General features: G+C 35.7%; 1 pseudogene; it reads right to left on the bottom strand.

Moving 5' to 3' along the window:
- Positions 1-15,104: 15,104 nt before the first annotated feature.
- LOC100930477 lies at positions 15,105-104,226 on the bottom strand (annotated as a pseudogene).
- Between the last annotated feature and the right edge of the window lie 6,987 nt (positions 104,227-111,213).

Here is a 111,213-nt window from a genome sequence, read left to right as displayed (position 1 = left end):
ATAAATGCTATATAAATGTTAGTTATTATTATTTTAGTGAGCAAGAAATAGAGATTAAAGGAAAATCACTCATATCACACAGCAGCAAGAGGAAGAATGAAACTGGGGCAATGTGTCACATCTGAATGTAGGCAGTAACAGGACAGGACAGGACAGCCAGAGGGGAGCAGTCTTGGGAGTTTGTACAGACAGAAAAGAGATGACAGGTATTATCAGTCAGGAAGATAAAAGTCAAACTCCCGAGAAATCAGCCACAGACTGAAGGACCAGGCAGGTGGCCAGAAGTTTTCTCCCTTTGTAATACATAGACAAATGGCAAATAAACAAACTTATATAAGGGATTTATTTAAAAATAAACTTGAATAGGGTAACAAAGACTATTCCATGGAATATGCTCAGAATTGCTCTTCCTTATTCTGGCCAATTGATGACCCAATTTTGAGAAGATTTTGTATTTTAGGTCCCATTTTAGTATGAGAGGGCAAATCCTGAGTGGTTGGTAGCAGGGAGATATACTACATTAGTAAAGAGAGGAGAAAGCTTTCAGAAGGTTCTCTCTTATTTTACTTTCCAGGTGGCATGAAATAGCTACTTCACTTGAACCATTCTTAGGCAGGACTCTGAGGAAGAGTTATACTCCTTATCAAAACCAAACAGAAAAACAAACAAACTCTAAAGCTATTCAGGTTTCCTCTCTTGTCTGGACTCCAAGGGATATCCTCTCCTCAAGCCATCCAATGTGGTGAAGGACAAAGCAGACTAACTTTGGAGGGATTTTCTCCTCAAGCTTAGGTGTCCAGGCTTCTCCTTCCCCAGCCAATTCTTTATTCTAGAGAGAATTCTTTATCTTCCAATAAACTCACAGTAGCTATTCTTTTCTTCCAGATCAGCTCAGCTTTCAGCAGCAGATATAAAATCTTTCTTCTTTCTGTCAGTCAATCCAGGAAATGGCTAATGCAAGCTCTAATCAGTTTGGCTGATTTTCTAAGAGCCATCCCCCCAGCTGGATACAACTGGGCTTGACTTCTTTCAAGTTCCAAGGAGCACTCAGTCCTGTTTAGTTGGACTCAAGCCTTTCCTCAGTGGATGCAGATGAGCTCAGCTCTTTGGAAGCATCATAGTTGTCTTTGTTCCTTCTCCTCTTTTCTACTTTTGTCCTCTCTTTCTTCAATTTCTGCCTTCTTTTGCTGCCCTGACAAGTCTCCTGCCTCAAAACAGAGATCTTCCTGTGAAATAATTCGATTTTACCTTAGAGTGAGAAAGCAAAAGTCACATTTTTGTTAGATATGGAATGAAACAGCAATATTTAATCTTCTCAGACACTAAAAATTCTAGTTATCATCTATCAATTAAATATCTAGTTAATAGCTTTTGAGAAACAGGGCCCTTTGGTTATTTTTGCCTGCAATAAACTCTTTGGGGGTAATTAGTTGGTACAAAAGATGGAGTACTGGGCATGAAATTAGGAAGATTTGAGGTCAACACAACATAACATTTCCAATCCCTCTGCTTTTGTCCACTTGCATTTTTGATTTCCTTCTCAGGTTAATTTTACCTTATTTCTAAGTCCGATTTTTCTTGTGCAGCAAAATAAGTGCATGGATATGTATACATATATTGTATTTAACATATACTTTAACATATTTAACATGTATTTGTCAACCTGTCATCTGGGGGAGAGGGTGAGGGGGAAGGAGGGGAAAAGTTGGAACAGAAAGTTTTGCAATTGTCAATGCTGAAAAATTACCCATGCACATATCTTGTAAATACAAAGCTATAATAATAATTTAAAAAAACGATTTGAGGTCAAAACTGGCCTCAGACTCTTACTAGTTATGGACAAATCACTTCTTTCTACCTCAGTTTCCTCTGAAACTATTATTGTCTTATAATAATAACACTTACTTCAAGGAATTTTATTGGGAGATAATCATTAAGAAATATTGAGCCCTGTACCTGGCACATAACAAGAACTATATAAATGTTAGGTATTGTTAGGTAGGGACTGCTTTTTCTCAGATCCTTTCAAAACAGTTTTTTTCCCCTTTCCGCAAATAAAATTATCCAAATCTGAAAAAGGTAGACAACTTACATATAAGATCATAGGATTTAAAGATGGAAAGAATCTTAGATAGAATCTAATTCAATCTTTTTAATAGAAGAAACAGGACTATTGATATTTATTTTGTTCCTATCAACTCTTTCATGTTCAGAAATTTTATCCTAGAACTCTATTGTTCTTATTGATGAGTACCATATATTTAATTTAATCAATCACTTTATTCCCCATCTATTTTCTCTCATATGACCTTATGGTTATGCATGCATTCTCTTTGTTTTCTACCCCCTTCTAGTCCTGGAACCATAATCATAATTAAGTTATTCATTGCTAATAAAAGAGTGCCTCATTCTCCTGTATGGCACTGTTAACTTTCTTTCTTTTTAAATAGACTTATTCCCTCCCATTACATGTTAAAATAATTTTAAAACTTTTTTTTGAAGTTTTGAGTTCCAAATTCTATTCCTCCCTGATATGGTAAGCAATCAGATACAGGTTATACTTGTACAATCATATAAAGCATTTCCATAAAACATTTCATTTTGTACAAAAAAAAACTCAAAAGAAAAAAAAAAGAAAGAAAGTGAAAAACAGCATGCTTCAATTCAGCCTATATTTAAACAACATTTTTCTTTCTCTAGAGACAGTATATTTCATTATTACTCCTTTGGGATTTTCTTGGATCATTGTATTATTGAGAATAGCTAAATCATTCACAGCTCTTCATTGAACAATATTGCTGTTACTATGTAACATCGCTGTAATTTTCTTTTTTTTTAACTTAATAGAATTTTATTTTTTCTAATTACATGGAAAGATAGTTTTCAGCATTCATCTTTCCTGCAACTTTTTTTTCTTCTTTCTTTTTTTCTTTCTTCCTTTTTTTCTTTCTTTCTTTCTTTCAGGCAGTTGGGGTTAAGTGACTTGCCCAGGGTCACACAGCTAGTAAATGTTAAGTGTCTAAAGTCAGATTTGAAGTCAGGTCCTCCTAACTCCAGGGCTGGTGCTCTACCCACTGTGCCATCTGGCTGCCCCATCCTGTAACTTTCTAAACTACACTATTTGTTTAGCCCGTTAATCCACTTTATAAGAATATAAGCTCCTCAAGGGTGAACCTGTCTTTTTTTGTGTGTTTGTATATCTAGCCCCTAACACAAGGTTGGCACATAATAATGGTTTAACACATATCATTCATTCATCCAATTTATCCTAAATGTCATAATAGTGAATATGGAAAAGGAAATCATGTCAATAGCATCCTGAATTCAATAACATGGAACAAACTGAATTTAAGAACTTTTTTTCCCCCAGTTGTATTTGACAAACTCATTTATTTGTAACCACTGGCTGGTTTGACTTGGACTCCTTGGAACCAAAAACACTGCAAAATAAAAAAAAAAATTCTGCTTTATAATTTGAACAATAATTTGTTAAATAATACTGCAGTAATCTAGAAAAAAGTAAGACTGGCAAGCAGAATTATATGACTTGAACAGACAGTAGCATTGGCACTGAAGTATCTTATTTCCAGGGTGGGTTGGAGCCAAGGTAGACATTTTTATAGACTTCCTAGCTACCACTCTGAAGCTTTTTTTTTCTTTAATTATTCCTGAGACTTTTAACATTCTAGCTTACCTAATAGTTGTCTATATATGCTTTATATTCCTTTAGAATAAGGAGGAAATGTTGAATAACATTACTGGACTTGGATGTGCATGCTGACTCAAATTCCAATACATCGACATACTTATTAGCTAGCTAATTATGGGTAAATCATCTCATCCGCAAAATGGGAATGAAGGTATTACAATCCTTACTTTCACAGTCATTGTTAAGAATTTTTTTTTAAACCTTAAAGTGCAAGAAATGGGAATAAGAATAAAAAGCAGACATTTCCTATGATTTTGGGTGAGCACATTCACTTACTGTGCTGTGAACTCCTGGATGAGTAGGGAAGAAGAGAGTTTAAAAGGAACCAGTCAATATTATCTGAATCTGAAGGTGGGGAGTAGTAAGTAGTTGATGTGTTCTAGAGGAAGGTTTTCATTGATCCATATGGCCCTGGAGGAAAGACTCCTTGAATTTAGAGACTATTGGAAAGTTTTACTTTACTTTATTTTATTTTATTTGTAGTTCTATCCTCAGGGACTAGTAATGACCAAATCCTTAATAAATGCTCATTGAGTAGAATTGAATCAAAATTAATTAAAACTGGTGCCAGAGTCATCAAAATATATATGGATGACCCTGGCTAGAGATCTGTATAAAAGGGCATTGTATCCATGCAATTCCTGAAGGGCAGCAGCTGGTGACAGCTGGGAGCACTGAACCAACAATGATGGAGCACCATAGGGGTGGTGGAAATGGGTTCAGAGGGAAAGATCAGAGTGAAAGGGAAACATGGATTGAAGGAGGGAAGAGGGAATTAGAACTGAGATACATATCAGAGTTACAAAGTGAACAGGAGCAAACTTGGGCTTTATCCTTCACAAATACCACAAGTTATATGGGCTATGCATGTTTACAATAAGGTGAAGGAAGAATGGGGTCTTTAGTGAATTCAGTCACATAGAATAGTACTATAAATCATAAGGATTATATAGGTCTCTGTGGGAAATGATAGAATTTTCTTGATTGTCTATTGGGTTGGGTATAAGTCCTGCTTTTTTCTATGTTTAATGTCTTATTAACCTGAATAGTTACAGAAGAACCAAGAATCCTTTGAAGAACAAAACAAACCAGGTACTGAAGTTCACAGGATTTCCTGGTATGAGGTTGGCAGACTTTTTAAGAAGTATCAATCAAAGGGAGATCCTCATGACAGAGAGATGCTCTGCTCTGAAGTTACATGAATTAACACTGTATGCTTCCTGAATGCAGGGGCTCCTGACATTGATACATTGAGACTTCAATACATTAATGAATGAATGAAAATATTTGAGTGTATGTGGAATGTCACTAGTACTATACACTATTGAAAAGATATCATCCCTCTTGACTTGGCTAGTTAAAAAAGAGAGAAAAAGAAATTCTCATTAAGTATCTTTATAAGATATTTGAAATAGGATACTACATTGCCAATGTTACATGGCTGATACCAAATCATTTACTTTTGGTTGCTAGTCTGTCTCTTCCAGACTACTGTAAAATTATTTAATAAATCATTGTTCAAATCTTTAGTCAATTAAAAAAATAAATTCTTTGGAGCAGCTAGATGGCTCAGTGGATAGTATTAGCCCTGGAGTCAGAAAGACCTGAGCTCAATTCTAGCCTTGGACACTTAACAATTACTGGCTGTGTGACCCTGAGCAAGTCACTTAACCCCAACTACCTTGAAACAAACAAACCAAAAAACTAAAACAATAAAAAAGAAATGATTACACAATTTTTTTCGGGACTGATCTCAAAGGCCTTCTAAGCTGAATCCCCTCATTTGCAATTGAGGAAAATGCTAATGAAGTTGACAGAGAGACAGAGAAAGAAACTGTATAGGTGATGGTGAATAGCAGTTCTTTCTCTTCTGAGGGCAAACTAAGAAGAAATGAGCACATTTAAGAACTACATTGAGCTGACTGATTAATGTGCAATTTGTTTTTCATTTATGATCCCAAGTAACCAGATATGATGATTGTGTCACTTTAACTATTATTTCTCTAAACAAAGAGCTAAGATAGAGTAAGGGGAGGGGAGGAAGAAGATTTATCCTTAGCTCTACTTGTTGTAAAATACATCAGAAAATATGCCTATAGTGAGAGCTGAAGGTCAATTGAACTGACTCCAAAAACCAAATCACAGTTTTTTCTGACTTGCTTTATAAGGTGCCTGATTTTTAACTAGATCTTAAATTACCGAGGATCTTGTAGAATCTTAAATAAAACCCCTGTTTTCAGAAGACTTAAATGGGAATGTTTATTGATCGAACACAGGGACTCCATGCTGAAAATGCCTTTTGCTGAAGGGGAGGGAGAAGTATAATACCTTTTTTTTTTCTTCCCATCATTGAAGCTCTAAGTTTTATTTTTTAACTTTACTTTATTATTATATATTTAAAGGCTAAACAAGTACTTTCTGGGATTTGAATTCAGCAATGATTCTGTGAATTCTTATGCTACATATAGGCATTTTAGCCACCTTAAAACACAAGCTATCCAGAAAACAGATTGTTTGAGGTCTAATACCAGCCTAGTTAACTAAAGAGAAACTAAGTAACTAGAAGGCTGATTCATCTCCAGGTGATGATTATTTTGGCTATGGTAACTCATGAAACAGATGACATTTATTATTATTATTATTAATGATTACAGAACAGGTGTGTGTGTGTGTGTGTGTGTATTTTACAATTTTTAAAGCACTTTCTATACATTATCTTATTTGAGGCTCTCAATAAGCCTATGAAGTAAATAGTACAGGTATAATTATTCCCATTTTACAGATGAAGAAATTAACCCAATTTTCTGACCTTAAATCCAAACTAAGGTACTGGGCAAAATAGCTCTGAACTGGGAATGGGAGCATTGCTTGGCTAGAACAATGATCAGAATTCATGTAACCACTGGAATATATGATTCAGTTTGGTGGGCATGGTGAGCCGTGCCTGGTACTGCAAAGGAATGCTGATTAAAGCCTGCTTTAGGAGGATAGCTGAGCCATAGTCTTTGCCAAGGACCATTTAAAAGCTTCCATCTGTCATTCAAGGAAATTCCTTTTGTGGCTGGATAATTTACTTAAGCACCTTGTGTCAGATGAAGTTTTTAAAAGCCTGAATCAATGCCAGTATCTTTCATTTGAAAATTGATCTGCCTTTAGAGAATAGTTTAGTGTCTTGGAGGGATCATCATGTACTTAGGCCTTGGCTCCAATGTAGTAGTCAGATAGACAATTGTGATAATTATTTAGATAATTTGGGCAAGAAAAAAAATCAAATAAAATTTAATTTTGTCCTCAGTAATAGCTAGGTAATGCATAATAGTGAAGCAATGGTAACCTCTGTGAGATCAGAAATTGTTTCCTTCTTTTTTAATCTTTAGGATCAGTTCCTGATACATAGTAGGCATTTAATAAATACTTGCCACATAGATTAATTCTTACCAGAAAAACTAACAGCTTGGGAACAGAACCTTAATTAGCAGTCTCAAAACCTGGAACACATTTCACCAACCCTTCCCAAGGTGAATAGCATGAGCACACTTTATGATAACTATATTAACAGAAATTTAGTTGTTTGGGAAAGATCCAAGATATCAGTCACATCAGGGGCAACAAAGACCTGAGGGCACTGGCCTCTTGTGGAGGGAACACCACAAGGTCATGGACAAAAAAGCAACCGGAAATTGAGGTAGGGAGAGGTAGACAAGGTCATGGGGCAGAGATGAACTGAAGTGCTGAGGAAGTAGGTCTCTACCAGCATCCAGTTTTAATTAATCTTACTCGGGCTGTTAAACTCAGTTGTTTCTAGTTGCTCAAGTGCCCTTTAAGTTCCACAGGGCAGAGCTCTATTAGCCCTGTCTTTGTTACAATTTTGTACAAAATTGTCGAGTTGGTATTTCAACCATCATCTGGATCTCTTTCCAAATCTTCACACTCAATATATCTAAAAAGGAATTTATGGTCTTCCTGAAACCAGTTCCTCCTTTGGATTTTAATTTTTTTTCCATTAATGTTGCCCCATTCTCCTAGTCATCCAGTCTTGAAACATCACAATAACCTTCATATCCTGTGTTCTTTTTCATGGTCCTAAGTCTGGTCCTCCTGGGAACTGAAGTTCTTTCTTTTAAGTTTCTTTTCTTATGGCCAGATCCTGCTACTTTCTGCCAGCCCCAGTTTATGCCAAATGATAATCTCCTTTACCTTTGCTAATCACCTGCCACTAAACTTTAATTCCTAGTGTAAACAGTCTGCCGTATTGCAATACTTCTTCCCTCCCAAGAGTCCTCCTCAGGTCCAGTCTTTCCCTCCAATCCACTAGTAGATTAGTGGTTCTCTAGTTAAAAATCTGGCTCCTCATTGTCTACTAAATATAGTCCAAATTCCTTAATGGCATACCATTCAAAGCCCTCCTCAGTCTGACTCAACCTGTCTTTCCAGTCTTATTTCTTAGTAATCCTTTAGGTTGTAGTCTATACACCACCGAGCACACTGAACTACTCCCTATTGCTCAAACATACTCTGAATTTTCTTTCTCTTGCATTTTTAATTAATCTTTAATTCCTTTCCTAAGGAAGATCTTTCCCTTTTCCTTCCCTTTCAGATGGGCACACTCTTTAAGATCCTGCACTTTTCTAACCTAGGTGACAATGTATTCTAGCTCAAATGCCACCTTTTCCATGAAATTAACCTTGATTCTAACCAGGAGCAAATGCTCTCTCCATTTTGTGAATTCTTGTAGCATTAGACAATTAGCACTTTAAGGGTAGGGGGAATCTTTTGTTAAATTTGTAACCTTTACAGAACCCAGATTAAAGCCTGGAATATACTAAGTCCTCAATATTTTTGATTGTTAAAATAATGCTAGGCCTGATTACCTAAGTTATTAAAGAAAACTAGGTATCTTACTTGACTTATTTAGGAAAAATTCTTTAAGTCTTTATTTTCTGACTGAAGATGAATCTCAATTCCCATTTTTAAGTGTCTGTGTAAGGTAAGAAGGAAAGAAAGAGAGGGTTAAAAGAGTTTTACATTTACTGAATATCAGAGACACAAAGAACCTTAGAAATAAACCTTCTGATTTTGTAGAAAGAAACTACACCAGAGTAAGCAAAAACTTAATATAGTTAGTTAAATAAGTTCTACGGAAAGGAGCTTTGACAGATAGGGAGGACTGTAGCAAAGGTAGTGCCAAAGATGAAGTTTTCCATTTCAAAGTTTTGCCTAGAACAGGCCTGTGGCTAAGAAAAGAGAAAAGACTCCTCCTTCCCTTATCTTGCCTGATCTGCTTCTAGGACTTCTCAGGCAAATGCTGTTGGCATAACATCTTGTAAATTAAGGCCCTTTGGGGTCTAGGCTGGGAACTTAACCTACATTTATAGCATGAGTTCCAAACAACTGTCTTACTTAAGAACATGTGGAACACAACCAGAGGCATGCTTGGAAATGTTAATGACCAGTACTCCAGGGGAAAAAAATGTAGGCAATGCACACTTTTAAATTTAATCTGCATTATTGTAACATTTTCTCCATAATTTTCTTAAATCCAGATAATCATAAAACCAATAATTCAAGCCCTGATTTGTAGCTTGTGGATTTCCATGGTGAAAATGTACATAAGAAATATTTAACAACTAGTTCCCTTGGCCAGTTCAAATTTTGTACACAACCCAACTGGGGTTAACAAATTATATGATAGTTTTATAAAGAATAAAGTAGAGAGAGGGGGGATTAAAAGTAGACAAAACAATTAGAAGGCTATTATAATAGTCTGAATAACGGACAATAAAGGTCCAGCTGAGAGCCTGACAATGTCATTTTAAAAAATTGTCATGGAAGCATTTCTATTTTTTAAAAATGTATAGAAGAGAGCAGAAAGAAAACCAGAAAGCATCCGATATAAACAAAATAGTTTTGAAAATTGCATGTTATAGCTTTGATCCAGCAGTGTCTCTATTGAATCCGTATCCTAAAGAGATCATAAAAAGGGGGAAATAACCCATATATATATGCAAAAATCTTTGTAGTAGCCCTTTGTATAGTGGCAAGAAACTGGAAACTGAGTGAATGCCCATCAGCTGGAGAATGGCTGAATGAATTATGGTATATAAATGTTATGGAATGTTATTGTTCTATGAGAAATGACCAGCAGGATGATTTCAAAGAGGCCTGAAGAGACTTACATGAACTGATGCTAATGAAGTGAGTAGAACCAGGAGATCATTGTACATGGCAACAAGAAGATTATATGATGATCAGCTCTGATTGATGTGGCTCTTTTCAACAATGAGATGATTTAGGCTAATTCCAATTGACTTGTGATGGAGAGAGTGATCTGCACCCATAGCTAGGACTATGGAGACTAAAGGTGGGTCACAATATAGTATTTTCACCTTTTTTATGTTGTTGTTTGCTTACTTGGTTTTTTTCCTCTCATCTTTTTCTTTTTGATCTGGTTTTTCTTGTGCAGCATGATGAAGGTCTAGAAGAATTGCACATTTGACCTATATTGGATTGTTTGCTGTTTGCAGGAGGGGGAGAAAGGAAAGGAGAAAGAAAAAATATGGAACACAAAGCTTTGCAAGAGTGAATGTTGAAAACTGTCTTTGCATATATTTTGAAAAATGAAAAGCTATTATAAAAATAAATAAATGTAATTGGAAAAAATATTCTTCACTTGCAACTTTAAGGAACTTGGGATAAAATCTGTTAAGATATGTAAAACTTTTTAAAATTATGTAAAAAAATTTAAATTGCCTTTCTACATCTACATATCTACAATGGCATAAACCATAGTTAAGGAGGGCAGGAACTCTGAAAAGGTATACTTAAGGCTCAGTATAATTGATTTAATCCTACAACAAGATATTAATTCAGTGGAATTGATGAGATAATTGGTTCCCTAGTGATTTAATGATTGGCTTATACTCAGTATGATGAATTGATTTAATTGTAATAGTGTATTTAAAAGGTCAGAGTCACATCAAAGTGGAAGCAGAGATTGAGATGTGCAGACTGATGACTGGCTAGCTGACTGGATAGGAGCAGAGCCTGAGATGTGCAGACTGCTGACTGGCTGGCTGTCTGAGACTGCTGACACAGACTGGGAGACTGAAGGAGACAATAAAGACTTTGGATTTTATTCCTGACTATTCTCGTGTTGATTATTCTGATGAGACCAAGGCTGGTCCAAAGGCCCTCCAGAAAGCTGGTCAGAACATTCGTTACACATGTTAACCTTATAAATGTTTTCAGATATATTCATTGAATAATTAAAGGAAACATACTACTTTCTAGGCCATGTCACTACAAAGAAATAAGTTGGGGGCTCCTTTTATTAAATCAATTTCCTTTTTCATGGAAACAGTTTCTTGAATGGAAAGCAAGTACTGACTCAACTAAAAGTAAAAAGGAAAGCCTCATTTCAGTGAAGGAACATCTAGGCAATGAAGATGGGTGAGGAATATGGCTGATTCTTTAGCAAAGAAGGAATTTGTTTCATAGGCTGACTCTTCTCAGAGAATTTCTTCATAGAATACAATCAAGAGGAGTGCTCTCACAGGGTTTGATATATCTTATCATTCATCCATTCCATTCAACCAATCATTATAAATACAACCAATATAAAGGATTTTTTTCTTCACCACCAAAATATTAATGTCTCTCCCTCCCCCAAAATAAATTCAACCAGATCAAACTGCTTCTGACTCCTCAAGGTATGTAGGATGGATCTAAAAATGCAATGAATCTTAAGAGATCATCCAGTTCCAATTATCTGGGATAGCTGGGTTGTGCAGTGGATAAAACACTATATAGAACATTCAAAATGTTTCAACTTTGTGAATTCAAATCTGGCTTCAGACATTTATTACCTATATGACTGACCCAGGGCAAGGCACTTAATCAAGTCTCAGTTCCTCCTCTGTAAAATATGGAGAGGATTCTGAGAAGATGGCAGAGTAGGTTAGAAAATTCCAAGCTCTCCAGATTTCCCCTCAAACAAAACAAAATTTTTCCTCAGGGCCTAATATAGACCAGTGAAAAACAAATAATACTTGAGGCATAACAGGGCCCCTCCTGGCGCCTTCTCACCTGACCTGAAGACTTCAAAGAGTAAGATTTAACCAGAGTGAAGTGTAAACAGCTCCAGGCTAGCTTTACAAAAAACAGCAAACAGGGAATCCTGGGGTTAGCTGGATTCAGAGATAGCTTCAGCCCAAACCATAGGAACTTTTATCTTTCTGACAGTCTAGGGAATGGGAGTGAAGTGAGGGGGGTCCTAAGTCCAGAAAGACTGAGAGAACCTTTGCTGATTAGGAATAACAGGCCCAACTGTGCTACTGAGACATTGCCCTGGATGAGAAGGAACCAGCACCTCCTGTGAGTGCAGAAGCAGTGGCTTCTGGCTGTGGGTACTTGTAGGGTTTGGGGTTCCAAGTCAGAAGGGAGAGCTGAAGTGAAACCAGAGGTACCATATCCCCACCCCAGAATTGGAGGTGGTTATATTAATAAGTCTTCATTAAAAAAGTGAGCAGGTAAAGGAGAAAGAACCCAACCAAAGAAACTTACTATGGGAATAGGAAAGATCAGGGTTCATCTTCGGAGGAGGACAGTGAAGTAAAAAACCTCTACCATCCCAAAGAATAACATTAAATAGCAAACTACTTGGAAAGAATTTATAGAAGAACTTGAAAAAAATTCTAAAAACCAAATGATTCTGAGGAAAAACTAAAAAAAAAGAACTCTCCAAGAAAAGATTATGAAAAGAAAGTCAACTAATTGGAAAAGGAGATCTGGAATTTTAAAGAAGAAAATAATTCTTTGAAAATTGGAATTGGGCAAGGAGAAGCCAGTGATGCTATGAGACCAAGAAATAACAAAACAAAATAAAATAGAAGAGAATGTAAAACATCTTATAAGAAAAGTCACAGACCTGGAGAACAGATCAAGAAGAAAAAATACAAGAATAATTGGATTACCTGAAAGCTGTGACCAAAAAAAACCCCCAACAACTTTAACATAATAATATAAGAAATAATAAAAGAAAATTGCCCTGAAATTATAGAACATGAGGAGAAAGTTGAAATAGAAAAAATCCACTGATTGCCACATCAAAGAAATCCTACAATGAAAACATATAGGAACATTATTGCTAAATTGCAAAAACCCCAGATCAAAGAGAAAAACTTAGAAGCAAACAAAACAAAAACAATTCAAATATACTAGAGCTACAATTAGAGTTATACAGAATTTATCAGCAGCTACAATAAAAACCTACAGATCCTTGAATAATATATATCAGCAATCAAAAGAACTAGGCCTGTGGCCAAAATTATCATGTCCAGCAAAACTAAGCATAATATTGAATGAAAAAAATGGACATTCAATGAACTTGAAGATTTTCAGGATTTTGAATCTAATAAACCTGAATTCAATAGAAAATTTAACACATAAGGGCCAACTTCAAAGATTAATTTCAAGGGATTCAACAAGAACAAACTGCTTATAATTTGTACATGGGAATGTAAACTATATGTTTAATACTGACATCAGTAATTGCGTAGTTCAAAAGAAAGACTAGGAAGAACTGAGTATGATATGATTCTAAAAAGCAAAACTGTCTAGGAAAAGATAAAATAGTAATTATGCTATATGAATGAACCTCTAGAGAGAGAGGAGTAGGCTTGTAATTCTAAAAATCTATTCACATCAGGAATGGGTTGAAATAGGGGACAATGCACATATACATGCACATACATCCCATGAAGGGTATAGTACCCTTCAAAACTTTTTTTAATTTTATTTTTATTTTGCATATAACATTATTTTAAAACTATGCCAATATAAAACCCATAGGTATACTTATGTGGATTAGTTATCTTATTTATATTTGAGTTTGACATCACTGCCATAGATGATTGCCAAGGAGAAGCAACAAAAAAAAACCTTTTCATCTAAGAGATGACAGATACAAGGAGAGAAGTCACATAATTCAGTGCAGGCAATTCTGAACTGTCTTCTGGAAGACAAAAGAATTTCTGAACCTTAACTTTGAGAAAGAGCTCTTGGATGAAGCACAAATTCATGGTACCAAAGATAGAAAAGAAGAAAATGACCAAGCCCCTAATGAAGAGGAATACCTATTCAGGAATACTTGAATGTTATCCTTTGCTAGTATTTTTGTAAGTAATTCAGAAGATGCAGGTCCTATGGAAAAAGGGTTTTTCCATTTCTTTCTGGGGAGTGTATAGACTCAAGATAATACTATAAAAGTGAGGTCAGCATCCATCCCTGGAGCAGAAAGCAGATCTTATTAGAATGTGAGAGGCAGAACCTCTAGCAGTCTTCTAAAGAAAGGTCTATTAGGGTAGATGCCTGGAACTATTACAATAGTTTCCTAATTGGTCTGCCTTTTTCTAATCTTCCCTTTCCAATTCATCTTTCCAAATCTGCAAAAAATGATGTTCTTAAAGATCAGGTCTTGTGAGAGACTCCCTCTTCTCAAGAATTTTCAGTGGCTTTCCTTTTCCTCTAGAATACACTATCAATTCTTCAGCATTATATTTAAAGCCCTTCACAATCTGTCAAAGTCCTAGTTTTTCTGGCTTCTTTTGTAGTACTCCCCTTCATATATTGTATGTTTCAGCTAAAATGTCTACTTGTGATTCTTTCAATTCGACATTCCATTTCCAAAGTTTAATGGGCACCAAAATTTAAAATAAGAATTCTTTCAGAAATGATTGAATTTATGGGAATGATTTAGCTACTCTCAGCAATACAATGATCCAAGACAATTCCAGAGAAATCATGATGAAAAATGCTGCCCACCTCCAGAAAAGGAACTGAAGGAGTTTAAATGCAGATGGAAGCATACTATTTTTCACTTTATTTTTCTGTGTTTTTTTTTCTCTCTTTCTCTCTCTCTGTCTGTATTTTCTTTCCCAACATTACTAATATGGAAATATATTTTGTATGATTATACATGTATAGCTTATATCAAATTGTTTACCATTTCATTGAGTCTGGGAAAAGGAAAGAAGAAGGGAGAGAGAGAATTTGGAACTCAAAATTTTTAAAACAAATGTTTAAAATTGTTTTTACAAGTAATTAGGGGGAAAATAACATTATTTTAAAAAATTATTGAGTTTACCATCTTATTAGGAAGACTACATAAAACAAGAAGTTAAAATGCAAATAATTTTGCATTTTAGTAGCACCTATTTTTTTTTTTGTTATTTCAAATATTTTAATAAGCATTCTCTGCAAGGCATTTAAAACACCAATTTGTGATGATAAACTCCATTGGAGAGAGAAAATTTAGACTGCAGTAGCCACAAAACTGAGGAATTTTATTGATTTGGGGCAGGATCTGAAAGTCTACTGCTTTCTGATCAGCTTTGTGCTACTCTGTAATCTTGTATTTCTCTTTTTATGTGTCAAAATTCTCTCCTTCTTGCTGTCAAAGTTCCCGGAGTTTCTTTTTCTTGAAGTAGACATCAGTAAGATGATTTGGAATTTAATTTGGATAATTTGGAATTTAAGGTTAACCATGGTAGAAATGGCAATGACAAATTTCTGATAGGTCCTTCACAGAGGAACACAGTTGATAGAAGTCCAGTTGGAGTAGCAAGTCATTAGCCAGCTGTTTCAGGAAAACCACCCGCTTGCCCCTGTGGTGGCCAGTGAGCATGATCAGGACTGTGTTCTAGATGATGCTAAATCAAAGTCTTCTCACATGCTGCCTGAAGGACTTTTTGCCATGACTTAGCAGCTTTCTAAACATATCCTTAGAAGGATAATACTTAGGCATTTTACAAATCTTTACCACATGGATTTCTCCATTCTTATCACCACCAACTGGTTTTGATATAATAGCAGGCACCCCCTCTCTCTTTTTTCAATCAAATTTTTGGCGTAGCATATTTCCTTTCTACATGGCTCTCCAGGAATACATAGCAGACCTGGAGTATTTACCAATCCCTCAGCCAAAATTAATGCTTTCAAGGCTTTTTTTTTTTTTTTTTAAATCACCTTTTTAACTGCATCTTCCTTTTTCTTTTTCTTTTCTTTTTTTATCATATATATATATATATTTTTTTTTTCTCTTGATTTGATTTGTTTGGAGTATAGACCTAGTAACTAGGTATTGCTAGGTCAAAGGGTATATAAAGTTTAATAGTTTTTTTGGTCAGACTTCCAAATGGTTAGATCAGTTTATGACTTTACAAACAACACATTAAAGTATCTATTTTCCTATAGCAATTGTTATTTTCTTTTTTGTAAACTTAGCCAATCAGATGGGTATTTCTCTATTAATGATTTTAATTTTTTTTCTTATGGCTATTGATAGGTCGGATTTCTTCCAAAATAAACTGCCTGTTTATATCCTTTGACCATTTATCAGTTTGAGAATGGCTCATAGTTTTATCAATTTTAGTCAGTTTCCTATATGTCTTAGATCTTTATCAAAGAAATTTGCAGCAAAGATTTTCCTCCCACTTTCCTTCTTCCTTCCTAATTTTAGTTACATTGTTTTTATTTATGTAAAAACCTTTGACAACTTTTAAAAGAACTTGGAGTAAACAAAGGCAACACCTAATCAATTATATTTCTACAGTTGTTTAAGGTTTGAAAAAACTTTACAATAACCTTGAAACAAGTATAGTATTATTATCCTGATTTTATAGTTAGTGAAATTGAGGCTCAGAGAGGTTAAATAGTTTACCTATGATCATGCAGCTAGTATGACTCTAAAGCTAGTGTTTTTTTCATAACACCTTATACAACTTCTGCAAAGGATGGTTTCATAAAAAGAAAAATCCTTATATCTCTAAAAATCTGCATTATACTACCAGGACCTTAGCCTTTCATAATCTACAAATATACTTTTATTTTTAGAAATAGCACCTATACTTAATTTTTAAAAATTAAATTTTATTTATTTCTACTTCATGAGCACTTATTTCTTTTGTTTCTTTTTTTCTTTTTATACATAGTTAAAAACACAAATTCCCATTAAGGGCTATGTTCAAAAATATGTGTTTCATGCTTCCTAAAAGTATCACTTGTCTCTCAGTAGGCATGTAGCATTCATTCTCAGAGGTCCTTTAGAATTGCCTGACCATTGATATCTTTCAAAGTTATTCATTTATTGAGTGTTCTTATCATATAATTATTCTTCTGGATTTACTCACTTCACTCTAAACCAAATCATACATTCCCCAATAGAGGGTTATCTTCTACCGGTTCTTTTCTACTACAAAAGGAGTTGCTCTGAACAGTTTTGTACAAATGGGCCATTCCTCTTTTTCTTTGATCTCTTTGGCAGTTAAGCATGCACAATTTTGTGTTGTTTTGGGCATAGCTTCCCCTGACCGACTTGTAGCTCCACCTTAATACATTAATATGTTTGTTTCCCCATAGCCCCTCCAAAATTTGTCATTTTCCTCCTTTATCATCTTTGTCAATCTGCTGAATGTAAAATAGAACTCCAGGGATGCTTTAATTTACACTTCATTAAATCATTAAAAATGATTTACATTATGAAAATTATCTGGTCATATTCTTTGAACATTCGTCACTTGTGGAGTAGTTCTTATTCTTACCAACTTAACTCTGTTCCTGATACATCTTGGAAATAAGACTTTTATCAGAGAAACTTGTTACAAATATTTTTTCTTTAGTTAGACTGTTTCTAATTTTGACTGCATTGCCTTTGCACAAAACCTTTAAAAATTTTATGTAATCAAAATTTTCCATTTTATCTTCTATGATTTTCTCCATCTTTTGTTGGTCATGGACTCTTTCCCCATTAATCTGAAAGGCAATTTCTTTCTCGCTCTTCTAATTTGCTTGTAATGTGACATTTTATATCCATGTCAGGTTTCTATTTGGAACTTAGCTAATTTCTGCCAAACCACTTTCCATTTTTTTCACCAAGCAGTTTTGTGCCAAACAGTGAGTACATGCTCTAATGTTTAGGGTAATATGCTACTATGTTTACTTTATTCCATAATTTATTCACCCATTACATACCACTAATTGACCTTTCTAATTTTTAACCAATACCAAATTGTTTTGAAGACTACTGCTATTGTAGTATAGCTTGATATGTTTTTCCCCAATATTTTTTCACTATTTCCTTTGAAACTCTTGACTTTAGTTATTATTTTTTTCCTGAATCTATAAAATCATTTTTTATAGTTTAAGTGTTATGTTACTAAATAAAGTAATTAATTTAGGTAGTATTGTCATTTTTATTACATTGACTTGCTAGGGATATAGGGTGTGTTCACGGAAGACATTAATACCTCTGGCATCAGAGCTGCCAAGCCTTTTCCAGAGCTGCTATCCACCTTTGGTGTTTACCTGAACCCGCTAACTCTCACCTATGGCTCCAAGAAGTTGTAGCATGTGCAGTGGCCACAACTCAGTAAATCGTTTTGGCAGATGGGCTAAACTGGGTTGAGAGTAACTGAAGGGTCTCAAACCCATCAGTGTCTACCCCAAACATGTGAAGATTTCTCCCAGTGGAATGGGCGAATGAGAACAATTTGTCCAATAGTAAGTCAGCTGAAGCAGGCATAGTGGGGTCCTTAGAGCTTGGTTAGACATCAAGGACATCAAGGTCATCCATCATCACTCATTTTGATTCTGTCTTGTTGGACTGTGAGACTCTAGAAGAGAAAGTGAGGCTACAGACTTAATATAACTCTGCCTCACTTAAATCCAATTTATGCATGAATCAAAAAATATTTTTTTAACCTGTTTCAAAATTCTGTGGCAAGTGATGAAGTAGCACATGCAGATACATTTGGAGTTATATCACAATTCTGCACATTGGCAGCCCAGGCCATTGGATCATCTCATTGGAAGTAGTAGTGGGATTCAGCAGCCCCCTGAGTATTTGAGTATCCTTTTAAGGACTTCACTGCTCACCTCTTGGGGTGAGGAAGGAACTGGAGAACATGCCTTAAAAAGCGTCTGCTTGTCCAGCCCTGGTGTGATTACTGTGGCAAGTGGGACTCCTTCTTGTGGCCAAAACACACACAAAAAAATATACAAAAACTTCTGCAAAGATGATTCCATTTACTATCAGTACATGGAATGTGTGCATACTTATAGACAATTTCAGTAGATCTGAAAGATGAACAGCCCTTGTTGTGAGAGAACATCCAAATAGCAATCCTGAGTGAAATAAAACTAGCAAATGAAGGCCAGCTTACTGAAATTGGAGCTGGACACGATTTTTTTTCCTGGAATGGCCACAGTGAAGAGGAACACCATGAAGCTGATGTAGGTTTTGCAATCAAAACAAAGTTAATCAATAAGTTTACATGCTAAATGAAAGGGCTGATTAACAGGCTCATGATAATGTGATTGCCTCCTAAAAAAAAATGCCACACCACTACTATCAATGTCTATGCTCCCAACCTTGATCAGGTGAAAGAAAAATTGTATAAAGATCTGGAAACCTTTATCAATGTTTCAAGAGAGGGCAAGCTTAAAATTATAAGCAAGACTTTAATTCCAAAGTACACTCAGACTAACAGACATGGCAGAGAGTTGTTGGGAGAAATGAAGTCCAGCTAAGCAATGATCTCTTATTATTGAAGTCTTGTGTATCTCATAACCTTCTCCTCATCAACACTGTTTTCCATTTACATAATGTAATTTTGCGGATGCACCTTTGTGGCAAACACTGGCATTTAATAGACTAGGTAATTTTAAGGAGAAGAGACAGACAGAAAGTAAAAGTGACAAAGACAATGTGTGGTGCAGAATACTGAACTGATCACTTAGGCTCTCCAAGATAAATATTTGCATTCAATAAAATCAGTAGCCTCAAGGCAAAATGACTGACAGAAGACTTAATGTCAACAGATTAGAAAGCTTCTCTGAGCCAGAACAGTTTGTTGCTAATTTGAAAGGAAAGTTGAGCCAACACAGAATTGGTAACAGTGGAGCAGAAGAGTGGTGATCTTTCAGAGATTTGGTGTACAGCATTGTTTTTGCTCATCTGAGTCAGAACACTTGCAAATATCAATACTAGTTGGAAAAAATGATGGGGAAATTCAGAAGCTACTAAATGAAAAAATGAGAACTCCAAAGGATTTACCATCTCTAAGAAGGCAGCACATCTTTGATTGTGTTTTTTGTCTGTTTTGTGTCAAAAGTAAAGTACAAGTGAAGCTTAGAGAATCGTAGGAGTCTTGACCCAGTAAGAAGCACTGAAATTCAATTTTATGTTGATAGTGACAATTTAAAGTATTTTTAAGATGATTTCAAGGCTATTTATGGGCCAAATCTCAGTTATACAGTGCTGATGGAACTACATTGATTAGTGATAAGAACATGATCCTGTCGAGATAGGCTGACTGCTTCCATAATATTCTCAACAGACTATCATCAATCAATGCTGAAGCTACTGATTATTTATCTCAGACTAAAGTTAGTCCCTCTCCAGACAAATTTCCAGTTGAAGAAGAGTTTTTGACTGCCATTAGGCTCCTTTCCTGTGATAAAGCACCTAGTGCTGATTCTGTTCTAGCTGATATTTACAATGTTGGGGATCCATTGCTCATACAAAAACTCATTGGAATTTTTTGAGTTATATGGCAAAAGGAGGTTATTTATCCACCTGAGAGCCAGTGTGGATTCAGAAACGGTTGAGGAATGATCAATATGGTGTTTGTTGCCTGGCAGCTACCTGGAGCAGAACACAGGTGTGTATGCCATGTTTGTAGAGTGATCAAAGCCTTTGATACTGTTATTCATGAAGACTTAACAGAAAGTCTCATCAAAATTTGGTTGCCTGGAGAAGTTCATCAATATTGTATATCAATTTCATGATGGCATGCTTGCCTGGGGTCTAAATAATGGAAGATGTTCTTACACTTTCCAGTCACCGCAGAGTGAAATAAGTTTGTGCTTCCTACTATGCTTTTAGCATGATATTTTAAGATGTTATCAAATGTCTTCAATGAGAACAAACATGACATCAAGATCAGTTACTGTACTGATAATAAATTCTTCAACTTGAGATGACTACAAACCAAAACTAAAGTGGAGGGAATGTTGGCCCATGGTTTTTTGTTTCCAAATGATTGTACATTCAGTGCAGCCTCTGAAGCTGAGATGCAACAATGTAAAGGTAAATTCTCTGCAGTTTGTGCTCATTAAAACAATTAAAACAAGGAAAACACAGGTACTTCGTCAGCCAGCACCATACTATCCATACATGAAACCATCAGTTATCACAAATGGAATTTTGAATAATCTGGATATGTCACTTACTTTGGCAATATAATTTCCAGGGATAAACACACTGATTTTGAGGTTGACATGTGCATTGTCAGAGCTGGTTCAGTGTTTAGGAATCTTGGAAAGAAAGTGTGGGAAGAGAAGATTTTAGACTGACCACCAAACTGAAGGTATGCAGAACCAATGCGCTCACCTTGTTGTATGATGGACAGTATATTAAGTGCCATGACAGGAAAATAAATTGCTTCCATTTAAATTATCTTAGGAAGATTCTGAAGATCACCTGGTAGGATAAGATACCAGACAATGAGGTCCTTTCTTGAACTAAACTGCCGAGCATTCAAATTCTACTGCAGAAAGTACATCCTCTAAGGGCTGTCCAGGTAGTTTGAATGCCAAACGTATGTTTGCTCAAAAGACTATTTTATGGAGAACTCAGGGCAAGTACTCACCTGGTGGTCAGAAGAAACAATATTAGGGCACTCTTAAAGTCTCTCTTGAGAACTTTGGAATTGATTGCATGACATGGGAGATGCTGGGATGGGACCACCAGCATGGTGTGCCCTCATCAGAGAAGGTGCTGTGCTCTTTGAACCAAATAGAATTGAAATAGCTCAAAAGAAATGTGGACTATGTAAATTTAGAGAATACACCCCAAATGTTCACTTGGGCTGTTTGTGCCTGACTTGAGGTTAAACATTCTGAGCTCATATTAGTCTGCCACAGTCAGAAACATTATAACTTGACTCTTATGGTTCGATCTTCTTCAAGAACAAAAGACGACAACCAACCAACCAACATTAACTTGTTTACTCAAAAGCAATGAATATTCCTCCAATTCTTTAGATCTGTGTTTATTTTTATTAAGAGTATTGTATAGTAGTATTCATATACTTCCTTTGTGTGTATATATAGGAGGGTCCATTCCTAAGTATTTTATGTATTCTGTAAGTTATTTAAAATGCAATTACCATTCTGTTTATTCTTGCTGGGTTTTGTTGGTAATATACAGAAATACTGATGATTTATGTGTATTTATTTTATATCCTGCTCCTTTGCTGAAATCATTATTTCATTAATTGTTAATTGATTCTCTAGGATTCTTTAAGTAAACTAACTCTTATTAGTGATCTTGAAACTCTCTAATTTGCTAATTTTCTTAGAAAATTCCACAAGCTAAAAAAATTTTTCTTGACAGTTCTAATATTAGAAATATATACCTTGTAGGAGAGATTTTGGTTGACCAAGAGGAGGAATTTCTTGGATATGTGACTATTAAAACACTGGAATGAGTTATAAAAGGAAGCTGTGAACATTCTCAGGAATCTATTTTGTATGGCTTAGATCTGCATCTATCTGAAGCCATAGTTTTAGATGTCTCTTGAAATCCCTTCTTGTAGGCCTTACTTCTCTAATGTATAGGGAATTGAGTCAAATTTATTGAAAAAAAAAAGATCCTTTCCCCAATTGATAAATGATCAAAAGATATGAAATATGCCCAAAGGGCTAACAATACCACTGCTAGGTATTACAAAATTACAATTTTACAAATTGTATTACAATTACAAAAGAGTTTTTTTTTTTTTAAGTAAAAGGACTTATATGTATGAATATATAGCAGCTCTCTTCTTGGCAAAAAATTAAAAATCAAGGGGATGCCCATTAAATGAGGAATGGCTGCATAAACTCTAGAATGTGATTGTGATGGAATATTATTTGTGTGGGACAGTGATCCAAATTAAAATCAGAGACTCTCAAGGTAAAAAGTTAAAAAAAAAAAAAAGGATTTATTATGATTTTGTGAGAAAGGGCAACTTCCAACACACAGGGTATCAGTAGAGGAGAACAAAGCACAAATTGCAAACCACAAGGGTATATAGATCCTGAAAGCAGAAGTACTCCACCTCCTCAGCACCCACTTCTGAACTTTTCTCCCAGTATCTGGGGGAATTTAGGCTTAGGCTTATACTCTAAACACAGAAATCTATCCCAGAAACAAAAAAATACTAGTAAATAAAAAATTCTTTACTCATCAAGTACTTAAATACTAATTAAGAGGTGTGGGGAACAGGAGGAAACCATTCATCCAAGACAATCCAATATTTGCAGCTTTTTAGCTATAGCTCAACTTGTTATGGCAAAGTCTCAAGTCACAATTAGGGCATAGTTCAAGGCCACATTCACATGAAAGGTCTTCACTCAATTTATCCCATTCATTATTGTTTGTTGGGAAATAATGAGCAGGATGCTCTCAGAAAAACCTGGAAAATCCCCCATGAATTCAAGAGAATTGTATTGTATATAAAGTAATAGCAATGTTCTGGGATGATCAACTGTGAATGACTTTGCTATTCTCTGCAATACACAATGATCCAAGACTATTTTGAAGGGCTTATGATAAAAAATGCTATCCATATCCAAAGAAAGAACTGATTGTGTCTGAATACAGATTGAAGCATACTCTTTTTTTTATTTTTCTTGAGAGGTATTTTTTTGGGGGGGGGAGGAGAAGAGACGGGAATGATGTTGAGATCTATGATTTCTTCTACAACATGACTTTTATAGAAATGTTTTGCATAACTTCACATGTGTCTTCTTAATGATGGGGAAGGGGTGAGGAGGAAGGGAGAGAATCTGGAACTCAGAGTTTTAAAAACAAATGTTTAAAAAATTGTTTTAAATGTAATTAGGGGAAAAATAAAAAATTAAATAAAAAAGTTAAAAAAAAAATAAATTTTCAAAAGAAAAACAAAGAAGAGGGCAAGGATTCTAAAACTCCAAATTCAGTGTTCTTCTATTATCTAGTATGGTCAGTGTTAGTTCTAAGAAATGGATTTTAATACTTGGTCTTTTTTGTTTATTTTTCCCAAAATAAAAGACAAGATTTTTCTGTTTAAAAAAAAAAAGAAATTCCTTTTTGATCAAAGTTAGTTACTTTTGGTTAATATTTTTTCTTCCATCAAATTGAATTGAATTTCTTTGGAGTAATAGGAACACTAAGGAAAAACTGCTCCTGTGGAGTCATAGGATGGATTAAGTTTAATGAAGAGGAGTTTGTCCAAAATACTGAAGTCAATAAGACACAGGCTAGAAACTCAGTTGAGCTACTTACTACCTGTGTGAATTTGGATGTTACTCTACAACCTGCCCTCCCCCACCAAGATGAATTTCAGTTCCCTTGCTTATAAAATAAGGATTTTGGATTATGTCATCTCTGAAGTTTCTTCTAAGTCTAAATTTTATAAGCCTTCAAAAAAAAATTACTAGGTCATCCTTGAATTTGCAAGAGGGAAGGAAGAGAAGGCTGTGAGAGGTACAATGTTTAGACAGCTGGCTTTGGTGTGGAAGTTATTTCCTTGACATTCTGGTGTGAAAACTGACTAAATATTCAGTACTCTGGGGCAACTCTAATGCTGTCTCATAGAGCAGGTTTGGAACTGTATGAGATTTTAATTTTGTACATATATTTTCTTTCTGTTCATCTTTATTGATATCTCTATTTCTTGGTTTTTCTCTGTATCTTTCTCTCTTTTTGTCACTATTTCTTTGTCTCTGTCTCTCAATCTATCTTCTCTCCTTTCTATGTTTCTGTCTTTTTTTTCTCTGTCTCTGTCTTTTTTGTCATTGTGTCTCTTTCTCTATATGTATGTGTATATATAGGTATATATATAGACATATGTGCATGTCTGCACATGTACATGTGTACGTGTGTGTTGTGTATGTATGTGTGTATTATGGTTAGAAACTATTTTTTATGTCTTTGTATCTCCCAGCACTTAACCCAAAATGTTTGTTGATAATAAAAATAATTAGCATTTATAAAGTACTTTATGGTTATCATATATATGTTATTTGATCCACAGAGAAATACTGTGTGGTCAATTCTATTATTATTCCCATTTTACAGGTGAAGAACCTAGAGAGCTAGAAGGGACCTCAGAAACCATCTATACTAATCCCTTCATCTTTTACTTGAAGAAACTGAGACTTTGGGACTTGCTGTAGGTCATGCAAGGTAATATGGTTCAGAAATGGAACTTGAATTCTACTCTTCTGATTCCACAATCTGTAGTCTTTCTTTTGAACCATATTACCTCATGGACAGAGGAAGTTTCCTATATTGTGAAATAAGAGCACTGAAATCTTCTCTTGATCGACTATTACAAGTCTTCTCCAAAGAAGGAGCAGGAAGAGGAGGAGGAGGAGAAGAAAGAGAAGGAGAAAGAAGAGGAGAAAAAGAAGGAGGCTAGTTATACTCTTAAAAGTAAGAAATTAGAATTAATAAAAATTCAGAGATATGATAAATTAAAGTCTTCTGATTCTGATTTTAAAAGAGAAAGCAGGGTAATGGATGAAGAAAATGGTGGAGTAAGCTAGAGAAACAAATGTAATTCCATGGGGAACTCTGGCTAGAAATTAAATCTCTACATACATGGAAGGTGGGGCATATGATCAAAGATTACAAAAGAGAGATACCGATCAGTAATAAGAGTATCCTGAAGCTAAAGCCTAGAATGAGTTGAAACTGGCAGAAAAAGGTAATGACAATAAAAAGAGCTTTTTAAACTATATTCAGAACAAAGAAAGGATAAGCCAAGCGCTTGGGGGCAAATGGTGTAATGTTTACAGATCAGAGAGATGTAGCAGAGTTACTTAATTCCTTTTTTGCTTCTGTCTTTTCCTATCTGGGAGAATGATTTTCAGAATGGGAAAAGTAGAACAAGTGTGGTTAAGAGGGAACTGAAGTCCAAAATAGGTGAGTTCCTGGTAAGAGTTCCTATCCTGTAGTGCATAAAGCACCATCCCTGAAGTCAGGAGGACCTGAGTTCAAATGTAATACTCAGATACTTAACACTTGTTAGCTGTGTGATCCTGGGCAAATCACTTAACTCCAATTGCATTGCCAAAAAAAAAAAAAAAAAAGTAGTTTAAGTCTCTAGGGCTAGACAATTGTGTTCCTGTACTTTATATGCTTCTATCCATCACTGACCCTAACATAATTACATCCTAATCAGAAGAACGAGAAGACAGGTTTTTAATTTTTCTTAGTTTTTAGAGCATAACTACCCTCCTCCCCATCATCCTACTCTTCTTCTTCCTCATTCTTCTCTTCCTCCTTTTCCTTTTTCTTTGGAGAAGACTTGGAACAGTTGATCAAGAGAGGATTCCAGTGCTGTTATTTCACCATGTAGGAAATTCCCTCTGTCCATGCAGTAATATGGTACAAAGGAAAGATTACACATTCTGGAGTCAGAATGATATAATAGAATTCTGTGTCCCCCTGATTTTTGTGGAGAGTGGGCCATCTGGACTTGGAAAATTCCTAAAATGATCTCCACCTTCCCACCGGAAACTCCCATCTTCAACTGATCTGGAAATTAGCCTGGCCTGGGAAACAATCACTACCCTTTATTGATTTGAAGATTAGTCCCTCAAATAGCTCCCTAATTCCAAGCTATAGAAAGCTAAATAAAATCAAAACTCTGTACCCCAATCTTTGCTATCTTCCTAATTAGGAGGGGCCCTCTGAGAGAAAGAACTTCTCAGTGAAAATAAACCTATTTTTGACAATTCTCTCTTGGAAAATAGGACTGCAAAATCCTTTGCAAAACCTGTGACACTGACCTGGGGACGCCCAAACACTATTAGAGTATCTCATCCTTCAACAAGAAGAGTTGAATTTACATTTCTCCCCTATCTGCCAACTCCCTAAACAGTAGTAGTCCATCAGATGGGTAAGACTAGCCCTGTGCTTTCATGTAAAAGCCCATCATAGACTTTCCCAGATAACTGAGTATAATTAATTGTAATATGCAATTTGCAGTTTTGGGGGAAAGGGTTTGGATTATGTCATCTTCAAAAGTGGATGGGTTGATTTGGTGTATGTAATCTTCAAGGAGAGACTAGAAGACTCCATCATGATTGATATGCTTAGATACAGTTTGCATTAATCCTCCTGTTTCCTTTGGGAACTTTTTCATCATTCATTCCCTCTCCTGTTTAATGTTTAATCCCATCCTATTTCTTACTTCCTTTTCTACCACCTACCCATATATTTAGGTTTTATCTGTCTTAAAAAAAAATCCTCCTTTATTTTGCCATGATATCTTTTCAAATTGTCAACCTATATTTCTTCTCACTTATGCTTCCAAAGTCTTAGAAAGATCCATTTTTACTTGCTGTTTCTACTTTGTAATCATTTATTTTCAACCCTTAGTAAATTGGCTTCTGATCTACCACTCTGCTGAAATTATTCTCTAAAAGATTACCAATAACTTTGATTAGTTCTCATACTCACCTTAGTCCTCATTTTTCAGCATTTTCCTTTCCTATCAACCTCATGTTGAGTTGTGTCCAATTCTTTGTGAGCCTATTTGGGTTTTGTTTTTTTTTTTGGCAGAGATACTGAACTGGTTTCCTATTTCTTCTCCAACTCATTTTACAGATGAAGAAGCTGAGGCAAACAGGGTTAAATAATTTGCCTAGCATCACACAGCTAAGTAAGTGTTAGGAGGCTGGATTTGAATTTGCCTTCTTGTTTCTAGAACAAGAGCTCTATCTAGTGCACCACCTAGCACCTGTATTATCCTACATATTCTTTGCTTCTTGGGTTTCCATAACATTACTCTCTTGTGGTCCTCTGTAATATTCTCTCTAAAATGTATTATTTTCTGTTTCTTTTTCTTTGGGGGGTCTCTGGAAGCAGCCTTCCTTTCAGTTCGGTAATCACCACAAGTACAGCCAGGGATTAAAGTCTAAATCCTTTTTTGTCTCTTTCAAAGTCTTGTCTCTTTTCCTGCAGCGGGGTTAGCTTTCTTGAGGGCCTTCTGTAGTCTTGATTCCGAGAACATGAGCTTCTGCCTCCTTCTCTGGCCTCTGAATCTCTCTGAATTCCAAGAGTTTGTACTTCAGCCTCCAGCCACCAGAAGGACAAGGCACTAAAAGCTCTCGGAGACTGAGCCAGATTCATTCCATTGTCCACCTTACATTCAATACATCCAGAATTAATTCATTACCTTCACTCCTAAATTTGATCCTAACATTTCTACTTATATTCTTGATATTACTATCCTTAAAGACTATCAAGCTTGAAATCTTAGCATAATTTTTGAATTTTCTTTCTTTGTTCTACCTAATATCATATCATTTGCCAAATCCTATCACTATTACCTCCATAGCATTCTACAAATCTATTAAGAACATAACTTGGATAGGATTAGAAAGATGAAAGGCTAGGAGCAGGGAGAATAGTTGGAAGGCTTAGATTATAGGCTAGGAGAAGTGGTTGAATCTGAACAAGGATGGCAGCTTTGTAGGTAGAGAGACAAATCCAATGTGACACATACTGTGAGAGTAGAATTGATGGAATTTTGCTAGTGAATGAACATGTGGTATTGAAAGGGAGAGAAAAAGTCCTGAAAATCTGCAAGTTCATTGAATGTCAATTTTTTTTCATTTAAAATCATAGATAATTTTGCTGGATATAATATTTTTGGCCACAGACTTAGCTCTTTTGATTGTAGATATGATTTCAGAACCTGCAGACTTTTATTGTAGCTGCTAATAAGTCTTATACAATTCTAATTGTAGCTCCAGCATATGTGAATTGTTTTTTCCTTGTTTCTTGCAAAATTTTCTCTCTGATTTGGGGATTCTCAAATTTTGGTAGTAATATTCCTGTGTGTTTTCCACAAAGGATCTCTGTGAGGGCTGATCAGCAGAGTTTTTTTTTTTTTTTTTCCTATTTCAACTCTCCCCTCATGTTCTATCATTCCAGGACAATTTTCTTGGATTATTTCCTGCATTATTATGTCAAGGTTCTCTTTTTGGTCAGAACTTTTTGGCAATCCAATTATTCTTATATTTTCTCTTCCTGATCTGTTTTCCAGATCTGTTGTTTTTCTTATGTTTCACATTCTGTTTTATTTTCTCATTTTTTATAATCTGTTTTGTTATTTCTTGGTCTCTCATAGCTTCATTGGCTTCCCCTTACCCAAATCTAATCTTCAAAGAATTATTTTTATCTTTGAAACTCTGAAACTCTGTATCTCCTTTTCTAGTTGGTTAACTTTTTTTCATAGTTTTCTTGTTTTATTTGGATGGTTTTTATTTTTCTTTTTAGTTTCTGCTCAGTGTTTCTCATTTGATTTTTAAATTCTTTTTTGAGTTCTATAAATTCTCTCTGAGCAGGGAGCCATTTCACATTACTCCTTGGGGTAGAAGCTTTTTTTTTTTTTTTTTTTTTATTAAAGTGTCCTCCTCTAAAGATGAACCCTAGTCTTCCCTGATTCCATTATATGTTTCAATGGTGTGGTTCTTTTTTTTTTTTTTTTTTTTTTTAAATAAGAGATATTAGTGTAAGTGTAATGCCAAAGTTCTCTTTTAATGGGGTGACGAGTTCCTCCATTTGTCCTATTTCATAATTCTGCCTTAGGTTATGACCGTCCCCTCTTAATGGTTGAGATAAAGGTTTTATAGACATTCTTTAATGTCATTGGAATATCAGTAACCTCCTTCTATGAGGTTATCCCCACCTAGGTCTCCTTCCATTATGTCATTGTTCTTGTTATTCCTTAAAAGGCTTGCTGTCCGGATACTAGGGGCTAGACTTTTTGAGATGATAGTCTCGTCTAGCCCTGGGATCCATTGCTGCCAGTATTTCTCTCCATTTAATAAACTATTGAATTGGTCTCTAATCTCTCTCTTGCTCAGTTTCTTTTGGCATTACATGAGCACCTTTAATAGAGGGGTGGAGAGATGGTGTCTCAAAGCTTCCCTTCAGCTCTCCGTTTTGACCAGAAACCCCAAACCAAAAGCTCCACCCTCCTTCAAGCGCCCATAGCCAACAGCATCCCTGCCCCACTGTTTCACACTCTGCTAATTCCTTTTCTTGTTTTACAGCACAGCTGGGCCTGGCATTCCCAATCAGCTGGTGTTTCCTCAGTCTTCTCCAACTCAAACTCCAACTTCACAAAACAGTACCGGAGGTGAAAGTCTCTGTGGTTCCTGCTGAGGCTCTAGCCACACCTAGTTAGCCTGAGGAGAATTGTTTGCTCTTTGGACAGTTAATCCCCAGCCCCAGGTCTTTCTTCAGATCTTCTTGGGTTGTATCTGGAGGAACCCTGTTCTGCCCCACATCTTCTTGATTTTTCATGAGTCTGTGTTGGCTTTGAGGCACAAATGTGTTCTATTTATGGAGAAGATCTGAAGAGCTTGAAATTTACGAGCTTACTCTACCATCTTCCCAGAATCCTCCCCCCACTTTATTCTTTACAAAACTATCAAATAATTTTCTTTACACATAGTTCTTGTGAATTCCCTACTTAAAACCTTTCCAGGGTTCCCTCCAGCCTTCTTATCTTAGCCCTTAAGGCTCTCTACAATCTGACTCTAATTTCCCTTCTTAGCCTTATTTCACATTCTTCCCCTTCATGTACTCTGCATTCTCATCAAACTGGATAAATATTTCCTGAACTCAGTGTTATTATTTTCTATCTGTATACCTTCATGCAAAATGCCCTTTTGTTAGGAATATACTTTTTCCTTTTTAAAAATTTATTTATTAGTTTTCAGCATTTACTTTTATAATATTTTGATATCCATATTTTTCTTCCTTCCTTCCCAAGATGGCAATCTGATATTGATTATACATGTGCAATCATATTAAACATATTTCCACATTAGTCATGTTTTCAAAGAAGAATCAGAACAAAAAGTATAATGCCAGAGAAACTGAGGCAAGACAGAGAATGCTTTTTTTTTTAATTTTTTAATGTGGAGAATTTAATAAGCTAGCTGACTGATGGGACTATCATCCAAAGCATTTGGTCTGGAGTGAGTGAGGCACAGTGTTTATATAGGATTGTAACTAGCAATGCAAGCAGGTGATACAGAAGCAAAAAGAATGCAGTTAGGTCATCAGGCAGCTGTCATTTTTCACAGTCTAAAGCAATAACCAGATGCATACAATGATAGGAATGGGCTTAGGTTGTATATAATGATGGGAACGGGCTCAGGGGGACCTTCCGGGATCAGTATTTTCAGAGAGAAATAATTGCTCTTATCTGTAGAAGTACCTCACAGGTGTGACGACCAAGTAAGCAGAAACACAGAAATAGGTAAGGTCACTCTGTGGTCATGCTTGCCACTTTAATCTAGTGTGTGAAGCTAAGTACAGGTTCTCATGAGAAACTTACAGGGTTCTTTTTGGTTCAGCAAAGGGAAAAATCACCAAGAAGAAAAAACAAAAAGCAACAAAAAAAGTGCAAATAGTATGTTTTTGACCTGTATTCAGACTCCATATTTCTTTCTCTGGATGTGGATAGCATTTTATTTAAAGGAGTCTTTTGGAATTGCTTGGATCATTGTGTTGCTGAGAAGAGCTAAGTCATAGTTGATAGAGTTTATAGTTGATCATTACACAATCTTGTTATGTATATGATGTTTTTCTAGTTCTGTTCACTTCGCTTAGTATCAGTTCATGTAAGTCTTTCCAGATTTTTCTGAAGTCCAATTGTTTATCATTTCTTATAAAACAATAGTATTTCATTACTTTCATATACCACAATTTGTTCAGTCATTGCCGAATTGATGGGCATCCCCTCAATTGCTAATTTTTTTGGCACTACAAAAAAGAGTTATTCTAAACATTTTTATATATTTGGGTCCTTTTTCAATTTTTTTTTTTTTTTTTAACAATCTCTTTAGGACAATTTTATAGTCCTTTCGGCATAGTTCCAAATTGTTCAAGCATATACTTTTCCCTAATTTCTTCTGGATTAAGACAATAGTTTCCTGTTTGGTTTTCTGGCAGTCATGCACTACACATCTGGTTAACCCAAACATATATAATCAGTTCTGCCTCATCTTTCTCCTTCACCTTTATAACAAGTCTTCCCACCTTTTAAGAGTTTCTCCTCTCCCTTCCTCCCTCCCTGCCTCCCTGCACCTTTTTTGTCTTAATCTTCACTGTTCCCATAGCCTTGTACCTTGAATATGTAGGTCCCAATCAGTAAAAATAAGGAATCCTCTGAAGTGATCACATTATTTGAATTCACTCTGCCTATTTCCATTGGGCTAATAACAATGAGCATATTTTACATAATCATAACTTTGAATAGTGTGAATTAAAATACATATGAATATTTCATTATTCTCACTAAGGTAACAAGTGCCACTGCTTCTCTAGTATAATATAATTATGCTCCTTTCTATCTCTAACCCAGGAGGATAGCCTCTTTTTTCCCTTTCTTTTAAATAGTATTTCATTTTTTTCCAGCAGAGACAATTTTAACATTCATTCATTTTTTTTTTTGGGGGGGGGGTTTGAGGCAATTGGGGTTATGCGACTTGCCCAAGGTCACACAGCTAGGAAGTGTTAAGTGTCTGGGATCAGATTTGAACTCAGGTCCTCCTCATTTCAGGGCTATGCTCTATCCATTGCACCACCTACCTGCCCCCACATTCAATCTTTAAATAGAATTTTGAGTTTCAATTTTTTCCTCCTCTTTTCCTTATCTGCCTCCTAAGACAACAAGCAATTTCATAGGTTATATATATGCAATTATATAACACATATTTCCATATTAGTCATGTTGTATAAGAAAAAAACAGAATAAAAGAAAAAAATACCAAAAAATGAAAATGAAAATAGCACCTTCCAATCTACATTCAGACTCCATCAGTTCTTTCTCTAGATGTGGATAGTATTTTCCATCATGAGTCTTTTGGAATTGAGGAGGATGATCTCTTGCATGCAATAGATGCTTCATGAATGTTTCCTGAATTTAATTGAATTGAATTGCATTATCATCTAATAGTTTTTCTTTTAGGGATTTTTGAAGGTAGACAAAGGATTAGTAAAGTGGGCCATATTTGGGGCTCTGAATAGTGGGTTTTTCACTTCATTTTTTTTTTTTTTTTTTGGTGGGGGTAGGGGGTAGGGAAGCAATCAGGCTTAAATGACTTGCCCAAAGTGACATACCAAATAAGTATCTGAGGTCACATTTGAATCCAGGAGATTCAGCGTTGGTGCTGTGTCTAGCTCCTAGCTAGTTGTCATCTAGCTCCACTTAGTTGTCCTCCTCATTTTATATCTTCAAGAAAAGATCTAATAAATACTTATTGGGAACATTGTAGAAAAGGTTCCTGTTCATACATGGGTTATATACTAGGACTCTGAAGTCCTTTCAACTTTTTTTTGAAATTCCATGTTTCTTCCTTTGATTGGCTTTGCTGCCAGTTTTACTGAGTTTCTACTTTGGGCCTTAGCTCTGATTTTATTCTCCCTTTTTGCTAGCCACTCTTTCCCGTGGCTGGATTGTTGTTAGGCCGGCTCATAATATTATTTTGATTCTGGTCCTTCCATCTGTCAATCAATTGACAAGTAATTATTAAGTACTTACTATGTTCCAGACAATCTGATAGGCACTAGGTGTTTCAAAAGTCCCTGACTTCAGGGAGCATACAATCTAGCAAGAAAAAATAACATGGACATAAGCAAATGTAATAAAAATAAATATAAAATAGCTTTGGGGAGGAAAGCATTAGCCCCGGGAGGAATCAGGAAAGGCTTCATGTAGAAGGCAGTGCTTGATCTGAGCTTTGTAGGAAGTGAGGGATTTTAAGAAACACAAGTGAGGAAGGCACAGCCTTGGCAAAGGCATGGAGCTCAAGGAACTGTAATAAGGCCGGTTTGGTTGAACTATGGTAGACTTTTGTATTCTTTTTTGGCTGACCTATTTTCAAGACAATTTTACTGTTCTTCCACCCCAAGAGAGGCAATAGATAAAAGCCTGTCAAAAATGATCACAGTAATGACTAAATGAGGGAAGGGAAAGGTCAGAAACAGAGCTATTATTACTGATTTTGTCACCTGGGACAAGCAGGGTAAAATGGACTCTCAAATCAAATTTATAATTCTTGGGGTAAAAATAATACAAGAAATAATTAAGACAAATTAGTGGGAGACATGGTGGTTCACAGATAGATTATTAATAATGTACTTAGTCTGGTCACTTCCTATTTTAATTAATTAGTCTTGCTAACTGTGTGCTAAACTCAGTTGTTTTCAAAGGAATGTATGTTTAAATTTTAATGCACTCTAAATCTTAGTATACTTGGTCAAAGTCCTCATCACCCCACCCAATTATGATTCAGGACAGAAACAAGAGGTAGTTTGTGCAATAAAGTAACATTTATTATCCTAGAAAAAGTAATCACAAAACAGGAGCTAGAGTCATAGGACATGGATAACATCTGGAATCTCAGGTCAGCAATGCAGCTGTCAGAGCTGGTTTAAGAATATCAGCAAAAATAATTTATCAGTCACAGGAGCAGCAGGAGGTTCGGTCATGGGTCCCAAATACAAATAGATGCTGAAATTTGAGTTGAAAGCACATTCCTTCAAAAACCTTTGTTTTTGAAAACTAATTCTCTAGGTCTGTACTCCTCTGCTCATCACTTTCCTCCCCGCCATTTTAAGATTTGGCTACTGTCTATATCTCGGTCTTCATTCACAGACTTGATGTATTTTTATCTTTCCTTCCCACCCTAGCATCCAATCACTTCGATTGTCTTAGTATTTGTCTAAATGTCTTTCACTAATTGAAACAAGGAACTTGCTCTTCTGCTGACCCCAGATCCAGGAGCACCAGGTAAGATAGCTATAGAATCAGATTTGAAGGCAAAACAAATGTGGTCAAATATCAGACAAGAGTTCAAGAAACCAAATGTCCCAAACAGTTTTGAAGTTATAAAGATTTAGGCTTCCAGTTTTACCCATTGTGAAACATTGTAGTTGTTCCAGTGTCCTTTATTTCAGGCTGTGTCATGAGGTTGATCTTATCTCCTAGCTCTTTTTGGTGAGCTACAGCTATGATAGATAACTTCTGAATTGCATTTCCTACCTTGGAAAGAGACGTATTTTAGAGCAGTAACCTTTCCTTGCTCTCCCTTTGATCAACTGGCCCATAAGTTATTTTGTCCTATGATATATTAGCCAGTCTACTGGAAACCTTCAAATTATTCCATTTCTAGAATGCCAACCCTGGCCTTGGTCTTGACCTAGGACTAGATACACCAGGCTTTTGTATGCTATTAGATAACCTTGTGGTAATCTCTGAAAAGTCATGGAGATGTAAGTAGGAAGGTATTGGAAAATTGGGGAATTACTAATGTCCCAATAAAGGGATGTCCCCAATGTCCCCAGTGAAGGGTTTTGGAAACCATGATCCAATGAACTTGCAATTGATTCATGGCAAAACTCTTCAAAGGATTATTAGATAGATTAAAAGATTATTAGATAGCTTGGGCATAGAATAAAAGTGGTTATCACACTGATTTAGGATAGGTTCACTAAGAGCAAGTTATATCAAACAGTCTCATTTCTTTTTGAGAGAGTTTCTTAGCTGATTTATCAGGCGAATGCCATAATTATACATAATCAGGGAAAGGTGTTGATATAGTTTGATGGATTTGTAACCTGAATGATTAGACTCAAAGGATGGTTATTACATAGCAATTAACATTTTTCTCAGTGACTTGATAATTGTTTTCAGGTCATTGAAAAATTATGAAGTAGAACAGACTGTTTACTTATTCTGCTTGGTCCCATAGAGAAATAATAAGTGTTTATTATTATTTTTTTTTATTGAATTGAACTGTACTAGGAACACAAAGAGATGCATTTTGACTCAGGGTGAGCATAATAGGAACCATAAAATTCTCCTCTTTGTGTAGTCATACCTGAGAAGTATGTAGATCCTGCTTTCTCTATTAAATGTTTTAGGAAACAATACTAAACAATGTTCATCTGCTCCAATAGAAATTGTCGTGGAAGGAGAGAGATTTTGAAGGAGAATGTAGTACTTACTCGAACATTCTGCTTTCCAGTTTATCTGTGTAGCACTAGAGAGCATACTCCAACCTTCAGAATAGACTCCCCCAAGGCATAGCTGCCCCAAATTAAAAATATTCTGTAATTGAACAATCCCTGAGATTTTTATTCATGAGCCCCTACTATTGTGTTTATCTTTATTAGCCAGCTAGGGGATGCAATTAGTTTCTAACAAAGACATTTGTTAAAATGAATTAGTAAAAATAAAAAAAAAAAAGAAAGCAAAATACTTCCCTCAAGATTTGAGATAGACTCTCCCACAAAAACATATAACATTAGAGGGGAGAGTGAACATGTGAAGGAAAAAACATAGAGAAGCTCCTGTGTAGGAAACACATGTATCTAGGATTCATGTGGAGAACCCCTATGGCCAAGGAACACAAGGCAACTTGTGCTTCTGATAATGCAGCAAGGTCCCTGATGCAGTCTAATCATATCAACAAATCATCATTATAATGTTCCCACTGACTGATCTTAGAGTTTCTTCTAAACTAGCTATTTCTTTGGTCTTTAGAAGACTTGCTTCACCAAGCACTGACTTGTATAAGATTTAGTCCACTAGAGAGTAGCAGATGCTGTGTTGAACCCAAAGTCTCTGTAGTCATTGTTTGGCTATAATCTCTATGACTTCCAACTTCTATCTCAGCTGAATTCTTGACCCAGATTGTGCCATGGGCTCTTTTAGAGAAGGGGAAAAAATTTCATTCCCTAGTCCCAGAAGAAGAATCTCCCCTCTTGTGAATTCTCAGAGCCTTAGATACTACTGAGGACTTGTACTTCCCTAATGGAAGATTCTTCCCTGCCCCAGGGGCCAAACTTCTTGCAAGAAAGGACTAGATAGTTCTGCCTCACTCATAAATTTAGATCCCATCTCCATTCATTCATTCATTCATTCATTCATTTATTTAGCTATTTATTCATCTATCATATATATTTATCCATTTTTTTCTATTTATTGTTCTTCCTAGTTCAGCGCTTGGCTCTCTTATTCAGAAACCTCACTTATGGTGAATATTCTATAAACTTCATAACTTTTATCTCCAAAGGCTAATATAACCTTTTATTTATTCAACTTATTGAATAAATTATTCAATTTTTAAATTTATTCAATAGTTATTTATTCAATAACTACGAAACTGCTTTGGAGATTTAGGGTTTCCCAGTTTTTGAACTTGTCTTTTCTGTCATCTCATCAAGATAAGGAGTTGAAGAAAAAAAAAAAACAGATAAAAGCTAAGTCCAAGAGTCAAGGTCATTGTCCCTTACCTGTTCTCCATTCCTGCCCTCATTATAGACATTGGGCAAAACTTCAAAGTTTGAAAGGGACTTTCTCCTACAGCTGAATGGGGGCAATGAGCCAGAGATGCACAAACAGCTCAAAGTGTATCCAGGCCTCTAGAATTAGGAAGAAGCTTCTGCCACGGGCTATATTTTGGGACCTTATCAGGAATTATTAAACATAGACCTTCTGCATTTATTTGGTGGCCAGTTTCAAAAAAGCACTCCATTGTAAGGCAATCATGAGCCTGAGGTGAGCACTCTACTTTGTTCAGTGTGTATGGAAGAGAGAACAACAAAAACAGCTATTTGATTATTAAAGGGTTTGTTGTACAAGGATGAATATAGATCTTCACAGAGGACTGTTAAGTTTTAGGAACAACTGTGAACTGTGAGGAGAGGTAGTTAAGTGGATTTTATCGATTAGAATACTGAACTTGGAAGCAAGAAGCCCTCAGATACTAGAACTTCTTAATCTTTTATTGCATTAATCTACTGAAAAGGCTGTGGATAAGATCAAATGAGATAATATTTGTAAGGTACTTAGTTAAATATTTGGTACTTAAATAAATGCTCATTCCTTTTCCCTGTAGACTATGAAATCTGGTGTTCTGGTGGAAGGATAGTAAATTTGTTCTCCTGTCTCATTCTTATAGATTCCAGCTGGTGTGGTTCCTCTGATAAGAGTCTCATCATCAAGAGATAACCCCAAGTCCTGGAGATCAATCAGAGACCAATCTTCTGTGTCCTCACAGCAAGGTTCTATAGTGAATGTGTATCTCCATGGAAGGAAGTGCTCCTTCAGATAAACCCTTCAGTCTCATCAAGTAGATTGGCAAACACTTAAATGATCACAGTTTTTGTTTTTGTTTTTTTCCTATGACATTTGACATTTGCTTCTGTAATACTTAGGATGTACCCCTGCACACAGGAGTAGTTTAGAAAATATTTATTAAATTTAGACAAGCAATTGTTACTTTTTTTTTTCTTTCTTTCTTTCTTTTTTTGCTGAGGCAATTGGGGGTTAAGTGACTTGCCCAGGGTCACACAGCTAGGAAGTGTTAAGTGTCTTAGGCCAGATTTGGACTCAAGTCCTCCTGACTACAGGGCTGGGGCTCTATCCAATGCACCACCTAGCTGTCCCCAGGAATTGTTACCTTTCAGTACAATGGCACATGCTTTGACTTAAATCTTTATTATCACCACTGTCTGTAAGCCTTAATCCTAGTAAAAATCAATTTAGGGAATTCTATTGAAGCAAGTATTATTATTATTATTATTTTTTTTTTTGCCATAGCCCTAGGCCCTAGCTCTATCACCTTATCCTAACAATGACTTTGTAGATTCCAGTTTCTAGCATTCCAATTACAGGGTTTCTTTTCATATACATCCAACATCTATGCCCATCTTGTCCATAGTTATGGCAAAAGATCATTTAATTCCTTTTGTGTATATTCTCTTGCTATCATTCCTGGTCCTGAATTTCTTGACATTTGAATACGAACTTTCTTAATTTTCAAGGAAAGAAGAAAGGGAATTGTAATCTGAAAAATAGCTATTATTGCTGTTCATTCATTTCAGTCTTGTCAGACTCTTTGTGACCCCTTTGGGGTTTTCTTCATAGAGATACTAGAGTAGTTTGCCATTTCTCCCACTAATTTTTTAGAAAGAAAACTGAGGTAAACAGACTTTCTTAGGGTCATACAGCTAGTAAGAATCTGAGGCTGAATTTCATGAAGATGAGTCTTCCTGACCACAAGCTTAGTATTCTATGCACTTCGACACCTCGCTGTCTAAAAGCAGCTGACATGACTCATATTTGTTTGGTGAGGTAGTAAGAGACTGTTAAAGATTTTTGAATGGAAATGGGAAGATGATTCCATTTGTATTTGTATGCATCAGTGCGGAGGATGGGGAGGAGAGTAGAAGTAGAAAGACCAGTTAGGAGGTTAATATATCTTTCTGTATCACAAAGTCAAAGATTAAATGGACACTTCCTCCAAGGGTTCCTATTATTTCCACTCCAGCCACAAGAAATAAATTCCCCTCTGTAGGCAAGAATAAGAGACAAAATATAATTTCCCCTTTTTGATTCCTCTGCCTTGCCCTTGTTTGGTTATTTTTATCTTTATTTTGGTGCCTTTTGTTTTTGTACCATGGATATTCACCAATCAATGAGTAATCATTTCGTCATTTTATAAATGAGTAAAACATGTGACGTGAACATCTTTACAATTTTTGAGAGGACTAGACCTTAACTACTGTAGCAAAATGGATTATCTCTATTATTATAATAACATAGTATATACCAGTGCCAACCATCTACAACAATGATTATAGATGTTGATGAGGAGATGGGTGCCACATCCTTGATATATTCACACTAAACATTTCTGAAGTTTCCACTTTGATTAGGGCAGATTCCAGTCTCTTTACAGTATTAATTTTAATGTTCTATATCTCTTACTGAAAAGCTTTATTGGAGAAGAGAAGACAATGCTGATAAAAAGCATAGGTAATCTCTACAATGCAATTAAAGAATCCTCTGCCTCATGGACAGACCCTGAGAAGCATGATTGTAGAGAATCCCTGATACCAAAGGAACAGAAAAAAATGTAGTACTAGGGCTGGAGTATTTTTGGTGTGAGAATGGGATATAGGACATACTCAGGAGGTAAAGAAAAGAACTGCATTGAATCACTATAAAACTCCATGAATTCAAGTTGCTCTAGATTGTTAAATACTATGCTTCACCTGGAGTTTCACTCTGGTACATCCATCAATCCCTGCAGCTTTTTCCCACCTCTGAACATCCTTTTGCTATTCTAGTCCTTTTCTCCCCAGGTGAGTTCTTCTTGGGGCCTCCATTTTGGGAAGGGATCCAGGCTCATCAACTTTCCTTTTCTTCCTAGTTTTGACTTTTGGGACTTCAACACCATGCAAAGTCCCTTCTTTCCCCCCTACTCCCTCCCTTCCATCATTTTTCTAGCTCCCTTTTGTGTATTGTTCCCCTGCATGGTATTGTAAGCTCTTGAAGGGCGGTAACTGTCTTTTTGGTTGTATATGTATCCCTAGAATTCAGCACAATGGTAAGCACCTAATCAATACTTGTTGCCTTGTGTGTATTGTCTGCTCAACTGTGAGTAACTCTCTGTTAGACCTGCATGCTAGCAATGACAGAGAAAGATAAGGAGAAGATGACCTTCATCTGAGCAGAATTTTACTAATATGAGAGTGAGCCATAAGGGACTTCTGGGAGGAACTGTCACTTTTTAATGACCCACAAGGAAAGTAGTAGGTGATGAGTCAAGACTTCTAAGTAATTGCTGAGCAATGAGGATGGCCTCATTATGTTTGAAGAGAAGGACAAGAGAGACAAATGATGTTAGTTGGCTAGAAGCTGCCATCCAAAAGCAGTTGTCTGACAAATGTTAATTATGTTAAACATCTGTCAAATATGTGGGTTACATAACATCTCAACAAAGAATGAGAAGGAAGCACTAATTTACCTAATAATATTTAGAGTTCTTATGAATGTTGCCCCACTGGCAAACTCAAGTTGAGTTTTCTTTTGAGGAAATCCCAGACCAGTGAGTGGCTAGATGGAAGGACTCTGCATGGGGTGAGAGACTGATTACATCAAGGGAATAAAATGATGTTGATTTGTTTATATTGATTCGAGAATGTTTTATGTTATCTGTTTATAGGCTCCTGTTAATCCTTTGTGATTTACAGTTTCTATGATATGAAATAAAAGCTATTCTCTATTTCATAAAAAAAGTTATTTTAAATGGAAGACATTTCTACAGTTTGGTGCTAATCAATAGACATTTGTAGGAGAAAAAAAAAAACCCGTCATTTTATTATGAAGCTCTTCAGTTATCTCACTCATGGATAGATTGTTGAAAAGAATTTATATATATATATATATATTTTTTTTTTTTTTTTTGGTGAGGCAGTTGGGATTAAGTGACTTGCCCAGGGTGACACACCTGGGAAGTATTAAGTGAATTAGGCCATTTCTGACCTCAGGTCCTCCTGACTCCAAGGCCTGTGCGTTGTCCACTGCACTACCTAGCTGCCTCTTGAAAGAAACTTACAAACATGAGGGCAGAGGGAAAGTTCAGAAACAACTATTACTTCCTGTGAGCTGAGAAGACTTGTAGGAAACATGGACTACAGGTAGAGGAGAATGGCAAAAGGAATCTTAATATGGAACAACAACTAGTGATTGCAAAAGCTGTTGGAAGTAGCTACCTAGCACTGTGGTGTGAAGGACTGCCCAGAGCAAGTGACCAAGACTAGCTATCGTCTTCTGGGGAAAATGTTATTCACTGGTCGGTATCGTTATTTTCTATTATTTCTGATATGAATCTAACGTGCTTCTCTTAAGTTCCAAATATACTTATTCGTGGTTTAAGCCTTATGATCCTGTGTGCTTGTAAGGGGTGATAGTGAACATGGAATTACAGCAGAAGCTGTGTTTTTAGATATTTACATTCTCATGTTATCTAAAGGGGCAATGATCCAGAGGAGGGAGAAGTTACCCAGGATGGACATAATGAGGAAGCATTGGATACAATGATTATATAAGGAAAAACTTTGACAATAGGACTGTCCAAAAGTAGAATGGGGGTTTTTGGAATGTCCCTTGTTATTGAATTCTTCAAAAAAAAGGTTAAATAACCACTTTATAGGGTTATTGTAGAAAGAATTCCTGATTATGTAAGAAAGAGCTATAATAAATATTCTTTGATATAATTTCCAAAGCTAAGATTTTATTATTTTTAGAAAAGACTTCTGAAGGACATAGAATATTCCTTCTAAAAATAAATTAGACATAAACTTAGGATAAAAAGGACATCCACTTTCTTTTAAAACTTAATTTATTTTTGGTTGAGGAGAAGGCCAGATTGATAATTTCATTAGTAGAGGGAATTCCCAGTGTGAAAACTCCCTCCATTGATGCAAACCCATAACTCCTCTGTAATTATATTTCTAGAGCATTGAGATTAAGAGATCTTTCCCTGGAAGCACAGTTACTATCTATCTTAAAAATTCTATTTCTAATAAAACTTTAAAAGACATCCTAGAAAAGCTTTTTTGCTACCATCCTTCTCTTTATTTATCGATCTGGGATACACTTTCCCTTCTTCATTCTTACTCATTAGGGAGAAAGAAATAGGAGAATACATTCACTCAGTGAAGTCAGACTGACTTTTTTTGAGGGGCTACTTTACTTTTGTGGTAGCTAAATTAAAAATTCCTGTTAGCTAGAAAAATGAACCACATTCTTTATGTGTGCTCCCCATCGAAGCACATCTGTTGATTTCTATTTTTTTTTTCTTTTTTAAAGGGCACATATGAGTCATCCTCTGGAACAAAGAGACTTCAGTTTGAAACTTTCATAGGAATACAGTATAAATAGTTTCACTCACATGATTTTTAAAATTTTTTTTTAATATGAAAGAATTCACCTTAGAAATGCCCTTAAACACCTAAGGCAGCTGTTCCCTTTTGGCAACTAGCTTCCAAAGGTAAATGTTATTTGTCAGGAGTTCTCATTGTTATTTCCTTCCAGATATAAGGGCAGATAGCTGTATTCAGACACTTCTGCTGCTTTCATTTCTACCAGGCATGTGTCTAATTCCACCAGGCTGATTCAAATAAATTTGATTTATTGTTGTTTTTTAAAAGCTAAAAAGTTGGGGCAGCTAAGTGGTGCAGTGAGTAGCACATGAGCCCTGGAGTCAGGAGAACCTGAGTTCGTGTCTGCCTTCATACACTTACATGTACTAATTGTGTGACTCTGGACAAGTCACAACCCTAATTGCCTTGCACCCCCCCCAAAAAAAAGGAGCAAAAAGTTAAAACTACAAGGTAGTTTTATGTGGTAGAAAGACCTGTGGGTAAGGAATTTTGACCTGAGTACTAGGCTCAAATTAACTGTGTGACTTCAGGCAAATTGCTTTATTTTTCTGAGTCCTAGATTTCTCCTCTCTAAAATGAGGCCATTTCTGCTTCTTTCTGAATCTTTCTTCTTGACGTTCCCCTCCAGGATCATTAATTGCAACTTATAAGAGAATCACATGTTAAGCTTGAGGGAGGAGTTCATGAATCCAAATTCACTGACTATCTTCTCTCAGTTTCTTTTCATCGTACAATTCAGAGTTTAAGTTCTTGAGCAAATTCTTTACAAGGGATTGTGATTGCTCTTTTTTTGTTTGTTTTTTTAATATTTACATCCCCAGCATAGGCTATCACATAATCGACACTTAATAAATGCTTTGTTGAGATGAAGGAGTCATTTATTTATAGCAAGAATGCCATGCAGTAAATTGGGGAGGATCCTGAAGACCACCTTCCCCTTCTTCTGGGTCAATTTAGAGAACATGTAAGAGAAATCGTGTCCATTTCAGTTCTAGATACAGGGAGTGTAGTCCCCTGCCATGGGGATCTCAGAACTCAAGATTTCAGGCTAGATGTTCCAACTGGTCCAGCAAGAAGCCAAAGTCCTAGGTCACAAAGTTGGGGAGGGGGGTGGAAACAGGGCAAAGGATCTTGCCTTGGACTTGGAACTTGGTGAGACTAATGCTGTGTAGAACTGAGGGAAATTGTCAACCTAATCCCCTTTCCCTCCCCAGAGACCAGGATTGTGTAGGGTGTGATTATATTTTTGAAGAGTGCTGAAAATGCTTGTATGTTTGTTCTTGCTATGCCTTTGAAATGAATATTTCTCTGTAAAAACTAATATGACTATTAGGGAATTAGGGCGCTTGAACCTCTAATACTGGGGTATGAAATGAGTGGGGAATTGAGTCAGTGATAGAGAAAGAGACACCCCCATCTGCTTAAACATACCAGAGAACCCTGAGTGAGGGGTGAAATGTAATACCCTTGGCCATCAAATAGCAGGAGCAATACAATCACTTGTTACATTGTACACTGTGTATCTCTATGGGGAACCCAGACTTTGGGGAGATTTTCCCCAAACTAAAATTCTAAAAATGAGTATGAACCTAAGAAAGAGAAAGACCCTATTGGGCAATCAGTCCCTAGAATCAGACCTGGAGCCCAGATTCTTGGCAGGCAGGAAGGAAGGGTTACCCTGTGCTTTGTATCAAGGATTACAGTAGTAATTATAGTCCCTTTAGCTACCACTGATTTCCTTAGTGATCTTTTCTGAAAGATAGGGTTGGGAGAACAAGTAAAAGAATTAGGAGGGAGTTTTTCTACTGAATAACTTAGAGTTGTGAATACCTGAGAATTGCCTTTCTTAGGAAGGGCTCTTATTGATTGACATGTCTTTCCCATCCTAATCTGTAGATTTTCATGTCCATTATAGAATGGTTTAGAAATCTTAGCCACTGTGGAACTCTGGAGGACTCATTTCATCTCTTTGGGCTTCAGTTTCCCTACCTGTAAAATGCGAGAGCTGGACTAGATGATTTTTTAATATCTCACATTAACAAAATATGGTTTTAGACATAAGTACTATGTCTACAACAAACCTCTGTTAAATATTATTATTCTCATTTTACAAATGAGAAAATTGAGGCTTAGAAAGGATAAATGACTTACCAATGTCACATAGTTTTCTGAAAAGAGGATTGAACTAGATAATTTCTATCCCTCCATCCCTTACTAAAATGATTTTTTGTCCTTAATCTCAACACCAGCATCAGAGCAAGGATTTATACTTGGATTTGGGGATGTCAAATCCAGCTCTGCTTCCACTATATAATTCCTCAAACCACTTTGCCCTGGTCCCTTTGAACTCTGGGAATCTATTTTACTTACTACAAAGCTGCTTTAAAGACTTAAGGAGGAAGTGGGGAAATATTTATGGGTGGGCCTTCTATCACTTTCCTATACTGATCACTCACCATATTGAAGATAATAAAATTCACTCTCATACAATTTACTTTGAAGCATAACTTAATAAGCTTTTTGGCTTGCAAACATTTAAGTAACATATGCGTGGTTAGGACCGAAGTCTGCCCTTTTCAGGACTCATTAGAATTAAATTTATGTGATACCTTTGAGATTTATTTTTCTACTGTAAATTTTCAACAAGGTTTATTTTTAAAGAGGATCATTTACCAGAACATTACGGGGTCAGTATTTGGACTGATCTTCAAATAAGCTTCTGGGTTAGGAAGGATTACTTAAACTTTAGGTAATCCGCTGATTGCACATGATATCCAGCCATTCCAATGTGTCAGCTACTGATAAGAATTTAGTAATTTTATCTGTCTTTTATGTTAAGGACCTCTGCTAGTGAGCTGTTTGCCTATAAACCAAGTATCCCTGCATAGGCTGAGGTAGCCAGGGGCTACATTAGACCCTTACTTAATATTTGCTGCTGTTCATGACAATGATATCTTTTTCAATCAGTAAATATTTATAATTTCCCATCATCTACATGGAACTGTGTTGGGCACTCTCCATTAAAGCTTGTATGATGGATGATCTGTCTAAAACTTTGCTTTCTTCTTTGTTTGTTTGTTTGTTTTTTTCTTTTTTTTTTTTTTGGTGAGGCAGTCAGGGTTAAGTGACTTGCCCAGGGTCACACAGCTAGTACATGTCAAGTGGAGGAAGCCAAATTTGAACTCAGGTCCTCTTGATTCCAGAGGTATGTTTATTTCTTACCAATAAAATTCAAAGTCCTTAGACTGACTTACAAAACTTCACATCACTTTGCTCCCTTACTAGTCATTTCACAAAAAGCTCTCTCATATACCCATATTCTATAGAAATAGAACTCACATTCCCACAACTCACCATTCCCTGAACTTATCCAACCCTTGCCAACCTTAGAGCCTTTATCCAAGTCATTTCCTTATCTAAAATGCTTTCTTCTCATCTTCATCTCTGACTATGTAAGTCCAACTATCCTTTAAAGCCCCTTCTAAGTGCTATCTCCTCTATTTGTCTTCCCTGATCTCTGTTAGTTTGTTCAGCTGAGCTTTCTTATAGCACTCTTTATCTCTCTTCTGCCACTTATGTAAAATATAATATAATGATATTTTATAACATACTAATATAATATAATAATGATCTATGCAATTCCCTTTGTTGAACTCCAATTGAAAGGCTACAGAAGTTTCATGGAAGAATTAGCTAGATCAGGCAATATTGAAATCTATATGCTTTTTTATGTGGCACATTTCAGGGAAGTTTATAAGGTTCAATCAAAAATATTCAAGGAAACATAAAGAAAGAAAGATAGATAGATGAAAACTTCTAAGGCAGTTTGTCAATCTCTCACTGCCCACAACCAATATACTGTGGTCAGGACTGACACCTACAACATAAGACTGAAAAAAGCAGGGAAGAGATATAACCAGTGTCTTATTAGGAAGCCTCATCTATGGAATCCACTCTGTTATTGCAAGTACCTAACACTGGGAAGAAATTCAAACTTTACCCATAATTTCAGTGTTTATATACTAATAGAAGAAGAAAGAAAGTTGATAAATAGAAGCCAAAAGCCTTGCTCTAAAAATGTAATAAGAAACTAAAATCTGTTTGTATACAAACTTGTACCTGTTAAAGTTTTGAGATACTGGAGATTATATGTTATAGTTTGTCTTGTTAACACTACCAAAAAAAGTATTTCCTTGGGATAAGCAATTTCTATCCAGATCCATAACATTTTACATTCAATATTCAACTGGAAATCATTGCTCTGATTACTCTTGAGAACAAATGAAGGTTACTTGATCATGTCTGTTTCTGAACAGTTTTTAGAATTACCTGGGATACTATGCCAGTTGAGTACTCCCCTTGTAATTCCATGAACTATGATAACGACTCTTATAGCTCTTACCCACATCCTCCCCCATACCATAGCAAGTGCTTTTTCTTTGACATATGGGAGGAACTATTGAGTTTTGCATACCTCATAGCACCTTTTGTGTTAAATACTTTGTACCCAATGAGGAGTTTTTAAATGCTTGTTGAGTTGAATTGACATCTCTCAAGACCCATAACATTCTACATATTACATTTATATTTTGCTCAAGGAAGCAATATTGTGTCCCCATACTTAGACATTCTTGATTACTAGTTTATTCTGTTTCCCTAATCTGAGATTGAGTCAGAGTTTTTGTTATAGTTGAGTCATTTGAGTTGGGTATGGCTCTTTGTGACCCCATTTGGAGTTTAAATATTGGAATGGTTTGCTATTTCCTTCTCTAGCTTATTTTACAGATGAGAAATTGAGCAAACAGGAGTAAGTGACTTCGCAGAGTCATACAGCTAGTAAGAATCTGAGATCTGATTTGAACTCAGGTCCTCCTGACTTCAGCACTTAGGCAGGAGTTATTGCTGACCCTATGTAATACTTATCTACTGGTTATTACTTAAAAATATGCCCCCAAACCTTTAAAAAAAAGTTTGCTTGTTTTTTTTTTATTTTTTAGTGTCTTTTTCCCTTTTGATTTTATTGGGCAGCATGACAAATATGGAAATATGTTTAGAAAAACTGCACTTATTTAACTCATATCAGATTGCTTGCTCTCTAAAGGAGAGAGGGAGAGAAAGTTGGAACACAAGGCTTTCAAAGTTGAATCTTGAAAACTATCTTTGCATGTATTAGAAAAATAAAATACTATTAAAAAACAAGAACCTGAGAGATGGAGTCAAGATGACAAGAGTACATGGAATATTCCAGCTGAATTCTCCTAACATCTCCTTCCAAGTGACTTTAAAATACTGCATCAAAATGATTATGTCATAGTCCACAACACAGAGTTGATGCTCTATCTACTGTGCTGCCTTCCTACCCTTAATCAGTTTAGAAGACTTTAACTGAGAAAATTCCTTGTGCCAGTACAAATCAACCACTGATCTGCACCAAAGTGTACTGCACTGTCTTAGAGAGTTGCCTAGGAACACTGAGAGATTTAAATGATTCATCCCGAGTCAAACAGAATCAGCTATGTGACAGATAGACCGTTGGATCTTGGAGCCAAAGGTTTGAGTTCAAATCTAGTCTTAGTTATTTATTAACAATGTGATTAACAATATGAGACTGGTCCTTTATTCATGCTACTTCTCATTGAGAAATATAGTATTAAAAATAAACATGAAATAGTATGCTCACTTCTATGGAATTTTTCCCAAGATAAAAACAAGATGTTTCTTTACAGCTTATCCTTTTGTGACTTGGCAATCAGCTTTCAAATTGTACTTAGATTAGAAATTCTATATCTGGGGCCTTAAAAAGAATATTCAGGGAGTCTATGAATTTATATTTGGAAAATTGCATCTTTATTTTCACTAACCTCTATTATTATTGTTCAGTCATTTCAGTCTTGTCCAACTTTTGGTGACCCCATTTGGGGTTTTCTTGGCCGAGATATTGGAGTGGTTTGCCATTTCCTTCTCCAATTATTTTATAGATGGAGAAACTAAGGAAACAAGGTTAAATGACTTGTCCAACATCACACTGTTAATAAGTGTCTGTGGCCAGATTTGAACTCATCTTCCTGATTTTAGGCTCAGCTATCCACTGTAGCACTCCTTTCATTATGAATTTTTAAATAAACACCATTTTTCTGAAAAGGGCTCCATTGGCTCTACAGACTGCTAAGGAGTTCATGATTTAAAAAAAAAAAAAGTTAAGAACCCCTGACTTACTGAAGTGAATGAGGTCTTCCTGGATTTTAGTTAATTGACTTGACTTCCTCACTTTCAAGTCAATCCTTTAAAGGCTGGGGGGGGGGGGGGGGGGGGGTCTTGGTGGTGGGGTAGTGATAATACAAATATTTTCAGAGGGTTTTGTTTTGTTTTTTGTTTAGCAAATAATGGGCTATTTACTTCATCCTACCATTATGAAATAATAGCATAGCTATCAGTATTAGATTAAAAGAGTTTGGACATCATTTAATTATATGATTGTTCTGAACACCTCTCTATAAGGAGAAAGGAAATCCTTACCTTTAGAGTAGCCCCTAACTCTTGACAAAAAGGGTTACTGTAAGGCTAATCTCCCTTGAGAAAAGAGGAAACAATAATAAATTTCTTAAAATAGCAAGCTGACTAGGCAGATCTTGACACCCAAGCAGTTAACTTAAACAAGGTTCTGTATATGAGTAGGCTTACTCCAATTAAACTTTTGAAAATGTATTTATTAAGCCTTGGGAATGGGCCAAAACTCCACTCAAGGTAGTTGAAACTGGACATTTAAATCACAAGCACTTTCCTAATATGCTAACACTTAGCATTGATTCTTTCTAGTTTCAAATGCCTTGAGTTCATTAATTGGTCACTTTTCCTAGAATTCCTCAGTTTGACTCTTTATAGATGAAAATAGGAAAGCAGAGCAGTCACTGAAACACCCAAATAGACAATTCATTGGGACATAGAGATGACTATATACTTTTTTTTTTAAATTAAAGCTTTTTATTTACAAAACATATACATGTGTAATTGAAAAACTTTCTGTTCCAAATTTTCCCCTCCTTCCTCCCACTCCTTCCCCTAGATGACAGGTAGTCCAATACATGTTAAATATGTCAAAATATATGTTAAATCCAATCCAATATATGTATATACATATTTATACAATTATCTTGCTGTATAAGAAAAATTGGATCTAGAAAGAAAAAAAGCCTGAAAAGAAAAACAAAATGCAAGCAAAAATCAACAGAAAGTGTGAAAATGTGATGTTGTGGTCCACTCTCAGTTCCTACAGGCGTGTAGATGGCTTTCTTCATTACTGAACAATTGGAACTGGTCTGAATCATCTCATTGTCGAAGAGAGCCATGTCTATCAGAATTGATCATCGTATAGTCTTGCTGCTGTGCATAATGATTTCCTGGTTATGCTCATTTCACTTAGTATCAATTCATGTAGATTTCTCTAAATTTCTCTGAAATCATCCTGTTGGTGGTTTTTTACAGAACAATAATATTCCATAACATTCATATATCAAAATTTATTTAGCCATTCTCCAACTGATGGGCATCCATTCATTTTCTAGTTTCTAATCACTACCAAAAACACTGCCACAAACATTCTTGCACATGTGGGTCCCTTTCCCTTCTTTAAGATCTCTTTGGGGGTATAAGCCCAGTAGAAACACTGCTGTATCAAAGGGTATGCACAGTGTGATAACTTTTTGAGCATAGTTCCAAACTGCTCTCCAGAATGGTTGGATCTGTTTATAGTTCCACCAACAATGTATCAGTGTCCCAGTTTTCCCACATTCCCTCCAACATTAGTCATTATCTCTTCCTGTTTTCCTAGCCAATCTGACAGGTGTGTAGGGGTATCTCAGAGTTGTCTTAATTTGCGTTTCTCTGATCAATAGCGATTTGGAGCATCTTTTCATATGATTATAAATAGTTTCAATTTCTTTATCTGAAAATTGTGTGTCTTTGACCATTTATCAATTGGAGAATGACTTGAACTAATATAAATTTGAGTTAATTCTCTATATATCTTAGAAATGAGATCTTTATCAGAACTTTTAAATGTAAAAATATTTTTCCAGTTTATTGCTTCCTTTCTGATCTTGTCTGCATTAGTTTTGTTTGCAGAAAAACTTTTTAACTTAATATAATCAAAATTATCTATTTTGTAATCAATAACCTTTAGTTCTTCTTTGGTCACAAATTCTTTCTCCTCCACAGATCTGAGAGATAAACTATCCTATGTTCTTCTAATTGGTTTATAATATCATTCTTTATGTCTAGATCATGAATCCATTTCCATCTTATCTTGGTATACGATATTAGGTGTGGGTCAGTGCCTACTTTCTGCCATACTAGTTTCCTACAATTTTCCTAGAAGTTTTTATCAAATAGGGAATTCTTATCCCAAAAGCTGGGTCTTTGGGTTTGTCAAACACTAGATTACTATAGCCATTGACTATTTTGTCCTGTGAACTATTCCACTGACTAACTATTCTGTTTCTTAGCCAATACCTAATGGTTTTAATGACTGCTGCTTTATAATATACTTTTAGATCTGGTACAGCTAGGGGTGATTATATTCTTGACCCTGTGTTCTCAAAAGCCATATCTGAAGAACACAAGGTCTTGCAAATTTTACTATATAGCAAAGGCTTCAATTAGAAGCCTGGTGATAGACTCCCAGTCATCTAAGTGCCATTCTAGATAAAGTCAGCACACTTCAACAGAAGTGTGAGCTGCTAGGGCCTTAATTGTTTTGGATACAGCAAAACTCTTTCTGGTGTCAACTAATGGACTAATGAACAATCAGCCATTTATTATTAAACACCTATAGTGCTAAGTACTAAGGTGAGGTATAAGCAGGTTTCACTCTCCATTAGTAGAGTGTGTATCCCGATGAAATTAAAAAAAACATTGAAGAAGATAATAGGAGGCAGAAGTAATGGGACTTAAGAAAAAAAAAAAGCAGAAGGGAAAACTCAGAGTTTCTTATTTCCCTTTTTCAAAGTACTTTGAAATTACGGGGCATAACTGTTGGTGAAATTGTAAACTGATCCAACCATGCTGGGAAGCAATTTGGAACTGTGCCTAAAGGACAATTGAATTGTGCATACCCTTTGTTAGTACCACTACTAGGTCTGTATTCCAAAGAGATCAAAGTGAAAAGAAAATGAGCTAAATACACAAAAAATTATAGCAACCTTTTTGTAGTGGCAAAGAATTGGAAATTGGAGGGATGTCCATCAATTGAGGAACTACTGAATAAGTTGTAGAACATGACTGTAATAGAATACTACTGTACTTTAAGAAATGACAAACAGGATAATTTCAGAAAAACATGGAAAGACTTACAGGAACTAATACTAAATAAAATGAGCAGAACTAGAAGAACATTGTACACAGTACCAGCAATATTATACAGTGATCAACTGTGAAGGACAACTATTCTCAGCACTGCAATGATCCAAGACAATTTTGAAGGATTTAGGATGAAAAATGTTATCCATGTACAGAGAAAGAACTAATGGAGTTTGAATGAAGATTAAAGCATGTATTTTAAACTTTATTATTCTTAGGGAATTTTTTGGTCTGCATTTTTTTTTTTACAGTATGGCTAACATGGAAATGTTTTGCATGATTGCATATTTATAATATGTATAAAACTTCTTGCTTCTCAAGGATAGAAGAGGGGAGGAAAGCAAGAAGAAAATATGAAGCCCAAAATTAAAAAAAAAAAAAGAATGTGAAGATATTTATATTTGCATGTAATTGAGAAAAATAAAATAAAAATTAAATATAAAAAAAAAGAGGACATTTTCAGAATGATAGTTCAGCAATGTTGCCATGACAGTTGAGAGCTTATAGATTTGCCTCAGTATTGATAGCTGTGTTTTTAAAAGGAAGAAAGGAAAGGAAATTCCTGGGTGTTGACTTTGTGAAATAAAGGATAAGGCTAACCTTAAAACCGGAAAGACTTGGATTCAAGTTCTGCCTCTGACTATGACTGTGGTAAGTTTCTCTATATAGTTTGAGTGAGGTTCAAGATTTTAGAATAAGGAAGAACGAAGCATCACAGAAAAGAAAGTAGCACAGGATGCAATTCAGCAGAGAAAAATTAAAGGGGGTCGGAGTTACTGGGCTGAAATATAATAAGAAAGGGCTGTCAAAGAAGATCAATATAGATCAGAGTTCACTGTGGACCCTTTGGAAGGTATCCCTGTCCAGAAAGCTTTCCACTATTGTGAAGATTGCGTATTTTAAAATCAGCCAGAGTCAGGAATTCAGGTTAGGGGAAAATCGTCAGTCTTTATTCTCAGTGAAGAAGATTCGGAGGTGGAAGAGAATGGGCAATAGCAATGTGTGTAGCTGAGTCAAGAAGCTAGCTAGACCAGCAGCCACACGACCAGCAGCTAGGAGTATCGAACCCAGGCCCAATCTCTCCCAGCTTCTCTTCCTGTCTCTCTCTCTGCCTCCACCCACCAAAATCGTCATTTCCTATACAACACATCAGGACTTGCACAGAGAGTGGGCGGGGGCCATTCTTTATCCAATCATGTATATTAATAGAGTATAGCCCAATTACTATTTAGCCTCACGTGCTTGGGATCTCAGTGCATCAACTCAAGCCTCAGCTCATTACACACTATTATTATAGGCTTTACTTTAATAGGAGACTCAAGAGATTTATACTTCCCTTGTGTGTCTTCTTCATGAAGTAAAGAGGCTGCTGAATCATTTCACCTCTTCATGCTCTGGACAACTGTCTTGAGTTGTAGAGAAGGTGCCTACCTACTTTGGTAGAGGGAGTTTCCAATCAAAAGTTCTCATCCTTATATCCCTTGGAATTCCCAAATGAATGCTAACATCCATGAGATTTGGAAGACAATCTGGCATAGTGGATAGAGTGCCAGAAGCAGAATCAAGAAAGCCTGGGTTCAAATCCTGACTTTAATGCTTACTATTTCTGTAATTATGAGAAAATTTCTTAACCTACCTAAGATTCCATTTCCTTGTCTGAAAAAGGGAATGAAAATGATACCTGTAATTTCAAATGAGAAGATTTATGTAAAGTGCTCTAAAGACTTTAAAACAGTACTTAAGTAAAAATTACTGTTATTTCAACTTCTTTCAGAATTATGATGTCTTTTTAAGCAATGGGAGAAGGCCTCAGTCTTAGACAAGCAGTGATATCAGTAATAGGAACTTTTGTTTACCTAAATCTGACACACAAAATTAGGAAAGGCTGACATTCCTCAGATAGAAGCCAAAGAGGAACCAAAATTATTTAATTATTTCTTAGCACTCCTCACTGTTGAAGAAAATACCTCCTTGACTCTGAGTCTTATTAGTTATATTGATGACATGTAAATTTTCCATCTCAACTAACCTATTTATAAGTTCTCTAATTGTAGTTTCATCTGTAAACTGACTTAGTTTACCTACAGAATTTATTTAACTAGATTTATTTATGTAGGAGATTATGAATCTGTTTAATGAAATTCATTCAACTTTGATCACATTGAAGGAAGTGTGGGATTATGGATCTATCTTATCTTTAACTTTTATGGCCTAAGAGTAATATTTAAGATTGCAACATGTAAGAGAATTATTTTTTCTCTTTGCAGTTTTGCCCAGAGGGCTTGTTAGAATGCCAATGATGGTTCAGGTTTTCTCTGAAGCTTGAACCTATGCTTGAGTATAATAATAAAATCTAGGTCTCCACTTCTATAATTTCTGCATTATGGAAAATGTATTTTGGCAATAGTTCCTACATAAACTCAGAAAGGAGATATTTCTTTCATAGCACATGTAAGGAAAAAGTTAGTGGGGTCAGAAGACCCCCATTTTACATCATGCTATTTTCACTTAGCAGTTGTTTGACTAGGGGTTAGTCACTTCACCTGTCATATGATGATACTTGTCCTGCCCATTTCAGAGGGTTGATGTGAGAGTAAATATCATAGTTCATGTGAGAATGTTTTGTTAAACTGAAAGGCACCACTTAAAATGTAAGTTATGGGGAATAGTAGGATATTTGTAAAAAGGCTCATCGGATGGAGTCATTTGGATTTTTAAGTGCTAAATAAATGTTTTTTTCCCTAGTTGGAGATCAGTTCCTTTGATTTAGGGGTGACTGCTGTGACAAGAATATAAAACAATGCTTACTACATGTATACTTGTCTTCTCAAGTCAAAGTTTGTAGAATAGACTTGAGAATGCAGCATGTTCAGTTGGTTACTTGCTAATGATATGTCTGTAGATGTATTCGGCGGGACTGGATAACTTTCATAAAATAAGTCAAATCAATTTACATGGTAAGAAGCCACTACCTAGTTCAGCTTTATGATCCTCTATGTTATCATCTCAAGGGGTGTTATGAAAGTCTTAAGTTTAAATCTACCCTAATTTTCTTGGTAAAAGCATTTCAAAGGAGGGAGCAGAGTGCTAGAGTTTAATATCAGTTCAAATCTCACCTTAACTCTTTACTAAGCCATATAACCCTGGACAAGTCATTTAATTTCTCTTAGCCTACTTGGGACTTCTCTAGTCCTTATTCTTGGATTGATCTGCTATTGATGGAAGAAGTCCACACACCAGGAGTTCCTCATACTAATCAAATTACAGATGTTTCGTGTGTGTGTGTGTGTGTGTGTGTGTCTGTGCATATTTATTTTAGGGATCATGAAGCACCTTATCACTACCACTCACTCTTGAATTCTGTGGTCAAAAACTTACAAAGGGGAATGAGGAACCCAGGACATCTCTGGAAGCACAGAACAAGAATTTAAGGCAAGAGCTTTGGTCAACTCCATGCACCAAAGTCCTTGGAGAAAATACAAGGTAATTCTTGAAATAATATATCTAGAAGTAGCTGTCAACACAAAAAATGCTGAATAAAATGAACAGGATTTATATTTGCAATGGAAACCCCAGAGAGTACTAAGGACATTCACCTCCTCCAGACTCCTTTAAGGACTAATAGGACTAATGAGTCATTTATCATCAATGTCAGGGATATTTGAGGGTTCTGGGACATTGGCTTGGGAAGAATCATTGTTTTCCCAGAGTCCTTTTTTTTTTTTTTTTTAAACAAGAGAAGTCTCAGTCTTATAGCAATGAAAAACAGAGCAGCAATTTGCTAGACAAAAACCAGTACTTTGCTATTATAAACTTTTAATGATTACACAAGGAGGAAATTTAATCAGACTTCTCTTTCTCAGAAAGCAAGCATGCACAAGCAGTGTAGCACTGGGCTTATATTAGATCCATTTTCTCTTTGAAACAGGAGCATGGTTGAATGAACTGCCTATTGTATGGCCAGACAGACCCACAGGAGCAGAGATGTTAAATTCCATTCCACATAATTTTAGGGACCTTGGAAACCAGCTAAGTCAAATTCTTTGTAGGCAAGGAAATTTGGTCCCAGAGATTGCAAACTGTGGCAAATCATTTTACTCAATGAGTTACTGGTAGAATTGGGAATGGAGCCTAGTTTTCTCAATTTCCAAGTACAGGACTCTTTTATAACACTGCTGCTTCCCTTCAGTGCTTATGTTGTCAGAGCCTACAACCCATGAATCTTGCATGCCACAAGGGAAAAGAAAATGGATTAAGTAGGAAGTATCAGGTAGGCAGCAAATAGCAGTGCTTGCTGTTCTTCTCTGGTTTGACCAATTATCTTCACAGGATCATAAATTAAAAGCTGAAAAGAACCTCAGAGACCACTTTATCTAATCCTGTCATTTTACAGATGATTAGACTGAGGACCAAAGAATAAGTAACTTGCTCAGAGTCACATAGCTAAGAAGTGTCAGATAGAAATGGCCTCCAGGGCAAAGAATTGAAAATCAAAGGAATGTCCATCAATTGGGGAAATGGCTAAATAAGCTATGGTATGTGATTGTAATACATACATATTCTTGTGCTACAAGAGATGACAAGCAGGATGCTTTTAGGACAAACCTGAAAAGACTTACATGAACTGATGCATAGTGAAATGCACAGAACCAGATGAACATTGTACATAGTAGTAACAGTACTGTGTGATGAAGAATTATGAATGACTTAGCTATTGTCTGCAATACAATGATCCAAGACAATCTCAAAGGACTAATAATGAAGCATACTAACTGCCTTCAGAGAAAAAAACTGATATTGTTTAAACATACAGATTAAAGTATGCTATTTTTCACTTTCATTTTTTTCTTTTATTAAAGTTTTCTTATACAAAATGAACAATATGGAAATGTTCTACATAATTGCACATGTATGACCTATAATTAATTACTTTATCTGTCTTAGGAAAGGTAGAAGGGAGAGAATGAGAAAGGAATAAAATTTGAAACTTAAAACTTTAAATTAAAATGTTAAAAAAAATTGGTGAAAAAGAAGAATCGACACCCAGTTTTTCCTGACATTTATCAAATACACCATGCTACTTTCCAACCGTTTCTCCCTTTGGGATTTACATATCTGAATTCCTAGACTTCTTACTTTTGTGGCTATAGACAAACAAGTTATGTACTGAATATGCACAAAACCTTGGATGCCTCTTTTTGTTACAAAATGTCCAAGGGAGAGACAATAACAAATGCAAAAGGCAAAGTATCTGGATCATAATGGTTCACTAAAGTGAAGAATCAGTCCCTCTCCTCTTCTTCCTTCCCCCACTTCATCTTTTACCTCACCTCACCTTCACCACACCCAGCTTCAGAAACCAAATAATCTCTCTACAATTCCTGCTTTTCTGAAATGCATGATTAATGAGATCCCCACATGTGCAGAAGTACAGGTGAAATCCTCTAAGCAGCCACTCTTTCCCAATCTCACTGCCTTGCTGACACATCTAAAAGATTAACCAGACTTCTCTCTGCCTCTTGTCAGCAAAGATATAGGCAGCAAGGACAGTTTTTTGTACTTTCAGATGATGGAAGAAGGTAGTGACAGTGATCTAGAATCTTAAAAACTCTGTCAAGTGAAATGACTATTGTCAGTTTCAGAGAAGTAAAACACGTTTCACCCTTTCCTTAAAGAATTTTATCCGTGAAGGTTTCTGCCTCTAAGCTTCCTTAATCGGTCCTACATGAAAACATCATAAGCTTCTCCATTCCCCCCTTTTTTGAACAAGGGGAATGGTTGAAGGAGAGTAAGTAGAGAGTTGGTGCTAATTATAGTGAGAAAAAGGAGACTGGCTGACAATGATAAGCTGACAATTACTTAGGGCAATTTACATTTTTAATAATTTTAAAGTTTGACATACAGGTGTTATTACTCTGTTTCACAGACAGGCAGAGAACTTAAATAATTTGTCTAAGGTTATGTATAGTATAAATGTGAGATATATATGTATGTGCCTATTATGCAATAATACAAATAGTTTACATTTATATGAACATTTTTCAATTTTCAAAGTACCTAATTATACATATATCTGATTATGTCTTCCTCTGCTAGGAAACAAAAAAAAAAAATACATCAGGTCCTTATTAACTATGTTCAGATTTACTTTCTTGGCATTCAAGGCCCTTTAAAATCTACCTTTCTTGTGTAGTATGGACACAGGCATTGACCTCTTGAATTTTTTTCCCTCTTTGGTATCAGACTGAATTACTCACCCCAACATGCACTCATAATAACAAGTTAGGAAGATTCCCAGAGGGTATGGGCCCACAGCACTGACTTACCCTCAGAGTCCTGAGAATAATGATGTGGGGAGATCTGTACCACAACTATTCTCAATTCTAGCTCTTGAGCCCCCTCTGTTAATGTAAACAAATTAGCCAAGTTGACATTATTATCTCTGAACTACGAAACATTGACTAAATAAGAAGGCAAAAAGCTTATTTACAACTGTCCATCTATCCATAAACCTGGATCATATACTCTCCCACACAATGTCAGTGGGGAAAAGTGGGCCTTAAAAAAGTGGAAAATTAGTAGACAAACTCATGTGCTCAGAGAAAAACTACAACTTTAGGCTTCAGGCCTTGATGGTCTAGCTTTTCTTAGGAACTAGTCTATACCACAGATTACCTGCTGAAGGAAGTCATCTCTCTTATGATCTTCTTTGCTCTCCTGCTGGATGAGACTGCTTCTCTTCTGGATGCTGCTCCTGAGCCTCTGAAGCAGTATTAAGCTTTTTTTTTTTTTTTTTTTTTTTTTTTTTTAGTGAAAATAGATAACTTAAGCCAGACATCTACAGCTTGATATTCAAATCTGATCCTTTGACTGTGCTCTGAAGTAGTGCTAGTCCTCTTAGCAAAATAGTTCTCTTGAGTCTGGAATCTGCAGAACTCTTTCAGGTCTGATTTCTGAGCTGTGGGAGAGTTCCTTCTTTCAAACCATGAATAAGTAATAATTAATTAATAATATATTATGAGCAAAGGAATCTAACTTTTTCTTTCCCCATCCAGCTCTTCAAATAGCAAAGTATTCTGGCTTTTCTCTTCAGTCATCTCTTTCAAATAGCAGAGCTTTCCTTCAATCAGATCAGCTCCCACCAACAAGGACAAAACCAGTCTTTCTTTGTTCAGCTCGTCTTGGCAAAACTTGAAACAAAGCTCTTTGCTTCTTTCTCTGCTTTGCTTCAAGATCCTACACTTTGAATTCTTCTCTACTCTGTTTCTCCTTCTCTCCTGCATTTAGATTCTGTATCTGGTCATTGACATGGCTTCTTTGGCAGATGACTTCAGGTGCAAGGTCTTGTGCGAAGGAATTCTCTGTCCCTTAGAATAAGAAACCAAAATTCACAATTCTATCATATATGCCACAAGTGTATAAATATCCCATAATTGCAAAAAAGTCTAATAAATATCAGGACTTTTTAGCTGTTACCCCCAACGTTCACACAACACTCATGTAAGTGAGCTTCTGGGAAACAAGACTCTTCAGTCATTTTTGTTTTCTGTAAGTCTTTTTTCTCTGATGTGTTGATTTCTCTCAGATCCTCTCAGTATTTTTCCTCTGAGAGGCTGCTTTCTTTCACATCCTCTTAAAAACTTTCTGCATTTCTCCTAATGGAGTCATCTTTTCTCAATGGATTTTCTTTTTTTTATTGCTTTTTTTCTCCCTGCTTTTTTCAGTAAATAAAAATGTCCAAGTAAGAAATGAATACTTTTTAATAGTCCTATCTCATATTACTCCCTTCCAGGAAATTGGACTTCTGCCCCATACAAATCCTGTGGTCTCCTTCCTTTGTGCTTTTGCTAATACTGTTTTCTATATTTATAATATTCTATCTCAAATTCTTTACTTGAATTTCTGTCCATCTTTTAAAATCTGCTTCTAATGCCTTTCCCTCCAGGAATTCTTCTTTTCTCTCTCTGGCTGTTAATGATTGATTCTATCAGACCTCACATAACACTTTGATTTTCTGTCTCTGATTTTTATTTTTAGTTTAATTTTTTATTATATTTTTAAGTTCTGAACTATGTCCCCCTCTCCCTTCCCACCCCACACTAAAGAAGGTTACCATATGAGGCATACATATATATGTATATGTACATATACATACACATATGTAAAATCATAACATGCATACTTTGTCATTTTTTTTCTCTGGAGGATAGCATCTTATTTTATATGTCCTTTGTAGCTGATTTGAGTATTTATAATACTCAGAATAACTTAGTTGTTCACAGTCATTCTTCAAACTGTATTGATATTACTGTATACAACAGTCTTTTGGTTCTGCTTACTTCACTTTTCATTAATGTATGTCATTTCTTGTTTTTCTAAAGTCAACTTGCTCATCATTTCTTATAGCACAATAATATTCCATCACAATTATATATCACAACTTCTTTAGCCATTCCCCAATTGATGGGAATCTCCTCAACTTTCACTTCTTTACTACCACAAAAAGAGCTGCTATAAATGGTTTAAATAAAACATGTAGGTTTTTTTCCTTTTTTCCTGATCACTGGTTTTCATAATAGTACTTAAATTAACACTACTTTTTTTTTTTAAAAATAGTATTTTATTTTTCCAAATATATGCAAAGATAGTTTTCAACATTCATTTTTCATTTAACTTGGTGTTCCAAATTTTTTGCCCTCTCTCCCTTGCCTCCTCCTTCCCCAAGGCAGCAAGCAATCTGATACAGTTAAACGCATATGATCTTTTAAACAATTTTTCATATTTGTCATGTTGTGTAAGAAAAATTAGATCAAAAGGGGAAAAACTATGAGAAAGAAGAAAAAACAAACAAGCACCAACAACAAGGTGAAAATACTATGCTATGATACGCATTCAGTCTCCATAGTTCTCTCAGATGACATTTTTCACCCCAAGTCTATTGGAATTGTTTTGGATAATAATATTACATTATCTTCTTATATCATAACTTATTCAACTATTGCCCAACTGACAGGAATCCACTCATAAATTAATACTTATATTGTAATTTTTAAATGAATGGATGACTTTATCGATGGATAGTATAAAACAAGCATTTGTTAAGCACCATGTTGCAGGCACTATCCTAATTGCTTTACCAACACCATCTTATTTTGTTCTCACAATAACTTTAGGAAATACATACTATTGTTATCCCTACTTTACAGTTGAAAAAGCTGGTAGATAGTAGTTAAGTGACTTGCCTAGTCATGCAGCTAATAAGTATCTCAGGTCATTTTCAAACCTAGTTCTTCCTGATTCCAAGTCCAGCCTACTAAGGCTGCCTCTGGGCAAGTTGAGAAATGTGACTAATCAAATACTTGGGAGTGTTGATGATTGTCCTGGTAAAAGTAATCACTGGGAACAACTCAAGAAAGTAAAAGTCATTGTTGAAACATTTGCTTAACCCAGGAGACTTTTGTACCTTAACTTCTTAGAGTTTTTAGATCCTCGTCCATTTGGAATAGTTACAACTACTTTTGACAGAATCTTGCCAAGGCCAGCTTCTGGTAATAAAGAAGAGCACTGAAAGAATTGTACATTTGAGGCTAAATAAAGCACTGCAACCTTGCTTTTTGACTGACTACCCAGAATTCCAGCTTGCTTGTACTTATCTGATTTTTTAGATATTTAATCCTCATCTTAAATTCATCCCTATCTGAGTGGTCCTATTAACCAATCTGGCCCAGAGCCCTTTTTAGTTATGAGAATCCCCTTGAAACATCATATCCTTTTCCCTTTCTGACCCTTTAATTCTTATTTGATAATACAGTTTGATGGAACAAAATCCAGCATAATGATCTCAGTACACACTGATTATTTTTGATCTAACTGCCTCTCAATTTTGCTGATTCCTTATTTTCAGAGCAATGAATATGCTTTGTCAGAGATGATATCATACAGAGTGAAAAGGATTGTTATTATGCCAAGCTCAGAGCACATACTGGACCTTAGCTCTGGGAACAGGGTATCTTCAAAATATTTTGACAAAAGTAGCAAATTTGAAAGTGCTATTAAAGCATCTTTAGAAAAGGTATTACCAATATCTATCCTATTTTTAATATGGGGCAGGTAGATGGCACAGAAGATAGTATGCTGGGTCTGGGGTGAGGAAGATTCCTCTTTCCAAGTTCAAATCTGCCTCAGACACTTTCTAATTGTGTGATCCTAGATAATTCATTTAATCCTGTTTGCTTCAATTTTGTCATCTAAAAAATTACATGGAGAAGGAAATAGCAAGCCACACCAGTATCTTTGCCAAGAAAACCTCAAATGGGACCATAAGAGTCATAAAGTCATAACTAAAATTTTTAATGTAAATATTTCTTTCTACTTCAAATCATCTCATACAAAAAATTTGAAGTTTATTTATATAACTTTGAGGGGGAATTCCTTTATCTTATCATTTTCTGGAACAACAGGTTTGACCAAATAGTAGAGTTATATGTTTTTTCCCCTATGACTCTTAACAGGAAGGTAGACAGGGACATCTGAGAAAAACATTATGATTTGTCAAGCAATTCTATTATTTTCCTCTCTTTTTTGGGATATAGAGAATTTGGTTGAAAATAGGACATCTTACAGTTGTTTAGATTTGATGACTGATTAAATAGTCACTTATTTGGCTGTATTTTGAGAGAAATTTTTCATTTGGATCTCTATTCTATTCTAATTCTAATCTGATCAGAATATTGTTTTGACATATTACTTTGTTTATTCAGTGGAATTATTCTGTATTTGGTATAGCTGTCCCAGAATGACTGGACATTTTGAGAAAGATCTGAGGTCCACTTTATTAGAAGGGACCATGGATACTTTAATAAAGTGCCACTGGCTCAGACCTCTCCCTCAGTCTCTTTTAATGTAGTTGGGATAATTTTTAATCTCCACCGTGTATACCTTGTTACATTATGATAAGGGAATGTGTCAAGTTTTGGTAGTAGACTATTCCCTGGATTTTCAATTAAACACTATTCTTGAAGTCTATGCTGTGGGACCATGTTCTACATGAATCTACTGTTCCTTTGGCCAGAGTTCAAAGAAAACCTACCTTCTACCAAACTCTGTTCTAGAAAAGGATCAGGGTATACTGGTAAGCCCACCAGTCTTAAAGTCAGAAGAAGTGAGCTCAAATCTTGGCTTTCTCAGTTACTAGTTCTATAACTTTTGTCAAATTGTTTAACCTCTCTGTAACTCAGTTTCCTTCTCTATAAAACAGAAATAATAATATTATACCTCACAAGACTGTAGAAAGGAAAGTACTTTGTAAACTATAGCACTCTGGAAATGTAAATCATTATCATTTTTTATCAAATATGTTAAATTAAACTTCCACTATTTATAGTGAAAAAGAATAGTTCTAACCACCATTTGTGTCCCCATAAAAACATACTTCTTCATATGCCAATTGTTTTAAACCTCATTTAATTTCTAGTCTCAAATGAGTTATTCAAACCCTCTATTTAAGCTGCTTTGCAATAATACCTGGAGAAACTTGTTAAAATATCTTGTTTACATGCTGATTTTATGGTTATTTTCATAGCCATGCTCAAAATATTTTTAGAATTTTTAATTTAGATATTCTTCAGAGTTCTGTTTTACTGGTGAATATGTGACATGTGGAGCCTATGGGCTCAGGATAATTTACCTGAGGGGAGCCTCTTTAAATCAGCTCCTGTTGGAATTAGAATACATGTAAATTCAATGACTGGGAAAATTGTGTGCCTGTTTGGATGCATGGGGGCCATGTGAGAAATAAATGAAAGGATCAGTGACAGAGGGGAGCCAGTTTTGACTATGGTAAGAATTTATCCTATTGAGCTGTTCCCATAATATTTTCCTTTGGACTGCAGCCATAACTATCCTAGGGCTAATTGGACTAGAAAACCACAGGTTTCAGACATAGACAAGATTTAGAAGTACTTCTCAATATAGGCAAGAGCTTCAGGCCAAACATTATGGGGGAAGAGCCGGAGAAAAGGGAAAAGGATTTCTAGGATAGTTGTCTATATATGTCTTTATTCTGTCAGGCACTGACAGTGCAGATCTGCAGTAAGTCTAGTATCTACCCATTCAATCCCAGAAAGACACTCCCACTTAGAGCAGCCTTAGCAGGCTGTTAATGTTAATGTTAAGTGCTATAGTTTATAAATAGTTTAGCAAGGTGACCAACTTGGCAGCATATTTGAAGGTATCATCCTGGAAGGAAGGATGTAAGGGTGCACATTAGGGATGTTGTGTCACTAACAAATAGGAGAAAGGAAAGAGGAGAATAAGACTTTTCAAGAACTTCTAGCTATTGTACCTCTTATACTACTTCTCAGATTATCTATTTAAGAAAGGACTAAGTCTATTCTCTTCTACTCTTAAAACTAAAAAAAAATTTTATCTTTCTTTGCTCTGACAGATTAAGCTAACGTCTTTCTTGGTCATGTCAGAGAGCTGCCAAGTTTGTCACTTTCTGAAAGAAATGAGATAACTGCTGGCCAGAAACCTGTGGTGGATACAATATTGCTATTTACCCTTCTAAGGCTTTGGCAACAAAGCTGTTGCCCATTATCCATATCTGTTGGACAACACTATTATATGGCATTTTTGACAAGGTTTGAGATGAAGGTTGGGAGAGAGATGTGAGAGGGATACAAAGGTATGGGGTTTTTTTTGTTTGTTTTGTTTTGTTTTTTTGTTTTCAGATATAAAGAAGCAGTGTTGTGTAATGGAAAAGGCCTGGAGTCAAAAGGAGTGGTTTGAATGCTAGCTTCTACTTCAGAGACAAATTAACTAACCTCTCTGAACCTGAAAGAGGTTCATCTATAAAGGGGAAGCAAATACTACTTATCTCACAGGCTTGTTGCTGGGAAAGTATAATGAAATTTAAATGCCATAGGAAAAGAGATATCAGATGTTCCTGTTTTCCAAAACAAAATTGAAAAAGAAAACCAAATGGCATTCTGTCCTTTAATGTGGTAAGGTGACAATGGCAACATCTTACAGTGTATATTTTGGAAAAAAGAAGTATTGAATATATGACAACAGCTTTCATGATCGTGGGCATAAAGTCTACTCACACACAACAGCCATTGAATCTCGAATTGATGAGAATAAGACATGTTTGCCTATTATATAGTTTCTTTGCTATATTTAAAATGGTAGAATGGTAGAAAAAGGATCTTATGGGTCATGTCATCTAACCCTTTCATTTGACATATGTAGGAAATGAATGACTACTTCAATTCTAATTCGCTAGTTAGTAATGGAAGTCAGATAAGGTCCCAGATTTTCTGATACCTACTCCAGTACCCCTCCCAAAGTACTACTTACTTTGAAGTTTACTGACTCTTTCTTGGTGAGCCCATCCAACAGCATAAGCAATGTAGCACATAAAAAAGGGGACCAGACAAGGACTTAAATGATAAGCATTGGTCTTCCTGGTTCAGAAATCATTATTAGATTGTTATTTCCTCTCAGACAATGTATAAACCTCTTAGCATAATGATCAGAGTCCTCCACAGTCTGGCCCCAAACTACCTTTTTAGATTTACTTTATATTATTCTAAATTTTAACCAGACTAGCCCCAGTAGCTATTCCCCGGACTAGGTATCCCAGCTTTCCTCATTATGATTTGAAATGGAATATCTTCCATGATTGAATTGCACTTGCTCTTACCATCAGAATTTGTAGCTTCCTTCAAGGCTCAGCTTAGATACCTCCTTCTATATGAAGCTTTTTGTGGTCCTGTCAGGTTGTTAGTATATGCTCTCTCGTTTTCTCTCTGCATGCATGTATGTGTGTATATACATGTGTATATATGTAGGCATATATAAAAAACATACACATGTATGTATATACACACACTTATTTTTATACATATATATGTATGGAGGGAGACAGCGAAAGACAGAGACAGAGAGAGAGATACATGGAGAGAGAGAGAGACAGAGAGAGAAAAACACAGAGAGAGAGAGAGACAAAGAGAGACAGAGACAGAGAGAAAGACAGAGGCAGAGACAGAGAGAAAGACAGAGATAGAAACAGAGAAAAAGACAGAGACAGAGAGAAAGGGAGAAAGAGAAAGAACAATCTAGCAAGCATCTGGAGAATGAGGCAGAATAGAGCACACAGTTGAAAGTTTTATTGGGAAGTAATTGAAATAAAGCTTTATGGCAAAATAAAACTGAGATACACAAATGTGATTGTCAATTTTCAATTAATACATGCATGTATGCCATAGATATGCATTGTATATACATATGTGTATATATCATATTACACTATATAAGTATATATTACTTTATATACATATGTATCAAATACACACACACACACACACACATATACACTTTTTGAATAGCATGTAAGCTCCTTGAGGGCAGAGACTATTTACTTTTAGACTTTCTATCCTAAGCACCCAGAATAGTACCTTGCATATAGTAGATATTCATAAATGTTTGTTGAATTGAACTGTAATACACAAACCAGAGGTAGGAAAAGACAAAAATTACCAGGATATGTAAAACCAGAGCACAAATGTTCATTGAAAGAGAACAAGGATTTTATTTTCCATGAGGCAGTATGCCCATAATGCAGCAGTTGACTGGAATGGAGGGGCCTAGATGCTTTTGTTTTCAAATACTGTTTATGGGACATGATTGAGATAAGCTTGAAACCCATCAAGTCCCCATCTGTCATGAATGTACTAGGCAAAACAGGAACTAGGAAACTACATCTGAGGTCCTGGTTATCATTTAGTCAAAATACTCTTTCTTGCAACCTAGATGATTTATTAGAAAACTTGAAATTTTGATACAGTAGAATAAACCATTATGCTTTCCCTATCCATTTGTGTTCAAGAAAACCTAGAGCAAAAAGCTGTCACCCTAAAACTGAATTCTCTACAGGGAATAGTCAACTTATTTACCTTTCCATCTGTTAAAAAAAAAACAAAAACAACTTAGATGCAGTACCTTCTGTGAAATCTTTAAAATCAAGAAAACTCAAAGCTCCCAAAATCTGCTTTCTCTTTTGCTGAAAATTATTAAAGGAAAATAAAGAACAAGCAACTCTAAAACTAGGATCTTCCAATTAAATCCAACAAATATTTATTGAATATTGAATATTGAATGAATTATTGAATATTGAATTTGTATCCAACAACTGTGTGGACTGTGTTATTTGCCCAGTATGCAAAAATAGATAATAAATATTTATTAAGTAGTTGTTGGTTCAAAGTATTATAAAGTTGCTCAGGTATGAGGGTACACAATTTAGCACCTTGTTTCTCATCCCTATCTTAAAGAAAATAGAAAGGATCAATGGAATGCTTCCTCCTAGTATGCAGCAACACTTGGTCCACAATGCATTTCTAGACTGCATACAGAGCACTGTACCACACTTGATCCAACATTTAGACAATAAAAACACATTTATGTAGCAATTTAAGGTTTACAAAGCACCTTCCATTAGCCCTGTTTGGGTCTCAGTTTTTTCTCATTTGTAACGTTAATAATAGTTGGTCTCTAAGTGCCCTTCCATTTCTAAGTTCTTCAAGATTATAAATTCTATGAAAATAAAAGCATTAGAAATACCTATATTCAAATACTGAGTCTGACATGAGTTATATAAACTTTGGGCAAGTCACTTTCCTTTTATGGGCCTCTATTTCCCCAATTATAAAATGGGGGTAATAATATGTATGCTCAGGCAATTAGGTCACACAATGGATAGAGAACTGGGGCTGTTCAAATCTGACCTCAGAGACTAATTGTGTGACTCTGGGCAACTCATTCCTGTTTGCCTCAGCTTCCTCATTTATAAAATAAGCTGGAGAAGGAAATGCTAAAACATTTTAGTGTTTCTGTCGAGAAACCTCCAAAAGAGTCTGAATTCTGATAAGACTGAAATTATGACTGAACAACAACAAAAACGTGCATACTATCCACCCATTTAAGAGAGTTTCCAGGATCATACTAATGGCACTCTGCTGTTTGTTCTTCATTTTCAAAGAGGTCATCACAGATGATTCTTGAGTTGTATGTGAATTAGATTTAAATAAGGCATAATTGTGCAAAGTCTTCAATCTCATTCCTGGTCATTGAAATACTCTCAATCTAGTTTAGCCTATCTACCAATATGGTTTACTGGGATGTGCATACTACAGCTTCTTGGAGCCATAGGTGAGAATTGGATGGTGGGTGGACACCCAAAGGTGGAGGAGCAGCCCTGAAAAGGGCTCAGAAAATCCTGATATCCAAGGTGCTAGATCTCCTGAATATCTCATAGAAAGGCAGTAACAGCCTTTTGACTCTCCTTCCCTCTTTCACAAACCCTCCCTCTCCCATCTAGCATGATCTAATGTTTCCATGAGGCATGTCTGCTTTGCTACTGCCTAGTTTATAGAATTTTAGATCTGGAAGGAAACTCAGAAACCATCTTGTTCTTTTTCTCATTTATAGACCCAGGAAAACTAAATGACTTATTTGAGCATCAGAGGCAGTATTGGAAGGCAGGGTTTCTTAGTTCAGGACTTGAGCTCTTTCTGTTGTTACCATGTTACCCTTGGATAAGCTATTTAGCTATTGCTGGATGATAGATCAACAAGAAAGTCTCATTGGTCTTAGTCAGATTTCTGGATGCCAGCTGGCATCTAGCCTACTGACTTTCTCATTGGTTCTTTTTATCCTCTTGTCAACTTCTAGACATAACTGATTAGCTACATTTGGAATCTAAATATCTTTCTTCTCCTTGCCCACCCTACTTCTACCCATCCCCCTCACTCTTCCAGACTTCATGAAAATAAGGCATTTTATAATTGGAAATATTGTAGGATATTTACTTTTTAAAAATAGAATATATATGCTGCAAAAAGAGTGTGAGTTAACAAAGCAGAATTATTCCTTTTCTCTCTTGCTTTAAATAGAATCATTTAAGTGTGAATTCCACCCAAGCCTTAGAAATGGAGAGTGACTGGCCTGGAAAATGAGGCAGCATTAAACACACAGAGGTTCTATTGGGAAGCAGTTGAAACAAAACCCCAGGGCAAAGTCAAACTGAGATACACAAATGTTATTGTCAGTTTTTGAATAATACATGTGTGTTATAAGCACATATACATATATGACATACAGATATATCATTTCCCAAGGAGTCAATTTAAAAAAAAAACCTGCTGAACTTGAAAGAGAAAAAGCTGACAGAGGAAATTTTAGGGTGAGATTATCTCTCTTGGGATATTTAGACAGATAAATGGTCATTCATTAGTGGGATTCTCTTAAGTATGGAATCAGGAATCATTTTTCCACTGGGATTTAAAAAGTGCTGTAGTTTGTCTCCCTTTTCAAAACAGCTGATAATGGGAAAGGAAGAGAGACTGGAGGTATATGGCAGATTTGTTTCTGTTATTGTTGTTTGATTGATGTTTTGTTTTTACATTATGAACATTTATGGATTCCCCCTTCCTGACAGTCTATAAGAGGTCTTTTGTAACAAAATAAAACAATTAAGCAATGTATCATATCAGTAGCATTCTTAGTCTCTTTGTTTTTTATGTTTTGTTTTGTTTTAGTTAACAAGTTTATTTTTTTCTCCCTTTTACCCCTCCCCAACTCTACTGGGGAAAAAAAGAGAAAAGAAAAACAAGTTTTCCCTAACAACAAATTCCTTCATTGCCTAGATAAAAAAAAAAAGTATATACCTCATTCCACATGCTATTCTTTATCACCTTTTTGTCAGATGGTGGATAACATGTTTCATCACTAATCCTTAGGAATCATGGAACTCTCTGTCAGGAAGTGGATAATTTGTTTCATCATTAATTTTCAGGAATTGGATAGATATTGATATTAATCTTATATATTTTAGAAATGAAACTGTTATTAGAGAAATTTATAAAGATCCCTATCCCCCTGTCATTTATCATTTCATTTTACCTTAATCTTTTATTTGCTTTGTATAAAAGATTTTTACATTTTATATAATAAAAATTATCTATTTTCTTTTTTGTGTTTGTATCTATTTCTTGTTTTGTTATGAATTTTTCTACCATCTATAGATTTGATAGGTAGTTTTTCCATATTTCTTTAATTTGTTAATGATATGATCTTTTATATCTAGTCCATGTATCCATTTGGAGCTTACCTTGGTAAAGGATATGCAGTGTTGGTCTAAATCAAATTTCTTTCATGATGCTATTCAATTTTCTCAGCAGTTTAAAAAAAAGTCATATCCTCAGTAATTGGAAGCTTTGTGTTTATCAAATAATAAGTTACTAGCAGGGATGTAAGGCGTGTTCAGGAAAGACTAGTACCTCTGATATGAGACCTTGGTCAACTGGATCATCATTTTTTGGGGGGCAGCTCACACCTTTGGTGTTCACCTGATCTATCCAAATCTCACCTATGGTTCTAAGAAGATATAGCATGTGCAATAGTCATACTCCTGTAAACTGTTTCATAAGATAGGTTAAACCAGGTTGAGAGTAACCCATGGGCCTCAGACCTATTGGTGAGTTAGAGTTTACTCCATGCATATGAAGACTTAGTAGGGCAGACGAGAACAATTTGTTTCAAAAACCATGAAAGCAGGCTTTTTGAAACAAATTGTGATGTGCTGTGGACGGCTTGGAGCTTCATCAGGCATTGAAGATGCCAAGTTCATCCACTGCATCCCAAGCCATTATCAGTCATCTTGATTTTGTCCTGTCACTGATCTGTGATGACTTTCCTTCTTTTTTTTTTAATTATTACTTTTTAAAATTAAAGCTTTTTACTTTCAAAACATGCATGAAAAAAAAAGAAAAAATATGCATGGATAATTTTCAACATTTACCTTTGCAAAACCTTGTGTTCTAAATTTTTTCTCTCTCTTCCCCCCACCTTCTCCCGTAGACAGCAAGTAATCCAATACAAGTTAAACATGTGTAATTCTTCTATACATATTTCTACAACTGAGATGACTTTAGAAGAGACAGTGAGGCTTTGTCTCATTTAAACACAACTTATGTATAAATCAAAAGACATCCCCCATACCATTTTTCCATGTTTAACTTATCTCAAAGTCCTGTGGCAACAAGCAAGTGACAAAGTAGCAGATATGGATACATGGGGACCTATAGTCACAAACTGCACATGGGTAATCCAGGTCATAGATTCATCTTTCTGGAAGCAACAGGGGGATTCAGCAGGTCTGTAGGTGTCTGAACAGCCTTTTAAGAATCACACTGTTTACCTCTTTAGGTGAGGAAGGGGCTAGAAGAGATGCCCCCAAAATTGTCATATTTAGAAACAGTTTTACCTCAAATGTTCAAATAGAGTCTTTGTGCCCAACTTGTGTATAGCTTTCTAAGCTCATATTGGTCTGGTTAGCTACAGTCAGACACACTATACTTTGCTTCTAACATGGTGAGGTCATTTTTGTCCTCTTTGAGAACAGAGGACAACCACCAGTCAGAGTACTAGATTTGCTTTTTTCTGTATTAGAACAATTAATAAATCTCTCTGTTATAATCAGTATTAAATTGAAAATTATTGCTTTACCATTTATAATTATATGAAAGAATGCTCTAAATCACTATTAATTAGAGAAATGTAAATTAAAACAACTCTGAGGTACCATCTCACACCTCTAAGGTTGGCTAAAATGACAGGAAAAGGTAATGATAAATGTTGGAAGGGATGTGGGAAAACAGGGGCATGAAAGCATTGTTGGTGGAATTGTGAAATAATCCAATTTATGGAGAGCAATTTAGAGCTAAGACCAAAGGATTATAAAACTGTGCACCCCCTTTGACTCAGCAATGCCATTCTGGGTCTGTTTTCCCAAGGAAATCTCAAAGGAGGGAAAAGGACCCACATGTACAAAAATGTGTGTAGCCACTGTTTTTCTGGTAGCAAAAAATTGGAAAAGGAGTGGATGCCCATAAATTGGGGAATGGCTGAACAAATTGTGGTAGATAAAGAAAATGGACTATTATTATTCTATAAAAAATGATGAACAAGCTGATTTTAGAAAGGCCTGGAGAGATTTACATGAACTGATGCTGAGCTAAACAAGAAGAACCAGACACAAATTGTACACAATCACAATAAGAATGTACAATGATCAACCAAGAAACATTTGATTCTTCTCAGTGGTTCAGTGATCCTAATAGACTGTGGACAGAAAATGCCATCTGCATCCAGAAAACAAACTAAGGAAACTGAATGTAAATCGACACATGCTATGTTCACTTCTTTTTTCCATTTTAATCTCTCTCATGGGTTTTATGCTTTTGCTCTGATTTTTCTCTCCCAACATGATTAATAAAGTAATGTGCATTAAAAATAAATAAATTTGCTAGAAAAGTAAATAAATAAAACAAGTCACAAAGACCTGAGTTCAAAGAGAGAATGAGAAAGAGAGAGAGAGAGAGAGAGAGAGAGAGAGAGAGAGAGAGAGAGAGAGAGAGAGAGAATTACTGCTCTATCCTATATTTTGAAATTTGACTCTGGTGGGCCCATTTTCTCCTTTTTATTAGTTCTTTGAGATATTTCACCCTTTTTGCCTGTGTTTAAATTCTTTTTTTTCTTAGCTCAATAAATTAATCCTTTGGCAGTTTGGTATGGCATTGAAAATGTAAACTAGTTTATATAGAATTGTAATTTTTATTATGTTGATTTGTCCTATTCATGAGTATTTAATGATTTTCAGCACAGAGCAATTATTTGGATCTTATTTTTTGCAAGGAGTAGTATGCATTACTTTCATTTATACAGTTCTGGTAGGTAAGTAGACACAGATATTTTAATTTGAAATGAAATTTCTTTTTCTTTTTCTGATGGGTTTTTAACTGATATTATAATGGAAATACTGATGACTTGGGGTAGATTTGTTTTATATCCTGCTATTTCACGTAAGTTAGTGTTTCAGTTAATTGTTAACTGCTTCTTTATGTACTTGAAGTATATACTATCATATCACTAACAAAAAATGATAATTTGTTTCTTCTTTACCTATGCATATTTCCTCAATTTCTTTTCCTTGCTGTTATCACTTGGATTTCTATAACTATATCAATTTTATTAGAAAGGATTCTATTTTATATTTAATGATAGCTCTTGGTTTTAGAAACATACTATTTATCATTTATTAATAAGTTCCATTTATTCCTATGTTTTCTGGGTTTACTGATATATTCAGTAGAATCAGGTTTGTTGATACATTCAGTAGAAATATTAGTGTATGGTTTTCTTTTTCTGTTTTGACTCTCTCTCTTATATATATTTTGGCCAGACATTCTAAGGGGGTCTTCCCCTAACTGATTGACTTTTTTTTTTTTTGGACTAAGTAAAAGAGACCATTCTTTGCCTCAGTTCTTACTTAGCTTTAATCACTGAATGGGCCATTGCTTCAGTCAAACTGAGACCTATTAAAGACTTTAGTTTTAAAAATGTTACTGCATTCAGGGCCTTTCCTGTCATCCTGATCTATATATTGCCATTGGATCCTGATGTCTCCAGAAGAGAAAGTGAGGCTAGTGGCTTTACAGAGCCCTCCTTCACTTAAATTCAATTCACTTGCATGTCATGACATCATCTCTCTGATGTTATGGTTGTGTTTGAGAATGAAGGACAAACAACAACAACATTGAGATAATATTTGTGTCATTTAAGGAATTTAATAAGAACCATTCTTTTGCTATTTTTGTAAACAGTTTCTGTAATATCAGAATGAATTATTCTTTGAATGTCTTATAGAATTCAAAAGTTGTAAATCCTTCTGCTCATGGAGTTTCCTATTTTGGAAGTTTATTTATTTATTTTTTATTACAGCTTTTTATTTACAAGTTATATGCATGAGTAATTTTACAGCATTGACAATTGCTAAACCTTTGTTCCAATTTTCCCCCTCCTTCCCCCCATCCCCTCCTCCCGATGGCAGGTTGACCAATACATGTTAAGTATGTTAAAGTATAAATTAAATACAATATAAGCATACATGTCCTAACAGTTATTTTGCTCTACAAAAAGAATCGGAGTTTGAAATAGTATACAATTAGCCTGTGAAGGAAATAAAAAATGCAGGTGGACAGAAATATGGGGATTGGGAATTCTATGTAATAGTTCATAGTCATCTCCCAGAGTTCTTTCGCTGGGTGTAGCTGATTCAATTCATTACTGCTCCATTGGAACTGATTTGGTTCATCTCATTGTTGGAGAGGGCCACGCCCATCAGAATTGTTGTTGAAGTATATAATGATCTCCTGATCCTGCTCATTTCACTCAGCATCAGTTCATGTAAGTCTCTCCAGGCCTTTCTGAAATCATCCTGTTGGTCATTTCTTACTGAACAGTAATATTCCATAATATTCATATACCACAACTTATTCAGCCATTCTCCAATTTATGGGCATCTACTCAGTTTCCAGTTTCTGGCCACTACAAAGAGGGCTGCCACAAACATTCGTGCACATACAGGTCCCTTTCCCTTCTTTAAGATTTCTTTGGGATATAAGCCCAGTAGAAACACTGCTGGATGGAAATTTATTTTTTACTAGTTCATTGTTTTTCTGTAAAATTGGGTTGTATAAATTCTCTATTGAATTTGAAATGAGAAGAACTGAGTTTGAGTTCTGACATTGTCCTAGAGCCTCAGTTTCCTCATTTGTAAACTGGAGATAATAATACTTGCATTACTTGCTTCAGAATATTGTAATTAGGAAGCACTTTATAAACCTTAAATCATAAGGAAAATATGAGTTTTCAATATTTATTTCACCACAAGCTTCTTTAATCTGCATCAGTAAATCCATGATGAGTAGGCCTAGAGAGGTGCTGCACATTCTGGGGATGTGAGTGGTATTCTGAGTGTCTTTCACCACCACTCCTTTACAAAGATAGGAAGTGGGAGGGAGATCAATCCTTTGGGGAATTATTATTTTTTTCTTTATTAGCATCACTAGTTCCTGGCACCAGAGTCTATCACCACACTCTTCTTTAGGAGGTGTTTTGCTTGACAGTTTCAGAGACAATGATCACAAAAACAACTGTATAACCCCTCTAATTTAAGCATTAAGCAATCTGTAGAGATGCAAGAGTGGTAAACATTGTGGGTGGGACTGTTACTTTTCTTTCTGTGATATTTTACCATTTCCAAGCTGGTGGCAGCCAACAACAGGAGCTTAGGGCGAGAACTGTTTAACACGCTATGCCTCTTTAAAAAAAATAAAAAGCTGAAAACAGATTTCAAGAGGAAGGAAATGCCTTCAGAGATTGCTATCCTGGGGTAGACTGAATATCACTTTGGCTTTGTATAGAAGAAGTGTGTGGGATGCTTGCAACCACCTCCTCAGGCTTCTGAAATCAACTTTGGTTTTAGGATTTGCTGCCAGTAGGAAAAGAATAGATTGTATATTTTACCAGGAAGCTAGCTTTGGGCCAATACTCAGTTTTGGTGTGCAAACCTGGCATCGGAAATATAGGTGGACTGCCAAATTCATACTAAATTAGCAATGGTATTTAAGAATAGAGTGGTCTCTTCCCATCCCTTAAAACTGGCTCTTTTCCAACTTCCTAGTTCCTGAGTATGATTGTGAGGATTCTATATTTTTACCCAATATCTTCCTTTCCTGGTAGGCATAAGTGGGGTCTCAGAACACACCCCCAAAGAGGAGTCTACTGATTAAACTAAGAACTATTCTTATCAGCTGGAAAATTGATTAAGTCAAGAACCCCTTTGACTTCTTACAGATCTATAGAGATCCACACACCTTCAAAAGAACTTGCTCTTTCAAGGACATGAAAGATTTTTCTCCCTTGGTCCAGAATCTAAAGTCCTTGGTCTAGATGAACATCACTGTTAAGGGATCTAAACAAATCTCCCAGTCTAATTCTCAAAAGCGTAGCTATAGTAGTATCTAGCATTTCTTTAATACTCTAAGTTTGGAAACTGCTTTTGATACATTTTATCATTTGATCTTTATAACTCTGGGATGTTGGAGCTATTATTATTCCCATATAGAGATAGGGAAACTGAGGCTGAGAGAGGTTGACTTGCCCAGGGTGACATATGTAGTTTGTATTTGAAGAAATTGTCTGTTTAATATATAGGTAGTTATACACACAACATATATACATACATATATATGTATATATACATAGCTCTTTGTGTGTGTACTCATCCTGAGTACCTTACCTTATCTTCAGGAGTTGGATAGCATGTTTCATCAAAGGTTCTCTGGAATCATAATTGGTTATTTTGTGAATGAATTTCCTCTTTCTTTCAAAGTTGTCTGTCTTTTCAATGTTGTTATTGTATAAACTCTCCTACTGTATAAGTTGTTTCTGTTTATTTCATTCTTCACAAACTCTTCTCCTCATAGATCTGAAACATAATTTCTTCCTTACTCCTCTAATTTGTTTATGATTTCACTCTTTAATGTCAAAGTCATATACCCATCTTGAGCTTATCTTGATATATAGTGTGGGATTTTGGACAATTCCTAGACTCAGACTACTTTCCATTTTCCCCAGAAGTTGTGTTTATCAAACATTAGTCTACTGTGTTCATTTTCTTCTATAGGTTGTGCACTGAATCTTTTCCACTGACAGGCAGTCATGAATACCTGAGTTCAAATACTGTCTCATATACTAGCTATGTGACCAACAGATTATTTTTTTAAAATTTAATAGCCTTTTATTTACAGGATATATGCATGGGTAACTTTACAGCATTAACAATTGCCAAACCTCTTGTTCCAATTTTTCACCTCTTACCCCCACCCCCTCCCCCAGATGGCAGGATGACCAGTAGATGTTAAATATATTAAAATATAAATTAGATACACAATAAGTATACATGACCAAAACGTTATTTTGCTGTACAAAAAGAATCAGACTCTGAAATATTGTACAATTAGCTTGTGAAGGAAATCAAAAATGCAGGTGGGCATAAATATAGGGATTGGGAATTCAATGTAATGGTTTTTAGTCATCTCCCAGAGTTCTTTCTCTGGGCGTAGCTGGTTCAGTTCATTACTGCTCCATTGGAAATGATTTGGTTGATCTCGTTGCTGAGGATGGCCAGGTCCATCAGAACTGGTCATCATATAGTATTGTTGTTGAAGTATATAATGATCTCCTGGTCCTGCTCATTTCACTCAGCATCAGTTCGTGTAAGTCTCTCCAGGCCTTTCTGAAATCATCCTGTTGGTCATTTCTTACAGAACAGTAATATTCCATAATATTCATATACCACAATTTATTCAGCCATTCTCCAACTGATGGACATCCATTCAGTTTCCAGTTTCTAGCCACTACAAAAAGGGCTGCCACAAACATTCGTGCACATACAGGTCCCTTTCCCTTCTTTATAATCTCTTTGGGATATAATCCCAGTAGTAACACTGCTGGATCAAAGGGTATGCACAGTTTGATAACTTTTTGAGCATAGTTCCAAACTACTCTCCAAAATGGTTGGATTCGTTCACAACTCCACCAACAATGCATCAATGTCCCAGTTTTCCCGCATCCCCTCCAACAATCATCATTATTTTATCCTGTCATCTTAGCCAATCTGACAGGTGTGTAGTGGTATCTTAAAGTTGTCTTAATTTGCATTTCTCTGATTAATAATGACTTGGAGCATCTTTTCATATGACTAGAAATAGTTTCAATTTCATCATCTGAGAATTGTCTGTTCATATCCTTTGACCATTTTTCAATTGGAGAATGGCTGACCAACAGATTATTAAATCCCTCTGTGCTCCAGTTTCCTCATTTGCAGAATGAGATAATAACATCATTTACTTCATGGATTTGTTGTGAAGGTCAAAAGCACTTTGCAAATCTTATAGAACCATTTAAATAGTAGTTAGCAGCAGCAGCAGCAGCATTAGTGATTTAAAACAGAAGTATCAGATACCCACAGGCCCCAATATTCTGAATGCTGCCTGAACCAGATTAAAACGTAATTGGGAAATATTTAACAAAATGAATAAAAATGCAATAAAACACAGCTAACATTACATTTTTAAAGCAAGTCAATATGCAGTTCACAGGAATCTTTATATATAGATTAGAGGTACACCGTTTCTATTTGAATTGGACACCTATGATTTGGAGCATTTTAATTTTCTCTTCTCCAAGATAAACTACACACATGTATATGTATAAAATATATAAATGCATACACATGTACATATATACCCATGTATGTATACACCCACACACATACATATTCTTTATATATTTACTTACATACTTGTTTTTTCCCAGATAGAATGCAATTACTCTCTTGGGGCACTGACTATTTCACTTTTTTCTCTGTAGCTCATGCTATACAAGATTGTCATTTAATACATGCTTGTTAATTAATGGATTGATTAAACATAGGGAAATTAAATGGAGAAGATAGTTTTAGGAAAGAAGTGCTAAGTTTTGTTTTGGACAGAATAAGATTACGTTGCTATTAAAGTTTCTTGGCAGACATATGGCAGTTGACTGAAGATGTGAGTTGGAGTTTTAAAAATACTAGTTTGATATAGAATAATTAAGGAAAGATTTTATTGTTGTTATTGTTTTAGGATTAGGATGACTTTGGGATATGTGGAGGCAAAAGGGAAGGGGCCAACAGAAAAGGAAACACTTAAGATGGATAAAATGGTAATAGAGTAGCTGCACAATGGATAAAGTGCTAGGTCTGGAATTAAAAAGACTCATCTAAGTTCAAATTTGACCTCAAATACTAGCTTTCTGATTCTGGGCAAGTCACTTTACCAGGTTTGCCTCAGTCTTCTCATTTATAAAATGAACTGCAGAAGGAAATGGCAAATCACTAGAGTCTCTTTCAAAAAGGTTCAAAAGGAGTTATTCATCATTGAAACTATTGAACCACAGCAACAATATGATTATAATTCTAGCAAATCCTAAAGAATGTTGGAGAGGATGGGATCTAGGATATGGATGAATATATTAGCTTTGACAAAGAGGAAAATCCTAACAAAGTTTATGTAGAGTAGAAGTACTTAACTTGGGTTCCATGGATTTTAAAAATATTTTGTTAATTAAGTCAATGTAATTGTTCTCCTTTGGAGTACTTTGTATTTTATTTTATGCATTTAAAGGCATTCTTCTGAGAAGGGATTTCTAAGTTAGAAGGGGGTCCTTGACACAAAAAAAGGTTAAGAACTCTCACTAAAGAGAAATTTTTGATCTTAAAAATAAAATCAGACCTTTTATGTGGAAGCCTAATTCAGTTAGGCAAGAAAATATCCCAATATAACCTCAATATTATCATTTATCTGCTCATTATAATTGTCATCTTTTGGGGAATGGGCACATCTTTGATATTATCTGTATAGGAAGTTCCCTGTTGAGGAAAATATCTCTAGCAATGTACATGGACAAACTTTTGCAATTTAGAATATCAAAGGGTTCCTTGGGGGCATTGAGATGTTAGATGACTTACTCAGGGCCACATGTTCACAATAGAAACAGCATGATTATCAATAAATAAACAAGCATACATTAAATGCTTCTTATATGTCAAGCACTATGCAAGCAGTTAAAGATACAAGATAGGGAGAAAGGAAAAAATGATGGAAAGAAGGAAGGAAGAAAGGAAAGAGAGAAGGAAGGAAAGGAGGGAAGGAGAGAGGGAGGGAGATTGGTTTGTAATTTTCTTTCTGTTTTGGCTCTCCCTGGTAAAGGTATCAGTACCATATTTTTGTCATAGAAAAAATTTGGCAGGACTCTTTTATCTATTTGTCCAAATAGTTTACATAGTTTTGAAATTAATTATTCCTTAAATGTTTGGTAGAATTTACTTTGTGAATTCATCTAGCCCTGGGGATTATTTCTTAGAAAGTTCATTAATGGCTTCTTTGATTTCTTTTTCTAAATTGGGACTATTTAAGTAATTTATTTCCTCTTCTATTCATCTGGACGATTTATTTTTTGTAAATATACATCTATTTCAGTTAGATTATCAGACTTGCTAATATGTTGGACAAAATAGCTCCTAATTATTGCTTTTATTTCTTTTTCATTAGTGGTAAGTTCACCCTTTTCATTTTTGATGCTGGTGATACAGTTTTTTCCTTTCCTTTTTCTAACCAAATTAACCAAAGGTTTATCTATTTTGTTGGTTTTTTTTAATAAAACACAATTTATTTATTAGTTCAATTTTTTTTTTTAGTTTCAATTTTACTAATCTCTCCTTTGAGTTTCTGAATTTTTAATTTGGTATTTAAATGGAAGTTTAAATTTGTTCTTTTTCTACCTTTTTTAATTGCAAGCCCAAATCATTGATCTTCTCCTTTTCTATTTTATTCATGTAGCTATTTAGAGATAAAAAATTTCCTCTAAGAACTGCTTTTGGTGTATCCCATAGGCTTGGATATGTTGTTTCATTATTGTCATTCTCTTGGATGAAATTACGGATTATTTCTGTGATTTGTTGTTTGAACAACTCTTTTTTATTATAGCTTTTTAATTTATAAAACATATGTATGGGCAATTTTTCAACACTGACCCTTGCAAAACCTTGTTTTCCAACTTTTTCCCTCCTTCTTCCATTCCCTCCCCTAAATGGCAGGTAACCCAATACATATTAAATATGTTAAAGTCTATGTTAAATCCAATATATGTATACATATTTATACAATTATCTTGCTGAACAAGAAAAATCAGATTTAGAAAGAAAGAAAACAGAAGGAAAACAAAAGTGCAAGCAAACAATAACAGAAAGAGTGGAAATGCTATGTTGTGGTCCACACTCATTTCCCATAGTTCTCTCTAGGTGTAACTGATTCTCTTCTTTATTGAACAATTGGAACTGGTTTGAATCATCTCATTGTTGAAGAGACCCACGTCCATCAGAGTTGATAATCATATAATCTTGTTGCTGTATATAATGATTTACTGGTTCTGCTTATTTCACTTAGCATCAACTCATGTAAGTCTTTTCAAGCCTCTCTGAAATCATCCTGCTGGTCATTTCTTACAGAACAATAATATTCCATAACATTCATATACGGTAATTTATTCAGCCATTCTCCAATTGATGGGCATCCACTCAGTTTCCAGTTTCTAGTCACTACAAAAAGGGCTGCCACAAACATTTTTGCACTTGTAGGTCCCTTTTCCTTCTGTAAGATCTTTTTGGGATATAAGCCCAGTAGTAACACTGCTGGATCAAAGGGGTATGCACAATTTGATAACTTTTTGAGCATAGTTCCAAATTGCTCTCCAGAATGGTTGGATTCGTTCATAATTCCACCAACAATGCATCAGTGTCCCAATTTTCCCACATCCCTTCCAACATTTGTCATTATCTTTTCCTGTCATCTTAGCCAATCTGAGAGGTGTGTAGTAGTACCTCAGAGTTGTCTTAATTTGCATTTCTCTGATCAATAATGATCTGGAGCATCTTTTCATATGACTAGAAATAGTTTTAATTTCATCTGAAAATTGTCTGTATCTATCCTTTGACCATTTATCATTTCAAGAATGACTTGAACTATTATAAATTTGAGTTAATTCCCTATATTTTAGAAATGAGGCCTATACCTGTCTGGGTACTTACAGCTGTTAGTGCCTCCTTCCCTTCCATCTACTCTGTCTGTCTCCTGTATGTACATATTTCTTTACACATAGCCTTCCCCACTAGGATGTGAACTTCTTGCGGGCAGAACCATGTTTTTGTCTTTCTTTGTATCCTCGGGCTTAGCTTGGTGCCTAATACATAAGTGCTTAATAAATAGCTATGGCTTCCACCATGTCTAGGAATATGATATCTCCATTAATATTTTAAGAGCTCCTCAGAGGCATCATATGAATTTGACTGTCATTTTTGTTGCATAGTTCTGAGCTACATGACATCTTGATGGCTTTGTAACACTTCAGCCGGGCAGGTTGCTCCTTTCATAATTACCCCTAAACCCCAGAGGGAAAATGAATAATGATGGAACAGACTGTATGACAGACCCAACTCTAGCTGTAAGACTGTTTGATCTGGCACCAGCTATTCTCCTTTCTGAGCATAAATGTGAGCTGCAGAGCACTTAATGGGATAGCATTCCAAGATAGATTGGATCAACCTCTAATCCCCCAATTCTTTTCAGGAACCAGGGTAAGCCTTGATTGGAAAAAAAAAAAAATCTTTTCAATAAATGCCTTAAGATTAAAAAAAAAAAGAAAGAAAAGAAAAAGAAATGAGGCCTTTATCAGGACCTTTGAATGTAAAAATGTTTTCCCATGAACTACTAATTTTTTAGAATTAGATTTTTAAATTTCCAATTGGTTTTTAGTCTATCTTTTCCTGACCCTTTATTGAATATAATTTTTATTGCATTGTGGTCTAAAAAGGAAGTATTTACTATTTCTGTCTTTCTGAATTTGATTGTGAAGTTTTATGACCTAATACATGGTCAGTTTTTGTACAGGTGTTATATACTGCCAAGGAGAAAAAAATGTATTCCTTTCTGTTTCTATTCAGTTTTCTCCAGAGATTTTTACCTCCCTAATTTCTGGGGGGGTTTTTGTGGTTAGATTTATTTGATTCTGAGAGGGGAAGGTTGAGGTCCCCCAGCAGTACAGTTTTGCTATCTATTTCTTCCTGTAAATGACTTAAAATCTTCTCTAGACATTTGGTTGCACTACCTCTTGATACATATACATTTAGTATCATTACTACTTTATTGTTTACAGTACATTTATCAAGATATACTTTTCTTCCTTATCTTTTTTAATAAGATCTATTTTCACTTTTGCTTTATCTGAGATCAGAATTGCTATCCCTGCTTTTTTTTTTTTTTTTTTTTTTTTTTTTTTTTTTTTTTTTTTTTACTTCAGGTGAAGCATAATAGTTTTTCCAGTCTATCTTGAGTTGGAGACTTGGTTTCATTCAGAGGCTTGGTGTCCTATGGTTTTTGAGGGAAAATGAGTAGTTTCCTGGCTTTACTCTGCCAGCTTGGCTCCATCCTGGAAGAGGAAGGGAAGAAGGAAAGAAGGAAAGAAGGAAAGAAGGAAGGAAGGAAGAAAGGAAGGAAGGAAGGAAAGAGAGGGAGAGGGAGGGATGAAGAGAAAAAAAATAAAAAAGGAGAGAAGGAAGGAAGGGATGAAGGAAAAAAGAAAGGAAGGAACTTCAAAAAGTTTACATTCCATTGGAAAAACAAACATGTACAAATATAAGTAAATTCATAATATACACTAAGTAAATACAAAATAATTTTGGAGTAGCATAAAGATAAGAGGGAAATGTCCAAAAAAGGACTTAGATAGGAAGTAGCACTTGAATTAAAGCTTTAAAGTATGCTAGGGACTCTAAAGGCAGAGGTAAGAAAGGAAGAAGTGGTAAATGATCACCATTACATAATAGTGGACTTGAATTCAATGATACTCTGCTTCCTAAAGATAGTTCACTGAGAGAAACTTATTTTTACTTTTGGATTATGTAACAAAAAGAGTTCTGAGTTTGGAATCAGAGCTTCAGATTCAAATTGGCCACTGATTAGCTACATGACCTTAAACAAATGGGATCATAGGCGCCTACATTTAGGGTTGGAAGAGACTTCAGAGGTCATCTGTCTTTGCCAGGCTTATTCCAGTGTCACCAAGGAGATTAAGCTACTAGAAACTGGAGGCTGCCAGTCTGTCAGATAAATCTCATTCTCCTCTTCTCCAAGGAGTTTCACTTTGACCTTGGGACTAATGAAGTAGCATGATAAGATTCATGCCTTCCTATTTTAATGGACTATGGTAAGAAGAAAAGCCATAGGCAGCTAGGTAAGTCTCACTTACCACTCTGAAGACCAGAGGAACATAGTGTTTGTTGGGACCTATATGGACCATTGGGTGCCACGTGGAAAAAGCTCAAGATCTGGAGTTAGGAAGATCCTAGATCACATCCAACAACAGACATTTATTTAACCCCTGTTTGCCTCAGTTTCCTCATCTGTAAAATAGGGTTAATGATAGAACATTATTGTGAGGATCAAATAATAATTTTAAAATGATTAGTACAGTGTTTGACACATAGTAGGCACTATATGTTTATTATTATTACTATTGTTTATCATTAACTAATATTTCTGAACACTCTTTCCCCCTGCAGTTATTTCTTTCCTTCTCCCTTTGTCCTCTCTCACTTCTCTCTTCAGATAGAACCTTCAGATAGAATCTTCTCTTCAGATAAGGTTTACCTTCTTCCCTTGGGCACAATAGATCTATCCTTAACTCCTAAGTTTCTTCACCTTTTTTCCCTTAAAGGTTTGCTTTTCTCTTAGTTTCATATGTATTGCTAAACTGTGTATATTGATTGAAACTACTGAGAGAAGACAATTAGGGGATATAGGTTTTAATTGTGGTATTTTCTTGGAGTTTATTCTCTTATTGAAGACCTGGAGCTATGAAAGAAAATTGTTGATTCATTTTTATAACTTCCTAGGGCAAAGAAAATACATTTAACTGAATTTCTGTCGGCATATGAGTCAGAAGCTGTGGCTACAGCTAGCTAAATGGAGAGGGTATGTGCCCACTATCATTTTTCCCATATCTTTGATTATTCTGGCTTAAAAGAAAAGCCACTCCCTAGAAGGGAGAGTCTAAGTGAGTGACTAGAGAGAAAAATCATCCTCAAAGCCAGGGAGTCTCCTGACCCATTAAAAAGGATAAGGAGAGGTGAGTGATTAAGAGTAATTGGATGTCCTGCCAGTCTGTAGCACTGACATAATTATCTTAGCACATGACTCAACCCCTTCCATTTATAGATGAAGAAACCAAAGGCTAGACAGTTTAAGTGACTTGCCAAAAGTCATACAGGTAAAAAGTAACAGAACTATGAGTCAAATTTAAATCCTCTGACCTCACATTAATCCTTTGGAATGGATCTTGGCATAATTTCATTTTGTAGACTTCTGGTTTCTTATCTTTAAGTGTTTTATATACTTTATCTGAGGGCAGCTAGGTGGCAAAGTGGGTACCTCTTGATCAGGAATCAGGAAGATTGGAGGAATTCAAATCAAGCTTAGGCTCTTATTTACCCTGGGAATGTCACTTAACTGATTGCCTCAGTTTTCTCATCTGTAAAATTGAGGTGGAAAAAAATTTTTTTTGGGGGGTTCCAAATTCTCTCCCTTCTCCTGGCCCCTTCCCCACACATTGAAAAGGCAAGTAATATATCAACTATGCATATGAAATCATGTAAAACATTTCCATATTAACCATATTGAAAAAAAAAAGCAAAAAAAAAAGCAATTTAATTTTAAAAGTATATTGAGGATGCAACCAAATGGCATAGTGGATAGCACATAGACCCTGAAGTCAGGAGGACCTGAGTTCAAATCCTGCTTCAGACACTAGCAGATCCTAGCTGTGTGACCCTGGGCAAGTCACCTAACCCCAATTGTCTCCTCTCAAAAAGCATGTTGAGAAGATCTTTTATTTTAAAGAGCAGGTTGTTAAACATTTACAAATATACCCCTGGACAAAGCATAGCTGGAAGTTTCTTCTTTTCCTTGTCAAAACCAGGTGGTGAGGGAGACACTGAGAGTACTCAGAAGGGGTACTCTTGTCCTCTGTTGCTCTTAAGTTTCCCAAGTAGCAGCTCATATTTTGTATCCTTAGCCTATATTTGGAACCTCCTTCTTGTATTGAATTAGTGGAGTGATGGGGAGGGTGCAGCAGATGTCCTGATCTCTTCTCAATTCCCTTGTCCCTTGTCAATGATTCACTGGGCTATGAATTGGCATTAAATCAGCTGGGTATAAGAATGAATTTAAATCATTTTTTGTTTTACCTGATGCATCATAGCTGAGACATTGATGGAAAAAGGAGGACATGTACTCCACATATTTCTGAAGTCCCAAAGTTCCTAACTTAGGCATATTAGTGTATTTAGTGATTTTGTAGTTTGTTTTTCTTGGAAACTACTGGTTCATTAGTGTAGGGAATTCTCTGTCGAAAAACTGACTCTCCAATTCATATTGGCAATTTTTCTGTAACTTTTAGTCCTAGAAAAGTGAATGGGGTGAATGAGTTAAGTGACTTCCTTAGGGTCACAGAACTAGTAAATATCGGGGTAAAACTTGAATCCTGATATTCTTTTTTTAAAATAGTATTTTATTTTTTCCAAATATATTCAAAGATATTTTTCAACATTCACATCTGCAAAATCTTGTGTTCTAAATTTTTCTCCTTCTTTTCCCACTATGTCCCGCCCCAAGACAGCAAGTAATCCAATATAGGTTCAACATGTACAATTCTTCTAAATGTATTTCCATATTCATCATACTGCACAAGAGAAATAAGATTGAAAGGGAAAAAAAAACAAGAAAGAAAAAATCAAACAAATAAACAACAATAACAAAAAGATGAAAATACTATGCTTTGATCCACGCTCAGTCTCCAATAGTTCTCTCTCTGGAAGTATATAGATCTTTCCATCACAAGTCTGTTGGAACTGTTTTGAATCATCTCATTGTTGAAAATAGCCAAGTTTATCATAGTTATGAATCCTAACATTCTGATTCCAATCATGTCAAGATTTCTTGTCCTCAAATCTATGAACTTGAAAAAAATTATAATTCTCTTTTGACATAACCGGTTTCTGTTTGCCATACCAAGCATTTTGCTTTATGCATTAAAACAAAACAAAACAAAACAAAATCATTCTGAGAAGGTTTGATCAGATTGCCAAAGGGATCCATGATACAAAAAGGTTAAGGACTCCTACATTAAGCCATGTTTCCTATTTAGCAAAGATTTATAAAATCTTTTTACAGAGAAGATTCTCAGATGTCACTTTTGTGTGTAAAATATCAAAGGCTAAGACAGAGACTATGTAGACATAAATGGTCACAAAAACCACTGGACAGAAATATTGAACCAAGGGGCAATAATTCAAGGATAGTTTTATTGAATATTCTGCAAACAGTTTGAGTAATACAGAAAGCTAAAACTCTATGTGACTGTTTACAGGAATATGAGAGTCCTTTATTTAGCTGACCTGGTTGATATTATATTATTTCCAAGAGAAAATCTAGAAGGCAGTTTTGGGACTTGAATACATTTTCTTTGAATCTTACTGGGCTTAATTCCAAAAGGGCTAGTTTGGGGGATAGCATTCTTTTTCCATGGAAGAGCCATTAATTCAAACCTCCTACTTTTTAGGTCCAGCTCTTGGGTGAGATGTGAAACTCTCGCCCTTGGAGGAGTTAAATTGTTTCAATCTCAAAGGAGAGCTCATCCAATCTATATTATCTGGTACTTGTTCTTGTATGTATACTTTTTCTGATTTTTCTTTTGCCATTGACTCAGATGAGTAGTTTTTCCTTGTTATTTGCTAAGTGAATACTGATATTTAATAGGAAGGAAGCCTAGCCTTGGATATATAATCTGAAACCCTCCTTTCTTGTTTTGTTCTTGATTTTCTGTACTGGGCATCCTTCTTAAATTGGAGGTTTCTGGGAGGAACCAGTCAATCAGAGGGAGAGAACAAAAAGGTGAGTACTCCTAAGGAAGAGTGAGATTTAGGAAGAAATTTCTATGACATGGAAGAGAAGAGTCTGTGAAGATGGATCAGGAGGGCAATCTGGAAAAGAATGAGAGAAATAGAAGGATCATCAAATTTTACAGTCTGCATAGAATTCTAACAATATGGAACATTGGGAGGCAGTGTAGACCAGGGGTCCTCAAACTATGGCCCACAGGCCAAATGCAGCAGCTGAGGACGTTTATCCCACTCACCCAGGGCTATGAAGTTTCTTTATTTAAAGTCCCACAAAACAAAGTTTTTGTTTTTATTATAGTCCAGCCCTCCAACAGTCTGAGGGACAGTGAACTGGCCCCCTATTTAAAAAGTTTGAGGACCCCTGGTAGACCAATGGAAAATGTACTGGATCTAGAGTTAGAGGATCTGGGTTCAAGTCTACACAAGCTACTTGTGTGAATTTTTGCAAATCACAACATGTCTGGGGCTCACTTTCCTCAAGTGTAAAATGAGAAGACTGGACTCTGAGGTCCTTTTCAGTTCTAGTTTCATGACCCCATCTGTAAAGGACTTTAGAGATCATCCAATAAATATTTATTAAGTTGACAAGGTCTCCCCCAGAATCCAGGACCATTTCTAGTCATTCTGATCTATATCTTGCCACCAGACACAGATGGCTCTGGAGGGGAAAGAGAGGCAGGTGACTTTGCACAGCCCTCCTTCACTTAAATATGATTCACTTGCAAGTCATGGCATTTCCTCCTTGATGTCATGGTTCTCTTTGAGAATGAAGCAACATTGCTAAGTGCCAAGATAGGCAGCAAGGGTATGAAGATAAAATAAAACACATTGCCTGCCCTCAAAGTACTTATCTTCCACCACAGAATTCAGAGCCTATGAGTCAGAACCCCTCCACTTTTCCACCCCATCCAGGATTTACCAAGCCCAACTCCTAGTGGGTTTGGCCCTGCGGGACCTCCTGGCAATAGCTCCAGAGACCAAGCCACCTTACCTAGGTCTCTTGTGGGGATAAGCTTTAGAGACTATATAGCTTACTGGTCATAGCTTGTCATAGGCACTACCTTATTCAGGACTCAGCAGCCACAACTCAGGCCATTTAGGGGTCATTTGCTCTAACATGACCATTTTAAAGATTCAGGGGGGCTTTGGAAAATATGTTGAATGTTCCCTAAAGTGGATAGAGCCCTGGAATCAAGATGAACTAAGTTCAATTCCACTCTCCTATACTTACTAGCTGTGTGACTTTGGGCAAATCAATTAAGTTCTATTTGTCACAGTTTTCTCATCTGTAAAATAGAGATAATAGCACCTACCTCTCAAAGCTGTAGCAAGAAGAAAATATAATGTTTGTAAAGCACCTTCCTTTTTTCTCAATAGTATTTTATTTTTCCAAATACATGCAAAGATAGTTTTCAACTTGACAAAACCTTGTGTTACAAATTTTCTCCCTCTCTTCTCCTCCTTTCCCAAGACAGCAAGCAATCTTATAAAGGTTAAACTGTAAAACACCTTTTAAATCTTAAAGTACTATATAAGGTATATTAATGTACTATTGGTTAAATTATGAACTTGTCCAACCATTATGGAGACTAATTAAGAACTGTGTATCCCTTTGGATCTAGTGATACCAATAGTAGATCTATATCCCATAGAGATCAAAGAAAAAGGAAAAGTACCTATATGTACAAAAACATGTATAGCATCTCTTTTTATGTTGGCAAAGAATTAGAAATTGAGGGGATGACCATCAACTGAAGAATGGTTGAACAAATTGTGATATATGATTTGATAGAATTCTGTTGTTCTATAAAAAATGAAGAGAATAGTTGTAGAAAAATCTGGGAAGACTTTTATGAACTGATATAAAGTAAAATGAATAGAACCAAAAAAACACTATATATACAGTGATACAATATTGCCACGATGATCAATTATGAAAGAGTTAGCAATTCTAATAATACAATGATTTACAATTCTAAAGGATTCATGATGGAAAATGCTATTCACTTCCATATTGAGGACTATTGAACTCTGAATACAGATTGATTTATATCATATTGTATTATATTTTTCTTGCTGCTTCTTTTTTTGCAACTTAGTTAACATAGAAATATGTTTTATATGATGTCACATATATAATGGGAATCATATTGCTTTATCAAAGGGGAGGGGAGGAACTGAAGGGAGGGAGAGAAATTGGAACTAAATTTTTTTTCATTTGTTTTTTTTTTCCCCTGAGGCAATTGGAGTTAAGTGACTTGCCCAGGGTCACACAGCTAGGAAATGTTAAGTGTTTGAGACTTGAGAACTCAGGTCCTCCTGACTTAAGGGCTGGCATTCTATCCACTGTACCACCTACCTACCCCTGGAACTAAACTTTTTAAAAATAAATATTAAAAAAAAAGAACTTCAACCGAAACCAGGTAGGTTGAAAACAGAGAAAGAAAATTGTAGACCCATCTCCTTGATAATACTGATGCAAAAATCTTAAATAAAATATTAGCAAAAAGAAAATCATATGCAGGATAATACAGCATGATCAAGTAGGATTTATACCAAGAATGCAGGGCTGGTTCAATATTAGGAAAACTATTAGCATAATTGACTATATCAATAACCAAATTAACAAAAAACATATGATCATCTCAATAGATGCAGAAAAAGCATTTGATAAAATCTAACATCCATTCTTATTAAAAACACTTAAGAGAATAGGAATAAATGGACTTTTCCTTAAAATAGTCAGTAGCATCTATTTAAAACCATCAGTAAGCATCATATGTAATGGGGATAAACTGGAACCATTCCCAATAAGATCAGGAATGAAACAAGATTGCCCACTATCACCATTACTATTCAATATTGTATTAGAAATGCTAGCTTTGGCAATAAGGATTGAGAAAGAGATTAAAGGAATTAGAATAGGTAATGAGGAAACCAAATTATCACTCTTTGCTGATGATATGATGTTATACTTAGAGAACCCCAGCGATTCTACTAAAAAGCTATTAGAAATAATCCACAACTTAACAAAACTGCAGGATATAAAATAAACCCACATAAATCATCAGCCTTCTTATATATCACTAACAAAATCCAACAGTTAGAGATACAAAGAGAAATTCCATTTAAAGTAACTGCAAATAGTATAAAATATTTGGGAATCTATCTGCCAAAGGAAATTCAGGAACTATATGAGCAAAACTACAAAACATTTTACCCACAAATAAAGTCAGATCTAACCAATTGGAAAAATATTAAGTGCTCTTGGATAGGTTGAGCGAATATAATAAAGATGACAATGCTATCTAAACTAATCTATTTATTTAGTGCTATACCAATAGATTCCCAAAAAAACTATTTTAATGACTTAGAAAAAATAACAATAAAATTCATCTGGAAGAACAAAAGGTTAAGACTTTCAAGGGAACTAATGAAAAAAAAAATCAAATGAAGGTGGCCTAGCTGTACCAGATCTAAAACTATATTATAAAGCAGCAGTCACCAAAACCATTTGGTATTGGCTAAGAAATAGACTAGTTGATCAGTGTAATAGGTTAGATTCACAAGACAAAAGAGTCAGTTATAGCAATCTAGTGTTTGACAGACCCAAAGATCCTAACTTTTGGAATAAGAATTCACTGTTTGACAAAAACTGCTGGGAAAATTGGAAATTAGTATGGCAGAAACTAGACATTGACCCACAGTTAACACCGTACACCAAGATAAGGTCAAAATGGATTCATGATCTAGGCATAAAGAATGAGATTGTAAATAAATTAGAAGAACATAGGATAGTTTACCTCTCAGACCTGTGGAGAAGGAAGGAATTTGTGATCAGAGAAGAACTAGAAATCATTATTGATCACAAAATAGAAAATTTTGATTATAGCAAATTAAAAAGATTTTGTACAAAAAACGAATGCAGACAAGATTAGAAGGGAAGCAATAAACTGGGAAAACATTTTTATAGTCAAAGGTTCTGATAAAGGCCTCATTTCCAAAATATATAGGGAATTGACTCTAATTTATAAGAAATCAAGCCATTCTCCAATCAATAAATGGTCAAAGGATATGAACAGACAATTTACAGATGAAGAAATAGAAATCATTTTTAGCTATATGAAAAGATGCTCCAAATCACTATTAATCAAAGAAATGAAATTAAGACAACTCTGAGATACTACTACACTCCTCTTAGAATGGCTAGGATGACAGAAAAAGATAATGCAGAATGTTGGAAGAGATGTGAGAAAACTGGGACATTGATACATTGTTGGTGGAATTGTGAATGCATCCAGTCATTCTGGAGAGCAGTTTGGAACTATACTCAAAAAGTTATCAAACTGTGCATACCCTTTGATCCAGCAGTGTTACTGCTGGGTTTATATCCCAAAGGGATACTAAATAAGGGAAAGGGATCTGTATGTGCAAGAATGTTTGTGGCAGCCCTGTTTGTAGTGGCTAGAAACTGGAAATTGAATGGATGCCCATCAATTGGAGAATGGCTGAATAAGTTATATAGTATATGAATGTTATGCAATATTATGGTTTTTTAAGAAACTACCAGCAGGATGATTCCAGAAAGGCCTGGAGAGACTTACATGAACTGATGCTGAGTGAAATGAGCAGGACCAGGAGATCATTATATACTTCAACAACAATACTATATGAGGACCAATTCTGATGGACATGGCTCTCTTCAACAATGAGATGAACCAAATCAGTTCCATTTGTTCAATAATGAAGAGAACCAGCTATACCCAGTGAAAGAACTCTGGGAAATGAGTATGAACCACAGCATAGCATTTCCACTCCCTCTGTTTTTGTCCGCTTGCATTTTTTATTTCCTTCTCAGGTTATTTTTACCTTATTTCTAAGTCCTATTTTTCTTGTGCAGCAAAATAAACTATATGGATATGTATACATATATTGTATTTAACATATACTTTAACATATTTAATATCTAACTGCCCTCTAAAGGAGGGGGTGGGGGGAAGGAGGGGAAAAGTTGGAACAGAAGGTTTTGTAAGGGTCAATGCTGAAAAATTTCCCATGTATATATCTTGTACATAAAAAGCTATAAAAAAAAGAACTTCAAGAAACTTTAAAAATAAAGTACTATATTAATGCTATTATTATTATTACATAGAACATTTAAAAAATTTCAAATCTGTGGGTGACATGAAACCAGGAGAGCTAACAAGATTGGGGGGGTGATGTTGGTTTAGATCTGTGACTTCAATTAGGGAATTTCTTTGAATCCCTTCTTCTAAGATAGATGGGCAACTGTTTAGCAATTTTGTCATAAGAGAGTACCTGGGGCACTGAAAGATTGAATGATTTGCCCTAGATTACAGCTAATACATGTTAGAAGAAGGTCTCAAACCCTCGTCACACTTGATTCTCTCAGTTTCCTCATCTGTAAAATGAGGGAGTAGGATTAGTTGATTTTTAGGTCCCTTTAAGCTTTATCCTATTACTGTGAGGCAAGTCCTCTCTCCAGTATGCTGCTTTGCCTTTCTAGCATTTAATTAGATAAAAAATTGTCAGCCTTTTTTTCTTAGTGCATTAGTATTGGTGATTGCTTTATTTCTCCTTTACATAGTATTACCTTGTTTTAAGAAACAGACTAATGAGTCCCTTATTCATTTAGCAGTGTTCTCTTCACCTGGAAAAAAGGACAGAACAAGGTATGTTGAGGACAGGCCATTCTCTGCCTCATTTCTTACCTCATCTTAATCACTGATCAGGCCATTGCCTCAGTTTTAGGAAAGACCTTAGCTTAAAAAGGCCAAGGACTCTCTTACTGCATCTGAGGTCATCGCCAGTCAACCTGATCTATATTTTGCCTTTGGACCCAGATGGCTGGGGAGGAGAAAATGAGGCCCTTCACCACTTAAATCCAATTTATTTGCAAGTCACAGTATCACTTTTCTAATGTCATGGTCCTCTTTAAGAAGGAAGGACAAACAACATTTGACAAATATAAGTAATGTCCAGAGTAGGAGACATGACAAATTTACTCATTCTGCTGTGATCAGAGCACATTTGGAGGAGGTCCTGTGTCATAAAACCATCAGTTGAAGGAACTTTGCAATGTCAAGGGGAATAGATTGATTGTGCTTAGTCCTAGAGGGCAGCATGTGTAGAAATTCTCAGAGGCAGATTTCAACTTTATGTAAGGAAAAACTCCCAAGCAAATAGAATTGCCTTATAGAGGAACGGGTGGGAGGTTCCAAAATATTCAAGCTTTTTTAGTAGAAGCTGGACTCACCGAGAATATTTTAGGAAATTCCTGTTCAGAAAGTGTTGTCCTAGATGACCTTTGAGGTCCTCCTTTCCAACTTTGATTTCTATGGTCATTTTTTCCATGAGAGACAGATTTAAAACTTGTAAACCCTCTTTTAATGTGCTGGTATTTGGCTTAGTAACACCCACCAGTGTCCAAAAGCTTGAAAAACAGAGTGATCATCATTAAAAAATATGATGTATTGCTATTCCAAGCTGCTAAACAACTACTGCCTTCCTCCCTGGAGGCCCACGCATCTCAGCTGTGAATGAGTGATCTTGACATCCACACCCTCCCATGATTACTCTGAGCCAGAGGCAGCCAGCAATAGAAACGAGCATGCTGATGTCAGCATCTGCCCCACTGTCATAGTGTGCTTGGAGGAAAGATCAGAAGCTCCAATCAGGGCTCTGCTTTCCCTCGATTAATTCAGGCAGTGTCACAGGATTTTGGATTCCCCATTTTCCATCTTCTTCATTCAAAGCCTTAACTGTTTTTCTTTCCTTCCTCCCTTCCTTCCTTCCTTCTTCCCTCCCTCCTTTCCTCTTTCACTTCCTTCCTTCCTCTCTCCCTTGCTCCCTTTCTCCTTTCCTCCCTCCCTTCCTCCCTCTCTCTTTCCTTTACAACCTCCCTTCCTCCCACTCCATTACTCTCCAAAAAAATAAAGAAGGGAGGAAGAGAGGGAGGGAAGAAGAAAGGGAGGGAGGGAGGAAATAAAATTTGTCCTGTACACAATACCCATAATGAATATTATTACCCCCTGCTGGTAAAACCTACAACATGAGCCACACTCTGGATTTGAAGCATGAGCCAAAGGAGATAGTGACCCCATTGTAATCAGCCTCAAAGTTGAACCTGATCTGTGTGAGTTTAGTGTTCTTGGAGAGTAATGGGGATTAAGTTGATAATAAGGAGATTTAAGGTTCATTCTCCAATGAGAGGGACACTCAACCAGATTGTAAACTTCTCTAGCAAATTAAAAACTCCTTAGAAGTAGAAATTATGTAATTTTAAAATTGAAACCTTAGCAACAAGAGCAGGATTTTGAATTAAAGTGAAGTAACTATCTCATCAGCATCAAGAAATATCTACTAGGTTGTCCATTGTGCATCTTTGCCTAGAAGGAGAGAACTGATGTAATATTTTTTTGATCAGCTGGTGTTGGAAAAATGCCTTAGGATTTTTCTCATGGTTTGTTTTTGTTTTTGCTTTTTTTTTAAATTGCATTTTAAAAATCAAGATGGCATTGCTACATTAATCTCAATGATAAATTGAGGAATCAAGATTTGCCCACCTGTGCACAAGACAAATGCAGTTCTCCTCTTAACCACCTGCTTCTCTCAGTGATACTTATTCCCTTAGGCCTCCCAAGGACACCAGGGTCACACCAACTCCAAGACAGCCATTATTTCTTTCTTGCTCCCTCTTTTTTTTTATTAAAGCTTTTTATTTTCAAAACATATGCACAGATAATTTTCAACATTCACCTCTGCAAAATCCTGTCTTCCAAATTTTTCCCTTCCATTCCCCCCCCCTTTCCCCACCTCTCCCCCTCCCCCCACAGCAAGTAATCCAATATATGTTAAACTTGTGCAACTCCTCTCTATATATTTCCACAATTATCATGGTGCAAAAAAAAAAAAAAAAAAAAATCAGATCAAAAAAGGAAAAAAAATGAGAAAGAAAACTAAATGCAAGAAAACAACAACAAAAAGGTGAAAATACCATGTTGTTTTCCACACTCAGTCCCCACAGTTCTCTCTCTGGTTGCAGATGGTTCTCTTCATCACAAGATCATTGGAACTAGCCTGAATCACCTCACTATTGAAAAGAACCTTAGGGTCAGAACTGATTATGGTATAATCTTGTTGTTGCTATGTACAGTGTTTCTTGGTTCTACTCCAGAAGTCATTATCTCTGTTTAGCTCATGCCTCAACTCCAGAATAAAAGTTTTGAGCAAAATACCTTTTTTTCCCCCTGAGGCAATTGGGGTTAAGTCACACTAGTAGGAAGTATTAAGTGTCTGAGGGCAGATTTGAACTCAGATCCTCCTGACTTCAGGACTAGTGCTCTATCCACCCCACCATCTGACTGCCCCTGCAAAATATCTTTTTTTTTTTTTTAAAGAGATAACAACATTGTTTTTTGCAAGCAACATAATAGAATACATGGAAATACCATAGAATATGCAAAGAAGTTAAAAGAGTTTATCAATAGCTACTAAAGAATTCTGCAAAATATCTTAAATAAAGTCTAAGAATGGCTCATGTGTCGGTTTCCCCAATGGTGCATAAGAGTATATTTTCTGAGAACTGTATGAGACAATCTTTACTGCACCCTCTCCCCCCAAAAATGAATGAGATTCAAAGGACACACAGGAGCCCATTAACAAATACAAGAACACAGAACAGATAAATAATTCAGTTGACTGTGACCAAACAAACCAAGGTGACTAGTTATGCACATGTGAACAAATCTGTCTCTCTCTCTCTGGACCTCATTTTTCTCATCTGTTAAAGAAACATCTTCTATTACATGATTTTGTGTTCCTGGAATATAGTGGGCCTTTAATGATTCTTTATTTACTGATTGATATAGATTGATTGATGAAGACTTTTAAGAAAAAATGGCTTTCTTGAGATTATGGCTTCCTTATCTACCCCATCTCCTATCTCAGTGTGAAGCTTTCTCACCTCCCCACCCTCAAGCAAAATCCATGCTTGTCATACTTTTGGCCAGAGGGCCATCTCCAGTCATCCTGATCTCTATCTGGTCAATGGACCCAGATAGCTCCAGAGGACAAAGGGAGGCAGGTGACCTTGCACAGCCCTCCTTCTCTCAAATCCAATTAATTTGCATGTCATGGCACTCCCTCCTTGTTTTCCTCGTCTTCTTCAAGAACGAAGGACAAACAACAATTATTCCTGGCCAACCCCGCTCCTTGTAGGTATCCAGTAGCCAATACACAGGAATGAAATAGTGTTCAACCCTATAAATTTGTGGGGATGCTCTAGAATGATGCAGCAGTGTCTCTTTGTGGTAAATGCTGGTATTGCAGCTAGTTAGCTAAGCACTCCAGCTTCACACTTGACTCTTGTTATTGTTCGAATCCAAGGAATTGATTTAATTTATAGGATTTTATTCTAGAACCTCTCCATAATTCACTGTGCAGCAGATACAATTTTTCAAACTTTTATTTTCAAGCATGTATTCATATGTTTATTTTCAAACATATATATTCATAAACATATATTCAAATTTTTATTGGGTCTTTTGTGCAGTTCAAGGGCAGATACCCGGACTTTTCAGTTTGTTCTAAAATATAGAATTTTTCAAACTTTTTGGAAATTACATTCAGTTCACTTGCAAGTCAAGGCATCAGCCTCATGATGTCATTGATCCTCTTCAAAAATGCATAATGAAGAAGAATACTCCATGTAAGGCTCCAGGAGGTGAAGAGAAACTTGGGCTTTTCACATTTTAAGCATTTGGAGATTCTGAGTTAGAGTCATAACTCAAGCTTGAGCAGGTCCAACATATGTTAGCCTGGAAAGACTAGGGAGGTAACTTCCCTAATCTTAAATTATCAGTGACCTTTCAACTGAGGGCCTGATTCATCCACTAAATGCCCCCATATGGGATCTAGACAATAATGGGCATGACCCCTGGGACATACCAGTACCCTATCAGCCTTTCTTTTGATTGTGATCAATATGATCTGACCCTGGTCACGTAGGATCATTTTTACTATATACATCTGTAGCTGTACACGTCCCTTGAGCTGAGAAGCATTAAAATTCCTTTTCCCTTATTGCATCTGTCCAGTGGTTTCATATTTTTCTCTCTCATAGGTTTTGTCCCATTGATATCTAAACAAATCCATTTCTCTTCCTTTTGCAAAGTGAAATTTTTAATCAATAAGAAGGTGGCTACCTATCTATGATTAAACTTCAGTAAACAATATCAGACACCAGGCTACTTGCTTAATGCAACTGTCATCATTTTATCATTTCCAGTGGAAGACATCCATCTCCCTTCAATCCTAGAAAACTCCTTCCTAAAAACAAATCAAACAAACAAACAAAATCCTGACATATCATAGATAAGATCTTAATACAAAAATGCATGTAGGAATAATTTTTTAAAATAGTTTTGTGGTTATTTGTTTTCTTTACTGTTTTTTCCTTAATTTTTACAAATATATGTAAAGATATTTTTCAACATCTATTTTTATAAGATTTTGTGTTCCAATTTTTATCTCCCTCCCCTATCCCTCTCCCCATCCCAAAACAGCAAGTATTCTGATATAGATTAAATTTGTGCAATCCTTTTAAACATATTTCCATATTTTTCATGTTTTACAAGAAAAATCAGGCCAAAAGGGAAAAAAACCCAAAAAGGTGAAAATGCTATGTTTTAATTCACATTCAGTCTACATAGTTTGCTATCTGCATCCAGATAGCATTTTCCATCCCAAGGGGTAAATGTTTAACAATCAGTTTGCCTTGATATGTAGCATTCTCAGATTTCTGATATGTCTGCTAGTATTAACCCTGCCACTAAAATTGTCCTTATTTCTCTTGTTGGTGTGATCCTGGGCTTTTTGAAGTTATGCCAGAACAGAAATGTCCCAACCAAACTAGAAAGGCTTTGAGTAGAGGCTTGATGAGGATTTGTATGTTTTACTAAAGACCAGTCTGGTTAAGTTTGGAAAGACTACAGGTTGGCTGCAAATCATGAATTTCTTATTCATGGAAACCCTTACAGAAAATACTAATATATAATGCTGATATACAGGAGCTATAGGAGAATATAAACCTTTTGAGGACAGAGTGTTTCATTTTTTGTCCATATCTCCACTGTCTAGCATAGTATCTGATACAGAGTAAGCACTTAATGCTTATTGTACATGAAACTGCAAATCTGTTATGTTCAACTCCCTATTCCTTTTAAATATATAATGAAATTATCATATAACTTTCTTTCCTCCCCCTTTTTTCTTCCTTTTCCCTATCTTCCCTCCACCCTAGAGACAGCTATTATTAGGAACAAGTATGTGTATGTGTGGGTGTATGTGTATGTATGTGTATATGTATATATACATATGTAAATGATAAGTATATATCATACATACATGTGTATATAAAACCATTCTATATGTACTTCTATTCATTACTTCTTTCTCTGAGTGCAATAATATCTTCATGTGTCCTTTGTTAATTTGGACATTTATAATAGTTTAAATGACTTATTTATTCAAAGTTGTTCCTAAAACAATATTGTTGTTACTATATATAATGTTCTCTTGATTCTGCTCATTTTGCTTTTCATTATTTTGTGCAAGTCTATGCATGTTTTTCTAAAATCATTGAGCTTGTCATTTCTTATAGCAAAGTAATAGCATTCCATCACAATCATATGACACAACTTATTCAGCTATTCCTCCATTGATAAGTATCCCTTCAGTTTTCAATTCTTTGCCACCATAAAGAGAGCTGCTATAAATACTTTAGAACATATAGACTGTTTTCCTTTTTTTCCCCATAATCATCTTGGCCAACAGACCTAGAAGTGGTATTAGGTATAGGAAGTTTAGTAACTCTTTGGGTGTAATTCCATATTGCTCCCCAAAATGGTTGAATCAGTTCACAAAGAGAGGAAATTACAAAAGATAAAGAAGATATTTCTGATGAAAAGAAATTCAAAAATGTCTGCACAAACAAAATTATACATTTTGGATAAAAATGGTCACCTGGAAAGAAATATTTCTATCAAATGTCTTTGATGAGGACCTGGTATCTAAGATCTATAGATAATTAACAGAAATATGTAAGATCAAAAACCATTGCTAAGGGAAATGATCAAAGGATATGACAATGACATGAAAGAATGTTCCAAATCATGAATAAATGTAATTACAGAAACATAAATCAAAACAACTTTGAAATTTTACCATTTAGAAAATTAGTAACAGTGATAAAATTGAGAATGTTTTTTGTTGAAAGAATTGTCTAAAAACAGGTTACATTAATTCATTGTTGGTGGAGCTTGAATTAAAACAACCAGTTTAGAAGGTGTTTTGGAATCTTGAAAAGGATGTAAGGAATATGTCCTTACCCTTTGGCCCAGAGATTCCATTTTTATCCCAAGAAAGATAAATGAGAAGATACATTTTCCTACTAATTTATGGAGTTAGTGTGCATGGATGTAAAATATTGCACGTTAGATTCTTTTTTCAATGTGATTTTGCTGAAATTTTTTCTCCCCCTTTTAAGCTAATTTTTTAAAATAAGGAAGAACCCTTTTAGAGACAAGATGAGAATTTCAGGGTGAAGTGTAGGTGATGCAAAAAGATATAAACAAAATTCATCTTAAAATACTTTACAATTAAGTATAAAAACATTTTTAATTCATCTTTTGAAAATTTGGAATTCTAAATTCTCATCCTCCCTTCTCTCCCCACATTGAATAGGTAGATAATTTGACATAGATTATACATGTGCAGTCAAGCAAAACATATTTCCATATTAGTCATGCTGTGAAAGAAAACACAAACTAAAAATGAAAAAAAGAAAAACAAAGTTTTAAAAAAAAGTATGTTCCAAACTTCATTCAGAATTCAGAAGTTCTTTCTCTGAAAGGGATAGCATTTTTCACAACTCTTTAGGAATTGTTTGGATCACTGTATAGCTGAGAATAGCTAAATCATTCATAATGATCATTGTATAATATTGCAGTTTCTGTATACATATGTTGTTCTGGTTTTGCTCACTTCACTATGCATCAGTTAATGTTAAGTCTTTCCAGGTTTTCATTTTTTTATTTTCAATTTTATTTTCCCTAAAATTATGTGTGAAAACAATATTTAACATCTCTTTGGAAAACTTTGAATTCCAGATTCTCTCCTTTTCTCCCTCCCCACCCTCCCTTTTTGAGAATGCAAGCAATTTGATATAGGTTATACATGTATAGTTATGTAAATCATTTCCATAATAGTCATGTTGTGAAAGAAAATATAGACCCGCAAAAAATCCATCAAGAAAAATAAAGTTTAAAAAAGTATGCTTTAAACTCTATTCAGACACTCTCAGTTCTTTCTCTAAGTATGAATAGCATTTCTCATCATAAATCTTTCAGAATTGTCCTGGATCATTTATATTGAATCATTGTAATAACCGTTATGTTATTCACAACTGGTCATATGACAATATTGCTGTTATTTATGATGATTTATCCAATATTGCTGTTACTTTGTACACAACACATTTCACTTTGTATAAGTTCATAGAAGTCTTTCCAGATTTTTCTGAGAGCATCCTGTTCATTGTTTCTTATAGCATAGTAGCATTCCATCATAATCTCATACCATAGTTTTTTTAATTAAAGTCTTTTATTTTCAAAATATATGCATGGATAATATTCAATATTTACCCTTGCAAAATCTTGTGTTCCCAATTTTTTCCCTCCCTTCCCTCTACCTCCTCACCTAGACGGCAAGTAATCCAATATATGTTAAACATGTGCAATTCTTCTATATGTATTTCCACAAATATCATGCTGCATAAGAAAAATCAGATCAAAAAGGAAAAAAATGAGAAAGAAAAACATGCAAGCAAACAACAACAAAAACAGTGAAAATACTACATTGTTATACCACAATTTGTTAAGCCATTTCCCAATCGATGGGCAGCCCCTCAGTGTCTAATTCTTTATCACCACAAAAAAGAGGTGCTATAAATATTTTTGTAATATAGGTCCTTTCCCATTTAAAATTTTTTGGGGGTGATATAGATTTTGTAGTGGTACTGCTGAGTCAATGGCCTTTATCAGAGAAATTTGTAAACATTTTTCACAGTTATTAATATTGAATATTTCCCTGTATTCTATTCTTCCCATTTATCTTTTTCTCCCTTTCTTTCTCCCCCTTCCTCCCTCCTTCTGTGTCTCTATCTCTGCCTCTGTCTGTCTCCCTCCCCCCTCCTTTCACTCTGTCCCTCCTCAAAAGTGACCACTGCTTCCCACATCTACCTTCCCTTCTATCATTCTGCTTCCCACCCTCTTCCCCTCCTACTAAAATAGATTTCTACAATTGAGTATGTATGTTATTTCCTCTTTCATCCAGTTCCAGTGAGAATAAGGTTCAAAGATTGTCTGTTACATCTATCATCTTCACTTCCACTGTAAAAGTTCTCTTGTGCCTCTTTTATGTCAGACATTCTACCCCATTCTACCTCCTTTTCCCAATGCATTTTTCTTTCTTACCCTTTAATGTTATTGTTATTATTATTATTATTATATTTGCTGAGGGAATTGGGGTTAAGTGACATGCCCAGGGTCACACAGCCAGAAAATGTTAAGTGTCTGAGACCAAATTTGAACTCAGGTCCTCTGGACTACAGGACTGGTGCTCTATCCACTGTGCCACCTAGCTGCCCCTAATGTTTTTTTTTAGATGCTATTTCATCATAGTCAATTCATATCCATTTTATCTATCTATCTGTCTGTCTGTCTGTCTATCTATCTATCTATTTATCTACTTCTTCTAAATGCCAAATAATGACAAAATATTTAGGAATTACAAGTATGTAGGAATGTAAATAGTTTAACCTTACTGAATCCCTTATATTTTCTCTTTCCTGTTTACTTTTTTATATTTCTCTTGTCTTGTATTTTAAAGCCAAAATTTCTGTTCAGCTCTGCTCTTTTCACTAGGAATGTTGAAAAGTCCTCCATTTCATTAAATATTCACTTTTCACCCTGGAGAATTATACTCATTTTTACTGAGTAGGTGATTCTTGGTTGTAATCATGGTTCCTTTGCCCTCCAGAATATCATATTACAAGCCCTTTGATTCTTTAATGTAGGAACTGGTAGATCTTGTATAATTGTGACTATGGTTCCATAGTATTTGAAGTATTTCTTTCTGGCTGCTTGCAGTATTTTCTCTTTGATCTGGGAGCTCTGGAATTTGTCTTTAATATTACTAAGACTTTTTATTTTGGGATTTCTTTCTGGAGGTGAATGGTGGATTTTTTAAATGTCTATTTTACCTTCTGATTTTAGAATTTAAGGACGGTTTTCCTCAATAATTTCTTTAAAGATGATATATAGGCTCTTTTTTTATTATGACTTTTAGGTAGTCTAGTAATTCTTAAATTATCTCTCTTTGATCTATTTTTCAGATTAGTTGTTTTTTTTTTCCAATGAGATATTTCATATTTTCTTCTATTTTGGTTTTGTTTTATTGTTTCTTGGAATTTCAAGTAACCATTAACTTCCACTTACTGCATTCTAATTTAAAAAATTACTTTCTTCAGTGAGTCTTTGTACCCCTTTTAACATAACTTGATTCAAACCAGCCCAAATATGGGAAGAACGTGTACAATGTGATAATCCACTACCCAAATGTACTGGAGTGATTTGCCATTTACTTTTCCAGCTCATTTAACAGATGATGAAAGTAAGGCGAACAGGAGTAAGTGACTTGCCCAGAGTCACACAGCTAGTTAATATCTGAAACTAGTTTTGAACTCAGGAAGAGGATTGTTCCTCTCTACAAGCCCTGAACTCACTGTGTCTCTTAACTGCCACAAAATATATTAGTGCTGTTTAATGATACAAGCTATCAATAATATACAAGATATCTCCAGTCTCTATGTCCCACTTCCACATATGTTTTCCACAAGAGTTTTACTTTGACTGCAGTTGTGTCCTACTTGTGATATACCCAACACCCAGGAAGTCTGCCTTTTCCTACTACTAGCTCCCAAGAAGGGAGCTCCCCTCTTTCATTAAAGGAACTAGCTGTTCCAGGACAGTAGCTTCCCAAATTCTTCATCACAAAAGTCACCTGCCCCTTGTCAGTTGTAAAAGTGAAGTTCTGCTTCTTAAATTAAATGTGAATTCACTCTGGCCCTTAAAAAATGGGAGGTGATACTACAGTGGCTTGGTTCAGGCAGGGGGGCTGCTCCAGCTAACAGCACTGAAGTGGCAGCCATCCTAAGATAAAAAAGATAAAAAGAATACACTTGCTTAAACACCACCCTGGTAGTCACCAGCTACTGCTATATTTGTTTTTTTAATTTATGAATAAGCCTATTAGGTCCTATAGAATGACAGAGAATGGAGGGGAAGCTTCCATAATGTGCGAGTAAAATGTCTATAGTCAAATATACTCTGGTGGGATACTTGGACATAAAAGGTCATTGAAGCTATTTCTGAAGGACCATGTTTTGAGCCATATGACAGTGCTGAGTGCTTTGGTGGCCAGGTCTTCAGTGGCTGTCCCTGGATCATCCTCAGAAAGGGACTGCTGATATGACTGCATCTCCATGTGGGTTTCTTCTTGAGCTGATGGATGCTGGGGCTGGGCTAGAAACAGGACCCGGGATTTGGGAGACGCTATGGCATCCAGGGCTCTTAGACCTACTATCCAACCATCAATTTGTCTGCAGTTGCTAGTAGTAGTGATTAGGAAGGTTAGGCCCATTCTTAATAGTGACTGCTCCTTTAGTGATTATCTGTGAGGCCCTAGCTGGAAACTGGACCAGGGGCTGGGCCATGGAGAGGGTAGTGAAATTCCCAAAGCCCTTGGATTTAGAGTCCTAGTATCTCCATTCAAGTCTGAAGGGAGGAGGTGGCCAAAGTCATAGTGGTAGTCAGACTTGCCAAAAACATGTCACCTATCTGTCCTTCCAGATGAATTCTTGCTGCTTTAGTTAGTGGTTTGCCTGCATTGGCCCACCCATCTGATGGTGACAGGTTTAGTACTTATATAAGTGATCAACCCAAACAGTTTCTGTGAATATGAATGTGGCAATAGGGAGAGACATATTAATGAAAGCTTGGTAATAAACCCTAACTTTGAAGGCTGGCTTGGGATTCAGGGAGTTGTAAGACTATAGAAGCCAGACCAAAAATGTAAGGCAGAAGGCCAGAGTCTTATGCTGAGCAACATCAAAGACAAACAATTCAGAGTAGTGTAAATATTTCTAATGGGGGAGGAAGAGAGTGCTTATGTTCTTGGTGGTTTGCCATACTTAATAGGATTTTTGATTCGTAAATTACTTAAAGCTACACAACTAGAAAATTCTTCAGTTGAAAGGGAAGTCAGATCATCATCCCTTTATGTTAAAGAACATAGAAGGAGAGTGAAGTCACGTGAAAAAATATTTGTGGCATTTTTTCGTAGTGGCAAGAAATTGGAAACTGAGTGGCTTTCAACAGTTGAAGAATGGCTGAATAAGTTATGGTATATGAATGTTAAGGAATATTATTGTTCTATGAGAAATGATCAGGAGGATGATTTTAGAGAGGCCTGGGGAGACTTACATGAACTGATGCTAAGTGAAATGAACAGAACCATTGTATACAACATCAATACTATATAATGATCAATTCTGATGAACGTGACTCTTTCCAACAATGAGATGATTGATACCAGTTCCAATGTTCTTGTAAGGAAGAGAGCCATCTACATCCAGAGAGAGGACTGGGAAAACTGAATGTAGATCACAACATAACATTTTCACTCTTTTTGTTGTTGTTCATTTGCATTTTTGTTTTCTGATTCATTTACTTTCCTTTTTGATCTGATTTTTCTTGTGCAACAAGAAAATTGTATAAATATGCTTATACATATTACACATAAAATGTGTAAATTTTATATATTTACACATAAATCCACATAAAATATGGATTTAACATATTTTAACATGTATAATAACATGTATTGGATTGTTTGCTATCTAGAGGAGGGGAGGGGAGGAAGGAGAGGAAAATCTGAAACACAAGGCTATGCAAAGGTCAATGTTGACAAATTATCCGTGCATATGTTTTGAAAATAAAAATCTTAAAAAAAATTTTTTTTAAAGTAGAGTGAAATGCTCAGTGTCACAACTTAGATTAGAACTGTGATCCACTGACTCCAAAAAGTAGCAGTTGTCACATCACATCGTACTGTACTTAACAATGAAATTAGCAGTAAGGGTGAGGTCACCAGCCAGAAATGGGAAGAAGATGGACAATGTGATAATATCCATGGACAACAGTTGCAGATGTGGATAAATTAGGGCCATGATGCACATGTTGTCATGGACATTTGAAGGGGAGGGATGGGCTTTTTTAAATACACTTGGTATTTCTTCATATGAATGGCATTGTCAGAAAATCTATCTAAGGAAGTTTGAATTCTGTTATCCAGATTTTGTAAAAAGATAATGTTTCCTTTGAAATCCTGACCTTTCCTCTGATTAAATAATAGCATTTAAGGATTTAAGGTATTCAAAGCACTTCATTTTATCTCATGTAATTATCACAAGAACTTTGTGAAATAGGTTCTATTTTAAGCTCATTTTTTAAATAAGGAAATTGAGGCAGACAGAAATTAAGTGAGTTGTCTGGTTTTTCTGAGTCAGTATTTGAAGGGGGATTCCATATCTAACACTACATCTACTGTGTCATCTACTTGCCTTGCTTTAAATGACCATTACAAAGTCATTCCACAAAGTGTTGGGTGTCATTTAACATTGGTGACATTTTTCTATTGCTCTATAATGAAACCTGCTAATATACCAGGCTGAAGGCTCTGAGGTGATGTTCTCTTCTGATCAAGTATGAGAAGGTGGGGATTCTCCCCTCTATCACATTCTCCCCTCTATCACTTTAGTCTCTAGGGTTAAATGGGTTCCCATTAAAACAGCCTCTATAAGCATCCCGCACACCTAAGCTAATTTCGACTACATTGTACATAGTCACTCTCTTGAGTAAAGGATGTGGGGTCTAGGCTGTTGTGTTGATCCATGGATAGATTAAGTTAAAAGAGATCATTCAGAGCTGGTTCTTTCTTGAGCTCAGCACCTGCCTCTATGGGATTCTTCTGACCTTTTGAAATTCAAAAGGTTGTAGCCTGATCCTTTCTGTTTCAACCTCTGTTTGCCTAAGAAGAGCAAAGAAGAAGAGAAAGAAACAGAGGCACCATTTTTGTATTCATAGCTACAAGTCAGGCCCAGTGCAGAGAGTAAGCCACTGGCATTGACTTTTTATCCATCCAGTACTTCTTATATCACTTGCCTTTATTTCCTGCCACTCAGGAAGAGGGGGAACTTGAATTTCCCTGTTGGAATCTTTATTGCTCAATCTCAGTTCTGTCTGGCAGCGAATTAAAAGACTTCCCTTCTATCTGCAGCAAGCTAACAGGAAATTATCTCTCTAGGCAGCTAGATGGTTTAGTGAATAGAGTTCGGGGCCTGAAGTGAGGATGATCTGAATTTACATCTAGCCTCATATTTTTTAGTTCTGTGACTCTGAATAAATCATTCACTCAGTTTCCTCAGTCTCCATTGGGAGGATCAAATGAGATTTTTGTGAAAATACTTAGCACAATACCTGGCTGATAATTGGTACTTAATAGGTGCTTATTTCCAATCCTTTTATCGCTGTTACTGATGTAAAGTCTGCAAAATGTATAGGAGTAGTGTGTGTGTGTGTGGTCCACACACTGGTTTTACTGAGACATTGTCTCTAAATAAGGTTTTGGGCTGTCAGCTAGAGTAGGTTCTAAGTGCCCACTTGTACACTCAGAGGCCCTTTCCAAGTGAACTCTTTCCTTCTAGTCCACTTTCAATTACAATTCCTTCCCATTTCAGAGTTTCTGTGGCCGGTGGTCTGCATAGGCCCCTTGTTTAGAAAGCCTCTCCTTCCCTCAGCCTCCTAAATTCTTAGAATGGAAAGGGGAATTGATTTTTATCAGCGAGGCTAAACCACCAGTAGGTGGCCCTGTAGTCTCAGAATACTGAGCACTAACATGTCTATTCGGCAATGAGCAGGTGGCTCATTGCTGGATGGTTGTTGATGGAATTTTTACTAGTTTACTAGTAATTCTAAAAAAAATGAATGCATCTCTGTGGTTCACTTACATTAGATCTCTGGAAGGCAGCTAGAGGGCCTAGTAAATAGAATGCCTTAGTAAATAGAAAGTCATTCCTGAAACTCAGGAACTCTTCCTGAATTCAAATCTGGGTTCAGATATTAGTTGTGTGACCCTGGGCAAGTCCCTTATCCCTGTTTGCTTCAGTTTCATATAGTTCAGACATATAGTAAATTGTATATTGCAGAATAGATATATTGTAGGATATATAGGATGCTAGGATATGTGGAATTTGGAACCAGAAGGAATCCTAAGAATCATCTACTCCAAACCAAGGCAGGTAGATAGCACAGTGGATAGAGTACAGGGCTTGGAGTCGAAGAAGACCTGAATTTAAATCCGGTCACAAACCCCAAATTATGGGCAAATTACTCAAGCTGAGTTTATATCACTTTCTTCAGTTGTAAAATGGGGATAATGATAGCACCTACCCTCACTTTTACTTGTGAAAACTGAAGCCCAGAAAGATGTATTTATCTGTCCAAGATCAGAGTGGCAGCAAGAAGTAGAGACAGGATTCAAATCTAGAGCATTTAGTAGATAACTACTGTGTTCAAACCAGGAATGCCACTTGATCACAAAGAAGAGTGAATCTTATTCCCTGAAAGCAATATGTAGACAATCATCATCCTCAGCAGTAGATTTAATCTTTTTTTAATCGTATTTTATTTTTCCAAATACATGCAAAGATAGTTTTCAACATTCACCTTTTCAAAGCCTCATGTTCCAAATTTTTCTCCCTGTCCTCCCCCCTCCTCTTTCCTCAAGACAGCAAACAATCTGATATAGATTAAATGTGTGTGGTTCTTCTAAACATATTTTCACATGCATCATGCTGTGCAAAAAAAAAAAAAAATCAAATTAAAAGGGGAAAAAAACAAACTAAAAGACAAACAAGTAAACACCAACAAAAAAGGTGAAAATACTATGCTTTGATCCATATTCAGTCTCCACAGTTCTCTCTCTGGATGTGGTTGGCACTTTCCATCACAAGTCTATTGGAATTTTTCTTTTATTTAATAGCCTTTTATTTACAGGTTATATGCATGGGTAACTTTACAGCATTAACAATTGCCAAACCTCTTGTTCCAATTTTTCACCTCTTACCCCCCCCACCCCCTCCCCCAGATGGCAGGATGACCAGTAGATGTTAAATATATTAAAATATAAATTAGATACACAATAAGTATACATGACCAAACCGTTATTTTGCTGTACAAAAAGAATCAGACTCTGAAATATTGTACAATTAGCTTGTGAAGGAAATCAAAAATGCAGGTGTGCATAAATATAGGGATTGGGAATTCAATGTAATGGTTTTTAGTCATCTCCCAGAGTTCTTTTTCTGGGCATAGCTAGTTCAGTTCATTACTGCTCCATTAGAAATGATTTGGTTGATCTCGTTGCTGAGGATGGCCTGATCCATCAGAACTGGTCATCATCTAGTATTGTTGTTGAAGTATATAATGATCTCCTGGTCCTGCTCATTTCACTCAGCATCAGTTCGTCTAAGTCTCTCCAGGCCTTTCTGAAATCATCCTGTTGGTCATTTCTTACAGAACAGTAATATTCCATAATATTCATATACCACAATTTATTCAGCCATTCTGCAATTGATGGGCATTCACTCAGTTTCCAGCTTCTGGCCACTACAAACAGTGCTGCCACAAACATTTTGGCACATACAGGTCCCTTTCCCTTCTTTATGATCTCTTTGGGATATAAACCCAGTAGTAACACTGCTGAATCAAAGGGCATGCACAGTTTGATAACTTTTTGAGCATAGTTCCAAACTACTCTCCAAAATGGTTGGATTCATTCACAGCTCCACCAACAATGCATCAATGTCCCAGTTTTCCCACATCCCCTCCAACAATCATCATTATTTTTTCCTGTCATCTTAGCCAATCTGACAGGTGTGTAGTGGTATCTTAGAGTTGCCTTAATTTGCATTTCTCTGATTAATAATGAACAAGTCTATTGGAATTGCCTTGAATCACTGCATTACTGAAAAGAGTCAAGTCCATCATAGTTGATCGTCACATAATCTTGTTACTGTGTACAATATTCTCTTGGTTCTGCTCACTTCACTCAATTCATGTAAGAATTTCCAGGCCTTCTGGAGAGACTTACACGAACGGATGCTGAGTGAAACAAGCAGGGCCAGAAGATCATTATATACTTCAACAACAATACTGTATGATGATCAATTCTGATGGACCTGGCCATCTTCAGCAATGAGATGAACCAAATCAGTTTCAATGGAGCAGTAATGAACTGAACCAACTATGCCCAACAAAAGAACTCTGGGAGATGACTAAGAACAATTACATTGAATTCCCAATCCCTATATTTTTGCCCACCTGCATTTTTGATTTCCTTCACAGGCTAATTGTACAATATTTCAGAGTCTGATTCTTTTTGTACAGCAAAATAACGCTTTGGTCATGTATACTTATTGTGCATCTAATTTATACTTTAACATATTTAACATGTATTGGTCATCTTGCCATCTAGGGGAGGGGGTGGGGGGAAGGAGGGGAAAAATTGGAACAAGAGCTTTGGCAATTATCAGTGCTGTAAAATTACCCATGCATATAACTTGTAAATAAAAAGCTATTAAAAATTTAAAAAAAAGAATTTCCAGGCTTTTCCGAAATCAGCCATTTCATTTCTTATGAAAAATAATATTCCATTACATATATACCATAACTTATTTAGTCATTCCTCAGATACAGGGCATTTACTCAATTTCCAATTCTTTGCCAAATAGATTTAATCTTAGAGGAGAAATGGTCAATAAGAATCAGATGTCCTAATGTTGATTTTATGACAGGGACTAACTTTTTATAGGGGTTGGGGGCCCTGTGGAAGCTGGTAAGCAGGATTAAGGAACTATTTATTTTTGCTAAATGTCATCATTTGGATGAAGACACCAGTGGAAGCTTCCCTTTATAAAAGAAGCTCTAGGCACGCCCAAGTTCAAACTCCTTTGAGAGGCATTTTAATAACTTGAACAACTGCCTACAGAAGAATCCCTGTTATGTTCATTACACATTTCCCAAACTCTTTTATAGGGATACGCCAGACTCATGATTATGCCAGACACAGACACCTTACTAAGTGCCAAATACTGGAAATTACTGTACTAGAATTCTGTATTACTTGCATGGGATCACAAGAGAAGACTGAATTTTAGCACCATAGTTATTGGCTAGAAATATATTTTTTAAGATGCCTGGGCTCCTTGACCCCTATATAAAAAGGGATACAAGAGGCATCAGAGTTGATTACCCTAGAAACAAATTGAGCTCTTGCCAGTTGGCTTCTAGGAGATCTGCACTTTCTGCATTTTTCAGCAAGGGAAGGAGGGAGCAAATGTTGCAGAGAGCAGCAGTAGCTGACCCTTGGAAACTGGGCCTTGTGTTTTCCATGTGGGAATTTTTTTTTATGATGCCAATTTTAAATAGATTCTTATTCACTGGGACAAGTATCACATTTCCACTTGTTTACAAGACTGGTAAAGTGCAATGGTATTCACTTCTTCTT

The sequence above is a fragment of the Sarcophilus harrisii genome, chromosome 2, assembly GCF_902635505.1.
Source record: "Sarcophilus harrisii chromosome 2, mSarHar1.11, whole genome shotgun sequence".
NCBI lineage: Eukaryota > Metazoa > Chordata > Mammalia > Dasyuromorphia > Dasyuridae > Sarcophilus > Sarcophilus harrisii.
This window is presented reverse-complemented; position numbering and strand designations above follow the sequence as displayed.